General features: G+C 32.2%; 11 protein-coding genes, 1 long non-coding RNA gene and 1 pseudogene across 17 annotated transcripts; 9 read left to right on the top strand and 4 right to left on the bottom strand.

Annotated features, from left to right (window-relative positions):
- Positions 1–11,625: 11,625 nt before the first annotated feature.
- Positions 11,626–12,901, top strand: LOC114408449 (bZIP transcription factor 11-like). The gene has a single exon (XM_028371494.1). The coding sequence runs from the start codon at positions 12,164–12,166 to the stop codon at positions 12,629–12,631; it is 468 nt and encodes a 155-aa protein (XP_028227295.1). The 5' UTR covers positions 11,626–12,163; the 3' UTR covers positions 12,632–12,901.
- Positions 12,902–23,083: 10,182 nt separating this feature from the next.
- On the bottom strand, positions 23,084–25,492 carry LOC114408448 (annotated as a pseudogene). Its single transcript, XR_003665891.1, has one exon. The product of XR_003665891.1 is annotated as a pentatricopeptide repeat-containing protein At4g21065-like (transcript).
- An 18,373-nt stretch (positions 25,493–43,865) lies between these two features.
- LOC114408447 lies at positions 43,866–48,373 on the top strand. Its single transcript, XM_028371492.1, has 5 exons — positions 43,866–44,015; positions 44,722–45,141; positions 46,417–46,463; positions 46,561–47,527; positions 47,797–48,373. Exons 2-4 carry the CDS (start codon positions 44,826–44,828, stop codon positions 47,503–47,505), a joined length of 1,308 nt encoding a protein of 435 aa, XP_028227293.1. The 5' UTR covers positions 43,866–44,015; positions 44,722–44,825; the 3' UTR covers positions 47,506–47,527; positions 47,797–48,373.
- Positions 48,374–49,469: 1,096 nt separating this feature from the next.
- LOC114408444 (late embryogenesis abundant protein-like) lies at positions 49,470–50,445 on the top strand. The gene is made up of 2 exons (XM_028371491.1): positions 49,470–49,792; positions 49,949–50,445. The coding sequence occupies exons 1-2, from the start codon at positions 49,508–49,510 to the stop codon at positions 50,162–50,164; spliced, it is 501 nt and encodes a 166-aa protein (XP_028227292.1). The 5' UTR covers positions 49,470–49,507; the 3' UTR covers positions 50,165–50,445.
- Positions 50,446–51,542: 1,097 nt separating this feature from the next.
- LOC114408443 (bifunctional phosphatase IMPL2, chloroplastic-like) lies at positions 51,543–55,070 on the top strand. Its single transcript, XM_028371490.1, has 9 exons — positions 51,543–51,840; positions 51,910–51,988; positions 52,374–52,468; positions 52,554–52,603; positions 53,028–53,152; positions 53,341–53,407; positions 54,287–54,376; positions 54,496–54,607; positions 54,756–55,070. The coding sequence occupies exons 1-9, from the start codon at positions 51,642–51,644 to the stop codon at positions 54,824–54,826; spliced, it is 888 nt and encodes a 295-aa protein (XP_028227291.1). The 5' UTR covers positions 51,543–51,641; the 3' UTR covers positions 54,827–55,070.
- LOC114408446 lies at positions 53,929–56,418 on the bottom strand. Its single transcript, XR_003665890.1, has 2 exons — positions 56,190–56,418; positions 53,929–56,108 (listed from the first exon to the last, which is right to left on the bottom strand). It is a non-coding gene; the product is annotated as an uncharacterized LOC114408446 (long non-coding RNA).
- Positions 56,419–58,378: 1,960 nt separating this feature from the next.
- Positions 58,379–59,330, top strand: LOC114408047. The gene is made up of 2 exons (XM_028371172.1): positions 58,379–58,640; positions 58,916–59,330. The coding sequence occupies exons 1-2, from the start codon at positions 58,504–58,506 to the stop codon at positions 59,130–59,132; spliced, it is 354 nt and encodes a 117-aa protein (XP_028226973.1). The 5' UTR covers positions 58,379–58,503; the 3' UTR covers positions 59,133–59,330.
- Positions 59,331–60,087: 757 nt separating this feature from the next.
- On the bottom strand, positions 60,088–64,407 carry LOC114408442 (BEL1-like homeodomain protein 6). 3 transcript variants are annotated; one of them, XM_028371488.1, is made up of 6 exons: positions 64,306–64,407; positions 63,947–64,076; positions 62,476–63,665; positions 61,406–61,782; positions 61,234–61,294; positions 60,088–61,045 (listed from the first exon to the last, which is right to left on the bottom strand). In XM_028371488.1, the coding sequence occupies exons 3-6, from the start codon at positions 63,346–63,348 to the stop codon at positions 60,368–60,370; spliced, it is 1,989 nt and encodes a 662-aa protein (XP_028227289.1). In that variant the 5' UTR covers positions 63,349–63,665; positions 63,947–64,076; positions 64,306–64,407; the 3' UTR covers positions 60,088–60,367. The 3 variants fall into 3 exon arrangements, with proteins under 3 accessions (XP_028227289.1, XP_028227290.1, XP_028227288.1); XM_028371489.1 differs by lacking the exon at positions 64,306–64,407 and having other exon boundaries at positions 62,476–63,693; positions 63,947–64,275; XM_028371487.1 differs by lacking the exon at positions 64,306–64,407 and having other exon boundaries at positions 63,947–64,275.
- Positions 64,408–67,411: 3,004 nt separating this feature from the next.
- Positions 67,412–71,129, top strand: LOC114408441 (chromatin remodeling protein SHL-like). Its single transcript, XM_028371486.1, has 5 exons — positions 67,412–67,540; positions 67,660–68,005; positions 68,430–68,498; positions 69,998–70,133; positions 70,757–71,129. The coding sequence occupies exons 1-5, from the start codon at positions 67,468–67,470 to the stop codon at positions 70,781–70,783; spliced, it is 651 nt and encodes a 216-aa protein (XP_028227287.1). The 5' UTR covers positions 67,412–67,467; the 3' UTR covers positions 70,784–71,129.
- Positions 71,130–78,401: 7,272 nt separating this feature from the next.
- On the top strand, positions 78,402–79,692 carry LOC114408440 (dehydrin ERD14-like). The gene is made up of 2 exons (XM_028371485.1): positions 78,402–78,728; positions 79,013–79,692. The coding sequence occupies exons 1-2, from the start codon at positions 78,507–78,509 to the stop codon at positions 79,433–79,435; spliced, it is 645 nt and encodes a 214-aa protein (XP_028227286.1). The 5' UTR covers positions 78,402–78,506; the 3' UTR covers positions 79,436–79,692.
- Positions 79,693–85,694: 6,002 nt separating this feature from the next.
- LOC114408045 (protein SHI RELATED SEQUENCE 3-like) lies at positions 85,695–87,071 on the top strand. The gene is made up of 2 exons (XM_028371171.1): positions 85,695–85,967; positions 86,311–87,071. The coding sequence occupies exons 1-2, from the start codon at positions 85,754–85,756 to the stop codon at positions 86,697–86,699; spliced, it is 603 nt and encodes a 200-aa protein (XP_028226972.1). The 5' UTR covers positions 85,695–85,753; the 3' UTR covers positions 86,700–87,071.
- A 5,746-nt stretch (positions 87,072–92,817) lies between these two features.
- Positions 92,818–94,519, top strand: LOC114408044 (B-box zinc finger protein 20-like). 2 transcript variants are annotated; one of them, XM_028371169.1, is made up of 3 exons: positions 92,818–93,258; positions 93,608–94,012; positions 94,111–94,519. In XM_028371169.1, the coding sequence occupies exons 1-3, from the start codon at positions 93,073–93,075 to the stop codon at positions 94,477–94,479; spliced, it is 960 nt and encodes a 319-aa protein (XP_028226970.1). In that variant the 5' UTR covers positions 92,818–93,072; the 3' UTR covers positions 94,480–94,519. The 2 variants fall into 2 exon arrangements, with proteins under 2 accessions (XP_028226970.1, XP_028226971.1); XM_028371170.1 differs by having other exon boundaries at positions 93,608–94,007; positions 94,111–94,220.
- A 2,612-nt stretch (positions 94,520–97,131) lies between these two features.
- LOC114408439 (kinesin-like protein KIN-7D, mitochondrial) lies at positions 97,132–111,940 on the bottom strand. Of its 2 annotated transcripts, XM_028371482.1 has the most exons (25): positions 111,269–111,938; positions 111,037–111,134; positions 110,786–110,875; positions 110,447–110,499; positions 109,007–109,072; positions 108,609–108,662; positions 108,362–108,421; positions 107,744–107,822; positions 107,202–107,269; positions 106,786–106,842; positions 106,584–106,688; positions 106,013–106,117; positions 105,686–105,793; positions 105,467–105,598; positions 105,172–105,354; positions 104,901–105,071; positions 103,507–103,647; positions 103,099–103,218; positions 102,943–102,993; positions 102,722–102,769; positions 102,360–102,506; positions 101,394–102,125; positions 97,753–97,882; positions 97,548–97,635; positions 97,132–97,454 (listed from the first exon to the last, which is right to left on the bottom strand). In XM_028371482.1, exons 1-24 carry the CDS (start codon positions 111,598–111,600, stop codon positions 97,553–97,555), a joined length of 3,213 nt encoding a protein of 1,070 aa, XP_028227283.1. In that variant the 5' UTR covers positions 111,601–111,938; the 3' UTR covers positions 97,132–97,454; positions 97,548–97,552. The 2 variants fall into 2 exon arrangements, with proteins under 2 accessions (XP_028227283.1, XP_028227285.1); XM_028371484.1 differs by lacking the exons at positions 97,132–97,454; positions 97,548–97,635 and having other exon boundaries at positions 97,877–97,988; positions 111,269–111,940.
- Between the last annotated feature and the right edge of the window lie 6,248 nt (positions 111,941–118,188).

Raw genomic sequence — 118,188 nt, 5'->3', positions numbered from 1 at the left:
TATAACAAAATAATATTAAATTAAAGTAAAAAAATAATAAAAGACACACTTCTTCTTTGGGTCTCCCTGATTGTCATCTTCTCCCTCTCTTTCATCTTTCATAACTTCCAGGCTTCCACCATTCTTCTCTCTACCTTCTATTTCCGAATTCAACCTTAATTTCGCCTTCCCAAATTTCGGAATAGAAAGAAATGAGAAATCTGTCAAGTTTAGGATAAAACAATATAAATATATATAATATATTCATTCATCTTTCTTTTTTAACATGTTGTGAACTCCTTTTGGCATATTTTTATGAATAAAGATTATTTCACTGTCTTGACAAGATACCAATATTTTCACAGTGAAAAGGTACAACGAAATCAAAAATCAAGAATATTAACATCTTAACCTTCGGCCACGTGAAGAGGTACACAACTTACTAGTTGGCGTTATGTATGACTGGAGAGCTGCGGCCACTGTTACAATTAACTAATACTCTATTAGTAATTGTTAATATTAACTTTTTTAAGCAATTGATAATAAATAAATAACCTCACTTATTTTGTCCATATGATCAATTCGATCATTACAATTGTTATCAAAACATATTAATTTTTTAAAAAATATTGATATATCTATCCATATTTTAAGAAGAAATATCCAAAAATATTACCTTGATCACTAAGCAGTATCAGGAGTTTTTTTTATATAGAGGAAGCAGTATCAGGAGTTGATGATATAATTGCTTTGAATTTGATGAATATATCAAGTCCAATACGTCAATAACTACTAGTCTACTACCTTAGACCTTAGCTGGTTTCACCAAAAAAAGGTAATTGGGTAAAAAGACACTGATGGGCTTTGTTGAACACAACCGTCCCAATAGTTATTTTGTAATCTTTTTTTTGTTTGGGCTTTGCAGGGCATTGAAAGAGTTGGATTTTCTTGTCTTTATATTTCAAATCTTGAATCCCGTTGCACTATATATAGACCCCAAACAAATTTCAGAAGCACAATGTACAGAATAATAATAATTAGTCAAAATTTATCTCAATAATCAGTGCCGACTTTGACTGTTGAACATTGCACAAATTGCTAATATAAAACTTTAATTTTGACTGAAGAAGAACATTAAAATTTAAAAATACCTGAAGTATTAGTATTTTTATGTTTAGTTTTAGGAAAAGTTCATATGGGATTTGCTAAATAACAGGAGTTCCACCTTCTTTTTAATGAGTTTTATACTAATTTAAATTTAGTATGAGTCTAAATGCCATTTAGTAATAAAAAACCACTAAAAATACACAAAACAACATTACCACTCAGCAATAAAATGTGTTGAAAAAATGAATACTTTATATTCAATTTGATCTCTTAGATTGTTAAAAAGACTAGTCCCTTAATTTTCTGACTGGGTAATTGGGTTTCTTAGTTTTTATTTTATTTTATACAATTGGATCATTTTCATCATGTCCTTTAAGTAAATTGATGGAAATGTCATAAGTGAGGAAGTAATTGCACAGTCGAAAAACTAAGAAATTTAATTATAACATTTTTAATTAACTAAGGGATGAAATTGGATATCACCAAAAATGTATTAAAGATTGCATTCGGTACACAGTACACACATGTTCAAGATCTGATTCCTAGGTCTTATATCCACCCATTTCACTTGAAACTAGTAAAGTGATCCGTGTTTCACGAGTCTCAACTTGTGTATACGTTAAAATGATTAAATAATAATAATAATAATTTATTGTGTTAATGAAAAACAATTAAATAATTTAGAAATAGAAAATTTTACAAATGTGGAGTACAATATTTATCAAAATAAACAACATAAACCATATATTATAAGACAAATATAAGTCTAAAATAAAAATACTCATTAATTATCTCTTGAGATTAAGGTCAAGAATTGTGTCAATTGTAACAATCAATCATTTTAGTGATGGGTATAAATACATCAATATCATCATTATTGGTTGTTGTAATACAACATACCAAATATTACAGCATATAAATGGAATGGAATGAATCAACTCCATGAAATGGTCATTCTCGGAGAATTAACAACTCCATGAAATGGAATGAATCAACTTGCCTGTGACTATCAGCTTGTCCATCACACAAGTGGGAAAAAGACACACATATGTACATGCACACATTATAGCAATTTTTTGTTTTAGAATTTCTTATAAATAATTTTGTTTTATTTTAACTCAAAATGTAGACTTTTGTTTTTAAGGTGAAAACCACACACAATCTTTGTATGGCTAAAAGGTGAATAAGGATAACTCTAAAATATGAATGATAGACTAAAATATAAGCAAATTTTAGTAAATGTTATTTTTACTTTTGTCAGGCAATTATTTTTATCATATTTAATAATATCATCAGTATAATATCCTTCATTTATTTAAGAATTTATTTATACTGGATTTTTCATCTTTGAATGAAGGATAATTTTTAAAAAATAGACGATTTAATAAAATTGAATAATGTTAAATATTTTTCTTAACTGGTGAGTAAATTAAAAATTATAAAGATAAACACAATTGAAAAAATAATAATAATAATGAATACTATCTTAACTTTTTTTAAAAAAAATACGAATAAAAATATTTTCAAAAATGAAATTATGGTCTATCTTTCTCCAGATAAAATAAATAAATAATTTGCAGAAGATACTCCATATTAAACAGCAATCATTAGTTCCCATATCAAGAAAAACAGAAAACAAAGAATAAGAGTATCCTCCTCTTGTCTTCTTGCAAACTTTGGATAAGGCCAGTTTGGAGATTATGCAGCGACAGCAACGTATCCAAGATATCGCCCCGTTGGGGCCCAACCCAAGCAGGCAAATACCACGACCCAATGCACAAATAGGCCCACAGTTTGGCTTGCTGCCGGCTTCCCTTACACACATTTTTTTTTTATTACTTTTATATATAAAAAATACTCATTAAAAAATTGCTAAAAAATTCATCGCAGATATAATAATTGATGATTTTCACTCTGAAGAAAAGACGAACACAATTTTAGATGTAAATAATCTTTTTATATCTTTTAAAATATTAAGTATATTTATATGTTAATTTGATATTTCTTAAATTAGTTGTTAAATCTCCCATGTCGTCTAAGATTTCATCGATATTTTAAAATATTATATATATTTTGATAACAGGGAGATTGTGGACATTGCTGTTAGTCTTGTATGTTAAGGTTTCAATTTTATTTGCGAGATAAAGGATATTATTCTCTTTTTTTTTTGTTATTTTTTGAGAGAAGTGTAGCTACAATTTTTCTCATTTCTTTTTTTTTTCTTTGCTATTAGTTTTTGGCTCTTGTACGTTGATTGCACGTATTGGTTAATATTTCTTGCATGTTTAACATGATTATATATGTTCTTACTAGAATTATCTTGTCTGAGAGCATATGTTCTACCATAGTCTTTGCTACGCTGCTCCCTTTCTTGTGTTTGATCTCCTCCTTCGGTTGATTTACTCTGTACGATGGGAGTATTTGCAATAGGACTTTGATGTTGAAGCAAGTGTAGTATGAGGTGTTTAGTGTATTATATTCTATTTTTTTTAAACAGTACTGTATTCTAATTACTCACCTATAGGTAAAAAAGAAAGAAAAATTACTTATCTCTGTAGTTGCTTGTAAAAAAAGAAAAATTACTTTCCTATAGTGTTCTTCCTCCTCAATTTATCGATGACGAAAAAGTTATCAAATTGATAATTAGGAATGAATATATGAATCTAAGTCTACAAATTGGCCCATTAAGCATACAAATTGGGTAAATAGCAGGCCTCTTTTTTAAAAATTTGTACTTGAGTTTTTGAATTTGATTCATTAAGCTCATTGACTTAATGGGTTTTATCCACAAACTTACGGATTATCCTTTAATTCACATAAGTATAATGTGTAAGTATTATTAATTTATTATTTTAAGATTTTGATCTTTAATTTAGGTTGTTATTGTTATTTTTTTAAGTTTAAAATGTTGGTATATTTTAGTGATAGATTTTAACTAAAAAAAATGAAGTCAACTTTTTCTCTCTTAATTTTATACATTTTTCATTTTTTAAAAAACATTTTTAAATAATTTTTAAATTAATATTTGAATCAGTGAACCGATTTGTTTATCCGTAGATATTTATGGGCCAAATACAGACCTTGAAAAAAAATATATTTATTTCGCGAACAAAACTTATCTGCCTTGTCTAAAACATGGGTTAAGCCTTAAACGGGTTAGAGGGGTATATATACCTACCCCTATTGATACTATTAAGTAGCTTCTCCAACATAATAAGTTGTGTGCAATGGTGTCCGTCAACCTTCGTGTACTAAGTTGTTCGACCTGTGAGTGAGTTCGTATGATACAATGTACTAACTCAGTTTCTTTTTATAAGAAACAAACTATAATATAAAATATATTATAATTTGTTTTTTATAAATAAAAACAAAGTTAATGTTTATTTTATTAAAAAAATATTAAATTGTTTCCCCACCTCATATATGTAAAATTTTAATATTTTTTAAGTCATAATTTTTACATTGAATCCTTTAAATAAAAATCTTAATTCTGTCCCTGAGTAAGCTGAACATAGTGTGTATAAGAGTTAACAATGGATATAAATAAGCATAAAAATGAAGGTCTTTAACATATTGAAAGAGAAATTATTTTGGTTTAATGTGCAAGTAATGTGTAAAATATGACTCCAGATAAAATAAGAGTAAATATTAAATATGCTTAATTAAAATAAAAAAGGAAATAAAAACATTGTAAATTATATATTTTATTTATAATATAAGAATAAATTATGAATATATGAAAGACCACAAAAATAATCTTATTCGAGCCCATTAAAAATGATTTAATAATAAGTGGTGCATGTATTTAAGTATCGTTCTCATCAACCCGCTTTGTATGATTGTGAATAGTTGGGTCTTACACGTCCTTAACAGGAAAGAAAATGATGGAGGAAAAAAATTTGATATTTAAATGGAAGGAAAAATAGAAGAAAATAAAAATTTAAACTTTTGCTTTTTAAAATCATTTTTTCTTCTATTCTCTTTTCAGTAAAAAAAAAAAAATCATTATGCATGATTTTTTTTCTCTCAATTTTCTTTCTTTTTTAGTTTCATTTATTCCAAATGGACCTAAGTCCCCTTGAAAATCCTGCAACAAATCTGCTACTGTGGTCCCTTTTTTTCAACTGCTTCTTTTTGTTTACTTTTTTCTTCCCACTGAAATATTGGGTCGCTTGCAAAGCTCAACCTATTATTATAAATTCTTTGTATGCTGAGTCAGATTCGAACTTTCAAGAAGAATGATGCAATAGCAGTTCCGGTTATTTTTCTAAGGTACGTACCTGACTGTATAACCAACATATAATTTTTCAACACCATTGCTTACATCTCAGTAAGTTTTCTTCTTATGCTTAGTGATTAAAATTCCAATGACAAGGATTTAATCTACTCAGACCCCATTTCCTAAGAATCACGAGGTTAAAATTGTAGAATGGAAAAAGTGGGCCAATGGTATGTAGATGTATAGTCCAAGAGAGAATTGGGTAATTTTGTCTTTTCACTTTCTAATCTACTGCCAACATCTATAGGCACAAGCTTTTCTTATGAATGAAGGCAATCCCAATTTTATAGCATTTTCAACAATGAACTAAATTTTAATTGGTGAACTCTTTTTTAGTGAGAAAAAAACATACTAAATATATGTTTCTTTTCATTGATCATTACATATTTTATGTTTCTGTCTCAATTTCATTCTATTATTTTATGTTCATTTTCATTTTTCATTACATCTTTTTATCAATTCTTTTTGAATATTTTCCTTTATTTTATTTTTCTCTACCTCCCTTCCTTCTATTGTATATCCCAAAAAATGAGACGTGGGTATCATTACTTTTTCTAGTATATCCTAATATGCTACAACAATTTTAAGAAACTAAGCATTTTTTTTTATTCTGTTAGTGTAAGTTTTTAACAACTTGAAATGGATTCGCAAATTACCTCACACATGCATGTTTATATTTTCATTCAATTTTATTTTTCCAACGTAAATACTAGTTCATTGATATTTTAATTTTAAAACATTAAATACATAAAATATAAAATACATGAATAATATACATAGAGAGATAAATATTAACAATATAATTTATTATTATTATTATTCAATTATAAATTATTATATATAACAAATTTGTTGAATTTTACCGTAATAATCTTATAATTATATAAAAATCATAATTAATTGACATCATAAAAAAGTTATGCAGTGCATCCATATTAAACTCAAAATATATTTCTCAACAGCAAAACAAAACAGAAAAAGGAGAGAATCCACCCACTCATGCTATTTAGTTTTGAGAGGAAACGTTTCCCACTTGCATTGGTGGTGTTGACAGATAACATGTATTTGCGTATTCAGTTTTGAGGCACAGAGGATGAATCCCTCTTTCTTCGGTTCTCAATTGTCATTTTCCCCCTCTCTGTCCATTCTCACTCATTGAATATTATCATTTTTTTATATTTTTATTTTTAAGCAACCATTACTTATACAAGTAACATTCTAACAATTGGTTTATTGTAAATTCATGCTTTTTAGCTTTCAAATATATACAAAAACTACAACCTAGTTTTTGAAACAAACAGGGATAATTGTGTTTTAGGAAAGACAATTAATGAAATTGAATGATTTATTTTAACGACTAAAAACTAAAAATCAATGCTTTCATCTTGTTTTAAAATTTAAGATGGAAATGTTTCAAAATTAAGTTTAAAAAAATTCTACTCCATTTTAACCACGGGCTTGATTTTGAAATTTACATTTCAAAACTAAAAATTATGACTATACAATCGATCAGTACTTAGTTTTATTATTTTATAATTTTCATTTTTTAAAAATTAAATAATTAACTAATTTAAAATTTTATATACCATTTCCTTATTTTGGTTAATTCTGTGGTACGGTGATTGGTTGATAATGATACTGATATAACTAAGTTAATTTATGACAGAGGGAGTCACAATAAAGACATTGATAATAATGAGAATAATGATACAAAGAGAGGTAAAAATAATTATAATAACAATATTAATAATATTTTTAAGAAAAAAACAATGTTAATCAAACAATAATAAATGATGTGATGAGTGATAGTAATCACTACCAGATAATAATGATAATAGAAGAATAATAATAATAATAATAATAAGTATGTTTGATGATCAAAATATAATAAAATAAGATATTAGAATAATTTATAGTATACAATATTGTAGCTTCCAATCTAAAAATTGATTCATGTCAAGACTATTATTGTGCTCGCGGTTCCATCTGATCTCATACATCGAGCGTGCATCACAATCGCGCTACTGTAACGGTTGAGGTTCTTCACGCGCGTTTTAGCAAGACACCTTTATACCGTAGGTAGTAGTAGTCCGTAAGCCACTGCGGAGGCTTCTCAGACCCTTGATTTTCCCACTACATTTGTTCTTCATACCGTACAAATTATTACTAGAATCAATATGGTAACCAGCTAATCCAGGATAATTTCTTAGTTTTACCGGTTCCATAATTATTTTTTAGGGTGAATGTGTAAAATTAGTCTTTGAAAAATATACAAGAGGCATTTTCGTTTCAAACCTTTTGGGTGTGTTCGTTTTGAGAAAAAAAGAATGAAAAAGAAAACATGAACGTGCAATTCATATTTTTATACTTTACTTCAATTCAAAATTTTCTTCTCATTAAACTTATAAAAATTAAAAACTCTATTTTTGATATTAAATGAAGTATAAATAATATGTGTCACATCGGAAGACTAACAAGAATAGAAGATCCTAATTTAAGCTATCATCAATGTCTTTATCTAATCCGGTCTAATCTTAAATTTTATGTAAGTCATGTAAGTCACTTTTATTTATACATGATGCTTAATAACTACGAAATATAAACAAATTTGATAGTTATTTTGATTAAGAATGACGGAAATTTTTTTACTTTACTATTATTTTTAATGAAATAATAAAGAACTTAATATCTTTGCTATCTTTGATTAGTAGAATTCAAAAGAAAAAAATTTCAAGCGTTTAAGAGAAAAATATCTTTAAAAATATTTATTTAGCAGTTATTATTGGCTTAAATGATAGGAAATAATATTTTTCTTATCTATGACTTGCAGATATGAAAATGAAGGATTAAAATAAAATAAAAAAATTCAAAAGATATCGATGAGGAAGCTTTTTTGCATCAAGTCTAACTCCATTCAAGTAGCTATAAACAGGGAGTCAAACCAAGGAGGAAGAGGACAGTCTCAGAACCCACGCATTGGGTTTATCCCTTAGAGGAAATCCTGTTTCCTTAGTCACCCATTTTCTTGTTATTAGTCATCTGTCACCTTCTTTTATTAACCCCTTAATTGTAAAGTCTTTCATGGTCATGAGAGGCTAAATTCCTTCTTGTTGGGGTACCTGGAGGCCAAAATGCTTGTAATGTAATCCTTTGTCTATTATCTATTTAATGCAATTTTATTTCTATTATTCTTCTTTGTACTTTTATGTTATTATGGTATGATCAACCATATATTGTTTAGAGGGTAATGCATTGAAAAATAGTTATTTTCCAAATAGATCGATATTTATTTTGCCCACATAATTTTGCATCTCTTATCTTAATGCACTTGGCTATCTTATCTCATCAAAGAAATTTGGGAAAAATGATAAATAAACTATGCCCTTCGTGCGGGAAATCAAAGATAAGATAATTCAGTAGATGTGGATGGAATTAGGGATTTCATAAAATATAGAAAATTAATTACATCATATCATAAGTAGTTTTGGTTTATTAGGACCCAACATTATCTTCCTCTTATCTTTTAGTTTTCTTATATTGTATTTCTTTATCTTCTATTTTCTTTTATCTTTATCATTTCTTAATTTAAATATTTTATCTTTTCTATCTTCTATTTTTATCTTTAAATCTTTTAGGGGGTGTGTTGGTTTGGTTGTTTTCTGTTTTCATTTTCACTGGAAATAAAAATGGTGATGGAAATGCGTTTGGTTGGATTTTTAAAAACATTTTTAGTGAAAATATTTTTTCAAACGAACCAACAACTAGAAACAATAAAATCTCGTCTCCAGTGTTTTCAGTTCAAACCATGAACCTCATTTTGGGTAAAATAAAAATGCAGTGGCAAGAAATGTAATTTTAAATAAATTTAAAAATACATTTTCTTTTGAAAACGCATTTTCAGTGTTTTTATTTCTTGAAAACAGAAAACAAGAAGTCAAACCAAACATGTTTTCAGAATTTTAATCTTTTGAAAATAAAAACAGTTTTCAGAAAATGAAAACAAAAAATGAAAATACAAACCAAACACACCCTTATCTTTTCTTTTAAATCTTTATTTTATCTCTTATCTTTTCTTTATCTATTATTTTTTTTTCATTGCTTAATAATTAAGTTTGTATCACTTAAATACAACCAAAATTCTTGTGAATTTGACACTTGAACATTTTACTATTTATAATAAAATTAGTATAGTTACTAATCGGTTAACAATGCTCCAATGTATGTGTGATAGTCTTGTCTCCCTCGTAGATGATATGAGATACCTATTGTGTGCATTTGACCTGTTATGTCATAATGTTTCTTTGATCTTATAGTCACATATTTGATGTACAACTTCATATCATGCGTTCTATCATTTCACTTTCTTAGTCAATCAAGATGAAAGTCAAACATCACTTCAACTACTTAGCCATAAGAAACCGTATACTTAGAATGCCTCCATCATCCAAGACTTCTCTATGAGACGATATACAATGTGTTACAAAATATTTTTTTTATATTATGATCAAATTATAAATTGTCAATGTAAGATAAATTTTCAATTATATATAACTTGAAAATGAATTGGAATCACATGATTCAACATCATGTAATAATTTTTAAGAAGATGCAAACCCCTCTTGAACGTTATCATCACTTACAATGATCAAGAGTATAGAAGCCTTTTTTCACTTTTGATATCTAATATTATCTGGTGACTTTTTTATATTTAAATTTATTTTAAAAATTATAATTATAATAAATTTTGTATTATTAATTATAAAGTTTTCAATCGGTAAACATTTAATTTTTTTATAAAATATTTTAATTGCATTTTTAATTATTTAAAATATATTAAAATAATAAAGAAAGTTTTTTAACATCACACAAGTTTATATATTTTTTTTTGTTAGACAAGAAAAATCTCTTTATCTTTCAAGCATCTTTATTTAAATTTTATAATACATCATATTTTATATTTTTTTGGTTTAATATCTCGTGAACTAAATTCAAACACCTAATTTATTCTGTACCAAAAAAAACACCTTATATATTCACGTGTTCTTTCGTACAAGTTTGAACTTTTATGGTTGTCTCTCAAGTCTCAACCATTCAAATTCATGTGTCAAAAGGAATTTTTTTTAGCTTACAATATCTTTTTTTCTAGACGTGCTAAAAAAATATATTTCATCCCTCTCATGATATTCGTAGTCTTAAAAAAATTTAAACAACAAAATTTGAACCAACTTGAACCAACTGTATTTTTATTCTATTTTTAAACCATCAAATCAAACCAAATTAAATTTAAAAAAAATAGTTTGATTTGATTTAAATTTAATGTTATACCTAAACTCAATCAAATCAAATCCTATATTTATTTTATTTTTTGTTCGGACGAGTTTTTGATTAAAAATCAAAGCAAACCATACTATCAACACTCCTAATAAATTGGATTGAATTAATAAAAAAATATCAATCTAACTTAGTGGATTTTTAAATATCATTAATTTTTTTATTTAAAATGTAAATATAAGTTAGTTAAATTGAAATTTGTTTGTAGTTGATATATTTTATTTTTTATATCTACAAATTTTTAAAATATATCATTACACATAAAAATATTTTTAAATTAATTTATTAAAATATACTAAATATATATTTCAGTAATTTTATCAAAATTGAAATATAATGTTAACTTAACCAACACAATATAATATGATTGATAGATAATCTTGTCTTTTAAACATGTTATTACGTATTTTATCACTAGTGTGTATAAAAAAAATCTGTTGAAAAAATTAATCTCTTAAATGAATTTTCATATCTTGGATGACTAATCCTTAGGATAGCTTGATTAAAAAAAATATAATGTAACTTAGGAAAAATAAGTTCACAAAGTATAAAAATAAAAAGAATATATAAGAAATGTTATTTACCAACAAAATCTGGTGCAGTTGGTAGATAATTGGTATATATAACTCTTTATTTTATTTGAAGGAATTGGTTTCCAATTATTACTAGATGAATATCTTTGGTGTAAACTAAAAAAGTTTGATTTAAATAAATAAAAATGAAAAATTATTATTTTTTTACATATGTAGATGAACAGAAATAATGAAAAGAATAAGTAAACTATATAAAAACTTTATATTAATTAAAAAACTAAGACAATTTTTTTTTCCCTTGTTTCTTCGTTGATCGTTTTGGATTTGAAAAAGACTTTCTTATTTTCTTTTCATCAAGTTGCTGGCATGGCTTTTTGGTTCTATAAATTCTCCGGTTGAAGCATACAGAGTCCCCTTCCACTTTCTTCCTTCTTTCTCATCACTCTTTTAAGATATTTTTGTTACATAGTTTATGGTCTACGAGAGCCCTGCCTCTGTAGAGTGTAGACCAACCTCCTTTTCTTTGCTTTGAGCTCGCTCGATCTTCTTCCATTTCATGTCTTGTTTTATTTTATTTTATTTATTTAAGCCTTTTAAATGCCCAACATTTTGTTCTTGATGTTTGAGATTGATGTATTCAATTCTGAGTGAAATCTTCTTTTCCGGGTGTATGATCAATTCCACTGTGAGACGCAGGACCCATTTAGTTCAATCCTTCTCTGTTGCTTTCCTTTACTGGCTCTACTACGTTTCATGATTTCTAACCCCCTCTCCAATTATTAATTAAATAAAACCCTATTATATATATCTTACATATTTTTATCTGCAAAAAAAATAATCTTTTTTTGTTCTTGTTCTTGTTTAGTGTCTGGGTCCTGCGAACTCCAAGTACAAGAAGGGTCAATTTTTGTTTTTCTGTTAACTTTTGATTACTATGGCTTGTTCAAGTGGAACATCTTCAGGGGCGACGTCGTCGATGCTTCAAAATAACTCAGGTTCGGAGGAGGAGCTGCAGGCTCTGATGGAGCAGAGGAAGAGGAAGAGAATGATATCGAACCGCGAATCGGCTAGGCGATCTCGAATGAGGAAGCAGAAGCACTTGGATGATCTAGCATCGCAGGTGACTCAGCTCAGGAACGAGAACCACCAGATTCTCACATCGGTGAACCTCACTACCCAGAAGTACTTGGCGGTTGAGGCTGAGAACTCTGTTTTGAGAGCACAAGTGAACGAACTCAGCCACTGGTTGGAGTCTCTGAACGAGATCATCCACTTCTTGAATGCCACTGATGGTGGTCCACCACCACCACCAAGCTCCTTCTTTGAGCCCGATGCTACCTTCTTCAACAAGGCTTATCTGAGCCAGCCGATTATGGCTTCAGCAGACATGTTGCAGTACTGAGTGTGATGGTTGTTGGTTTCTTTTAGGTTTTAGTCTGTTAGGGAAAATTGTAATCGCTGGCAGATAGTGAGTACGATAAGGAATAATGATGAATGTGTAACATATCATAAAGCGGGTAAGCTTGTTGGGGCCCCTGTAGTCTTCAGAGATCAGATCACCCTATTATTGTTGCAACTGCACTTCCCCATACTAGACTTATTATTTATGTCATATCACCAAATCATATAACATTAAGTTTAATTTAGTGTCAATGTAAAAGAATTTATCAAAGTGGACTTGGAAACTTTAATCAAAATTTTAGGTTTATTTTTGTTTATAAAAAAATGTGATTCCGAGAATTTTTTTTACCAAAACTAGTTGGTTATATTTTTTTAACAAAATTAGTTATTAATAAAATGATTAGATAACAAAAAAAAGTGTAAAAGAATTCATAAGATTAATCAATAAAAAATTATCATTTATATAACTTATAAGATAATTATAATAAAACCAACAAATTTTATCATGTATAAGATTTGTGAGTAAATAATAATATAAAATTATTTTATAGTCTTATTTATTCTTTGATTAAGTTAAGATATAATTTCTAGATATGTTATAATAAAAGTTTAATAAAAATTCACTGATAGTGTAAATTTTTTGCTGACTTTGATAATTGATTAGTTAATAAAGAAAAAAAATCTTTACATTGACACTCAATTAAAACTAAAGTCTAACAATAATAACCATATTGTCCACGCTCTCCTTTTAATAATATTGTTCCATATTTTACTTTCTGTGGTGCCCCCTTTGCTCAAATGCTATGTATCATTCATTATTGTATATCTTCAACTCGGCGATTTGTTTAGTTGCATTTTTTCTTACCTTTTCTTTCTGTGGAGCCCCTTTTACTCAAATGGTCTGTTTAATTAATTCATTGTTGTATATCACGAACTTAGTGCCTTCTTGGACTAAATTCGAGGTGGTATACAATTTTGATACTTGTTCTTGAATGATAATTTAGTGGAGAAAGTTGAATTCATTATTATAATAGTGATTCTCGTTTGAGCTTTGACATGATGCACGCACTCTTCAATCAGTGGGACCATGCACAAATTTTACTTCTCAAACATTGTGGTCTTTTTCAGTCAGTTTCTACTGAACCCGTTTGCTCTTTTGATCCCACAAAGATATGAATTAATTAGGTGCATTGAGCTTTCATTATTCACATGCTTCAGCAATTTTCCACGATTCTTCATAAAAAGATTTTATTATTATTAGGTAATGGATTAGTAATAGATTAATAGTAACAATTTAAGGCTAGTTAAAGCTGTTATTATCATTACCAAGAAGCAGTTTAAGATTCCAAGAGATTATAGTTGCTAGAAATCTAAATATATTCGGTTCGTCTATAGAGGCGTCATGAAATGCCCAGAGATTCGCATATCTTAATTGAAGGAAAAGTCCAAAACTGACCAACAAAAGAAAGGGACAAGTGAAGAGGAGAGTTGGCTGTGGCACCCTAACTTCTGATCTCCTCATAATAGTTTTGCAGCTTAGAAGAAATTCCTTGAAATGGGAAACACAAGCATATCTGGGTAGTGTGTCTGTGATATGTCTAACTCAAATTAGAGCCATTATATTTTCAGCTACTCTCATAGCTAACACTAACAGGGAAGATATTTCATGTCTGGGGCCTTTACTTTTGTTTTGACTCGTTTCAGGAAAGGTAATTAATTAAAAAAAATCAGTTTAATAGGAGAGTTATACACTTAGTATGTGTTCTGTTTACTGTTGGAAAATTCCCAAACGACCATTGAATAAAAAATTATGAATTTCTAGTTTTCACAAAATATACATGAGAATGTGTGTTGTTTAATCTAACGTTAAATCAAATACACACTTATACTTGTACTGACAACTAAGAAAATGAAAGTAAAGGATACAACTTTGAGTTAAGGCTGTCACGCCAAGTTTTTGGAAAGTTATAAAGATTAAAGAGTCATGATTTAGTAATAAGAGCAAAGATGAGTGCGCTCTTATTGTGTGCCAGGGAACAAGTTCCACGTGCTAGGACCAAGGTTTTCAGAGCAATTATCACTAGACATGGTACTGAAAGTCATGGTTTGCATATGCTGTATTATGCTCAGTAACTTCTACCTACATCTTATTTAAGTTAAAATACTTAATAGCAACTGACATCAAGCACAATCATGTGGTTTAGTCACATGGAGCTTACTAAATTTCAGTCTAAAGTATGGCTTATAAGATAAATTAGCATCAAACGTTGTAAAAATTAATCAGCCACTCAAGAACCTTATTAGATTATTCTGGTGCAAAAGATGGACCAGGAATCGCTAGCTGCAGCAATTTGCAAACAGAAAGAAGTTAATTAAAAGTTAAAATACTCTTATTGTAACTAGTGAAGCATTGTAATTAATACTTTAATTGTTTGATAGCTTTTTACCTAATTTTGTTCTATTTATTGTATGTTCCTGTTACAAAAGAGAAAAGGAGGATGGAGAGCTTCTTGCAATAGCAAAGGCTGCTTCTCCTAGATATTGAAGTTAATGCCTCATAAAGTAAAAGTAAGCGCGCTAACTTGTACTTGTAAAGTCTATTTATTCAGGAGTATATATTAGCTTGTTTTATTCAACAACAACAAAATATTAGCTTGTTTTTGACTCTAGTCATGAACATTTCTTCGTATATAGATCAAACTTTTCTATAGATATTGAAACCTTCCTACAAATTAATAGTTTTCTCCTTTTTATCTTATTTCATAAAATATCACCGTTTTTTTTTCTTGAATACATTTTTTATCTTTAAAACTATTCATTTTTGTTTTGTTTTAATCTTTATAAAAAAAATAATTTGATATTTGACTTTATTGGAATACATATTTAGTTTGTTTAGAAGAAATACACATTTAGTTATTAAATAAGTTTCTTCAAATGCGAGCTGTCATTGATCATTGACACATAACGTAACTTGATTTTTCCACTTAATCATTTAACGAAACAAATCTAATAATAAAAACTAAAGACGTGTATTTTAATAAAATTAGGGCTGAGATAGAAAAAAAAATAGTAATTTTATAGTGATCAAACAAAAAATTTATAAATATTAAAATAAAAATAATAGATTATGTATGAACGAAAAATATATTATTCCTTCTTTTTTTTTGGAAAAAGATTCAAAACACAATGTTTTTGCTTAATATAATCCTTTTTCTCCTTGCAACGGTTTGATTTATATCCAAATCCTTGGAATACTTCATTAAAAAGAAAAAAAGATGGTATATAAATTACACGGTGAAAATTAAAATTAAAGGCTAAGGAACTTGGGCGCCAACTTAATATTTATAGCTAAAGGTTAATATTACATACAAAAGTTCCCTCCCACATACCATATATTTTTGTATCTACAAGTTAACATTTGTATAAATAATGAGCATAACTTGGGTTTTTCTTTTCCCTACTCTGCTTAGCATTCCAAGTTCCAACGCTCAAGATTTCCCCATCTTAAATAAAGAAAACAAACAATACACGCACACTATATAAATAGTTTTTTTTCCCTTCCCCAATCACTACACTTTTTTATTTGTCTTTGTATGGTACATTTTCTTCCGGGTTGTCAATGCTTCGGTCACAACCCAAACGCATTTAAAATATAATTTCACGAGACTTACGCAACTATGATTCCCTTTAAATAATGCTCGTTTAATTAAAGCATTAAGATGAGTACCATTAACGATAGTTGCCAACTCTCTCAACTTCAATCAATAGACAAATGCAGCACCATGCCAACTTGAAATTACAGATGTGCCATTGAATGAGTATGTACGTCAAAAGAATACTGGATATTTTTACACATGCCAACCATGAAACAAGCATTTTCTAACCTTTTAAAAATAAGACTTCCATCAAATTACCTCTTAGAAGTAATTTAAGGGCGTGCTTAATAAGAACCAACAAAATAAATTAACATGTAATGAATCAACACATTTATCACTTCTGTTTCTATTATAAGTTCAATATATTATTCAAAAGTGTTTTCCCTTAAAAACATTTTTTTTTTAAAAAAAGTTAATCTCTGCATATGATGAATGGTAAAAAAAGTTGATTTTTGTTAATTCTTTATGTTTTAAGTCCAAATAAATTTGAGTAATACAGGAGATACACTATTTAACATACTCATTCTATTACATTCTTTATTATTAGTTAGATTTACTATAAATTATAAAATCATGAATGATAATTATTTAAGTTATAAATGAATCCACAAAATTTTAATTAATAATAATGAGTGTTAAAGAATGTGATTCTAACATTTGTCAATAATTTTTTAGTGTTAAATATTAAATCTTATACAAATTCTTACGATAAAGGTTTAAATAAAATTAAGTTTGAATTTCTTAAATAAAATTTTATATTTGAACGTTGTAGATAGAAAGTTAAGATTTATTCTAATAAAGATAATCAGTCAATTAAGTTTTTCAATGGTGATTATAGTCATAAATAAAATTAATGAAAATTTCATACCAATGACCCAAAAATACACAAATCCTTACTTAATAACTGAAGTTACATTTGGAACACAATTTAGGCCCTGCAGAAGTGCGCTCAACATATAATAAAAAAAGAAACAAAGGGGTACCCTTCACCCATGTATGCCCATCATCGGATTTCCAAACATATGCTTCAGCTTGTATATAAACATGCTAGTTCTTTACATTATACATTGTCCTTGTCCATAACTACTACTGTACTATTTCGTTTTTTCTATTAATTTCCACTCATACTAGCTAGGTAAACACAACAGGAACGCAATAATATGACAGGGAAAATTCTCAAAAAAAAAAAAAAAAGAGAGAGAGAAAAGTGAAAGAAACAAATGAGTTAAGTGGTGGAGCGTAAAAGCACGCGAAAGAGCTATTTCCAGGAAGCAACATCGGACTATCTAGAATACATTGTCGGAGAAAACCAATGGGTACAAGAGATCTGATTCAATGATTCAGTAATCCCGTGTGTGATTTTATTGTAATGTATGGTGGCCTTAGATTGAGTATCATGTAAGGCTTTGACTCACTGCCGGCAAAACAATGCTGAAAGAAAGAAAAAAACAGCAGTCGATCTGTTTCATCTCATTTATCCAAAATAGTATAAAGGAGAAATTCCACTTAGTCTATCAAAGTAAATTAAAGTTTTAAATACATTTTTCAATTGGGGTTCAACTGAAGAATATGTGAAACTAAAGAGGAATATAATCTCTGGCTATATATTCTTTTTCAATGCCTAAATCTACAAAGTTGCATGCGGAGTTAGAAGTTCAATGGCTACAGCTAAATTGGCATCTGCACTTAACAAGATTTGAATTGGAGGGTTGACAACATCTTCGAAAGAATAACTTGCAACTTTCAAACGGGACCTTAGGATTATAATCTATTATTGTTGATAACATATCTGCAATTTTGTAAAAAGTCACGTTTGAATGGATAAAAAGAGACTGAACAAAATAAAGAATGCATGATATCAAGTTTTGTTGTTTGGTGGATTATTAAAAATAAGATCAAATGAAATAGAACCTTTTTATCTTGTTAGAATCCATGATAAAGAGATGGAAAAGAGAGAAAAGAAAAACTAAATATTATTTTGGATAATACTCAAATAAACAAGTCAGTTTTTACATGAATATATTGAGTTTTATACAACTAATAAGTTGTTGTATAATTAGTTATAAGAGTAACTAACTTGTAACTAATTAGGTTAATTTTAGTTACATAATGATCAAACTAAATTGTCTCAAATAATAAAGTAAAATGGAAGTCCGAATGTCGAATCCATATGAACTTTGTTTGTACTTAGATCGGTATATATCCAAACAATTAATGAATTTAAATAATTGTGACAAGGATAGTAAAATAAATTGATATAAATTTAAACTAATTATCTAAAACATATAAGGGAAGAAAAACAAACAAATACTCGGAGCCTTGAAGCGGATGTTGATTCAGAATGCAGATATGTTGGAACTTAGTTCACCAAAATTACTCTCGATGTAATGTTAATGATTTTTCTCTATTTAATATTATTCCAATGATCACCTACATCTACGCATATACTTTAACCATGATCATTCACATGAAAGAGCTTAATTTATCTAAATTTCTCTTCTAATCCTTTAAGAAATAAACCTGTTAAATTGCATTATAAATAAAGATGTATAACAGGCTAAATAAAATCATTCTATCCCTAGAGATGAATTATTCATGCTCTATTCCAATTCTTAAGAGATAAATATTTCTCAATGCTTAAACCCTAAAACATACCATGAATATGGGTGATCAAACCACAACCAATGAGATTAAGCACAAAAGAGAGACAATAAAATAGACATAATATTAAATATATAATATGAATAATTATATCAAAAGTATTTGGTTGCTATGCTCCCAACAATGGGGTTTTAATCTCTCATTGTCATGAGAGGCTTTACGATTGCGAGAAGATGATGGGAAGAGAGGAAGAATGGAGATGAGAAAGGAATGAATTATAATGATTGATTCCCCCTATTCTTGCACGAACCTGTGAGACTTAGATTTTTTCCAATACACATCTGAAGCACCGCATTTAAATTAATCTTATATATGCTCTTATACTATCTTATAATGCATAATCTCAAGTTTTGTTGTTGGGTGGATTATTAAAAATAAGATCAAATGAAATAGAAATTTTTTATCTTATATTTTTTCCTCGAATTAGGAATGGTAAGGAATCATTTTTTTTATTCTCTCATAAAAATATTTAAACTGATAACATTATTAATTAATGTCAAATGACTCTATTCCTTTTATCTTATTTACCATTAGATATCAGAACACAACCAAAGGAATAAAACCCCATGCTTTATTGCTTATCAGGCAGGCTTATTCTGTTCCTACAATTTTTTTTTTCCATTTCTATGCTTAAAAACTTATGTTCCTTCCTTAACTCTGGTACACGAATGAATAAAACTTATTTCCAGCTTACAATACGAATACAGAATAATAAGGACGGTTTAGTGGTCACTTAGATTAAAGCAAATATATTGTATATTTTAGTGATGCTCTGCAGTGCAATTTTATTGTGTGAAAGCAAGATTGCTGTGAGGAACGAAATTCTTAAACAGTAAAAATTTCCAATCAGATCATAAATTAAAGCTTCTCTTCTGTCTACGTTACTGGCATTTGGAAGCAGTAAGGCAACAAATTAAAGCTTCGTTTTTTATTTGGCTATGCATTCCTTTCTAGCTAGAAGCATAGACTAAATGGAATGCAATTTTGGAGAAAAATTATTGGAACTCCCATTCTTTGTTTTTTAGTTAAAATATAATTGATGAGATTCCCACACCTCAAATACTTGGCTTAGGTACAACAAAGATGAGTCTTAAATCGGTTTCCATTATTTGCTTAACCGACAAAATAGTTAAGCAAGAGAGACCACCAAGGTTTACATTTCGTTTTCTCATGCTTGAGAAGTACAAAACAACAAATATGAAAGGACATTAAATTTGAACAAACTAACAAAATGATGAAAGTGGGTGTACTTTGGTATTTTGGCTTATAATTATATGTCTTGGAGAGAAAGGGTTTACGAAGCTCGTATTATTATATTATGATGTATGCATATAGGCCCCGAAATTTGGAAAGAGGGGACAAGGATGATGTAATCTCCCATGATGCCTTCTTTTCGGATTTGAGTATACATGTTAAGAAAGAAAGTTTAGGGTATTATTTTTTTTATAAGAAAGGAGGCGAGCATGTGGCCAGCCAAGCTATTGAATGGTTCACATGACTTGGTAAAAAAGTTGTCCTAATTCTGAATATGATTTAGTGCAAGCTTAATTTTTTAATTGAGATCTAATTTTAGTAGGTTATGGTGATGTCATTTAGCCAGAGTGCTAATACTATATTTGGACCGGAGATGTAATAAAGAGAACAAAAATTAGAGGTTGAGACATGTAGTAAAAATAAAATAAAAAATGCGTTATTTGGATATATATATATATATATATATATATATATATAAAGAAATATTTTTTTCTTTACTTATTTAGATTAATAAAAATAAGAGTAAACAAAAGTAATTAAATTGTATAATTTTTTTTTGTAATAATAAAAATAAAATGAATTTAACAAAGAAATTAAACTTGTTATCAAAATGTTTTTAAAAATATGTTTAATTTTATATTGTATAAAAACTATTAAACGTTAAAAATAACTATATCTAATGGAAAAGAAGAAAAAAAAAACTTAGAGGATTTCGCATATATTGTTTTTCATCTTTCACTTTATAATAAAAATGTTATATTAATAAAATTTATTGAAAGACTAGGTTCTCTTACAGTGATAAAGTTTCTATATCTAAATAAGGAAGACATTTTTTCCTTCTTATTTTTTTGTCTTCCTTATTTCCGTTTTCTCAATCGAACAAAATAGATTGTGTTAGCAACAAAAATATATGCGATCACATTGCCACTAAGATCCCTAGAGGGGGGAGAGATGGGATTAGTTGGAGTTGGAGACTCATTTCATTTACCTTTGCAAACATATTTTTTCAGAAAAATTCAAATTGGTAACGAGAAGCTCCTACAGTCCGTACTATGGGTTCTTATAAGAATTGGAAGTTAGCAAGAATTCTCCAGGCCTGCCATCAGATAACGAACTGCTTAAGGGAAAACCCGAGACAAGGTGAAGATCACTGCAAAAATCAAAGGTTAAGTCGTGAAAAATTCATACAAATCCCTGATCATGGAAAGCTTTTGTTAAATTAAAACATTAACCATACTTATAAAATAAATATTTCGATTTAATGATATAAGTGGCGACTTCCATGAGGTCATAAAACGGCATGCGTTTTATCATGGACCCTACATTATATGAAGCGCTTATTTTATCAGTAATGGTTTTACATCCCTAAAACATGGGGTTTAACTTTAGAGGAGCAATCCATCCCGTCTGAGAGGGTCCATTGATCTGAATTTCTCAAGCCATTGGTCCTCAATAAAGTTAGACATCAGCTTTTGACCCTAAAAAAAGTTAGATTTTGCTGTGGTTGTGCATATGGTATAGCGCAACCAAGAGAGGATGGGTGTTTTAAATGTAAGAAGTGGTGCTCAATGTTTCCTCTCTAATTGTTATTTTGATTTTTGACAACTCCATTTTTTCTTACAACGTTGGTAATACTAATGATATTTGAGTTTTAGATTTCATGCAAACTAATCAAACTTTTATCACTAGATGGACCCTAATAAATTGTCACCTCCCCAATTGATATTTGATTATCAATTTGTCTCCAAAATTGCTATTTAATTCGTAATTAGTTCCTCTAATTGATTTCAATCAGTTGTTGATTATTATTTGTCTACCAAGTTAGACATTAGATCTAGATTAGAATCTTCTTCACCTGTTGACTATAAAAGATTCCCGAAAATAAAAAAATGGATTCCTCTGTATTCACACTTCTTTAATTAACTCTTGATTTCGGACAAAGATCTAACCATTTATTTTCTCCGGTGAAATAGTAAGTGCACGCTACTAACTAAACACATTTTGACCATGGAGAACGATCACGGGATCAGTTTGCACTTTGCATCACCGTCAGAGCAAAACTATTTTTAGAACAATAATCATGTGACCACATGGGAGTTTATTTAAAACATTTTATTTATAAACTTGCCGTATTGTTTTTACTTTTGATAATTGATTATTGTCGTCTTTCTATTTTAATCAACAAATATACGATGAAATGCCAAGGTATTATATATTTTCCTTTCTCAATATTAAAAACCTTCAAAGAATTCCCAAATAAATAAAAATAGAAAGTTTAATACACTAATGCACCCTTTATTATCTCATTTGAAATAATAATTCGAAGTTCTTTGGAACATCTCTGACAATCAAACTGACTACTTTTTTGGGGGTGAACGAGACTAAAATATAAAATTGGATTTTTCAAAGGGCCTAGTGCCATGAAAAGCAAAATAAGTCAATGAAACTCGAATATAATTCTTGTTGCACTTTTGTTTTGGGAAAAAAAATGCATTTAGATGCGGAGCAAATAGAACCAATCATTAACTTAAAACCAATCATGAGAGCAAAGAAGAAAGGTTAGCGGTAACTGGCAAGAGATTTTGATAGTTTGAAAGATAATGTAAGTTCAAACTTATGTGACGCCATACACCAAAACAAATATACTGTAAAAGCATTCAATTCAGACAATACAATGTTTACATAAACCACTAAGAAAAGGTGTCTTAATAGAATACGCAACTTTGTATTCTTATTCTTCATGAATACATTATGCATGTCTTAGCAGGAATAAGGGTCTACTAATTATCAAAGAGTACACTTTTGATTCACTCTTAAAGTTTTTTGACAATATTATCTAGATAAGTATTTGCAAGCCAACAAAAAAGTTAAAACTTTGAAAATAATAACCAATAATAGTTAAACCTTTTAATGATTTGACAATATACGATTAGATCAAAGTATAAACTCAATAATACAAATTAGCTTTTAAATCTATTATTGTCAACATCTTTAACTAAAGAAAGAATGCAATACACATAATTACATAATTATCATTATGCAAAAGCACTGCATAGCGTTATCCACACATCCTTATCCCATACCTGCAGTTCTGCAAATTGCTCACGGTATCTGACCAAAGAACCTCCAAAGAATGATTGCAGCTGCTCCTCTTTTATATACTTTCTGAATTAGTTTTATTAGGCATAACCGAATAGAAATTAGAAACCAATGAATTTGTCCTAAAAATTATTATGATGACTAATATACACTCTGAACGTGCACGTTTGTCATGGATTATAGATCGAAGTATATCCGATCTGGAATGCTCATTATCCAATATAACGAACCTTATTGATAACAACATTTCCCGTTTATTGGCATTTGATCAGAATCTGCGATCACGGCCCAGCTTTGGCATTTGCATTCATCAATGCCCGTATTAGGCATCAAAGCTAGCAGGTCATGTGACTGTACACGGGACATTCTTCACAACTTTTTTTCGTTCGCATGTTTTGTTTGCCATGCTACTGTGGAACATTCTTTGGCATCTGCGTTTGTCAATGTGACAGTACAGTGGGCATTCTCCACAAGGACAATTCTGAAGCTACCAATAATCCTTACAAGAGCACTCTCCATTTTTAAAATGATGGAAACGTATTCTGTCTCTCACTACGATATCTCTTTTGCATATCTTAGAGATTAGTTTCATAAACTCGTGACAGTCCTCGCAAGACCTTAGGTTTTTCACAATCCAGATTGTAGACCCATGACCTATCCTGATTAGACCATAAGCAAGAGCCAGCTTCTCACTATGGTGAAGCAACTGAACGGCCTTTTCCTCATCATCCATCTCAAGCAAGACCTCCGAAACTCTGGGATCATACCCTTCTTTTCTTATCTTATCCATCACCTCAGCCAATTCGACAAATATTTCCTCCGCCTCAGGGTGATTGTAATCTCCCATCACAAACTCATGCACACCACCATAAATCTCAATCCTACTAGATCCCAACGGCTTCACTAGTCCCTTCTTATTCATCAACTCCCTCACTTCTGCCTTGTTACACCACTTTCCCGTGGACGCATAAACATTGCTAGCAAGTATGTAACTTCCACTATCATCAGCCCTCATGTCTTGTATCTCAAGGTGCTTCATCAACCGCTCGGCCCTGTCATCATCGCCATGAACTTTACAGGCCCATATGAGGGTCCTCCAAAGGACTGCATCAGGTTCAATAGGCATTGCATTAACAAAATCTTCAGCTTCCTTCAAACGCCCTGCTCTAGCAAGAAGGTCCACTAAACAGCCAAAATGCTGAATTGAAGGTTTCATCCCATAACGCCTTTGCACATCACTGAACAACATGAAACCTTCACGAATCAAGCCTGCATTCCTGCACGCCGTTAAAACCGTGGTCACCGTCCTCTCATCGGGTTTTACCCCAGAACTTTCCATGTCCACAAACATGTCAATGGCATCCTTGCAAAGCCCGTGGCTGGCGAGGCCAGAAATCATTGCAGTCCAAACGAAAACATCTCTGTCGACAACATCATCAAACACCTTCCTCACTATGCACCCACTCTTGGCATACATATCAACAAGAGCAGTGGAAACGTTGGACTTAGAGTGAATTTCAATTCCCCATTCCTCTAAATTCGCATGCACCTTCCTCCCCATACTCAAGGCTCCAGAATCAGCACGGGCTCTTAAAACAGAAATAACCGTGGCCTCATTCACCTCTACTCCACATTGCAACATTCTCTCAAACAAACTGATGGCCTCAACGGGCAAATCATGATTAACAAGGCCGCTAATCATGGAGGTCCAGGAAACAACGTCTCTGTGAGGCATTCTATCAAACAGGGAGCGAGCGAGGACCAAGTCGCCGAACTCGGAGTACATATGAACGAGGACGTTCTGGATATAAAGATCTGGGGCGAAGCCGAGTTTGGTGAGGAGAGCGTGGAGCTGTTTACCAAGAGGAGGGAGTTTGGAAGGAGCGCAGCATTTGAGGAGGAAGGGGAAAGTGAAGTTATAGGGTGGGGTGGGGGGTTTGGGAGAAGGCGCGAAGGAGAGTGTTGTAGTAGAGGGATTGGTGGAGAGAAGAAGACGAGCGTAGTTGAGGTCGCCAAAGGGGGAGAGAGCGGCGAAGCTGAAGACCTTAGACAAGTTACGCGACGCATCCTTCTGCCCGTGGAGTTGCAGGGCTTCCCACATGCTTCTCACCTCCATTCCACACGCCTCAAGCCTCAGCTCAAGATATTTCAGCTTTTTAGTTTCGAATAATTTATTTTGTTTTGCATTCTACAATTTAAGTCATTTACAATTTCATTGTTTCGTAATTTATATTCTTCTTCTTCTTTATTTTTGAAAAGTCGTAATTTATATTCTTCATTAACTCGTCTCTTATGCTTTTTTTAAAAATGAAATATCATATTTTTTAAAAAAATTAATTGCAATATTTTAAACCACAAATATAATTAGATTATATAACTATGCAAACGCGATATATATATTAATTAATCATACAAATTAATAAATTGCGGATACAGATACAGTAATCATAGTTGAACACTTTTAAGGAGACTAGAAGTGACTGTAAATTTGTTCTAATGAAATTAGTGGTCGAATTTTATTGATGATGGAACTAGGTACATTACTTAGAAGTTGATCCTATCCCCTAAACACACGTGCAGCAGAGAATCGATCTTATTAAGAGGTAATCAGCAGTTATATGTGGATGGATTCAGAGAGGTTCCTCGCAGAATTTGCATTTGCATTTCTTGAAGAAGAAAACACATTGCCCTGAGATTGCATTTTCTGAGGTCTGGCAATGATGACTGCAAATTGAAGAATGGAAACATCTTGCATGGGGCCACGTTTTACTGTTGCGCCAACATCTTGGTCTCGGTTCATTCCCTTCAAAAGCTGCCCACACAGATATATAGCTACCAAATTAATCAAATAGACAAGTTTCTATTCATTTCACATTAGATGCAATTTATACACCAATCAAGCTAGCACTTAATATCTTACATATATCACATTTAAAATGTTACAAATTAATAATCGTGTCTGTTAATTTGAAATCTGAACACATACATGCTCTAGATAATGTGATAATTAAGTCATTAATTGTGTCACTTGCCTGAGGTTACAAGGACAATGGTGGCCAAAAAAGCCGCAAAGACTTGAATGCGATTAAGAAACCTAGCCATGCCCATTCACTTACGCTGCTTGATGTCTTGATATATGAAATGAGATGTATATATAATGGTAATATATACACACTCAGGATGCTCTATTTCATGCTTACGTGGTGATCTCATGGTTAGGTTAAGTTCACAAATATCGTGCACGTCTGCACCAACCGATGATGCCTATGCCTTTACATTTGTACCCCGAAATTAATTAAATATTACTTGAGCTAAAAAAATTACTATATAAAAATGATAAGTTATTTAACACAAATTAAAATATGAGAAATAAGACTTATTTGGAAATGCATAAAATTACTAAATTTCGATTTATGGTCAAATAATTAATTCTTTTGTCTTATTTTATATTTAGAAGCTAATTTCATATTGATTTTACCAATTCTTTTAATTTAATAAGTTATTTTTAAAAAACTTTTCAATTAACTTACCCACTAATTTCATCAAATGCACTGATGAGGACATGACAAGACTAAGGACAAGGAACCTTTAGAAGGACTTGAAGGATCTATGTCAAGGGCTAAAACAAAGAAGACAAAAGAAGTTCTTCAACAAATGTTAATCATACTATTTGATTTTAGGCCCAAGTTATAAGTGGAGAAGTTTCGGATTGTCAATTGCACCATGTTCCAAGAAGAGTAGAGGGTGTCACCTTTGTTGAGTGATTTTATTAGCATTTTGTTAGTTGAAATAAAGACCCAAACTTGTGTTAAAGTGACTGTCAATTCTCTTTGGATTTTCAACATCTATGGGCTTGTTTTAATTTTAAAAAATTAAGATTTAATAAGGTGGGAACTCAAGGTTTGTGGCTGCCTCTTGGCTAACCAAGAGCTAAGCATTTTTCCACATGTTTTTGTGTCTTAATTCTAGTTTAATTAGGTATAATGACATCATTAATTGTTGTTATTGGTGATCATTTCATCTTCTCACTTGTGTAACCAACTTGATATCATTCGTATTTATGGGCTGCACATTTTCTAATAAAAAAAGAGACTTTGAATTGAGTTTTAATCACCTTCTAAAGTGTGAGAATGAATTTCCTTAGTTACTTGAGTGATTCAAGAAATTGATTTATCAAGGAACACCACCTTATGTGTGACACCAATTCCGGAGGAGTGATTCTTTCAACCACCTTTTTCATTCTCCTTATCCATTCAACCACCTTCTTCATTCAACCACCTTTTTGAATTTCATACAAGAAAGAAAAAACCTTTGAAGATCCATCCTCAACCTTGTGCAAATGGGTTTACATCATTTTGGTAATCAGAGCTCTGGTTCAAGGGTTTTTCAAGACTGCTTGGGCTGAAATTTTTTTGATAACATCCTTCTAATTTCTTCCTTGCCAATTTATATTACCTTGTTCATGCTATTTTTTTTATTGAGGTTGAACCATTGCAAAAATTAGGTCTTTAATTTCTTGCTAAAATAAAAGGCAGAAACTTATTTTTTTTTTTAAATATTTGGGCTGAATGATTCATGCTATAATAGCTTTCAAAAATTCTTGAAGGTAATATAATTGGTTGTTAGAAGGTTTGAGTTACCAAATTATGAAGTTTAATTCCTTCAAAAAAATCCTATTGTGTAGTTGCTGGAATTTTTTGTCCTTGTTCTAAGCCTTTGTTAGCCTAACCCTAAGACTTTTCCTTATCACAAATTGGTGGTTGAACTTTGTGTAAACTTTCTCTTAAATTGTTTTAGAACTCAAGGAGAATTCTAGAGTGGAAAAAGGCAAAAGTGTACAAAATTTAAAAAATAATCATATTTGAGAGATACACTTGAGTGTGGTGAAGTTCTATTTTCTTTATAAGTATTATTTTAATTTTATTTTGAACATGTTAGGTGGTGGTAAATATCATGTTAGTGCTTAGCTTTACTGAGCTTTTAAAAGATTGGCTAAAATTTTGTTAAAACATAAGCACTTAGACAATGAAGGAAAGCTGGAGTTGCTGCACATGATGTCCAACGCTATGTCAAGGAATAAGATCGGGCTGCACAATGCACAAGGCAAGATAAAATGTCAAATGAAGAATTGAAGCTGCAGGATCCAAGATGTCGGATACGATGTCCAGGACATCTGGCCCGAAAATACTGGACACATAAATCTGTTATATCTTTAACAGATTAATGTGCAGTTAGCAACAGATTTGGCGATCTATCTTTAGGAACGAATTAAAAGATAATTAAAGTTCGAATTACAAACTTGAATAGTTCGTTCAGGGATTAAAGATTAAAGATAAAAAAACTAAAAGATCAAGCTTTATCTTTTAGATCTTTAAGTGCAGATTTTCAGGAAAATGATAGATCTCATCCAGCGCAAGTTGTTGCAGCCCAGATACGCACACTGCTATATAAACATGAAGGCTGCACGAGTTTTGTACCAAGTCCGAGATTGAAGAGTTATTTTGTGAGTTTTGGGACTTGAGTCTTTTGTGAGCCACCTTGATGTTACCCTAACATCAAGTGTTGGACCTGAGTGTGTAGAGTTGATCTCTATTGTTCAGAGAGCAATCTCTGGTGTATATTTGATTTAATTGTAAACACGGGAGAGTGATTGAGAGGGAGTGAGAGGGGTTCTCATATCTAAGAGTGGCTCTTAGGTAGAGGTTGCACGGGTAGTGGTTAGGTGAGAAGGTTGTAAACAGTGGCTGTTAGATCTTCGAACTAACACTATTTTAGTGGATTTCCTCCCTGGCTTGGTAGCCCCCAGATGTAGGTGATGTTGCACCGAACTGGGTTAACAATTCTCTTGTGTTATTTACTTGTTTAATCTGTTCATACAGTCAAATATAATCTGCATGTTCTGAAGCGTGATGTCGTGACATCCTGTACGACATCTGTCCCCAGTATCAGAATTTCAATTGGTATCAGAGCGGGCACTCGAAATCACTGAGTGAGATCTAGGGAGATAAATTCTGATGAACATGGAGAAAGAAGGAGGACCAGTGAACAGACCACCAATTCTGGATGGAACCAACTATGAATACTGGAAAGCAAGGATGGTGGCCTTCCTCAAATCACTGGATAGCAGAACCTGGAAAGCTGTCATCAAAGGCTGGGAACATCCCAAGATGCTGGACACAGAAGGAAAGCCCACTGATGGATTGGAGCCAGAAGAAGACTGGACAAAAGAAGAAGACGAATTGGCACTTGGAAACTCCAAAGCCTTGAATGCTCTATTCAATGGAGTTGACAAGAATATCTTCAGACTGATCAACACATGCACTGTGGCCAAGGATGCATGGGAGATCCTGAAAACCACTCATGAAGGAACCTCCAAAGTGAAGATGTCCAGATTGCAACTATTGGCTACAAAATTCGAAAATCTGAAGATGAAGGAGGAAGAGTGTATTCATGACTTCCACATGAACATTCTTGAAATTGCCAATGCTTGCACTGCCTTGGGAGAAAGGATGACAGATGAAAAGCTGGTGAGAAAGATCCTCAGATCTTTGCCTAAGAGATTTGACATGAAAGTCACTGCAATAGAGGAGGCCCAAGACATTTGCAACATGAGAGTAGATGAACTCATTGGTTCACTTCAAACCTTTGAGCTAGGACTCTCGGATAGGACTGATAAGAAGAGCAAGAACCTGGCGTTCGTGTCCAATGATGAAGGAGAAGAAGATGAGTATGACCTGGATACTGATGAAGGTCTGACTAATGCAGTTGTGCTCCTGGGAAAACAGTTCAACAAAGTGCTGAACAGAATGGACAGGAGGCAGAAACCATATGTCCGGAACATCCCTTTCGACATCAGGAAAGGTAGTGAATACCAGAGAAGGTCAGATGAAAAGCCCAGTCACAGCAAAGGAATTCAATGCCATGGGTGTGAAGGCTATGGACACATCAAAGCTGAATGTCCCACTCATCTCAAGAAGCAGAGGAAAGGACTTTCTGTATGTCGGTCTGATGATACAGAGAGTGAACAAGAAAGTGATTCTGACAGAGATGTGAATGCACTCACTGGGAGATTTGAATCTGCTGAAGATTCAAGTGATACAGATAGTGAAATCACTTTTGATGAGCTTGCTATATCCTATAGAGAACTATGCATCAAAAGTGAGAAGATTCTTCAGCAAGAAGCACAACAAAAGAAGGTCATTGCAAATCTGGAGGCTGAGAAGGAGGCACATGAAGAGGAAATCTCTGAACTTAAAGGAGAAATTGGTTTTCTGAACTCTAAACTGGAAAACATGACAAAATCAATAAAGATGCTGAATAAAGGCTCAGATTTGCTTGATGAGGTGCTACAGCTTGGGAAGAATGTTGGAAACCAGAGAGGACTTGGATTTAATCATAAATCTGCTGGCAGAACGACCATGACAGAATTTGTTCCTGCCAAAAACAGCACTGGAGCCACGATGTCACAACATCGGTCTCGACATCATGGAACGCAGCAGAAAAAGAGCAAAAGAATGAAGTGGAGGTGTCACTACTGTGGCAAGTATGGTCACATAAAGCCCTTTTGCTATCATTTACATGGCCATCCACATCATGGAACTCAAGGTAGCAGCAGCGGAAGGAAGATGATGTGGGTTCCAAAACACAAGACTGTTAGTCTTGTTGTTCATACTTCACTTAGAGCATCAGCTAAGGAAGATTGGTACCTAGATAGCGGCTGTTCCAGACACATGACAGGAGTTAAAGAATTCCTGGTGAACATTGAACCTTGCTCCACTAGCTATGTGACATTTGGAGATGGCTCTAAAGGAAAGATCACTGGAATGGGAAAGCTAGTCCATGATGGACTTCCTAGTCTGAACAAAGTACTGCTGGTGAAGGGACTAACTGCGAACTTGATCAGCATCATCAGTTGTGTGATGAAGGATTCAATGTAAACTTCACAAAGTCAGAATGCTTGGTGACAAATGAGAAGAGTGAAGTCCTAATGAAGGGCAGCAGATCAAAGGACAACTGTTACCTATGGACACCTCAAGAAACCAGTTACTCCTCCACATGTCTATTCTCCCAAGAAGATGAAGTCAAAATATGGCATCAAAGATTTGGACATCTGCACTTAAGAGGCATGAAGAAAATCATTGACAAAGGTGCTGTTAGAGGCATTCCCAATCTGAAAATAGAAGAAGGCAGAATCTGTGGTGAATGTCAGATTGGAAAACAAGTCAAGATGTCCCACCAGAAGCTTCAACATCAGACCACTTCCAGGATGCTGGAACTACTTCACATGGACTTGATGGGGCCTATGCAAGTTGAAAGCCTTGGAGGAAAGAGGTATGCCTATGTTGTTGTGGATGATTTCTCCAGATTCACCTGGGTCAACTTTATCAGAGAGAAATCAGACACCTTTGAAGTATTCAAGGAGTTGAGTCTAAGACTTCAAAGAGAAAAAGACTGCGTCATCAAGAGAATCAGGAGTGACCATGGCAGAGAGTTTGAAAACAGCAAGTTTACTGAATTCTGCACATCTGAAGGCATCACTCATGAGTTCTCTGCAGCCATTACACCACAACAAAATGACATAGTTGAAAGGAAAAACAGGACTTTGCAAGAAGCTGCTAGGGTCATGCTTCATGCCAAAGAACTTCCCTATAATCTCTGGGCTGAAGCCATGAACACAACATGCTACATCCACAACAGAGTCACACTTAGAAGAGGGACTCCGACCACACTGTATGAAATCTGGAAAGGGAGGAAGCCAACTGTCAAGCACTTCCACATCTTTGGAAGTCCATGTTACATTTTGGCAGATAGAGAGCAAGGGAGAAAGATGGATCCCAAGAGTGATGCAGGGATATTCTTGGGATACTCTACAAACAGCAGAGCATATAGAGTATTCAATTCCAGAACCAGAACTGTGATGGAATCCATCAATGTGGTTGTTGATGATCTAACTCCAGCAAGAAAGAAGGATGTCGAAGAAGATGTCAGAACATCGGGAGACAATGTAGCAGATACAGCTAAAAGTGCAGAAAATGCAGAAAACTCTGATTCTGCTACAGATGAACCAAACATCAATCAACCTGACAAGAGTCCCTCCATTAGAATCCAGAAGATGCACCCCAAGGAGCTGATTATAGGAGATCCAAACAGAGGAGTCACTACAAGATCAAGGGAGATTGAGATTGTCTCCAATTCATGTTTTGTCTCCAAAATTGAGCCCAAGAATGTGAAAGAGGCACTGACTGATGAGTTCTGGATCAATGCTATGCAAGAAGAATTGGAGCAATTCAAAAGGAATGAAGTTTGGGAGCTAGTTCCTAGACCCGAGGGAACTAATGTGATTGGCACTAAGTGGATCTTCAAGAACAAAACCAATGAAGAAGGTGTTATAACCAGAAACAAGGCTAGACTTGTTGCTCAAGGCTACACTCAGATTGAAGGTGTAGACTTTGATGAAACTTTCGCCCCTGTTGCTAGACTTGAGTCCATCAGATTGTTACTTGGTGTAGCTTGCATCCTCAAGTTCAAGCTGTACCAGATGGATGTGAAGAGCGCGTTTCTGAATGGATACCTGAATGAAGAAGCCTATGTGGAGCAGCCAAAGGGATTTGTAGATCCAACTCATCCAGATCATGTATACAGGCTCAAGAAGGCTCTCTATGGATTGAAGCAAGCTCCAAGAGCTTGGTATGAAAGGCTAACAGAGTTCCTTACTCAGCAAGGGTATAGGAAGGGAGGAATTGACAAGACTCTCTTTGTCAAACAAGATGCTGAAAACTTGATGATAGCACAGATATATGTTGATGACATTGTGTTTGGAGGGATGTCGAATGAGATGTTTCGACATTTTGTCCAACAGATGCAATCTGAATTTGAGATGAGTCTTGTTGGAGAGCTGACTTATTTTCTGGGACTCCAAGTGAAGCAGATGGAAGACTCCATATTCCTCTCACAAAGCAAGTATGCAAAGAACATTGTCAAGAAGTTTGGGATGGAAAATTCCAGCCATAAAAGAACACCTGCACCTACTCACTTGAAACTGTCAAAAGATGAAGCTGGCACCAGTGTTGATCAAAGTCTGTACAGAAGCATGATTGGGAGCTTACTATATTTAACAGCTAGCAGACCTGACATCACCTATGCAGTAGGTGTTTGTGCAAGATATCAAGCCAATCCCAAGATAAGTCACTTGAATCAAGTAAAGAGAATTCTGAAATATGTAAATGGCACCAGTGACTATGGGATTATGTACTGTCATTGTTCAGATTCAATGCTGGTTGGGTATTGTGATGCTGATTGGGCTGGAAGTGCAGATGACAGAAAAAGCACTTCTGGTGGATGTTTCTATTTGGGCAACAATCTTATTTCATGGTTCAGCAAGAAGCAGAACTGTGTGTCCCTATCTACTGCAGAAGCGGAGTATATTGCAGCAGGAAGCAGCTGTTCACAACTAGTTTGGATGAAGCAGATGCTCAAGGAGTACAATGTCGAACAAGATGTCATGACATTGTACTGTGACAACTTGAGTGCTATTAATATTTCTAAAAATCCAGTTCAACACAGCAGAACCAAGCACATTGACATTAGACATCACTATATTAGAGAGCTTGTTGATGATAAAGTTATCACACTGGAGCATGTTGACACTGAGGAACAAATAGCAGATATTTTCACAAAGGCATTGGATGCAAATCAGTTTGAAAAACTGAGGGGCAAGCTGGGCATTTGTCTGCTAGAAGACTTATAGCAATTACTTCTATATGAATGTGCTCAAACGTTAATAGCACATTCACTACTGGGCCAAAACAGATTCGACCGTTGCTTCACACGTCCCTCTACATTCCGCATTCAAATTTACATTTTCGTGGCATTCTCGTTTTCATCAGCATTCCCCAACACCTCTCAGACTTTCACGAAACCGTTTCAAAAGCTCTGCTTCTCCATGGCTAATTCACCAAAAGATACTTCATCTCCTGGTTCACCCTTTGTACCATCATCTCCATCATCCACCAAAGCACCATCAAACCAGGAACAACCTGAATTCCATATCCAACCCATACAAATGATTCCTGGTCAAGCCCCTGTTCCTGAGAAACTGGTTCCCAAACGACAACAGGGAGTGAGGATTTCTGAAAACCCTAGCCTTGCAACAAGTCCTAGGGAAGCAGACCCGGAGATGGATAAGAAGATCCGCAGTATTGTGAGTAGCATTCTGAAAAATGCTTATGTCCCTGATGCTGATGAAGATGTTCCAACATCTTCCACCCCAAATGTTTCTGTGCCTGATGCTGAAAAAGATGCTCCAACATCTTCCACTCCAAATGCTGAAGTCATCCCTTCACCCAGTGAAGAGGAATCAACAGAGGAAGAGGATCAAGCCACAGAGGAGACCCCTGCACCAAGGGCACCAGAACCTGCTCCAGGTGACCTCATTGACCTAGAAGAAGTAGAATCTGATGAGGAACCCATTGCCAACAAGTTGGCACCTGGCATTGCAGAAAGATTACAAAGCAGAAAGGGAAAAACCCCCATTACTAGGTCTGGACGAATCAAAACTATGGCACAGAAGAAGAGCACACCAATCACTCCTACCACATCCAGATGGAGCAAAGTTGCAATTCCTTCCAAGAAGAGGAAAGAAATTTCCTCATCTGATTCTGATGATGATGTCGAACTAGATGTTCTCGACATCAAGAGGGCCAAGAAATCAGGGAAAAAGGTGCCTGGAAATGTCCCTGATGCACCATTGGACAACATTTCATTCCACTCCATTGGCAATGTTGAAAGGTGGAAATTTGTATATCAACGCAGACTTGCTGTTGAAAGAGAACTGGGAAGAGATGTCTTGGATTGCAAGGAGATCATGGACCTCATCAAGGCTGCTGGACTGCTGAAAACTGTCACCAAGTTGGGAGATTGCTATGAAAGTCTAGTCAGGGAATTCATTGTCAACATTCCCTCTGACATAACAAACAGAAAGAGTGATGATTATCAGAAAGTGTTTGTCAGAGGAAAATGTGTTAGATTCTCCCCTGCTGTAATCAACAAATACCTCGGCAGATCAACTGAAGGAGTGGTGGATATTGCTGTTTTTGAGCATCAAATTGCCAAGGAAATCACTGCCAAACGAGTCCAGCATTGGCCAAAGAAAGGGAAGCTTTCTGCAGGGAAGCTAAGTGTGAAGTATGCAATCCTGCATAGGATTGGCGCTGCAAACTGGGTACCCACCAATCATACTTCCACTGTTGCCACAGGTTTGGGTAAATTTCTGTATGCTGTTGGAACCAAGTCCAAATTTAATTTTGGAAACTATATTTTTTATCAAACTGTTAAGCATTCAGAATCTTTTGCTGTCAAATTACCCATTGCCTTCCCAACTGTATTGTGTGGCATTATGTTGAGTCAACATCCCAATATTTTAAACAACATTGACTCTGTGAAGAAGAGAGAATCTGCTCTGTCCCTGCATTACAAACTGTTTGAGGGGACACATGTCCCAGACATTGTCTCGACATCAGGGAAGGCTGCTGCTTCAGGTGCTGTGTCCAAGGATGCTTTGATTGCTGAACTCAAAGACACATGCAAGGTGCTGGAAGCAACCATCAAAGCCACCACAGAGAAGAAAATGGAGCTGGAACGCCTGATCAAAAGACTCTCAGACAGTGGCATTGATGATGGTGAAGCAGTTGAGGAAGAAGAAGAAGCAGCTGAGGAAGAAGAAGATGCAGCAGAGGATACAGAATCCGATGATGATGATTCTGAGGCCACCCCATGACCATCAGACCTTTATTTGTGTTTTTTTTACTCTTACTAGCTATAGGGGCATGTCCCTTTGAACAATTGATTGCTATTGGTCTGTAATATTTGCATGCATTCTACTTTTGTCAAATTCTGTCTAAAAAGGGGGAGTAATAGTAGTATTATGCATGATTTATGATTTTGAGTAGTAGGATACTATGTATGCAATAGTAGTATTATGCATGATTCATGATGTTGAGGGGGAGTTGTATGAATATGATTTTGAGGGGGAGACTGCTGCTGCTGATGATGACTGATGTAAGCTACTAGTAGCTGATAGAAGATGCTGCAGTAAGAGCATGGAGACAGGGGGAGCAGAAAGCTGATGTCACATGAGATGTCTTGACATCCTGGAAAAGACTAGTAGCTGATAGAAGATGCTGCAGTAAGAGCATGGAGACAGGGGGAGCAGAAAGCTGATGTCACGTGAGATGTCTTGACATCCTGGAAACGACTTGCAACTTGCAGAATTTTGCTGCCGCCACTACAGATACCGCTGTGCTTGATTACTCTGATAATGAAAGTTGCTGATCCCACTTGCATAACTGCTCGTACCTGCTCAGGAAGTGTCTAAGTATGTTTTAGACAAAATTTGCCAAAGGGGGAGATTGTTAGTGCTTAGCTTTACTGAGCTTTTAAAAGATTGGCTAAAATTTTGTTAAAACATAAGCACTTAGACAATGAAGGAAAGCTGGAGTTGCTGCACATGATGTCCAACGCTATGTCAAGGAATAAGATCGGGCTGCACAATGCACAAGGCAAGATAAAATGTCAAATGAAGAATTGAAGCTGCAGGATCCAAGATGTCGGATACGATGTCCAGGACATCTGGCCCGAAAATACTGGACACATAAATCTGTTATATCTTTAACAGATTAATGTGCAGTTAGCAACAGATTTGGCGATCTATCTTTAGGAACGAATTAAAAGATAATTAAAGTTCGAATTACAAACTTGAATAGTTCGTTCAGGGATTAAAGATTAAAGATAAAAAAACTAAAAGATCAAGCTTTATCTTTTAGATCTTTAAGTGCAGATTTTCAGGAAAATGATAGATCTCATCCAGCGCAAGTTGTTGCAGCCCAGATACGCACACTGCTATATAAACATGAAGGCTGCACGAGTTTTGTACCAAGTCCGAGATTGAAGAGTTATTTTGTGAGTTTTGGGACTTGAGTCTTTTGTGAGCCACCTTGATGTTACCCTAACATCAAGTGTTGGACCTGAGTGTGTAGAGTTGATCTCTATTGTTCAGAGAGCAATCTCTGGTGTGTATTTGATTTAATTGTAAACACGGGAGAGTGATTGAGAGGGAGTGAGAGGGGTTCTCATATCTAAGAGTGGCTCTTAGGTAGAGGTTGCACGGGTAGTGGTTAGGTGAGAAGGTTGTAAACAGTGGCTGTTAGATCTTCGAACTAACACTATTTTAGTGGATTTCCTCCCTGGCTTGGTAGCCCCCAGATGTAGGTGACGTTGCACCGAACTGGGTTAACAATTCTCTTGTGTTATTTACTTGTTTAATTTGTTCATACAGTCAAATATAATCTGCATGTTCTGAAGCGTGATGTCGTGACATCCGGTACGACATCTGTCATTGGTATCAGAATTTCATATCAATTGGATGTGACACAAAGATTCTTGTTGGATGCTCTCAATGCTCAAATGCAAAGACTATTGAGAGAGAACAACGAGAAGTTATATAAAAGAATTGAGTGATTAGAGAATCGTGAATGTCATAAGGACGAAAGGAGAGGAGGAAATGATGGTGGTCCAAGGCCAAACTCAACATTCTTCCCTTTAAAGACAAAAGTGATCCAAAGGCATATTTGAAGTGAGAGCTCAAGATAGAGCATATCTTCTCATGTAACACCTGTGAGGAGGTCCAAAAATTGAAGCTAGTAGTTTCAAAATTCTCACATTATACTCTTGTGTGGTGGAACAAATTGCAAAGGAAAAGAGATAAAAATGAGGAATCTTTGGTGGAAACTTGGATTGAGATGAAAAAGATGATGAGAAAACGGTATCTCCTGACAAGCTATACGCATAAGGCCCAATTAATACAACAATTAATATATAGCAGCGAAACAATGTAAGTCAACAAAGGACTACCCTTATCCTTATTGCTCCTTTGTGTTATGTTATGTGTATACCCCCACCACATCGACTGTGGAGGCTACCCTTATTCTTCTTTTACTTTATTTCAAGCCATGAATTTGGAAATACAAATAGAGGAATGTATTGTTCCCTGCTATATAAATAAGAAACATCAATACGTCAATTCTCACCAAAGTTTTATGAAAGTAAACGCAAAACATATTACATACTAATTAATTAGTTGCGCATATCATGGGTCTCATACGTCCCAAGAAACTTAGCCTGCTCTTCTACCTTTATTTATATTAGTCCAAAAAAGACATTTCATCCCTGAATTTAAAAGTTATTTATATATATAATTGGGTGTAACTTATTTTGAAAGGTAATTATTATTAAAAGTTAAAACAAAACATTATAATAATTAATAATAGTTAAGAGTTAAAATGTCTAGAAAAAAGATGACACTAGATGTGATTATTCTTTTTATAATAATTATAGATAACTCTTTTATAAGTTTCATTGTCTTTATTACCATCGTATTTTATACTTATTTTTCTTTAAAAATATATTTTAATTTGCTGTAAAAGTATAATTTTTCTATATACTTTGGTCTTTGAGTGTGTTCAACATACAAAACAGGAAATGATTGATTGAAAGATAAAAAATGATTTTAAAAAATCACATGATGATTATATATATGATCAAAATTCATTATTTTTGTAAAATTAAAATTTTAAAAATAGTAAATAAAGAAAAATATTAGTGACACACTTTTTAATATTTTTTTATGATTGATTGAAATTTATTGAAAATTTAATAGATTTCACTTCTAAATCAGAAAAAAAATATTTAAATAAAAATGTAACTCAATAAATCGGTAATTTCTATTAAATTTCAGTCAATTATAAAAAAATATTGAAGAAAATGTGATTAGCATTTCTTATAAATAAATGTATTAGAAAAATATAATAATATAAAAAATTATACATCGTAAGCATAAATGCATAATACTCATACAAAGTGTGTATAAACTCTAAACCATTAAATCTTAATTATCACTCTGTCGAACATTATATAAAATTGTATTAAGTAAAAACCAACCAATATTGATGCTAAGACAACTTAACCACACTTTCAGACTGAATTGGTGATTTTTCATTGTCAAGCTACTGTTTAAGAATCAAGAGGAACTTAGTTTTAAAAGTCCTCTGTCCTTGTCTTTACAAAGCAAATTTGAAGAATTTTCTTCTTTAAAAATTTAATTTTTCGAAAATAATGTCGAATGATTAATCAACAATTAAAAATAACATAGATTCAAACTATAAACAAATATTATTTTCAAAGTATTTGTTTAAGTGACTTTTATTGGTACAGAAGTTTAAGATAATTAAATCAATTTTTTCTTTTTGTTTCATATTTTTAATGATGTGATATTTTATTATTGGTCAGTCTAATAATATAAAAATATATTGAATATATGTGTATTATATTTCACTACTCGTGTGTATAATAAAAAAAATTAAATCATAACAAACCTTCATAAATGACCAAACCATAACAAACATAATATCAGTTTTTAGAATTGAAGAGAAATAATATCAGTTTTTAGAATTGAAGAGAAATACTGGATGATCTCCTTATTGAATCTTTACGGATCGATAGATCAAAATTGTAATCTTCAAGGCAAGACTATTTTCTTATATAAAATAGGAAAGTACTATATTCTACTTCACTCAAATAAATAAATAAAAGTGAGTCAGGCAAAAATATTTTTAAATAATAAAGTAAGTTGAAATCTAGCTGCTATATATATGATTTGTCACACTTGATAATAATGAATAATTGATTTCTTTTTTTACTTAAGGAAAGTTGCAGTCCTGTGATTAGTGGTTTTATTGATTCCGAGCATTCTTTTTTCTTAATTCAGCTTGATCTCTATTATTATCCATTTATAATCAAAATTAGCTACTTCTAAAATGGTTGGTATCTTATTTGATATGGAACCATCCAACAAAACCCACCTACTTGTAAATATAAGCAAATTTATATTTAGCTCACCTCACGGTTTCTCATTGACTTTTTCTTTTTCTCTTTTAAATTTAATTTTAGAATAGCAAGTTTCAAAAGGTGAAAATAAAAGGAAACGAAATAGGAAAAGAATGAGAAACACGTAGCATAATGATCTAATTATCACATCGACATTTTTTAGGTTGTGTCTGGTAGCTGTTTAATACACTGAAATATGATATTATTTATTTGAAAACGATTAAAGAGAATCCAAAAATAAGAAGAAAGGAATTTTCCTAGAGAATAAAAACTTTTGTTAAGAATCTCTTCACGAAATATTAGCTTCATGATGATACCTTTTGTCTAATGTGAAAAGAATGGAATGCGTACAGCCTACTCCGAGTACAGCACAAGACAATACCGGCTGTTAACCTTTTGCCCCACTAAAACTTCCATACTTTTATTTTTACCATAAACACATAATTTAGGTTAAATTTCTATTGTAAAAAAAAATTGGATAAATAATCACTTTTGTCTCTTAACGTGTAATTCACTGACAAATACGTCTCTGAAAGATGAAAATACAAAATTTAGTCCATAAAAGTGTAAAAAGTATGACAAATATATTTGACCGTTAATTTTCATCCGTCACGTTAATAAAATAACCTACATGACACAGATGGACAAATTTGTCAATAAAATGATTGTCAACGTGGATTGCCAACATAGGGGCATATTTGTCATAATATTTTTTTGACTTTTCGTCTTCTCATTCCGCTGATAAATGCGTCCCTAAAAGATGAAAATGCAAAATTTAGTCCCCGAAAATATAAAAAATGCGACAAATATATCCAGACGTTAATAATAGATTATTATTATTATTATTATTATTATGTATATGTAATTTACTGTTCCTACTCGTTTAGTATCTATGCAATATATTTTTTAAAATTCTCTTTTAATATATATATTTTTATTATATTGATTTCCTTGTCAAATCTTAATCTTTGTTGTTAAAAAAAAAACTATCTTATATCTTATAATTTTATCAAAATTCTACTAAATTTTTCACTTTTAATCTTTAAAATTATTCCATGTCTCAATTCTAACTTAAGTATCCTCATATTTAGATTGAAAATAATTTGTTAGAGAGTTTTAAGTAGAGAAAACACAACTGATTGTCGGACCAAATTTATTTATTTTTAAAAAAATTTAATCAACTATTTTTTTAAAAAGTCTCACAAAATTTAAACTAGATAAAGGTAAAGTGGAATTATAAGTCTTTTTCCTTAATCAATAATATATATATATATATATATATACACACACACACCTCAAATATGAAAGAAATCCTTGAATAAACCTTATGTGTTTTCACTTGAGACAACACTTATTATACATAATATAAATGAAATAAAAATAGTTACTAACAAATAAAGAATCCAAATAAATTTAAATAAAAAATATAATAATGTTCAAACTAATACAAATGTTAACTTCAAAACAAAACAAAAAAAACCTAATACAAAGGTCTATTCTTTGCCTTTGGGATGTAGAGTTATATCTCTCACTAATTTAGAGGTTGTAGCGACCTTGCATTTCATTTGACATACTATGACAGAATACGTAATAAAGATAAATACTTAATTGAAGAAACAAAAAATTTCAAGAAATAAAAGGCTTTCATTTTTTTAAATGGTAACTCAATTTTTTTTATATCATAAAACTAAAGAAATTTATTTTATTTTGGAAAATAAGTAGTTATATTGATTAATTAAAAACTAATTAACAATTTGATAGATAGATAAATAAATAGGTAATCAAAGTATAAGAGTTTAAATCTTAAGTTGTATTTTACTGTTTTTTAATTATTTTTTCCCTAGCTTCTCTCCTATACACTTCATTATTAACGTCCGGATATATTTGACACATTTTTTATACTTTTGGAGACTAAATTTTGCATTTTCATCTTTCAGGAACACATTTATCAGCGAAGTGAAAAGACGAAAAGTCAAAAAAATATTATGACAAATATGTCCCTATGCTGACAATCTACGCTGGCCATCATTTCAGTGACAAATTTGTTCCTTTGTGCCACATATGTTATTTTATTAACTAACGAAAGTTAGGAGCTGAATATATTTGTCACACTTTTTACATTTTCAGGGACTAAATTTTATATTTTCATATTTCAAGACGCATTTCGCATTTGTGAGCGAATTACACATTGAGGGACAAAAGTGACTATTTATCCAAAAAATTATATCGACAACTATTTAGAAATTATTGCCAACCTAATTTTTAAAATAATTATTATAAAAGTTAAATAATTTATCATATAGTAACATGAAAATATTTTATATTATTAGGACATATACCATTTTCTCTTTATATTTTGTATTAATTTACAATTAATTTTTAATTTGCAATTTCTTTTGAATTACAATTTATAATACTAAAGTTTGTAAAGTAATCAACCGTGTTAAGAGTGTAAAAAGCATGTAAACGAGCGTGGAATTAAGCTGGTATTGATAAAATATAAGCTTTCGATCGTAAGTGACGAATAAATTGGCATTGAGAGACTTTTATTTTTGGGTAAGTATATTATAAGTCTCTGTTAGAAATTTCTTTTTCTTACCATATTTTTTTTATCTCAATGGTTTAGACAATTTTAGAATGATAGATTAAAAAAATGTGAGAATATTTAGTATATATTGAAAATGATTACATGCAAGTTATTGTATACTTTTTATTACAAAATAAAATGGCTAAATTCAAAAAGGGCAAAGGCAAGAGTATTGATTTGAATAATTAAAAATTAAACCATATAGTTTTTTATATCTTTATTTTGAGAAAATTGTTGCAAATATATGTATAAATGTAACCAAACGCTTTACATATTCTTTTAACCATGTTATAATATAACATCTTATCATCATTATCAATAATTAATATATCTTAGAAAACTTATTTGATTATCTTTATGCACTGTTTGGTTTAAAGGATGGGAGGAGAGGAAATAAATTTTAATGGAAGAAAAAGGGAGTAAATATTTTCTTGTTTGGTTCACAGAGAAAAGGAAAATATTTTAAAATATAATTTACTTTAATACCCTTATCATTTTGGATCTCAATACATAAATAAGATTATCTTAGTCAATACACTTTTAAATGTAATTTTCATCCTATTTTGTCCTACCTCTCTTCATTTATATTTAGCCATGGTCTTATCTCTTTGCAAATTAATGTTTATTATACTGTCATAAATATATGCACGATAGTTATCATATTTTTTAGAACCATTCCAGTAAAAAAAATAAAATTAATTGACATGATTAAGCTTCACCTAAACTGTGAAAGCAAGTAAACTAAGCTTGAAATTTAGTAAACTGATTTTCTTTGTCAATTTAATAAAGTCCCATGATTGAAAAATTGAAATAGAATTTAGGACTAATTAAGAAACAAAAAAAAAAAAGACTTTGAGGAGATTGCTTAGGGTAGGAAGCCACAGTACCAGACCGAAAGGAGGGGCCGGGAAAGTAGGAAGCTTTTGATTTTGGCTCTTGCATCAGAGTTTAAAATAATATGCAAAACGACATAAAGAAAAATAATATTCAAACTTTCAACAAGTGACTTAACTAATAAACGAATTTACGCATAAGCTGACTATTAAAAAGTTTAAAGAATGTTTATACAAGTGCGTACCGTCGCTACTGAAAGAAGAAGGAGGGGTCCTCAAACCGGCGTAAAAGAAACCGTCTGAAACGCTCCTCCTCTTTCCGTTCTCTCTCTCTGTGGCACTTGATTTCGTCAAAAGGTACGCGTGCTTCGGCGTCATAGTCATAAGATGTTTCCAATTTGCTATCACTGTATTAATATTATGTACCGAAAATCATGTTTATGCACCCAATTTCAAAATCACTAGTTTTTTTTTCCTTTCCCTCCTCAATTACTAGAATATTAGTTACTGCTATTGTTACTGTTCAAACTCTGGAGGTTTCCTTGATTTCAATTTGATTTTGAAGACTAACAGATTTATTGGATCATCTCCGACTCCCTTTTCAATTATTTTTGGGGAATTTTATTTTGTTTTAATTGTCTCGCCAGTGATGTGAGGTTGGTACGATATCCGTGATGAGGGTAAAATATCGTTTTTTTTTCTCGTCATATACAAGTTTTTCCCCTCTTCCTGCAGATTCTACTGTTTTGAATTTCTTGTGTGTTCGTCACTATCGATATTCTATTGTTTTAGATCGATTGCGAAGTTTGTTTTCTGTCTTTAAGTGGGTCACTTTAGTGTCCCCTTAAAATTAGAAAAGACCGATTGTACTTGCCCCTTTTTCAATTCTCTAACTTAATTTTGGCCGTGTTCATTTTTTTTGTGGGGTGCTTTGATTTGTTTTTTGGAATTTTGTTTAGCTTCAGCTAGATTACTGGTTGAGTGACAGTGAGTAACATGCTTTTGACTGTTATGTTATTGATCGTTGCAATTGATGGTGTGCCTTTTTTGGTTACTGTTCCAGGCAAAGGGATGTGTTCCCGAGTGAATGATGTTGGTTTGTATTTGCTGATGCAATTGGTGGTTATGTTGGTTTAAGAAGCTAAGAACTGTTGCTACTACTTCACAATGGGTGCTGCTTGTTGTGTTGCTGCCAGAGACAAAACTATACAAAGTGGATCAACCAGTGACAATTTGCATCGGAATGCTCGATGTTCTCCAACATGGAGCTTTCGGTGGGATCATCGGGGGCGTGTAGCTGGTGAAGATACTTCTATAAATTGGTTTTCAGATGGTATTAGCAGGAATGATGGATCAGAGAATAAAAATGAATCAGCATATGTGTCAGAGGATGGAAGTCCACTGCAGAATTATCAACAGAAAAGATGCCAAAAACCACCAATTTCGGAAGTAACTGCTGCACACAGGAGAAATTCAACTTCAGGTAACTCTTGGGAATTCAGCTTTCTGACTTTAAACATGGACCTACTTGGGTTGGACTTTCTAGAACTGGCTTTTGTGTTCATTATTCATAGTTCATTCTACACTATAATCACTATGATGTGTGAAAGATATGAAATTAGTACACGGTGCTACATTAAATTTTGAGACATGATGTCTTCTCACATATTTTTCTGCATCAAAAGCTATCAGACATGAGTAAAAATTGAAAATTAGCATCAAGTCTGGTTACTAAAAATGATAGTTCTGTAAATGCTCAAAGTTATTATGCCTGTGGAGGAGAGAAACTAACATCACAAAGTAAGAGCAGGAACAGCTGAACTATCAACTGGTTTTGGTTTATTTTTCACATTGTTGCACTAGCAGGCCTAGAGGAATTATATGGTTATTTTAAATATGATGGCACCATCAATCAAAGATAAATGAACTGTTAGGAATTCAAAATTTTCAGTTAAAGTTAAAACCACACACAAAATAAACAAAAAAGGAATGGGAAACAATTTTTGAGAATGATTTAGTTACAGACTTCCAGATAGTGAGATTAAGAAACCAGATTTTAAGACAATCTTAGATTTACGTGTGATGATTCTTTTTTTTTTTTTGGTGTTGGTGATAGTTTGTAGAAAAAAAAGAAGGTAGACTGAAACATGAAAATAATGGATGCATTTCAACCATTTTCCATCAAGATTATTGATGAATCAAACTTGCTTAGTTTAACGGGAAGTTACCAAAATATTGAAAATAATTGCTTACAGTATCGATGCTTGTGCTCCCTATAAAATCAAGCTGGCTATTCAATCTCCTTGGTTCAGGAAACACTGGAGACCATCCTTACATCATCAAATCTTGAAAGTTATCTATTTTCTTATAAAAAAGTTGTTTCTGTTTCTTCTGGGGGTTATACCAAACAAGTTAAGAAAGGTTCCTCTGTCATGCATTTTGGTTACTAAGGAGAAATCAGGGTAGAATTCTTAACACTTGGCTTAGTCAACTTAGCTCTTAATACAGAATATTCAAGTTTCTATTTTGGTTATTTAGATTGGTGAATTTTTATTAATACTTCCTCTTAGAGAACCTGGAAATATAGCTCAGGCAACTAAAACAATAAGTATAGATAAGGTGGTTTTGTATTACCTGCTTTGCAGCCTTTTAAAATATGGATTACAACACTTTAAATTTAACTAATCCAGTGGTTTACTATTATTCTGTTAATTGTTCCTTTGATAGTTTCTTGCATGGTTATTTGTGATAATTGCAGACCAATCTTTTTCAAGGACTGTTTCTACGGATGTGAACATCGAACAGGTGAGGTTATAAATATAATAGTGATTAGTGAATGTGTGTGTGAGTATAGTTGGTATGTGATTTCCTTGACACTCCCTAATGATGAATCACTTTCTAGGTGAATGGGTTGGCAGAATCATCAATAGTATCTTGCCCATCTCCCACAAAACCATCACTGCCTTCAACTTCATTATCAGCATCTCCTTTATCATCTCAATGTCACATACCTCCATCAAGTTCGACCCCTTTGAGGTGGCCCTGCCATTCCCCAGGACACCAGCTATCACAGCAAGCTTATGATAGCCGTATCCCAGCAGTTAAGTCACCCAGCAGCTTCTCTTTGTCTGACGAAAGGCCTGTGTTTTCTTCATGGAGCAATGAAGTGGGTATGCACTCCCATGGTGGATCTTCAGATGGTTGGTCTATACCTGGCTTTTCTGAGCTGATGGGAACACCCCAGAGAGAAAGATGGTCATTTGATAGTGAGTCCTATGGTTTTAACCGAGAAAGATTAGCTAGACCCAGTAGTTGGTTTTCAGCTTCACAAGTTGATTTGCAATCATGTGGTATTTGCTCAAAGCTTTTAGCAGAGAAGTCTTCTTGGAGCATGCAAAAGATAATTGCAAGTAATGACCTTTCTGTAGTTGCTGTCCTTGTCTGTGGACACGTCTGTCATGCTGAATGTTTGGAGATTATGACACCTGATATCAATAAGTATGATCCAGCTTGCCCAGTTTGCACTTTTGGTGAGAAACAAACTATAAAGTTGTCTGAAAAAGCTCTGAAAGCTGAAATGGATTTGAAGGCTAGAAACAATAAATCAAAGAATCGGGTTGTGGACAGTGATATTGACGATGATTCTGTTGTGTTTGATCACTTTAAAGGGAGAGGGCTTAAAGGTAAAGGTCCTAGGATAGACTCCAGTTCCAGTGGGAGAAGCTCCTTTGGGAAACCTTTTCTGAGGCGACATTTTTCCTTTGGATCAAAGGGTTCCAGATCCGTGTTAGATAATCACCCTACAAGAAAGAAGGGTTTCTTTTGGGCAAAATCTAGCAAGGAATAATCTGCTTCTTGGTTATTCGGAGGTCAGTGGCACCATCTTCATTTTATTGCATGCATATGTTTACCATTAGCATCTTTGAATTTAGCTTATGCCATGTATTGCAATGATAAGGTTTTATTGGTTTTCCATTCTATAGTTGGCAAGTTATTGTACTTCAAGGTTCTTTCAGGTTTAGTCGTGTGCAACAGAAATTGAACTTCCAACATTTATGCCCAAGCTGAAGTCTTAGCACGCCAGAAATCTTTAATAATTCTTCTGTACTAAACACTTTTTTCACTTTCTTTATCGCAGGTTCCACTGTTGATCTTCTGTGCATCCTCAATTGGTTTGTGAAAAGGACAAGATGCAATTCATGATTTCAGAGCTTCTGTATACACTAATCTGCGATTTCAACTGGATAAGAGGTTGAAGTTACTCTGTAAAGAAGACATACAGAAGTATAAGATGAACATACAGACGTAAAATATAGTGTTTGAGACCAAGGTTCTATCTGCATTGTACAGGTTGATTTGTTTATTTCATGGATATGATTCTTATATCCAAATGATGTTCTGTTGTCCATGGTTCTTTTACGCAATGCAAACCATTAGCCCTTCGGAGTTTCTGAAGTTAGGCAATGGTTTTCACAGATTGATAGGCAATACCAATTATTTCGATCGACTCTGGTTGCTTTTAATGACATAGCAGTTTCAGGATAGCCTATTATCAAACCAGTGTTTTTGTAGTTAGCAGATTGAATTACATACATTATTCTGATGTGTTGCCTTTAATGAAACAACGGTTTCAGCAAAGCAACCGGTCAAATTAATGTTTTTGTCGGTAGCAAATTGAATTATATGCATCTTCATTAGTGTGTTGTGTGCTTTCATTTATGTTGCTTTAATTAAAAAGAAATCGAAGGAGTTATGTTGCTTCTTGATTGTATGTTGAATCATGTAGTCATAAAATGAGAAATGTTAATTGCGACTATAGATTATAGAGTTGTGTCCCTTTCATTTATTTGTGTTTTTAATTAACATCACTAAACTTATGTTGTCCTCAAAATTATTAGGCAGTACTTTCTGTATTTCTTTTTTTTTGTCCATTTAGGGAAGTTTTTTTTTTCCTTTCATTTATCTGTTTATATAGAAGTTTAATATAATGTTATTCAGAGCTTAAATTTAATATACTATCTGTCTAAGAATTTTTACATTGCCAACCATTGAACTTGTAGATATGACTTCTAAATTAGTTCAAGTTAATGATTTTAATGATATTATGTCATATACAAGACAATTTGAGATTTTGGTTGATAAAATAAAAAGTTATGTTTTGAATATGTTCTTATTTTACTTGATTCTTAAATACTTTATATATTGAGAATGAGAAAAAAATGATTATGAAAATTGTATTAGGAATATAAAAAATATTTTTTAATTTAGCTATCAATAGCATTTTTCAAACTTTATCAATAAATGATTTTATTGTATTTTAGTATTGGTAAATATACCTTGAAGAGTTGCAAGCTTATACATCTTAAAGAGTAATGTAATGGAAATAATTTTGAAATAAGATATTTTAATTTAATAAATGATATTAATAATTTTGGAAATGAAAAAGCATATAGATGAAAAATTAAGTCTTAAAAAAAGATATTTACATAAATTAGCAAAAAAAATGATGATTGTTTTTTTACGATTTTAGCAGTGATGAAATTTGCGTATATTTAGCATCATCTAGACGTTTCCAAATTCCAAGTAGGGGGAGTATCGGACAAGGTGAGTAAAGAGGATGTAAGATTAGATTACAGCATGAGTGTGACACTACAAACAAAGAGACACGTGTCCTGTTAGGTGGCAAACGGGTGTGAGGTGTCTGTGTGTTCTCCTGTCACGTGTTGCCGCCGAATTACATGCATGTCTCCACCGCCATTGAGAGGAAGGAACTAATTACCCAGACTGAGCTATATATATAACTAAGTACTCAGCACTCAGCAGCAGATACTATTCAAGAGTTGAAGGAAATGGCTGAAGCACAACTACGAGACCAGCATGGCAACCCTGTCCCACTCACCGATCAATACGGTAATCCGGTTATCTTAACTGACGAGCGCGGTAATCCCGTCCAACTCACTGGTGTCGCTACCACCGCTACCGGCACAGCAGGTTCTGGGTTTGGGTCCTATGGTACCGGTGCTTACGGTGGTGGTGCAAGTGCAACCACCGTTGCAGATCTTTTGGCAACCCAACCAAGGAGTGGCAGGGAGGCTAGAGAGCTTCGTCGTTCCTCCAGTTCAAGCTCTAGCTCGGTATTCTCTCTTTCTTTTTCATTAATTTACACATGTTTTATAGCTTGTTCAAACTTCCATTTAGATCAAAATTCATTCTATTTAGCCCTTACGTCTTTTGAATATTTCATCACATGATATTACTTACATACACAGTTTTGGATAAATGTTTTATAGTCTGAGGATGATGGGCAAGGTGGGAGGAGGAAGAAGGGAGTGAAGGATAAAATAAAAGAGAAACTACCAGGGGTAGGAGGAGGGAATAATAATAAGGAGCATGCACACACAACAACTGCTCCAACCACCGCCACTAACCACCCTGCTGATCAGCATGAGAAGAAGGGCATAATGGAGAGGATCAAAGAAAAATTGCCTGGCCACCACACCCACTGAAAACCTGCGTTACATTACCATATGTTTGCGCCTGTCTGTCTTATATATGTAACATAAAGTACTATATATGTCATGGGCTGAGTATCTTGTGCAATTATGCTCTTTATATTATGTTCAGAATATATATCTGATTATGTCACTATCTTGATTCTTTTGAATCATGTATATGGATGTGTTCCATCTTCTCTTTGTATGCACCTTCGATTAATATCTCGGCCTCGATCGCATCAGTGTGACTTCTGCTTTTATTTTATAATAATAACGCTTCTTTATAATATCAAGTTCAGCTAGTATATATAAGCTGCGTGTTTTCATGCGCTGTATTGTCATTGTCATCATATAATCGTCTATAAATCTGGCAATTTCCCAGTTGCTTAATAAATACATCGTTTCACGGGGTTTCATTTCAACACAATAGTAACATGAATAATGGTGTGGAAACTGCCTTTTTGTTTTACTCGATCCGTATCTCTGCATACGTATCCATATAAATTTGGACATGCTCACTTTTTTTCATACTTCAAATTCAATGGGATTGGAGTTCACTTTTATTTACCTGCAGACTGAAACAAATTTTAAGCATCGCAGTTTGATGTCTCTGCGATTTGCTCCATTCCTTTCTCTCTCTCTGATTCATTTCCCCTGTTTGGTTAGAAGAAAGTGGGAAGGAGAAGGAAAATGTTTTTTTTTTTATTTATTTAATTTTTACCTAGCTAGTTTGTTAAAATTTTTTGAAGCAGAAAATAGGGTTAAAATTGCTTCCCTCTTATTTAGAGGTCTCTCTTCCAGTAAGGAGTTCAGTTTTATTTTATGTGCTACCTTCTTTATTGCTATTTATATAAAAAAATAATAATATATTATTTACATTTTTCTCTTCCCTCACTTTACGAACAAATGTGATGTTTTCTCTCCTTCTCTTGAAATAAATCAAAGAAAGAGACCTCTCTTTCCTCTCCTTGTCATCTAACAACACTTTTAAAACCTATATTGTACCCTCCCAAACTCCAATCCTATTCTAAGAAGTTAAGACTTCATATAATTTCAGTCTTTTCAGGAGATAGTAGTTAGTTGGTACATACATGGTAGAAAACAAATTATATGTGACGGATAATTAGCTATTTAAACTAGAAGTTTAATTTCCAATAAATTTGTATGTTTTCCTGATTGATTTTCAAATCACATATCATTTTGGCTTTTGGGAGTTTTGTTTCGTTTTAAAACTTCTGTCATTTTAATAATCTCCAACAAATTAATAACATTGCAGGTTATAAAAAGAGGGAAAAAATAACTTTTAAAAAATTGTTTATATATTTGAAACGGCGTCGTTCTGATTATTAAAATGGCAAGAGCAGAGAAAGTGAGAAACAGCGAAAAGGGCACGAATGGAAAAGTGGAAAACTCCTCATTTGTTTTTTGTGTGTTTAGTATCAGCTGCCATTGAAGCCACGAAGCAAAGAGATTGAGAGTGGCAATTGCAATGTTCTCACAGTGCCATTTTCTCTCTCACTCCCCAATTCCCAATACTACCTTTCGTCTCAGAGCCATGGCGCCTCACAGCACGCCTCTTGAACTCAATCGCTTCGCCGAGGTCGGTAACAAAGTCGCCGATGCTGCCGGAGAAGTTATCCGCAAATACTTCAGAAAAAACTTCGACGTTATTCACAAACATGATCTCAGTAACTTCATTCTCCACTTCCTTTTCATTTTTTTTTATTTCTGTGCTTTTACTTAATGTTGCATTGCAGGTCCAGTAACCATTGCAGATCAATCTGCTGAGGAGGCTATGGTTTCAATCATACTAGACAATTTCCCTTCTCATGCCATGTAATTATTTAGTCCTATAATCTTCTTGTTGCCGAGTAATTGGAGATTTTATTTTATTTTATGGTTTCAATCATACTAGACAATTTCCCTTCCTTGTTATGCCTCTTGAACCTAATGAAATAAGGGATTTACTATTAGAAAACTTGAATTTGTCTGTGCTCCAGAATTCTAGCCTTTAGATTGATTATTTTGCATTGAAATTTATGTTATTTAATTTACAACTAAAACAACTAAACAAGCAAGAAGTGTATAATGCTGCTGTTTCCCTAGTGCTTATGTACATGGGTGATCAGCAGCAGAACCCATGGCATACTCCATAAAACTTGCAACAGGATGGTAGATTCTGTAGACTGAAGCTCAACACTGGATTTTCACTAAATTGCAGTTACGGAGAGGAAAATGGGTGGAGGTGTGAAGAAAAGAATGCTGATTATGTTTGGGTATTAGATCCCATAGATGGGACTAAGAGCTTTATTACTGGTAATTTTCTTTCATTGTTATATTATTGTTGACTCAAGAGTTCCCAAATTTCACTTTGACTCCGCTTGTTTTGTATCCAATTCAGGGAAACCTGTATTTGGTACTCTCGTTGCTCTTCTACAAAATGGCACACCAGTAAGTATGTCTCATCTCTTGAATGCTTATATGGAGTTGGACCCGGTCACACTAGATTTTCCTTGAACTCCATCACTAATTATTGCAACCGTCTTACTAAAGAATGAAGAAAACGGAATATTCAATCATCTTGATTTCTTTAATATTTTAAACAAGTCCGAGTCTTTTTTTCTTTATGCATTACAATATGAAAACAAATGAAAAGAAAAAAATGGAAAATGTCAACATCAATTGATTGCATTCTTTCTATTAACTGATACACTTTCCAATTTGTAAGTAATACTTGGTATTTTTAACAACATAGTTAGACTGGGGACAAAGTGAGGATGTTGTCAACATAAACTACAAATTGAAATTGATCTTGTCATCATTTTCAGTCAAGTCGTAAACTTTATGTTGTTGAGTTTGGTTTCCTTTTCAATAGATCCTTGGCATAATTGATCAACCTGTGTTAAGAGAAAGGTGGATCGGGATAGCAGGAAAGAGAACCTCACTGAACGGACAAGAAATATCTACACGCACTTGTGCGGACCTTTCTCAAGCATACCTGTATACATTTCTTCTTTTTCCTTAGCAAATTTTATTATGCATTGTTTCTTGAGTGGAATAGGGTTGTTCTGGAAGGAGAGTAGTTGACATTTATTTTCATTATCTGGCATCTGCAGCTTTTGACATGGCTAGCATAGGTTTACAAGTCTAACTGTTATCAAATCTAATTTAATTTTTTCCCTGTATAGGTACACCACAAGCCCACATCTGTTCAGTGGAGATGCAGAAGAGGCATTCATTCGTGTTAGAAGCAAGGTCTGTTAACATTTTTATTGCATTTTTAACATAAAGGGACTCCACATAATATCATAAAAGGATAAAATATACCGTCAGAATATTAGTTTGAGGTGTGCTTTTTCCCAATTTTAATACTGTTTAGTTTGTATTAATGCAAGCATTGATCACAATTTCAAAAAACACAGGGTTGGTGCACATGAATCCACTTGTGTTGTGAACCTGTTCAGTTGATAATAAGAATACTGCAATCTTTTTTTATTCTATATATTTTTATCATTACACATAAGGGAGGAGCCGTGCGAGATTTTCATCTCAAGTACGGTTCTGGAGCTGAGATTCTTTGAACCAAATAAGACCGTAACGGATGTCAGCTCAATCTGAAGGAAATTATAAGGAAGCTTTACAGAATTATTATGAGGCTATGCGACTGAAAATTAATCCCTATGTCAGCTCAATATGAAGGAAATTATAAGGAAGCTTTACAGAATTATTATGAGGCTATGCGACTGAAAATTAATCCCTATGATCGAAGTTATATACTTTATAACATAGGCCTTATCCATACAAGTAACGGAGAACACACTAAAGCTTTGGAATATTATTTTCTGGCGCTCGAAATCTATTATTGTATTACTGAATTCACCTCTCCTGGTCAATTTGATCCTAAAATCTATGCATAATTACATATTATTTACAACACCTTTTTGACCATTACAATGTCAACCCTTCTGAACTACTGAAGTATCAGAGAATATGAATCCAAAATGTCACACTGCACTTTGTCTTCTGCTTAGTTATGTCTCTATCAATGCTACATTATTGCCAAAATGAAAATTTTTCTGTTCCCAAAAATATGTATATCTATATTTACAGTTATTCCTTTTTGCACCTTTACAGGTTAAAATTCCATTGTATGGCTGCGACTGCTATGCATATGCACTTTTGTCTTCTGGTTTTGTGGATCTTGTTGTTGAGTCTGGTCTGAAGGTATGCTGCACTCTCACCTTTGGTTGCATGTTTAACTTTAGAAACTTTTGCCCAGTGTAGAGCAAAACGTACCCCAAGATGATTAAAACAATATTTGTTTGTTAAATATTGTATTTCAGCCATACGATTTTCTTGCATTGATTCCTGTTATTGAAGGCGCTGGAGGTGTCATAACTGATTGGAAAGGAGATAAACTGTTTTGGGAAGCTTCTCCACTTTCAATCGCCACAAGTATGTATCTCTCCTTAGCCCTAGTTTGAATTTCATTCTTAATTGCTTTCTTGGTCTTCTTGCCACCTTGAATAAAATGAGACCCAAAAGTTTTGGTCACTTATCGAATATCGCTCCTTTGAAGCTTTGTCTTATTTGCATGTGGCAGGTTTTAATGTTGTGGCTGCTGGTGACAAACAGATTCATCAACAAGCTCTAGATTCATTGCAGTGGAAGTGATAGCTTGAATTAATCTTCAGTGCAAATAATCTTCTCTGCAAATGGTCTTGATTCAGATGTTCCTAAGGACATGTATTACCGTACCATTTTCTGGCATTTAAGTTGAAAACCATGTACTCAGAATCTTGAATAAGTTCCTGCAGAAATTAACCTCTTTCTCTATTGGTTGGTCACGAACTCTTCAACACCTTGTAACAAGTTCCAAATTCAAAATAAACTCTATAAATAAATTTGAAAACTCTAACCAGAAGTTTTTCAAAATTTAAGGAAGTCACGTCTTCCACTCATTTTCAAATTTATCAAAGGAGTTAGAATTCCATGTTATTGTAATATGATCGTTTCGTATAAGTTAATGATGCTGCCAACCTGTTTTAAGATAGATTGATCGAATTAATATAAAGTAAGTGCTGAAGGCCAAAATAATCCAGTTTTATAATTGAGTTATGGACAAATTAATATTATTAGAAAAGTATAAGATTAGTAGACAAAGTACGGTACCTCGAATTTATTCTACCTGCAATTTTTTTCCGTGAGTGTTGAGCCATCATCTAATTGACTTTAATCCTTCAAATTTTCAAACGAATTGTTATGAACATTGTTTCCACCTTAAGTCAGACGTATATTCTTTTTAATTGATGATTTATTTTTTCACTGGACAATAACAATCTGAGCAGACATCAGAAGTGAAGGATGGTAGTATTTCATTCATCGCAAACGGTAAAGTACATCTTCCAATTAAATCTAAACTTTCTTCCATTCACCAAAAGCATATTGGGTAGCGAGAAATTGAACTTGCGGTACAACTTTTTTATACGATGAACGGTGATGTCCTTCTTTTGTCTTACAAATTTAAAAAGGAAAAGAAAATGTAATGAATGTGATATCAGAAATGCATTAACCTGCAAAGCATTTGAAAACTGGCTAGAAGAAGTCAAACAATGAAGGGTGCAGTAGTCCTTTGTGTTGCAACCAGACAAACATCTGTGCCAAGTGCTAACAACAATTTGATTTTATATCCTGAAATTTACATTATAATGGGCGCTTGATTCCAGTTTCTTTGTTTCATTCAATTTGCGCACAGCCAGAAGGATCAGAAACACAAAAGGCCAAGGCAATTAAGAATTTATAATAAGTGCATGCCCTTCCCCCCAAAAATTCCGTTATCAAATTGGGAACACATTACCTTCACGAAATCTCCATCAATCACATAATCACGTTGTGCCCGAATGGCGAACAAACCAGCTTCAGTGAAAACATTACGAAGATCAGCACCATTGATCCCCTGAAAAGTCAAAACAACAAACTAAACCATTAGGAAAAAGAATGAGAAATACTTTCAACCTGCATATAACTCTAATTTTACCTCAGCAAGCTTCGCAACTGCTTCAAAGACGATTTCACCAGCAGAATAGATTTTGAGGATTTATTTCCTCAGTTTTCGCAAATACATTCTGCCTGATCGAGTACAACAACATCAATTGGGCTTTGAAGTGAAAAAGAAATGCGAACCTATTGGGACCATGCGAAACGCTTTCTTTGATACTCGGCCACCACCGCAGAACGACGTCGTGCAGCTAAATGCTAATGCTCTTCTTCACAGTTCTCAATTTCATCTCGGCCAAATAAATTTCGAACCATATTTAAGCACCTTTGCCGCCACCCCTCACCAACATATTACTTTTACTTTCAAGTCATCATTATACTATTTTTTTTTTATTTCTTGTAGTAATTGTTAATATACTCAGAAAATTACATTTCACTATTATTTTACTATTTTCATTATTTAGGATAAATTTTTATTTTTCTATAATTAATTTTTTTAATCAATATTTTTTTAATATGTAAACTACAATTTAGATTATTTAAATTATGATACAAGATTATTTTTAATTATTAATAATTTATTTTAAAATCTATTAATAATTAGGATAATATTTTTTAAGAATTTAATTGAAATGCATTTTGAGTTAAAGAATTTTCATACTACCATATAATTATAAATGATCTATATAATAAGATTGCTAATTTTTTTAATAATATTTTTCAAAGATATATTAAAGTGATTTCTATATAGTTGATGCGGACGGTATATCAATTTTTTTTATTAGGTGTGTGATTATTCGCATTCTAAATAAATAAAATAATATTGTTATTTATACTATTTTAAAAACTTATATTTAATTTTTTTTAAGTGGGAGGGGCGAATATGAAACTACATCTCTTATGATATTTATTGTTAATAGAGAATCCCGGGAGAAAAGACTACATTTCAAAATTAAGTTGGAAACAATCTTTGTTTATTTAATATCATTTCCTATTAGTCAGGATGTATCCACGATGCATCGTGGCTTAGGTTGATTACCAAAAAATTTTTATATTTGTATTATTCAGGATCCACAAAATAAGTGTGACATCCTATATGGTATTCTTTGAGACACGTGTCAACCCTCCACGAGTTCTGTAACAGGAACATGGACACTCAACCCTTGACAGTCGATTCCTTAGCTAGAAGGTTATCTCTAACTTATTAATATTTGAATCTCTATGTGGAATATATATAATTATTTACTAGTTTTTATCTATAAGCTATCATTTATCTCTAACATTATGTACAAGTTATCGATTATTATCTATAAGTCAGAAATTATCTTCAAAGGCTATAACAACTCTTACAAACAAGAATCCACATTTACGCCATACTCCAATAAATATCATGTTTCATCTAACTCTCAACACATCCCACACACTCAAACACATCTCTCTCTATCATTTACTTTAATCACATTCACCCTCACATGTGATAGTTTCAAATTTTGGTAAGTATAATACCAAATATTGGACTATTGGAATAAATACTCGTTTAATGTTTTACGCATAATCCCTCTGATTCTAACACTGAATTAGGATGATGTTTTATGCATAATCCCTCTGATTCTAACATTGAATTAGGGTGATGTATGGAAATCTTTATCCATAATTTAAAGCTGTTGAATTTTGTGATGAGAGTCCAAATTTCACCTTAATTAACCTAATAAGCGAGACATTAAACAAGTACATTCCTATACATTATGAATCTTGATGTGTGCAGACTACACGAATAGATACATGTAACAAATTCTTTCTTGACAAAAAATTTGGAACAATGTGTATTAAAAAACAATTAAATACTTTAATCTCTTTTACACATATATTTTTTATTATTATGTTTATTGATATTGAACTTAATTCTATCTAGACCAATGTAAGGTTGATATTTTAATTTTCATGCCTTTAGATTTATGCAATTAAGTATTTTTCATTTAATAATGCCTTTGAAATTAAACACTACATGAGTGACATGACCATTGCCCAAATATTTCCCTCTTTCCTCTCTAAAATGGATGGTTGTATTACCCTCCTCTTCTTACCCATTCTTTATTGGTCTATATTTTTATTTGCACGTGTCAGAGGAGGTCTGGTAACATGCTAAAATGAGAAATGAAGAGAAAGAAGGGTAGAACTTTGCATGCATGCCTTCAGCCAAAAAATAGTAGCATCTTGAATGATCAAGAGGAAGTGTAGACAAAGGATGTGATCATAACCCTGTATCTATAAACACCAAACATAATAATGGGTGAAGATTTATTCAAAACCTTCCCATATTTATTGAACCCGAAACCAAACCCTATCCTTGACGAATGAAATTCTCACATCATTTTTCTCACAATCAGAATTCAGCGTTGGGTTATCTTTCTTTCCCTCTCGGCAATATGGAGCAAGAAATTGACAATTTGATATCAAACATGGGTTCACTTGGAACCAGCTTTCCACCAAAGTAAGAGCATTCAGCTACAAAAAGAAAAAAGTCCATGTTTGTTTTCATTTGTTCGTATAGAGTTTAATTTTGATGCACTCTTGGTACAAAAAAATTTCACACTAAATAAATTAAAAATCACTTTAGAGTTAATTAGATATGATTTTTAAAATAATTATTACAAAAATTAACAATTTTTTAATTACGTGCATAGCATGCATGATGGCAATTTAAAAAACCTTTGAACTATTAAATGTATTTTAATTAATTTTAAATTTTGACTTTTGTTTGCACAGGAGAGGATTGTCAAGGTATTACTCGGGAAAATCAAGATCATTTGTTTGCATGGAAGATGTACATTGCGTGGAGGATTTGAAGAAACCAGAACATTATTCTGATACAAAGAAAAGGAAGAAACGTTCGCACAGAAAGGAATTGCTCAACCTTGCTCCTTATCCATGCCGAAGGGCACCAAGTTGCACTCAATTAACTACCCCATACGTCAACGTGTAGAACTTCAATTTTGTAGCTGAAATTCCATATGATCACTCTACATTTTTCCCACATCGATCCCATCTTCCTATGCCCATGTGTATATATATTTAAGCCAATTTTATTATTAAAGCAAAAGTGTGTCACGCTTTTATGCGGTTTGTTTGTATCAGTGTAGATAATTGAAATAAAAAAATTATGATTCGGTGTAATCCTTTTTGCCATTGTTTTTCCTTGCCACTACTGGAGAAATTGGAATAAACATATTATTTCTTCCCATATTGGATACCATCCCAATTCAATGATTGTCATGGACATGTAATATATAATTCTTGTCTTGCCATGAAGTTTTCTTTTATTTTAACTTTATCTTTCGTTCCTTTAATTTGTATTTTGTGCAATTTTGATCCTCTAAAGCTTTTTTAGTAAATTAATTCCTTTATTTTTAAAACCAAGCAAATTCCACTCCTCTGCAAAAAAAAATTCTATTTAAAGTTCTCAAATTCTCATTTTCTAAGTATTTGACGATCTATAATAGATTTGAGATATGATATAACTTTAAATGTTTAGAAGTTAAAAATTGAATAAATATTTGAAAGATATTATAGAATGTGAGATTAGGGTTTAAGGAGGACAAAATTGAGATTTTTTTTTATTTCAAGTAAAATTTAAAGTTTTGATTAATGAATTTTAAATAGAAAAAGGTTTTAAAATAATTTAGTTGATTCAAGTTTATAAAAAAGTAGAAAATGATAACTTAAAGGTTTTAACTTTTAAATAAAAAATAATCAATGGAAGTATCAAATTTGTTTAATTCAATGAAAATTTTATCTTAAGAACAAAGGCGGCAAAGATTAAAAAATCACACAAGTTTTATACCTACCAAATCCACTCTCATTTAAATATAATATTTCATTGGACTGCCAGTTCGTGTCCAGTGTGCAAGTTTCATGTTTAATATATTCAATTCCAAGCATTAATACAATAATCAGCCAATCCATTTATTATTTACCATTCTCACGTTTCTTGATTTCTTCACAGCAAAATAGACCTAAATATACATGTTTCCTTCTACACATTAACCATAAGATAGATCTTCCCAATAAATTTCATGATATCATACAACTGTTTTGTCAGTCCTATCATCCTTTGAGGGACCACTGAGTTCCTTCTATGATTCACTGTCTGTAAAATGGTCCCAACATCAGCACTCACCACTCTTTTCCTTCCCACGGAATGATTGCAAGAGATTATCATCATACTTCAAAATCATGTAGCATATGAGGTGAATTTAACCTTTGTTGTTGGTTTCCAGCACCAATGCACTCAAGTTCTGTTGTCTCTACTCCAACTGTTGAAGCTGCGGTCGCTTTGGAGATGTCGTCCTCCCTCATGGAAACCAAACTGAGATGGGTCTTACCAGGCAAAAAATTACCTCCTTCACAATGCTGCAAACCCAATGTTAGAGACACTCCACTTCCTGACTTGAACCTCTCAGACTCTGGCATTTGGCATGTTGGACCAACTGACACAAACCTCTTATTAGTAGCTCCATCAGACTGAACAACTGTGTCATTAGAGAAGAGACCACAATCATCCAAATTTCGCCTATGTTCAGTTTCAGCCCCATAACCTCCATTTATGAGACTAGCTAATCCAATGGATGCCATCATTTCTGTATCAAGAGCCTGATCATGTCTGAGGTCCTTAGCTTGTCCACCACTGTGATTTGTATCGGCCACAATTGGACTTTGACAGTGCTGCGAATCATCACCCACATCATTGGAGGTCTTGACATAACTTTTTGTTACCTTGGACACATTTTCAGATGAAGAATTTGAGTCCATGCCAGCAATACAATTATCTTGCTTGTACATCTCTTCAATCATAGGTTTCCATAGACGCACTCGAGCATTTATAAACCAATTTGACACCTAATTCAAGCAAAAAAAAAAAAGGCGTTCATTGCAAATAAAACTATCACCCTCTGGAGTTCTTTTGAAAAAATAATTTCAAGCAACAAATGAAAAAATAAAAAACACTTTTTTTTCTCATCTTATAATTAACACAAGAAAGCACTATCTATCATGTTGCTAAAATCATATTCAAGTTGTTTTTCTACCTGACTTCTGGTCAAGCCTGTCTGTCTTGCTAGCATGATCTTATCAGAATCCTTTGGATAGCTATGAAAAATAGAAAATACCAATTAGATTAAATAACCACAATGATCATGGTAAAATAGTTACAAAAATTTACAAAAAAAAAAAGACCAAGGTTGGTATGCGAGGGTTTACGGATGAAGGAAATGCTCAAAAAGCCAAGCGCGAAGAATTGAAACAGAGCTTTCTGGAAGCCCCCTTTGTGGTCTCCATGCATGTTGCATCATGCCAAACTGCTGAATAACCCTCTGTTGTCGGATTTGTTGGTCCACATACTTTAGTCTTGCCATTCCAACTCCATTGTTACTTCCAGAAGCATCTTGCTCTCCAAGGTTCTTTTGTGTTGCACTGATTTGACCAGTGATTGCATCACGCAAACACCGAAAATGGCATGAAATGGTTTGCAGAGCAAGGGCTGTGTATGGTTTAGCTGCTCCACATCCTGCTATCACATCAAATGATGACACTACAGTCTGCATCTGCTGATAATATTGTTTATACCTATTGTCAACCTACAGCAATTGACAGGGGGCCATTAAAACTATATTGTTGCTACAAAGAAGAGCAGAATGTATGTTAGTCTAGGAGGCTCTATCAACTTTATGGATTTAACTATAAAATTGGCACCGGATACATCATCTTATGTACTAAATTACACAAAAACAAAAACAGTGAATGTGAATTTTACTTTTAGCGTGCCAGTTAGATCCATCCATGAAACTATACAAAGATAAAAAGGAGGAAATAACAATTAGTTCTACCCATATCATCTTATTTTCAGTATCACATACCAGGAGAGGGTTTTTTTCAGATAGATATCAGTCATAAAAGATAATATCAACAAAATAGATCCAATATTTGCACTTGTATCACTTCAACATATTCCTTTTTCATGCTTTAAGGTGCTTAAACCACTGTTAAAATGATGATTAATATACAGGATAGAACAAACATAATTATGCTCTATCAGGGGAAGAAAGTCAATTTCCGTTATCATAGTTTAGCATGCATTTATTTAACAAATGCTGACACACATGAACATACACACAGGTGAGATGGAGTTATAATATTCAAATTGGGGAAGGTTACAGCGACTCATAACTCTGAGAAAATCTACATTTTCTTTTATAGATATATAGTCAGGGTCAACTGTTTGAAGAAATCGGAGTTACAAAAGTATGGGAATCTACATAAATATGTCTTACCTCGTCCAACATTGACAAAAGCTTTGTTAACTTGTGGTGCAGATCTTGTTTTTCAGCATGTGAAAGCTCACAAGAGGTCTTACCAGTTGAAGCTTGAGAATTAGGCACTCCATTTGCAGAAGGCCTGTCGTTTTCTAGTTGCTCATCATCCTCCTTAGAGTCCTTCTTAGATTTCTCATGTGTGCTATGACTTTTCATAGCAGGTCTTTTAATAGCTTTTCGGATGTCAACAACTTCATCAAGTAGTAGTTGCACTGTCTTGAGGTATTTGGAGCTAGGAACTGTTTTTCCAACACCAGACATTCCATGAAATGAAAAATCCGCTTTGGCCAAATCTTGATTAGCTTCAGGTAAGCCAGGTGGAAGATTTTCAGAATGTCTCATACCCTCATCTCTAGATGAATCATTTTGGTAGGCCTCATTACCCGAAATTGAAGGATTAGTACCCAAAAATGAATCAAAACTTGAACTATGAATTCCTGAGGGTATATGGGTTCCAAGGCTGAGAGATAATCCATGACCTTGTAAGTTCTGTCCATCCATAGGTTGTCTGACTAACATTTCACTTCTACCTTCCCTCCATGCACTGAAATCATGAAACCCAGTTTGGAACCCACTAATATTGGCAAAGATTTCTTGTTGTTCAGGAGTGGAATGTGAAGCCCCTACTGATGGTGATGGAATCACAAAGCAATTGTTTTGCTGCTGAGAATTGCCAGACAGTGCTTCTGAATATGATCCAGAGTTCATATAAAATGTCATATTGCTCGGCAAAACTGGTGTCTCGGGATATGAATTAGGCAAAGGTTCCCTAAGACACAGCATAGGCACTGCGTTCCTTTCATTACTTGAACTCGTATAGTAAGTTGCCATAATTTTAGGACAGTGGGAAAACCCACTGTTTGAAAAATCCTAAGATAGATTACGGGCGGCGGCTACCTATAAGTAAAACAGCAAACTTATACACACAACCTATTTTGCTAAGCAAATGAGACAAATATTGTCTGAACTTTTCTGATTCCTAGAAGTCACAGAATTGGTGGGTGCTGCAAAGTTTGGAATTTCATATTGTTCAATCATGAAAGTTGAAGCAAAAGTTGAATGCCTCCTGAACAGAATTTTTATGCAGTAACATAACAATTAGTATGTCACCAACGTCATGCTTCCATTGCAGATCTTCAATCTCGGGCCTACCAGGCATTACACATAAGAATTAAGCTTCAAAAAGAAGAAAAGAAAAGAAAAAAAAAATCAAAACTCACTTGCATAAAATGAAAAAGAAAACAAAGCAGGTTTAAAATAAAAGCCACTAAACATGCCCACATTCGTGTAAAGTAGTCTTAGCAATGATGATTTCAAAGAGAGAAAGATGCAGAGAGGACCGAACTTTGGTTTCTGAACTCAATTCCAGAAAACAAACCAAATACCAGGAGTAAAAGAAAGAGTATCCCATCAAAGAGAAGAGACTTACACCGGGTTGCAGAGGATAAGTAACCCAAGAACAATAACATATGCTACTCTTTGGTTGGAACTTGAAAGGAAGTGCAACATTAAAGCAAGGCGGGAGAAGCAGTTTTCTGTTCAATAGTTCATCTCATAATCTGAAACAAGAATGAGTGAGTGAGAACAAAGAAAGAAAGGAAAGACAGAAGGTGGGACCTAGATAGCTTCATTGATATATTAAAGGGATGTGTGTTGTGTTGTGTGTATGGTGGGGAGAAGGGAAGAAAGATGAAGAGAAAAAGAAAGGAGAGGAGATAAGAGTGAGGAGAGAAAGGGAAATAAGCAGTGAGAGAGAGAGGGAGCAGTGTGGAGGTGGGTTGACATTACATTACATAATGTTGCCCTGTCTTTGGGATTGGTGCAAAATCACTGTTGGTGTTGGGAGCAGCTTCAATTTGCGTCACAATGAACTACCTTCACACCAAAGTACTAAAAAAAGCTTGCCATGAAACTGCAAAACTAAAAAAACAGATTAGTTGCACTTCTTTTATTAATAAAAAAAAAATACCTGAATTTATATATCTTACTATGTCAAGGCTCTTTGAAAACAGTTTAATGAGAGTTTCGTGTGAGTTTTTAGTAATGTATTGTTTATTATTAGTTAATATTTTTTTGCAAAGTCTATTAAATTAAGAACGAAAGCCACTGTATAAAAATGAAACACGCATTTAACGAGAGTCTCTTGTAAGTTTCAAGTGATATTAAAAAAAATATTTGAAAAGAACAGCTGATAAAAATATATTATTAACATTTTTTTACTATCCACGATGAGGTTAGTGTGACTTAAAAATAAGTAAAAACATTGAACAATGACATTTATTGGAATATTAATTTAAAGAAAAAATATTTTATACAATGTGAATAAAATTTACACTCTCATCCGATTAAAAAATGTTACGTAGGTAAGTTTATTAATTTTTAAAAATTACTTGAAAATCATACCTATTATAATTTTTTATTGATTAATAATAGTGTAAAAATCTTGCATAGAAATTGAACTACACGTTAAAAATAAAAACCTTTATAATAACTTCCATAAAACCTAACAAATTTGTGATATTTACAAATATTATTACTAAAATATTTTGTTTTAACATCCTTGATTAATTAGAGGTAATCATAGGAAAAAAATTATGTTAGGCAAAAAAAAATTACACTCACAAATATTCGTAGATAAAATATCATAATATCAAATATCTATCTTTAACAAGTCATCACAAGTTACCAGTACAAGTATTTTTACTATCCAATTATTAATGGGGGAAAGACGGGTATCATAGTACCAGAATTTGTTAAGCTTATTGTCTTTCTTTCTTTTGCCAAAATGATGCTCAAACAAGACAAGTTATAATGGCAAATGAACCGATTGAACGTACGTTGAGAAGAAGCTTGCTTTCCTCTTCCCTTTAGCATATGAAAGGACACTCCAGTCCCTTACAATAATGTGCCTTAAGCCACGTTTCTCATCACCATGTGTTACTACAAATCTAAGAAAAAAATTATTAAGAAATATCCATGGATACATGTGGATATAAAAAAATTTCACCAACAATTTTTAAGTGGGTATATGGTGGATAACAAGACAAATTTTCTCTAACAAGACATATATAGCTATTAATTATGCTTATGTTTGTCTTTCCTAAAGTTGGGGTCATAACAATAATGATGATGACAATGTAATGAGATGACGGTGGTAGGAATAAAGACAATATTAATAGTGATGTCGGTGGTTTATGATAATCGATAAATAGTCAGAGCAATTATGATAAGATGAAAATCAAGATAAAAGTGATAATGACTCGATGACAGTAATAATGAAAATGATGATAACCAAAGCTACAAAATAAGGCAAAAAATTACATAATATCACAAGTTTTAATCCTTTACATCAACTATGAAATTAATCTCCGGTCCAAAGTTTAGTCATTCTAAAAGTTTATTATTACTCTCCAAGAATGCATTATGCGGGGATCAAACTTAAGTTTTTCTCACTAAACTTAGTGTGTGTTTAACTCAGTTATATCCATTGAATTCTCTCTTATTTTCTTTAAAGGAACATTTCATGTATTATTCTTTTTTATTTTTTAAATTAAAATTAAAGGCTTTTTAAAAAAAAGTAATAATTAAAATAAATTCATATAACACTTTAAATTATTTATTATAAATAGAAAATATAATTTATAATTTAAAAGTATTTAATTATAATATAGTTTATATAAAATTTAATAAAATAAAATAAATATTTATCCTATATAAATCACTGCTAGTTTTTAAAACTCCTTTCGTTTCTTCTCTTGCTTTTCTTTTATTTATCCCTTCTATTAGTTTCTCTCTATTTTTTTATTTTTTTTTAATCTCAGTCTTTTTCTTCCTTCTACCTAATTATCAAAAAATGAGATGCAGGTTGACAATTCTCCTTCAATAAACCCCCTTCAAAGAAGGCAAAAAAAGTTGGCACTTGGAATGAAAAAAGCAGAACAGATCGCATCTTGTGCCCAAAGCGGAATAGCCTCAATTTACCGGAACGATCCACGCTTCCGTTCCGTGATGTGTAAAGCACACTCAAGAGTATTACGCGATACATTATAACCGAATGCCACATGGAATGTCCTACATCCCATTCCATTTTTGTTAGGTCCATCCCATTCCTTCTACTTACAAATCATTACCATATTGTGCCATTCCATCCCTAACTTTGTTGTAAGAAAGAGAAAAAATATTACAAATTATTACTCCAGTCTCAACTATAAATATAAACATATTCCATTAATTTTATCATTTTTAGTGAGACAGTCTTCTTAATATTTTTTATTTAACAAGAATTTTATATTTAATATTAAATTTCAATAAAAAAATAGTTTCTTTGTTATTTAAAATTAACATAATTTAATAAATTTAATTTATTTTTTTAATAAGTATGTAATTAATTATTTTTATTTATATTTGAGACCAGAGTAATACAAAATTATTTTCTTTGATCCCAAGTATAAACAATAAAAATTAATTTTTTTCTTAAATATAAATAAAAATTAACTAATTTTATCTTGTTAAAATTATTTTTAAGATACTCTTTATTTAATAGAATTAAAGACTAAATTATGCTTGATAAAATTTTTTAATAAAGGATAATTAAAAACATTATTTTTGTTTTGAGATTACCATAATTTAATAAACTTACTATTTTTTAAGAAAATAAATAATTTTTTTAATTTTCTTAAAAAATTTGTTTCTTAGGTATGAAATTATTTTTTTTCTTATAATAAAGACCAAAAAAGTACAAAATACTGTACTAAAAGTTTCTGGTCCATTCTGTGTACGGTGTACCTGCAGGTCAATGAACGTTGATAACAACGTCGGCCCACCATTTCACCCTGTTCAGCGAAGCACTGAAACAAAAAGTGTAATACACAATTGTCATATAAAAAAAATAAAAAAATCTGTATTTTTTTTTTCATCCTCAATCTTCTCCATAGCGTGTGCTTCCATTCCATGGCCAAACCGAAGGCTCCAAGACGAACCCTAGAGTCATACTCAGTCAAACACATAAGCAAAACCATTAGAGGTAAACGCATTCACTCGCTTTCTCGGCCAAAAATTAAAAAAAAAGAGATGAATTCTGTTTTGTGCTCTCTCTGTTTGATTGTCCTAAATCGAAACGCGCGTTTCGTTCTTGTCTCTCAGCTGGCGATTGCGTGCTCATGCGGCCCTCCGATCTGTCGAAACCGTCGTACGTGGCGAGGATCGAGCGGATCGAAGCCGACGCGCGCGGCTCCAACGTGAAGATTCACGTCCGGTGGTACTACCGGCCGGAGGAGTCAATCGGCGGCCGCCGCCAGTTTCATGGCTCCAAGGAGGTTTTCCTCTCCGATCACTTCGATGTTCAGAGCGCCGACACAATCGAAGCCAAGTGTACGGTCCACAGCTTCAAGAGCTACACGAAGCTCGATGCTGTCGGAAACGACGATTTCTTCTGTCGTTTTGAGTACAATTCCTCCACCGGCGCCTTCAATCCTGATAGAGTTGCTGTGTGAGTCCATCACTACTCCGAGATATAGATATTTTTTTTTTCTGTTATAGTCTTTGCTGCGCTAAATTTGAAATATATATTGTTCTTGTTTTTGGTAGATTCTCTTATAATCTCTGCTGCGCTAAATTCGAAATATAAATTGTTTTTGTTTTTGGTAGAATTTCGTTTTGGAATGGAATTTGTGTCTTTATTTTATTCAGCAGCCATATATGATTAGCAATTAATTTCGAGTGTGTTTTGGTTAATGGCTCAGGTTACTGTGATTGTTCTAAAATATGTAGTGCCTAATATGTTATTAGGATTTTTATTTGTTTGTTCAGTTGGAAAATGGTAAGTAGTAGCTTTTTGTTAGAATCGAGAAGCTGTGGGATCTTATCTAGATTCTGACTTGTGTGATGTAAGTTGTTTAAAATTTTCATTGCAGGTATTGTAAATGTGAGATGCCTTACAACCCTGATGACCTAATGGTCCAATGTGAGGGCTGCACTGACTGGTAAGTTGAATATGTAAGGTGATATTAATCTTTAATTTATTCCGTGTCTGCCCTGTTGTTTTGTTTTATGTTTCTGGACTCTGGTATGTTCAGTTCTGTAGATATCTTGCATCATCCTGATGGAAATATCAGTTTTTTATTCATGTTTTTTCTCTTTTCTTCTGGTTTCATTTGAAGAAACCAAGTATTTTAAGTCAGCACCAACTATGCATGCATCATTTTTCCAATAACAGAACAGCCTCTGCGTTTGACTATTTTATGTATTGGTGATTTGTTGTTCTGGTTTTGTTCATCCTTGCATATTTTGCTTCTGTCTAGGCTGTGTTATTTAACTTCTCCCCTGCCCTTCTTTCCAATTTTTCTTATACAGTACTTGTTTATGTGCATATACTTGTATTCATGCATTGTTGCATGCATTTAAATGTTGTGCAACTCCTTTTTGTGTGGGTTATGGACATCTGGATTGTAACTCAAAGAGAACTAAGTTACCTATGTTTTGACTTTTGTTCCTTCACACTTTATAGGACTATGTTTTTTCCTGTGTTCCATTCTTTCTTCTTCTTCACTTAAACTTCCTAGTTCACATTCTGCTAATTTTTAATCTAATTTGTTATGTTCTTTTTCTATTATTTCGCTATCATCTTTCATTTTTTGACTTCATTACTATGTTTTTGTTGCTCCTAGAATCTGAATTAATGGTGATTGTGTGTATAAACTGTAACTTGTTATTTATCATGAATTTCATTAATTTTTTTGTTTGTTTTCAGTATTTATATGTGTAGTATAAATTATTTAGTTTGTAATATAATATTTAAAATAGCAGCCATTGCAATCCTGCTATAGCGTAACTGCTTTCCAAGATTGTTAACTATGGCTTGAATGGAAAATATATGGATAAGGAAGATCTGAGATATAGGAGAAGATTTAGAGGATTAGTAATACATTTGGGATGGAATCCCTCTCTTATTCCAGGAGGGGATTCAGCTGTATAATTATTCCTGTGGCAATTTAAATAGTAGCACATCCATGGACTAATTAAGGAATAGCATTATAGATTGTATGGTGTGATGAACTTGACTTTCATGGCTATCCCAAATTGTTAAAATCTTGATCAAGTAATAAGTTCATGGAACAACTGAATTAAAATCCTTGAAGCTTAGTAATCAATTTTATTCATAGCGATTTTCATATCCTTGTCATAAAACTAACTGAAGATATGCTTTGTGAATGTTGAGACTTTTAACTTATTTTTTATGGGTGGCATACTAATTTTGTTAAGGTTTAGTAGAAAGCCAGTTTTAAGAATGGACTTTTAAGATCTATTTCAGCCATTAGTTTGTTAGATAAATCATGATAAACAGAAGATTTGTTGGCTTTGGTACCTTTTTCAAGGAGGATTTGTATGTTTAAAATAACCTGTTTTGCAACATGTGCTATTATTTTGTGCATATCAGGCTTTGAGTGAATGCAGTCTTCAGCATAATATTTTATGTATTCAGGTTCCATCCTGCATGTATAGACATGACTGTGGAAGAAGCCAAAAGACTTGACCACTTCTTTTGTGAAAATTGCTCTGCTGAAGGTCAAAAAAAGTTGCAAAACTCTCATTCTGCTTCTAGACACTCAGATACAAAGGTATTTTAAATAATGTTGTTTGATAATGTGAGCTTATTTTCACTTTTTAAGAATTTAATACAATTTGAATTCACTTGCTGAGGCAGAAGTTGATATCCTCATCTATTATCTATTGGTGTGTTAAATCCTATTCCATTGTCAAATGATTATATCTTGAACATTCTGTGATTCTTCGTCAGATGCATTATCAGTTGGTTCAATTTGTATGTGCGGGGAGTTACTTATTGAGGATAAGATTCTATCAACAGTTACAAATATGAATAACAAAAGCTGATTGTGACAGTCATGCATTCAGTATTTCGTATCTTTATTGTTATACTGCCTATTCAAGAATTTGAAACTTCATTTTGAATTGCTTGAATGCTTAACAAACAGGGCTAGCATTTTATTTGTGCTACATATTTATGAAAATCTGCCATGATATTATACATAAGAATTGTCAGTTTGGACAACCTGAATAATGTAGATATGTCTGGATTCTTTTTCATATGCATTAACATCTATGGTTGAAGTGCTATTGCTCATTACAAGGATTTACGTAAGAGTGCAATTTTAATGTGAAGTTTCTGCTGAAAAAAGGAACGGTTGATGTATTAACATCTATGTTTTGCCTGGAATTGCAGGTGGATACTAAACGCCGTCGTAGGTAATAGTGTGATAGTATATAAAGCATAAAATGAGTTAGATCTATAATGGATGTACTTAAGATCTTGCTTTTCTAATCCTGGGTAGGGGCCAGACAAACACATACAAAGTTATCTAGTAGTAAGCTGTAGTCTTTCTACTTTCATGGACAGAGACTAGTTTGGAAATGTTTGTCATGTCTATTTGGTTTGAGCACTCATCCTGTTTCCTTTGGAAGTGGAGGACGTGTTTATGTAATTATTTAGTGTAGATTCTGTCTCTCTTCTCCTCTGGTCCTTGTTCTGACTTGGACGTTTTGTAAAGTATTTTGACTTATTTATAAGCAGTAGACACTTTATTCTTTCTTTTTTACTGATAGAGGTAGGGAATGATCTAGAGTTTCTATTCACCGATAATGACACCGTGTTGTTGGCGTGAAAAAATTTGAGGATAAAATATAGGCAAAATTACAAATTTGATCTCCAATTTATCTCTAGTTTTGAATTTGGTCCCCCTATTTTGTAAAACCGTTCAATGTTGGTCCCCTAGGCCACAATTGGACGTTGATCGTTAACAAGTGATGTTGACTGTCACGTGTCACGTTCTTATTGGATGATGACTGTCACGTGTCATGTTCTGATTGGATGTCAACTCCATAAAAGAAATGAATTGTTGTTTTCATTGATTAATTAGAACATGACACGTAGCAGTCATCATCTAATAAAAACGTGACACGTGATCGTCAGTATCACTTATTAACTTATTAACGGTCAAAGTTCAATTGTGACTTGGGAGACCAACATTTTACAAAATAGGAGGACCAAATTTGTAAATTAAATTACTGGGGTACCAAATCCAAAACTGAAGATAAATTAGGGGACCAAATTTGACGTTGGTCCCCTAGGCTACAATTGGACGTTGATCGTTAACAAGTGATGTTGACTGTCACGTGTCACATTCTTATTGGATGATGACTGTCACGTGTCATGTTCTGATTGGATGTCAACTTCATAAAAGATGAAATGAATTGTTGTTTTCATTGACCAAACAGAACTTGACACGTGACAGTCATCATCCAATAAGAACGTGACACATGATCGTCAACATCACTTATTAATGGTCAACGTCCAATTGTGACTTGGGAGACCAACATTTTACAAAATAGGAAGACCAAATTTGTAAATTAAATTACTGGGGGACCAAATTCAAAATTGAAAATAAATTAGGGGACCAAATTTGTAATTTTGCCTAAATTATACGATATTGGGTTGTAATTTGATTTAGCCTTTCATACGCAAAAACCTCTGAAAGAACTTGCTAGAGACATTGCATGCCAATAGTGTCTCAGATCTGTATCATTTGACGTCATGACGTTTGAAATTGGAAAATACGTATTTTTCCCATCAAAAAGCAATATTGGAGTGGATTAGATTGGAATGTCGCGGAGTGAAACAAAATAGAATGACATTGAATGGAGTAAAAATATTGTTCGAATATTTTATGTAAGGTAGAATAAAAATATCATTTTATTGCGAATAAAAATTAGATTTAGCTCTAGTGTTTTTCAGCTAGAATTTAAGTTTGATCTTGGTAATTTTTTGTTAGCCTTTAATGAAAATTTTTCTTATGTAGATTATCAAGGTGAAATCTAAATTGGAAAATGACACTGAAAGTATCTGTAGAACTGCATTTTTGTTTTGTTCTTTTATTTCATACCTTTTAGAGGGAGAGAAATTAAAGATGAGGATAGGGTTTGTAAGTACTTTGGAGTACTTGACTCTTACCATGAACATATTTTAAGATAATATTTAATTATCACTTGTTAACGTACTTCAAAAACTTTACATTAGCAAATTCATATAGAAAATGTCATAAAAAATGATATTAACGCTATAACTCAAATTAATTTATAAAAATTTAAAATAAAATCAACAATTAATATTATAAAAAAATAGTTAAAGTGGTTGAAAGGAGAAGGGAGAGAGAAGTCATGAATTAGAATTCCTCCCACTAACAAATTAACCATTAACATTAACTTTTAAAAAAACAAAAGTTAAAGTGAAATAAGTTAGTTTTGCTAAAATTTAGCTTTTAAAAAAACAATAGTTAAAGTGAAAAAAGTTAGTTTTACTAAAATGACGGTATAATATTTGGAAAAATTAATAACACGCCTCAATTAATAGGTTGGACTAGGATGAATAAAAAAGAAAGTTAAGAAAAGAAAAAGGAAAAAAACTAGATGTGGCAAGTGATATGATAAAAAAGAGAGGGATACAAAAATAGTAGAGACAAATAGGAAGAAAAGAAAAAAAAAAAAACAATACAAGTGATGTGATGAAAAAGAGAGGTTTAAAAGAAAAAACATATAGAAGAGAGACATGAAGAAAAAAAGGTAATAGATATGACTAATGATATGATGAAAAAAGAAAGAGAGTGATTGAAAGAAAACTAGATTAAAATGGACTGAATGAGATAGTAAGTAAATATTTATATTCATTCCAAATAATATCATAAAAACATGCATCATGCAAAGAAAAAAAATTACTTGAAATTATAATGGCTAAGAGTATAATTAAAAGAATATTTAATTATCTATTAATATTATAAAATGATAATTTAAGAGAAATGTGTCACTTATTAATTGATACGAGAATTTATCAATAATTTTTTTTGTTAGTTCGCAAGTAACATTAATGAGAGAAAATTTTATTTGAGCTCGATTGTAGTAAAACAATTATGATCGAAAAAAAGCTCTCACTTTAAGAATTTAATATAACTCTATACTTAAAATTCAAATTCAAAATGTTAGTTAAGTTAGATTAATTAGTGTCAATTGATACACAGTAATATTAATGATTTATTTAACTAGGTAGATATGAATGACCATATATGAATGAGATAGAGTAAGAGTCAATAATAAATTAAGTTTTAAATTTGTATTCTTTGGATTATTTATTTGTTTTTCATAAAATAAATAAAGAAATAATCAATGCAACACATGATTCATCAAATAATAATACACAAAAATGAATTATGTAAAAAATAAAGTCTACAGGAATTATTGACATACCTGGTGAAGTGTGTGTTTGGATGTGGATCTCTAAGTCAAGTCTCAAAATTTTGTTCACATCTAGATTTGAGAAACGCAAAAGCTAGTTTTTGTAACTTGTGCATGACGCGGATCCATCGGTAAGAAACATATTACTCCAAAGACGCGGGAACTGTCTGTCCTCTTTGTATGGAAACCTAAATTCTGAAAATTACATCAAAATTCAAATCAACTATCCAGTCTCAAATCCTTCATAAGCATTGTATTGTATCTAAAGCGTCACAAAAACAAAAGTAACAATGAGAATTTGGTTATATGAAGAAAATAGTAGTTGAGTACTCGACGGCGGAGAATTCCGATGCATTGGGTTTCATCACCATCGCGCCCACCTTCACAAGGCTCTCGCTTGTCGCTCCATTGGTACAGAAATCCAGAGACAATTTTATTTTAGAAATATATATATCATCAAATATTGGAAAACATGATTTTTTAATAATTAAACGAGGGTAGTGATTTGGGTCTATAGTGGGCTGATTAAGGCCCACACCACCAATGAATACATCTGTCTATCTATGAATAAAATAAATAGACATTTTTATTCAATTGAATGATGATTTCGTCAAATAATTCAACACATTTCTTATCAATAATCATAATATTTTGTATTTTCATATAATTTATTTGGTAGAAAAAATTTATAATAATTAGTTTGACTTATCATTTTCTAATTTTTTATAAATTTATATCTTATTTTGTGTATTATTTCTTTTTTCGTATAAGTAATAACTTCAGTTATGTCCAACAAAAAATGGTAATAATTACAGTTATTATTATAATTAACAGTAGTTGGTAAGGAAGAATCAAACTTACTAAGTTTATCACATTCAACTTGTAATCTCAAAGAGTTAGTGCATGCATGTTTGGAAATGAGTTGAGAACACAATTTATGGCATTCAACAGCAAAAATAATACGAAAGCAACAACTGATAGTTTCAGACGTGAAAAACTCATCCAATATGTTTTTGGATTCATTTTCAATCACGGTAATTGAATAGATTTGAACTCTCGTTATTCTTTTCTATGTAAAGTAAATGTAGTTCTCTTATAAATAAAGTTTTGAAATAGTAAAATTTAAAAGAAAACTTCAACTACATAACTCAAACATCAAATAAAGCATAAAAAACTAATATCTCTAACTTTTTGTATCAAGAAATTATAAATATTTAAATAATAAGAAAGAGGTCAATATATACTAAACAATAAGTAGTAATTATTCAAATACTTAATAATCTTTTATCTCCCATTACAAAAAATATACGTAATGATCTTAATCACACACAAAATAATCTTAAGTAAATTAAAGTCTAAAATACTACGTAGTTAATAATATTTTTTTTTTTATAAAAAAAGTTGGTATATAGCCTGACTCGTTAGCCCACGAATCATATCCATTTAACTCATGGATCAAACGAACCAAATCAAATAAGTTCCTATTTAAATACACTAACATTTTAGTTGGTCCTATCTTGCTTGATTTGTAAGTGAAATACACTATTTGCGGGTTTGAACATTTATATACCCACCTCTATCCTAACAACATACTTAAAAGGCGTGGTTATTGATTATATTCCTCATATAACAAATTTATTAAAACTTGATAATCAAACTTCAACTCACATATTATTTGTCAATTGTATCACTCCATATTGGTACAAAGTTTACTTTTATATGATATTTTTTTTATAAAATTATTTTCCTTTATTTTCATTATACTATTTGTAACCCTTCGATTTATGAATGATCAACTTTTTATTATCCTTTAGCCTCTTTGTGTTTATACACTTAAGACTATAGAATTATGTATCCCTTTGAGTTCACTCGATTGACAATTCGTTTCATGAGACTCACACACTTAGATTTTGACTGATTGAGACAATCTCTTGTGTCAATCGTTGAACATGTCACAATCTAGAAAGACCTAAATGTGCATCTTGAATGTAATCCCATACGCGGGACGCCGGGATGTATGCGATTTATAGGTATTCAGAATTCAAACGATGTCAAATCCAGAGAGGTTGAACCATGAAAACAAAGTTTGATCAATAGACAATAGATTTCATTCAAGGAAAGTAGAAGAATAGATTTTTTTTATGAACATAAGATGAGGAGATGAAAAAACGTGAAGAATGGAGTCTGGAGTCAGTGAGATACGTTAGTTAGAAAATTGGGATGGGTTTAAGGAAAGTTAATAGGAATTTACTTTTTTGGAATAAATAAAATACTTTAAATGACATTAATTGTGATATTGGTTAATTTTTAAAAAGATGATATTGATTGACTGATTTTTAGAGAAGAGAGACATTCTAAATTATTTTATTTTGATCAGTTAAAAAAGAGTTAAAAATACAAATGTAGGAGCAAAATAATAAAATTTGAAAAAATGACTATATTCAATCAATAGGCATTGCTAGACACACGTTCAATAAAAATATAACGATCAAATGACCCAACACACAAGATAAAATGAACTAAAAAAGAAAAGATATTAACACATGTACCAATAAATTAGGTTCACATCCAACAAATAACAGACTTTACATCCAACTACAAATAAAGAGAAGAAAGAGGGTTAATACAATATAAACTAAATAATTAAAGAATTTTTTACATGATAAAAAAAAGCAAAAATGTCATATATAATTTAAAAAAACAAAGGAGATAGAGTATAATTTAGTGATTTAAAAACCGACCATCTATCCATCCTTGGAAATCCAAGACATAATGTAGTGTAGCGGATAAAAACAACGTCCCTCTCTGGCGAGTGCACATAACCCACAGGCAAAGTGCCAACAGAAACTCTCATTCCCGACGCAACTGACTGCCACACACACACACCGACCCTCTTGAAGCCGACATTTTGGGGTCCCGCACTTCACCTCCCCCACGTTATTTGTCCACGTGTCTCGCTCTCCATTGGTCACCTTACAGATCCACCATTACCACCGTGTCTCCCTCATCTTTTCTACACTTCTCTTCTTTTTTTCCATCCTCGCACCTCCTCAAGCTATCACTTCACTCGCTCACATACTTTTTTTTTATTATTCATCAAAATTAATTAATTCTAGAGTTATTTCTCTAGACTATTCTTTTTTTTCAAATTATGAATAAAAGTTAAGAAAGTAAATTATTCAATAATTTCTCTTTTTAATATTTCCATCCTCACATATAACAGAAATTTGCTTATCTTTTAAATTTTCTATTATATTAATTATTTTTTACAATAATATTTTTTATTATTTTTCATTTTTATAGTCAATAAATAATAAATATTAATATAAATCAATAAAATAAACTACTTTTTCTCACGAGAATTGGAAAAGATGACTTATACACATTAATTGATTGGATAAAAAAATAATTAAGATCTCAAATTGACACACTTGTTTTCAATTGTCTTTTGTTATCGAATATTTAAATAGGAAAAAGAAAAAAAAATTGGTTTTACTATTTTCTACATATATTTGAAAAGAATGAATAAAAAATAACGTGATAATTTCATAGTTAAAAATAAAATAAAAAACGTTTTCCCAAAATAAACATATTTTCTTTTGGTGACAAAGAATATTTGAAAGAAAGTTATTAATAATTGTCACCTAATTAGTAAAGCGAATTATTTTCGATAATTGAAATGATGAGTAAAAGTCAATTAGGATTATTCAATAATTTTTCTTTCTACTATTTCCGCCCTAATGTATAAGAGAAATTTGCATATCTTTTTTATAAGATTTTTTTATTACTATGATATTAATGTGAAATATTTATTGATTATGTTAATAATTAATTTTTTTTTATAAAAATCTGATTAATTACTCCAATTTTCCTCAAGGTAACAATATGTTGGTTAAATTGTCTCTCATATCAATTATTTTTTTTATCAAAATATTATTATTTTTTTAATAACTTTTGTAGATAATAAAAATAAATGCTATATATTAATAAGATAAATTCATTTTCTTGCTTGGGGGAATTACAAAAAATGACTATCACACGTTCAAAAATTAAGTAAAAAAATATTAATTTAACTACCTATTTAGTTTTTTTTTCATTTTTAATTTACAAAATTAACGTTTTATTAATATTTTTATTTTGTTTTTGTTGTCAAATATTTGCCTAGGAAATAGAGAAAACAAAAAATATTTTCACTATTATTATCTGTACAAGTTTTTTAAAATAGAAAACAAAATATCAACTTGTAATCAATAGTAAAGGAAGAAAATGAAAATAAACGAAGTTTCCATTTAATTATAAGAATATTTTTTTGAAAATAATATAAATTATTAATAAATTTAATACATTAATTAAATTAATCAATTTTAATGATGATTTTTGTAAATTACTTAAAAAGGTCTTGTATATGGAGTATTACACATGCATGAGGTTGGTATTGGAGCCAAATTCATAGCGAGTGCATATGTAGGCGCGTGGAGGAAAGAGAGAATGAACTCTCTTTTTTCCCATAACTTAATTCACACGTCGGTTACCACCTTTTGGGTTTTGGTATTTCTTAATCGCGGGAAGTGCGCGTTATGTGAAGTATAAATGGTGTCCCAGTCTTGCACCTTAAAACCATCCAATCCAATTGAATTCTCCAGAGAGAAGAAGAAACTTAATCGATCATCACTTCACTTCACTAATACATCATGGCAGACGAGACCCAGAACAAGTATGAGAGCTCTGAGGTTGAGGTCCAGGATCGTGGTGTTTTTGACTTTCTCGGTAAGAAAAAGGATGAAGAAGACAAGCCTCATCCTCAGGAGGAGGTCATCGCCACCGAGTTTCAAAAAGTCACTGTCTCAGACCAAGGAGAGAACAAGCACAGCCTCTTAGAAAAGCTTCACCGATCTGACAGCAGCTCTAGCTCTGTAAGCTTCTTTTCCTTTATTTTCTTTGCATGCATAAACATTATATATATATAACTTGTTCATCCTGAAAGGAATAACTTTATATTAACTTGTCTTTTTTTTTTAATATTTATTTTATAATTTAAACAAAACTTAATTTTATACGAGATTGTTCTAGTTGAATCAGCGATCTTGAGTTTGGTTCTAGGATTGTCAACCCTTGATGAATGATTTCGGATCTAAAAAATAAAAAATAAAAAATGTTACTTCAAGGTGGGTTTTGATTGGTATATATATGTTTGCAGTCAAGTGAGGAGGAAGGAGAAGATGGAGAGAAAAGGAAGAAGAAGAAGAAGGAAAAGAAAGGGCTGAAAGAGAAGATCGAGGAGAAAATAGAGGGTGATCATCATCATCACAAGGATGAGGACACAAGTGTCCCTGTTGAGAAAGTTGAGGTTGTTGAAACAGCACATGCTGAGGAAAAGAAGGGGTTCCTCGACAAGATTAAGGAGAAGCTACCAGGGCACAAGAAGACAGAGGAGGCCACAGCTACTACTCCTCCTCCACCACCACCTGTTGCATCATTGGAGCATGGTGAAGGTGCTCATCATGAAGGAGAGGCCAAGGAGAAGAAAGGTATATTAGAAAAGATAAAAGAGAAGCTTCCTGGTTATCACTCCAAGACAGAGGAGGAAAAGGAAAAGGAAAAGGAGAGTGGTGCTCATTGATATTTAAGATTGAGACAAGGCTTTTTTGTTGGTTGGAGATGCATGATTGTGGTGTGCTTTGTTTTCATTTCATCATATGACAGCCTTGTGGGTTTCTTTGGTGTTTCTTGATGCATACTTAATTTACTTTATTATTGTGTATTTATCTCTTCCATTTACAAAAAAAAAAGTTTGTGTAGGTTTCCTTCTTTGAAGTAAAAAGAAATTAAATATGTACTGAAAATGGAATAATAGTGTGTTTTATTTGTGTTTTATAATTTCTTTTTTAAACAGTTGTCGTCTTTACATTTCTATGCACATGCACCCTAATAATTGTCGATCGTGTTCTCGCGTGTGTAGCTAACTCGACCATGGTACATTTTTTAACTCAATTTAATGTGTAATATCTAACTAATTGAAATTGAACGTTACTACTTTATTTGGAATAATTTAATTTGATTTAACAATTGAAATTTACGTTTGATATTATTAAAAATAAAAAGATTTGGAATAAAAAAAAATTGATGGAAAGTTTAATTAGTTATATTTTAAAATCAATTTAAAGACTTCCCTAAACGTTATATTTTACGAGATAAGAATATAAACGCATTAAGTTCTTGATTTCCTTATTTATAAATAAATGAAAATTAAATATTATCACATTAAACATGATTCTAAATCTAGAATTCTAAAAATTAAATGATTTTTTTTTCAATATTTCAAATGAAGGTTTTTAATAAACAAATTAATGTATAGCACACTGATTTTATTTGAGAAAGAAAATTGCAAAACCCGTGCTTGACTGTAGTCTATATGAATTCGTTGAGAACATGATAATAAATAACCCCTTACCAATAATGGGTTTCCACGGAATTCGATCGCCTTCTTTATCTTAGCTAAGATCCTCTTATTGTAGGGCATTCGAGCAATAATTTATACTATGCTATACCCCACTTCAAAGGCCTTACAAATGATGAATGTTGACCAGTTGTTGTTGATCTAGACAATGGTACTAACTAATATTCAATTTCTGTGTTAGGATTATTTAATACTTAAACTGTTTCTCAGCACTCTGGCAGGTAGGTCACATTTTTCCAATCTTTTTTTCTGTTAATTAATACGTACCCGTGTCCACGACCATTCATGTACGTGTTAGCACAAGTTTAATAACAGCATTAGCCTCCACTAACCCTTTTGGCACCAGGTTGACGACTTCTCAATAATCCAAACTTACATGTCAGCTCAATCACAGACTTACAGTAACAATTGTGAACTCATGCATAGAATGTACACATCTACCATCATATACATAAATCAATCAACAAGTTCAACAATCATCACCACTTAGACCCGATTATGATGAGAATTGAATTTTGAGGGACCTTTGATATCGTATATCTCTATTAATTAAAATGATTTTATTTTATTGGGTTTCAAAGTAATAATTTTTAAAGTGAAAAAAAAAAACAAAAATTATACAATATATTAATATTAAATGACTTTTTAGGAGACCAAAAGTAAGAGAATGCTAATTTACTTACTTTATGTCATGGCCGGCCTCCACAATATGTCCACTACCTCTTTAGGTTGGACCTATCTACAAAGTATGAAGCAAAAATATCACATTTTATAACAAAAAAATTGAAATTTGCTTAGGTTCAAATAGTGTGGATTAGATATACCAACAATATGGATTACAAAGAAAAAAAATACAATATGCTTGTCACCTCTAGGTTGGACCTCCCTACAAAGTACTAAAAAAAAATACCTATTATCAAATCAATTAAAATTTTGCTTGGATTCATATTTTCTGGATAACAGATATCAATAAGATTAAATGACAATTCTTAATCTTATTTTTTTGCTGTTTGATTTTTTATTTTTTAAAAATTATTTTAATCCTTTATCATATTTTTTGGTTTAATTTGATTTTTTATCTTTTAAAAAATTTATTTTAATTTTTTATCTTATATTTATAGTTCACTTGAGTCTTTTAATTCATTTAAAATTAAGATCGTTAATAATTTAAAATAAACATTTTTTTTAGTTTTCTCTCATTTTCCTCCATTTTATTTTTAACACTTAGATTTGATTTAACTTAAAAATTTATAAACTAGATTAAAAGTCAATTGAAAATAGGAAAACACTTATTAAAATCTTTTGTTTTGAAGCTAAGCTTTAACACATTTTTGGATACTCGAACCTTTTTCTATTAAAGACAATTGATATACCTCCCTTCCTTACTAACTTACCACCCTTTTGCATGCATTTTCTAAAAATACCCTCGATGTAATTAATATAAACGTACCTCCCTACAACAATCTGAAGAGGCGTGGTTGGTCAAAATGGTAGACTTGTGGGACATGTTGAGGGGTTAGGTGTCCATGCTCTTCCCGCTTCTCACCTTTTTTCTTCTATGCGGAAATTAAGTATATTTAGAAAGTACCCTTTGCTGTGCCCACAACGACAGAAAGGTTTTTGGGGGGTATGCAGGAACAGTTTATGAGTATTGGGGAGGTTGTGTCGTGCACAAATTTATTGACTTGCTGGATGGTATATTATAGTGTGGTGCTAATTAGAAAATGCAAGGGTGGGTATATCAGAATATGGCAATTGTGTTTCTTGATCATGTGTATAGCTTTAGGTTATTGGGGTAGAGGATTCATATAGCGCTCTGTACATGTACGATGTTCGTATCTTGTATTTGTATGAGTGGATACCCTTTATAATCTACCTTAATAGCATTCAGTTTGGAGGGGCGGTGGGTTTGCAGGAGAACTTCTCAGAAGCATTTAGCATATGGTAACTTGGTTTCTTCAAATTGTTGTGTTGTAGTTGTAGGGGTACATTTATACAACGGGTATTTCTGAAAAAAAAAAATACAGAAGGGAGGTTAGTTAGTAGAAAGGGAGGTATGTATAAAACTGTGCAAGCGAATTAGTATCGTTTTAAAGGCCTAAATATGTATATTTTTCAAAACAATAAGCCCAATTTTATGTACTGTATTTTGTTGCCGTGACCAAAATCTCAAACTTCAAGCACATTTTTCTCATTCTATTTAAAACGAAACGAGTTACAAACTTTATGTACTGTATTTTGATAGCCTGCCTTCAAAAACAGTATTTTGATAGCCTAAAAAATATAGTTTTTAAAAAGACATCCCATCATGTTTGATTAGAATATATCCAACGTACGAGCAAACCACACATATTTGCATTGTAAGATTGAGTACTGCGGCTTAATTAACCTATGATTGATGCAGCATTATTAGGAAGCTGATGATAATAAACCTTCACGTGATGTGTGTCTCGAGGCTCCAATCCAAAATTAATTCTAGACCAATAACGGAACCTATTACAGTATTAATACACTGATAGTAACAAATAACAGATTAGTTGATCCAATCCAAAATTCATTTGTGGAAGTGGCTCACGATCAAATCTGGCAAGGGCAAGAACCTAACCTCCTATGACAGTATTTATACACAGATTACAAATTCATTTGTGGATGTGGTCATATAGAGTCTCGCAAGGAAAAGAACTGAACCACGTATGCCAGCTAGCATTAATACACATATCTAACAACTAGTATAGCAGATTGCTTCACATATGAATAAATCAAAGGAACTGATTGCCGAGACAGTCTAGATTCATAACTGGAAGAATCTTGAATCCGCCAATTTGGATTTCACTATATCCCCGTCAGAGGAACTAAGGAGTACTTCAAAGTTCAAAGTTAATAAAAGAATGTTTTGTCAATTGGATATTATTGACATTTATGTCATGTACTTTTTTGTAAACTATTCTATTTTTCTTCATTGGTTTAAAAATATTAATCTCATTTTGGAAAAGAAACTGAATTTGTTTCGTTTTATCTACCACTTTAAAACAATAAAAATATGATTAAGTATTTCTCTTTCTGGCATGCTTTTCTTAGTAATATACAACTGTAGCATCTCCGGGACACATTTTTAATGGAATTTTCTGCAAAATATGAATATATATATATATAGGTTGAGTGAGATGAAAATGAAAATGAAAATGAATGATATGACCATTTCAAGGACGGAAAGTCCCACGGCCAGTTCCCAAACGATGTTCATGTTTCGCAGGGCAGCAATGTGGCATTAGTAATGCGGTCCAAGATATGCTTTTTGACGAACACGACATCAATCAACCGCCTTCAATCTTGCTTTATGAAATAGTTAATCCCATAGTTATAAGATGAAAAAAGAAATGCTATAAAAGAGAAAACGATAAATATGATGATAAGTGTGAAGTGATGAAATAGGTGAAATGAAATAAAAAAGATCAAAGTGAGAGGTGAAAGAAAAGAATGTTATAACAACCCTCATACATAGATGCAATGAAAGACATAGAATGTCCACTTTACTATTGGCTTTACTTTTTCTTTTCTTGTTCCCAAAAAAAGTTCCATTGAAATTTGGGGATAAAGGCATAAAATTTGGCCAAATACTTAATTGAAATTGCCTTACTTTAATTTCTTCATTCCCACTGGTTTAAGATACTCCCACATGCTACAATTGTTCCAACCAAAACATGAGACCGAAAGGTACTTGAGCATCGTGATAAGGTATTTTATTGTTGTTGATGTTGCGGAAATGTATTTGTAAAGAGAGAAGAAATAAATATATTATGTAGATAAACTTTACTGTTGTCAGTATTTTTCTCATATTTAAGAAGCTCTGTTTATAAATCTAGCATTTTAATCTTAACAAATCATAATATATAATATCTTTAAATTTATATAATATTCTAAAATAAGATACCATCATATAAATTTAAACAATATCCTAACAAATAATATATTCTTAAAAGATAAAGTAAATTATTCTTTTCTAAAAACTAAAAAATCAAGCTTAATTATCGTTAGGCAGAAAGGGAGAATTACTAGTCGAGAAAAAAAATAGTAATCATTAGAATTGTTTTCGTTAATATGGAAATTAAACCATTAGCATAGACAAATGTATAGGTCGACTATAAAAATTTAATTTTTGTTAAAAAAATATACCATCATATAAGCTAATTCAACGTTAAAAAGTTAGCATTACTATATATATTATGGGCGATGACCGTTTTCATGTTTTACTGTTTTGAGTAACTAATAGGTGTGCATCATACATAAGATATATTGTATGTAAATAATTTTTATTTTTTTATATTGCTAGATATGCTATGTAAATAAATTTTGGAGCGACTGACTTTTTGGTTTTCTTCAAATTAGGGTTTCTGTTTCTGAAATATGACTTTATTTTTCACTTGCTAATATTATGGTCAATGCGCCGGCAAATATATTTTGAGGGCTAGACGGCTAAACCAGCAATAGGTAACCAAGTAAGTGTGCAAAAACGGATAAAAAAAATGTTAGAAACATACTAAACCATTTTTTAAATATATATTTTTATTTAATATAATTTGTTGCGGACTCCATTTCCAGGTTGATATCCAAGGTCCAAACCAACCTCTGAGATGGTCCAAAACATAGTAGTCCAGCGGCCCAAAATAAATAACAATTAGACTTGGCATTCCACAAAAAAGCTATGCAGATAATTAATGCCAAGACACTAAATTATAATTTTTTTAACAATCATCTGATAATCACGAAAAAGAAGATAGACGAACCATCCATGCATACATGAACTTAGCACCATCGTAGAGGTAGTTGGTATGGCGCAAAATATAAAATCGAAAAGAGCTTAACACTAAAGTATGTGTTTTCACTCTTGGTAAAAATCTACCCGTACTCCTTATTATTTTACCAAAAAATATATTAATAAAAATACTGACAGCAAAAGATGTATTACTAATATTTTCTCTAGACAAGAATACATGACAAAAAAGCACTTTAGACACGCTAACTTTATATCTGCCTAATACACTACTATAATAATTGTTAGTTTAAATTTCAGACATGAAAATTAACCAAAGACATCTAAGTACTGTTGAAGATTCATGCTTAAATTTATATATAAAGTGATTCACTTACTAAAGTGATTAATTATACCTTCATTTTGTTGTGAGGACATGACATGACCCTTTTCCTTATTCTAACACGTTTTTTTCTGGTATGTTTGCCTAGTGGTTCAGTGACGTGGGTTTTACTTCAACCTAGCTAGAATTGATTCTCCTGCCATAATGTACTTGTATTTTAGAACTCGAGCAAAGTGCAGGATTATATAAATAACAATAATAACTTTGGTAACTAATTATTTAACAAAGAGAAATAGAAGAATATTATTGCTTTCAGTAGGAGTAGGTACTCTAGAAGCAGTGGTGGAGCGCTAGCCGGGCCAGAAAGGGTTCTTTTAGAGAAAATAAGATGCAAAGGGCGACGCAACAAGGCATATCAAGTTCAAGGGGTTCAAAGTGCCATGACTGTGGGAACCAAGCCAAGAAGGAATGTTCATACTCAAGGTGCAGAACTTGCTGTAAAAACAAAGGCTTTCACTGCCAAACCCATATCAAGAGCACTTGGACTCCTGTGGATAATATTAGGAGACGCCATATTCCTCAAAATCACAACCCATATTCAGGTATGCTACTATTTCTTTATACACAACCAAAATTAGAAACCATATACTCTACATCCCTAGGAGCTGTAGCTTTTTCGGGTTTTTTTTTTCTCAACTATATGTACTTATATCCTTTTCTATGTCTGACAAATATCAAACTCCTGAAGGATATATATATATATATACACACACATACATACACTACTGCTATTACTGAATTAGGTCTAGTTATATCTGTATCTTTCTGCTCAAGCGTTATTTTACTTAATTACTGAATTACTTCACTTTTTATTTTCTGTCGTTATCTTGTTGACACTAGCTATAAATAAATAGATATATATGTATATGTTAATGTTAATTTCAGGATTAGAGTTGAAATTTCCGGGTGCTACAAATTCGATGGCTATATTTCGGTGCGTGAAGGTTCGTTCTATGGATGATGCGGTTTATGAAATAGCGTATCAAACATCTGTGAACATCGGAGGGCATGTATTTAATGGACTACTATATGATCAAGGTCCTGACCAAAGCTATAATAATAATTGTAAGGGTGAAAGTTCCACGAGCCTTGTTGATCAGCAGCAGAATAATCTGGGTTTTGTGAATATTAATAATGGTTCAATCCAGAGTAGAGATAGTAGTGGTGCAAGTGCAAGTGCAACTATGGCTTCTGTTGGTCCGGAAGAGACTCTTTTAACTCCATCACCATATCCGTTTTCCCTTGCTTCTTTCAGGTCCGGTATGCCATATTAATATCACATACCCATCAAGATCCTAATTAATTGGTTTCTTTAATAATATCTTGCTCATGAAGAACATGCATGACAGGGCAAGAGACATTTATGGATGGATATGAGGAAAGTACTAATTAAGAATAGAATGGAATATCGGCGTTGATGGATATGAAATACTTACTTTAGCTAGCTATCTAGCCACCTTAATTTGTGGAGCATTTTATATTTTAATGCTCAAGAAATAAACACGCAATGTGTCATGCCCTAGAAACAAATTTATTAATTAAACAAATGCGATCGAGAGTGATTGTTCTTTACTTGTTGAAATACCGATGACTAGATTTGTTCCCTTAATCAATTTGTTCAAACAAGTTTGGCAGTTTTGTCGTCTTGCTTTGCTGTGATCCCCTTTTTAGATTTTTGTTGATGATAATGTTTAGTTCCTGAACTTCGACTCCCTTTTGTCGCCATTATACATGGGACAAATTATACGATTATGAGTTGAAATAATTAAGGATAAATTTTTGTATTAGATAAAAAATAATATATTAAGTAGAAATTTTTAATTTGATTTTATAATAAAAATATGTAAATATAAATCAACCTAGTCCAAATCAATTTTAAAAAAAAATTAATTATGAGTGAGTTTGCTTAAATTTTTTGTTTTATTAGTGTATTCGTTTAAACTGATTCTGCTTAAAAAAATGGTTTTTGTTTATTTTGAAAAGCAAATCTTATCTACTTATTAAAATACTTATTTAAAAAGTGTTTCTTTAGGTTTAAACAAACCAGTCCTATGTTAATATTCATCCAAACACAATAAATTTTTTATAAAACCAATCAATAAGTATAAATTTATACTTATTCTGATTAAGAAGTTAAAAATATGTTTTTTTTAAAAAATTACTCTCTTGATCCCTAAATACAAGATTTTTTTTTCAGTTTTATTTGTCACTTTTAATAAGATTCTTTTTAAGCAGTCTTTTTTATTAATTATTTTTTGACTAAAATACCTTTTATTACTTTACAATAAATTTTATATTTAAAATATAAATACATTATCTCTCTTATAAGAAATGAATAAAAAGATTAACACACATTAATTAATTAAGTGTGAAAGCAATTGAGTGAAAAGAGAGAGAATATGAGTCACAATAAACTTAAGGGTAATTTTGGCAAAAAAATTACAAATTATTAATAAATTTAATGTTATTAACTAAGTTATTCAATTTTTTAAATGTGTAAATTAATTAAAAGAGTTTTATATTTACGAATATTATTTTAATGTAAGACTATTGTATGCATTTTTTGTGTGTATATTAGTTAATAAAGGATACGTTATATTTGAATTATTAGTCCATGCATTAATTTAGAACACACGTAATTTTTATTTTCCTATTAAATGTAATAGCCTAATAGGTAATTAATTATCTTCTTCCTTTAATTTTGTCTATGATGCATTATATACGTTATTGTTCCTTATAATTCACCAAAAAAAAAAAATGTATGGTTCGTTCGTTAATTTGATTTTTATTTTTTAATAGTGCGTATATTATAATTTTTCCTTGAAAATAGTATAAACAAATAATTTAACAACAACAAAAAATGAAATTATACTCCATAAAATGAAAATTATTGATGACTAATTGTTGAATGAGTTACTACCACTCCTCTTACATACTATCATATTTTTTGTTGGGCTTACGAAGCCCTGAGGGGAGTTACTATTCTCACTCCCCACGTCGTTGATATTTCTTTCAATTCCAAAAATGTTTTTCTCACCGAAATATTATTTTATTGTGTACAGGGACGGACTCACATTGAGTAATGCCCCCCCCCCCCCCCCCCCCCCCCCCCCCGAATTTTTTAAGCTTAGTTTTTTATATGTATTATAGAGATAATGACAGTTAAGTTTTCTTGTATATTTTTATAATAAAATATTTATTCTCCTTTTATAATATTTATTATGAATATAAAAAATGAAACAAATATTTTATTTCCATTTTTATAGTCTTTAGAAACAATTGTATTCTTTTCCTATTAGACAAAATATTTAAGTGTGACTTTTTTTTTTCAATTTTAAAGGTAATAATTGATTGCATTTGGAATCAAATTACTTTATTATTTTTTTCTGTATTGATTTATTTTTAATTATTTAATAATTAAAGACTATTCATTGTTAATTTTTGCAAATGGAATAAACTTACTAACATTAGAAGAAATTTACAAATTAAATTTTGAGACACATTTTTTTTCTATCAATATTATTTGTATATTTTTTTCCTCTTGTCTTGTTCTTATCATTATTTTTTAGGCTCTAATACGTTTCTGATTTCAAATATATGATTCTAGACATATTATTGTGTAAACTTTGGAAAAACAAATCCATTATCGGTTGAACTATATGTCTGTCAAATTTGGATTTCATAATTAATAAGACTTTTATTAGGCGAGTGCAAGTTGAAGAAATTTGCAAAAACTCATCCAACTGAAGATATTCATATTTTATAAAATTCTACTGCCATTTTGTGGGAAGTGATAATTTATATCAGGCTTCTTTCACATCAAATGCACCTAGAGATCGCAAAATGGGATATGCTAGCAAAGCTAGCCTAAACCTGTCTGGTGAAATGTAGAGCATTGAGCACTGAATTTCAGACTTGTAGGCATGTGAAAATGCTTCTCCAAACTAAAAACTCGCAAGCATTTCATGCAACATTAGTCACATTCGGCAGTTCCATATCAATTTTAGTCCGAATTTGGATCATCTACAGTCCTATACAGAAATATATATATATAACTAACTCGATCCGATTTACTTTTTTAGTAAAGACCTATGTGATCTTTAGAAGAAAAATAAACTATATGGAAGTTGTAAGTGTATATGAATCAATCTAACATGACTTCTGTAGTTTGAGTTTCAAAAGTCGAGTATCCTACCTACACTTCTAGCATATAACCTATGCAATGATATGAAAATATTGTAAGTTTTATTTGACATGTGAATCAGTTGAGTAACCGGTCTGAGTTGAGTATGTTATTAGATGAGTTTCGCAAAATATTAAATGGAATCCATTGGTTGAATTAATGAGCCAAAACCTAGCATCCTGACAGAGTAGATATATGGATGGGTCAAGTTTAATAACACTGAATAATGGTATACATTGACTAATTAAATAGTACTACTATTAAATATAGCACATGAATTATGAATCACTTCATTTTTAGAGGAGGTATAATAAGAAAAGGATTAGGGATTTTACAAAGTGCAGACCTCGTGTCCTTCTAAAAGAACTTTTGCATAGACACTTGAAGTTCTGTATTACACATGGAAAACAAGTTTATGAAGACAATTGTACTTATAGACTCAATTGTCGGCTCTGTTCAATTCTTAGTGAAAACATTAAAATCATTTTCTCTACTCTCTACTTTATGTTTGCTTAAATAAAGACGTTTAAGCCAGTAGGAATGGTAGAAGGTAGAAAAAAAGAAACCAGGAAGATTCAATTACTTTGAACTCCTAATGTGAAGCAAATAATCTTTAAAGCTGTTAAATCCATAATCTCAAATATATCCTATAGAAAATTATTCTAACTATTAGTTATTTTCTTCATGAATTCTGCAGCTAGCCCGAAATTGAAAATGGTGATAAAAGTAAGTTTCCACATCTAGCCAGGTTAAGTTTTATATCGTGTACTATGTTACCTGTCTAAATGTATTGAATATCGTCTAGGTTAGTTTTTTAAGTCTTATCTTATATTTAATTTGATGTATGCTCTTTCGGTCTTTCCACTGATGCTGATGTCCAATTCACAAAATATGAATTGGTTTGGTTCGTCAAATATAGCCAGGATCTTCAGATTAACGGATGGGAAAGTTTATTTCTTTTCAATTTAAAATCTGACATAAAAAATATAAAATATAGAATAATAAAAGGACTACATTGCAAATAACAAATTTTACAACAAACACATAACGTGGCACGAGTAAATGTTGTGTCTCAATATTATATGTCCAAACTCATGTTGGGTACCAAAACCCTTCAGAATTCGCGCCACAAAAAGTATTGCTTTCATGCACTTTGTTAGCTTAATAATTAGATGAGAAAAGATTATAAAAATCATTTTAAGATTCGAAAGCACTTCTCACTCTTTCTCCCACTTAGTCAACTAGTAATCACTCTTATGCGTATTAAATCGGTGTCCTTATTGGAGTCAATTGCCGATTATTGAAAAGATTTCTAAAATCAGATGGTTTGAATGGTTTATTCATGATTAAATAGCTAATAATTAAATATTATTATTATTTAATATAATATATCAAATAATATTATAATAAAATAAGATAAATATTCATAGTTTTATAATATTGAAAATTAAACTTTAATTGTAAATATTTTTATTTATCATAACTTGTAATATATAATATTCAATATTAAATTAAGTTGTCATGACATTTTTTTTAATAAAAAAAGGTTTAACAACACACAATTATATTTATTAAAAATTATAATAAAAAATTAAATAAATATAATTGATATCATCACCATAATATTAAGTTATAATTATATCAATCATCAAAATATTTTTAAAAAAATTATTGTGAACCTATCTGAACCAGTTATGCATAATTTTAAACCAATTTTATTCTATTTTCTTGCAAAATTAAACAAATTTTAAATATTAACCAAACTAATTGAATGATTAATTCTCAATTAAGTTGGTCGGATCTTCCATTACAATTCTACAACAATTATGATTTTTTTCATGTCAGCATAATATTGGTGAAAAGTATTAACAAGTTTTAAAGATAAATAATCTTTATTGAAAAATTTGACTATCATCTTTAGTGAATCTTCTCTTTCAACTCTCAATCATATTTTTTTCTTTTGTGAAATATTTTGAAAACAAGCCGTTATATATATATACACACGTTAATGTTTTGTGTTTAAGTTATTAAAATAGGATTCTCACCCTTAAAAGTTAGGTAACGACTTTATCCTTAAAAATACACTTTTCTTGTATTTTTTAAAATATAAAAGTAGTGGTAATTACTTTTAAAAAAATTACGTCTACATTTTCTAAATATTAGTTAAGACAAATGATTACTATACACAATAAAATTATTTTTTAAAACATTTAAATAATTACATACTTAAGATTCAAACTTACCTTAATCTAAAATGACACTTTAAAAAATAAAAAAATTCTTAAATTATGAGTAAAGATTTTGGTGGGAACCCTTATTTATGATTTTGAAACACCAATAAGAAAGATTGAAGGGATAAGCAAATTTGACTAAAAATTAACGAGTACATGTACATGTAATGTATCCAAGCTATAGAGAAAGAAAGTCTATGTAGTATGTAATATGTTAAATACTCATAAAAAAATGTAATATGTTAAATTAGGATTAATCCCATACGCTAAAGATCGATGAAGAGAAACCTCCCAAAAAAGGAAAAAAGAAATAAACAATGGCCTTAAATCAAGGAAGAAAACTTAAAATTAACCAATATAAGATGATGTTATTAAACAGTTTTGAATAGCAATATAGTCATAGAGAAAGGGGAGGACAGGAAATTAACAATCCCTATTAATTATCTCTGTTTACATAAACATCCATCTTTAATGTGTCAACAACTTAAATAAGTATTTAACAATATATATAGACATCTATATATAGTATTAAAAATTATAATCATTAAAGTTAATCTCATACGCAGAGAAACCTCCCAAAACTAAAAAAAAAAAAATGCTTTGAAACCAAGAAAACTTAAAATTAACCACTGTAGAACTGTAAGGTGAGATTATAAAATACAAAAGACGGTTAAATAGGAAGTGAAGTGAGGCCTACAAAATTGAACTTATTAAAAAATTGTTACTAGCATTTCTCCTATCTATATCTATATTATTAACAATTCACGGCATGGAATGAAAGATGGACCCGTGGAAGGAATCTAAGATGGAAATTAGAGCTGGCAGTGGCACTACTAGTTGAGAGTTGCTCCAGCTATCTTTCTCTCTGGCTTAGGGGCATCATTTACAACAGTGATATTATTTATTTAAACAGAAAGGGAAGGGAAGATTAAAACTCGTGAATCAATAAAGGAAGTAGATAACGGAGACCATGCCTGAGAGTGAAAGGCAACTTGCACTCTCCCTATTTAATAGTACTACCAAAGAAAGATAAAAATGCATATATGGCAATCGTCCAGAGTTTTCTCAGAGTCAGAAATCACTAAATAGCCTTGATCTCTCTGGACCCCTAAAGCCAAGTCGCCCATAATTTGTTTGTCCCTATACTCATACCCCCCCTTCACAACATTAATTAAAAGCCCACAACACACAAACAAACAAAGCACAAGAGAGAAAAAAAAAAAGAAGAAAAAGATGAAGATCCAGTGTGCTGTGTGTGACAAAGTGGAAGCCTCCGTCTTCTGCTCTGCAGATGAAGCTGCTCTTTGCCATAGTTGTGACCGCACCATTCACCACGCCAACAAGCTTGCAACCAAACACCCACGCTTCTCTCTCCATTACCCCACCTCCCAAGACTTCCCTCTTTGTGATATTTGCCAAGTACGTACTCACTCCTTCCTACTTCCTTCTCAAACAAATATCTACATGTTCTCTCAAAAGATCATTCAACGTTAAAACAGTAACTAGTACTTAAACATGTGATCGGAAATTCTATCCATTGAGTAGTCTCTATGTATAAAAAGAAACATCTATCTCAGTCTCTTACCCACGAGTCTGTGTTTATAAGAAGAAAAAAACATGTCAGAAGAAATCAATCTCTTACATGAATCTTCCTACTTCCAGAGATTAGTTTGTGTGTCCCCGGGGAATAATACCCTTGAATCTTGATTTTAAGAAAAAAAGACACAGTAATATAATTAAGTAGTAACCATTTTTATTTATTTAACAGGAGAGGCGTGCATATCTATTTTGCCAAGAAGACAGGGCATTGCTATGCAGGGAGTGTGACGTTCCTATCCACAGGGCGAATGAGCATACCCAGAAGCATAACAGGTTTCTTCTCACCGGAGTGAAGCTCTCTGGTACTTCTTTGGATCCTGCTGCGTCCTCCACCAATTGCACCCATGGCTCTGAAGGAAGAAACAACGCTCGATCTAGAATGAACAGACCCAGATCATCAGTTTCCAATGAAGAAAATGCAAGTAATTCTTCTTGCAAGGTTGAAGACAACGTGGCTAGTGACACTGGTTCGGTTTCAACTAGCAGCATTTCTGAGTACTTGATCGAAACAATACCCGGTTACTGTTTTGAAGACCTTCTTGATGCTTCATTTGCACCTAATGGTTTCTGTAAGGTTTGCTTTACACCTTATATATTATTATGTATAACTTGTTTTTTCTTCTCAGGTTATATCTAATTAACAACTTTGAACCGTGTTTGTTTCTGTTGCAGAACCAGAACTATGATCGTCATAGGCGTTTCAGGACCAAGATCTTCAAGTTATTAGGACGTGTTTGGTTTGAGTTAAGGAGATTCCAAAATCTTAACGCTATCGATGATCAACTGTTTGTAAAAATCTGTTGGAAAATATCTTCTTTTGTTTTTGTTATTTGCATTTCTTTTTGGGCTCCCTGCTGCATTCTTTATGATTTTTTTTTCATTCTCTATTCCCGACCACTGTTTCGGCCTCTTATTTTAGTATTTTTTTCAATTTTCATTGGGTTAATTAATAATATTTTTTGGGGGGGGGTCCATGCTTTTATTGACATGAACATGAATTCATTGAATAACGCAACTGAATATTATGTGCCACTTTCTTAAACTAGAAGTCGGCTGGCTAAACCTTTTAGCATTTTTTTGATATGACTAGTAACTTTATGCGTATAAGAAAAGGTCTTAATGCATCTTTAAAGCTATCCAGTATTTTCATAACATGGCTATCAAATTGTCGTAATTCGTAGTCAATGCTAACAATTAAACAAGAACAACCGGCAGTTTTTGCGTAGTTGTAATATGCGACGTTGATTGATCGTGATGGATAGCAGGATTTTTCAAGCTGTTATGTTTGCATTGTCACCTTGGAGGATATTAAGAGAACGACTTCACATAAGCTTCAAACCCAAACAAGGGGTTGGTGCACGGGCCATTTTTCTTTGAAAATTGATTAGAACTGAATTTGAAGTGCAGTATTAAACATGATTTAAGATGTATAGTTAAATTAATTTCAACCACAAATTTTACATCAAGGATTTGTCAAAAATATACACTAAATCTTATATCTGACTTCTTCCTTTGAGTTAGTTTAGTTGAGGTATTTAAGCGATAGAGATAAACGAGAGACAAACATATAAAGAGAGAGATTAATGTTAATAAGGCATTTATATTCAAAGGTGCTCACATATTAGTATGCTTTCTCTTATTCATTCATTTCCTATTTACCTCCTCCTTCTAAGGTTTACATCAATGATATGTTTGGAACATTAAAGAGAAGGTGAGAGGTAAGAGAACATTAAAATTTGAATTGAAAGAAAACTAAAATCGTGGGGTTGGTTCAAGCATAAGGCGGTTCAAACCCTATAAAAAAAGTTATTTAATATTAATATTTATACATCTTTTACTATTAGCTAATTTAGCGCTATGGTAAGTGATAACTACGGTGTGCTTTTTCATTAATGAATAGAGTTTGAATCCAAAGAAAAATATGTTTGCTGGCCCTAAGTGAAAGAAAAAATAAATAAATTTTGCTTTTAGAAGTAAACTTTACTCTCTCTTTTTTACTTCTATTTTCTCTCCGATAAAAAAAATACATTATTTTTCTTTCCTCCTAATTAAACATACACAGATCTTCTCTTTATATATTTGATTTATACCAAACTTTTTTACTCTTAATAATTTATCTGATAAATTTTACCAAATATGTTGTTTCTAACTTATTTTATAAAGTTTCATAATGTTTATAGTATAATTTCATACGCGATGAGTTTGTTATTAATTGAACTATTTATTCAAACACACTCTAGATATTAAAACGCCCACGCCCACGAAGGCCCGTCTCAGTTTGACCCAACCTGGAGAGGAAGATGTCAGCGACACAAATGCCTTGTTCTGCTTTTCTTGAAACAAGACTAGAATCATGGTAATCTTCGATAGCAGATGCATGTGGTTTCACATTTTTTTTAAAAGAGATATGGGGAGACATGGTTTCAATTTGAAATCAATTACATCAGGTGGAGGTTAGCGTTTAGCGTTTAACATAACTAGGATTGATTTTCAATTAATATACCTACAACCTGAATCCCCGAATCCATCTCCAATTTAGTCAAAACGGGAAGTCAAGAATATCACCTGTAAAACGATAGCGATTCCTTCTTTCTAGATCAACGAATATTTTTTTTTATTAATAAAGCGCATCAAACGAAGATTATTTAGTTAAATATTTTTTTACCAAATTAGTCAGGGTGGATTTGATCGGTTGGAATGGAATGGAAATAAATGAAAAATAATATTTAAATTAAAATAGGGAGATAAAATATGAGATGACACAATTTTGAAAATTTTCATTCCTTTCTTTCATGTTTGAACACAACCAATTCAACCCTTAAAGATGTTCATACTTATTCACAAACACTCACCTAGTGTAATTGGTGTTATTGGCAACAGAGATTGTAACTAATGATTAAATGCATACGATTTGTTTAGATAAGCTTATCTAAAAGGATTTTTAGAATAAGATCAGTAAAAAATTAAATAAATTTCTCCCAAAATCAGTTTATATATAAGTTAAAAATCATCTTTTAAAAAAGTTTTAAAACTTCTACTAATTTTAACCTACGAAAAAATTATTAATTTTTTTTCTTAGTTTTTTCTCAAGAATTTGGGTAAATATATGTAAATAATCCCGAATTTCACCGCCTGAACATGAGTTCAGGAGGTTCAATGCCATTTAACCATGTGTTATGTTTAGTTATCAACGTAAATTTTAATCTAAACGTATGAAATGTATGCCTTTCCAAAACATAGGCTAGGAGTCTTGAATTGGTGATCGTGGGCAACCACCCTCTTCAAGGAGATCTCCCCAGGAATAGAGTCTTCTTGAATAACCATGTAAAAAACAAATCCATAGCCTATAGTACCTTGCCTAATCCTCTGCGTATATCTCTACTATCCTTCAAGATTCTAGACATATCACTAATGTGCTGCCCGGTAATAGTTTTAGTACCTTATTATATATCCCTTCTTATCCTTAAATGATATTACAAACTATAGATAACTTTTGTGCAAGAGACTCATGCCGAACGTCAAGGAAGTTGGTGACCTGACCGAAGTCCCGGTGAACGGTGGTCATAACTATAATGGAACTAAGGTAGTGAAATTCCTTGTCGGGTGTGAAACTTCCGATAAAACTCGGAAGTGGAAAGAAGCTGTATGTATCGCAGTGAGACAGTATTATGCACAAATTGCAGCAGGAGAGAATCAGTAAGAAATCTCACAGCTCTTACACTCAGCAAAGAACATACAGAGGATGGGCAACAAAATTCTGCTGGATTACATAAAACAAACGTATATTGTGCACATGTACTTCAGCAGTGCTGTTTACACCTTTTTCTTTTTACATTCTTTCTCCGCACCCCTTTGTCCCCCCCCCCCCCCCCCCCCCCTATAATACAGTTCCCCTGGGGTAGTATAAAAGAAAGAAGATATTGATATATCTTTTAAACGGATTTACATACAGGCAAACTAATAAAAGAATTGCACCCGTAACAGCATGGAGTATATTAATTCAATGGGATAGAGCCCTGCAACAAATGAAAGGCCGAAAATGAAACACGTTAATGTTTTTACAGCATTTGAATAGAGTTCATAAAAATATTGTAAGATAATGGCAGGACCTCTGTTATGTAAAAGCAAAAATCCTATCTGTAATATTTGTGCGGCATATTGGACACTCAGAACAAGCAAGTGAACAAGATTTACACACTGCAAGATGAAACAACAGGCTAAAAATATTCAGACAAAAATTGTAAATCCAAAAAAGAAAAATCACCAAGAAATTTTTAGGGTAAGAGATTCAGACAAAGTTAGGAAGAAACTTACAACAAAAATGTCGGCATGGAAGCAGAATTGCTGCAGTTGGAGATTCAAAACATACTTTACAAACATGGGAATTTGCATCGCCGTTCCCAAGGTACTTGAGTTCTTTTTCCTTCATTTCTTGCATGCGCGCCTGAAATCATTAATCTCACTGAATCTTTGAAGACCTTTCAGCATAAGTTATAAACTTTTGCAGTAAATATCAAAAAATTATTTGTTTTCTCAGACCTAACCATCCCCTGTCCAACAAATTCGAAAATTACAGAGATTGAAAGTTACACTCGGGTGTCTTAACAGTTTGAACATCTAGCAATATCTTTGATGTATGTTAGAACATTTGAAGTGTCTCAAATGATCTATTAAGGCATCCATATTTCTTGATTTATTTCCTTAATTAGGATTAGTAAATCTTGTCATCTAAATGGATTTAGGACTTGTATTCTGCACTTGACCATAATATAAACCAGAAACACAATTGCACGCTGCGAAAGCATCTTAATGTTTTACAGAAAAAAAAAATAGTAATTAGATATATTAAGTTAAAGAAAGTGATTCGTCCCAATTTATATCCATAGAAATCTAATTGTTTCTTATTATTGGATGATTGCAAGAGATCAATTTTTTATTTGCCTTTCTCGTGACTATCATTACAATAAGGAATTAGTTATTATATTTACTTAGGGATGACAAAAAAATCTACACATGCAAATATCTATGGATAAAATTTATTATAAATAAATGATAGATACTTTAAATGGATACTCGCTGTCGACAAATATGGATATCTTTTATCCACTCGTTAATGGATAGGGTGAGTATCATAGTACTGGTACCGTGGATACTCACTACCCGTTAAATTACACAAATACCCTATATATATTACAAAAGTAACATTTATATTCATATTGATTCATTGTTACAATTTTCTAATGAATTTATTTTCTTTTTCAGGCTCCTTAAAAATGAAGATGGATAAAATGAAACTGAATACAATTATAGAAGATTTGGTTAACGAAGATGTTAGTACTTAGTAGTTTTTTAATATTTTATTCCATATTCTAACTATCATTATATTAATTGTTATTGACATTTATTTTGATCTTGTTTGTTTTAAGTGTCAAAAGTAAAGTTAGTGATGAGGGAACCATTAACGACTTTGTAATTTAGACTTATTGAATTATGTATTTTTAATTTATTATAATCTATATTTTTCTTTATATTTATGCTTTTGAGATATTGTAATTTTATTTATAGTTGTACTTTGGATTTATGTTTAATTCTTTTGTATTGTTTTTTTTCTTGATGGATATGGATATGACTCTAGCAGTCTAGACACAAGAGAAGAGGACCGGAACTATAAGTACTATCGTCGGATTCAGAAACAGGAAGTAAAGGAAGCGTTGAAAAGAATGAGTAATGGTAAGGCGGTGGGGCCAGACAACATACCTATTGAAGTGTGAAAAACTCTTGGAGATAGAGGTCTTGAGTGGCTCACCGAACTCTTTAACGAAATTATGAGGTCAAAACGCATGCCGGAGGAATGGAGGAGAAGCACGTTAGTGCCAATCTATAAGAACAAGGAGGATATACAAAATTGTACAAATTATAGGGGAATCAAGCTCATGAGTCATACCATGAAATTATGGGAAAGAGTGATCGAACGGAGATTAAGAAAGGAGACTCAAGTTACTGAGAATCAATTTGGTTTCATGCCGGGAAGGTCGACCATGGAAGCGATTTATTTATTACGGCGGGTGATGGAGCAATATCGCATGGCCCAACAAGACTTGCACTTGATTTTTATTGACTTGGAGAAAGCGTATGATAGAGTGCCTAGAGAGATTCTGTGGAAAGCTCTAGAGAAGAAAGGGGTTAGGGTTGCATATATTCGAGCTATCCAAGATATGTATGATAGGGTATCGACTAGTGTTAGGACACAGGGTGGAGAGTCAGACGATTTTCCCATCACAATTGGTTTACATCAAGGGTCAACCCTTAGCCCCTACCTTTCTACCTTAATTCTGGATGTCCTCACGGAACAAATCCAAGAGATAGCGCCGAGATGCATGCTTTTTGCAGATGACATAGTCCTCCTTGGAGAGTCGAGGGAGGAGTTGAATGAGAGGTTGAAAACTTGGAGACAAGCTCTAGAAACACATGGTTTTCGCCTAAGCAAAAGCAAATCGGAGTATATGGAATGTAAGTTCAACAAAAGAAGGAGGGTTTTTAACTCAGAGGTGAAAATAAGAGACCATATTATCCCTCAAGTCACACGGTTTAAATATCTTGGGTCTGTAATACAGGATGATGGGGAAATTGAAGGGGATGTGAATCATCGCATTCAAACAGGATGGATGAAATGGAGAAAAGCTTCGGGGGTGTTATGTGATGCAAAGGTACCGATCAAGCTAAAGGGAAAGTTTTATCGGACTGCGGTAAGACCGGCGATTTTGTACGGAACAGAATGTTGGGCGGTCAAGAGCCAACATGAAAATAAAGTAGGTGTAGCGGAGATGAGGATGTTGCGGTGGATGTGTGGTAAGACTCGACAGGATAAAATTAGAAACGAAGTTATTAGAGAGAGGGTTGGAGTAGCGCCTATTGTAGAGAAGATGGTGGAAAATAGACTTAGGTGGTTTGGGCATGTAGAGAGAAGACCGGTAGACTCTGTAGTGAGGAGAGTAGACCAGATGGAGAGAAGACAAACAATTCGAGGCAGAGGAAGACCCAAAAAGACTATAAGAGAGGTTATCAAAAAAGATCTCGAACTTAATGATTTGGATAGAAGTATGGTACTTGATAGAACATTATGACGGAAGTTGATCCATATAGCCGACCCCACCTAGTGGGATAAGGCGTTGTTGTTGTTGTTGTTGTTGTATTGTTTTTTTTCTTGATTTTTAATTCATTAGTTTTGCTTGATGTTAAAAGTCCTTTTTGAAAAAAATGTTTTTCTTTTGTTTAATTTGAAGTATCCAAGGTATTCATTAATACCTACAGATATAAAAAAATCCACCATATTAACCAAACAGATACCTGTCAAACAAATGGCGAACAACAGACAAAAGTTTTCTCCAACAAGCGGGCAGCATGCAATCCATGTAATCCCTACCCGTGTCCGACCCTATCCATTTTCATTCATATATTTACTTCAAAGTTATTGAGAAATATTCTTGGTCAGTTTTGTATGTCTTCCTAATATAGGTTGGATATACTTCACTGATGTTTTTGGTATGTTTTCAATAAAAGAATAGGATTATGATATTGATAGTGCTCATTTAAACTCCCTAGTCTAAACTAATTGGATGCATAGATGCACCTAAAATAAAGGTTGTCACTCCTAATATTTTTTATGCTAATCACTCTAAAGACATGAAAGAGATAGATTGACTAGAATGGTCTATATAAAGACAATACCTATAATAGTTTAGTTAGCAAGATAAGTTGAAGTCAAGATTAATGGGTCAGTATTTTGTATCACAATCATATCATATCAATTAAATATCCCATTATTCAGGGTCTTGATTCTCTCTCTTTTCGTTCGTCCCTACCTAAAACCCTATAATTTCAAAACCAACTAAAGAAAATCAAATCAAAATTTTCTAGGACAAAGAAAAGTATAAATAACTGCAGAATAGGGTTACCTTGAGGCGAACAACCAAGGGCTCATCTTTGGGCATTTCATCATCTGGTTTTGGTGCATCCAAAAGCTGTTCCTTGGGAACAATATTACTTTCAACGTCATTAATTTTGGGATTATTTATGTGCTCTGCACCATCATTTTTTTTATCGATGTTTGATTCTGGGACAGCACCCCCTTCTTTTTTTAACTTAGCAACAAGGACCCACATATTTGCTAAATCGTTCTCTAAGGCTTCTTCTCTTTTCTTGGCCTCTTCAGCTTTTTTCCGGTACTGTTCTTCCACAAATTCCTTCTCGGCTAATGCAGCTTCCAGAGCTGCCTCTCGTTGTTTCCTTGCCTGTAGTTCCATCTTCAAATCATCAGCAACAAGACTCCATGACTCAAAATCATCTACACCAGCTCCTGAAATTTCACTAGCACGGCTAGAAATCCTCCCCTTCCTTCCAGCTCTTGGATCGTTGTACTTGCGGTTGACACCATTAACCGTTTGCATGACAGCACTACGAGAGTTGACCAGGTCTCGCGCGGCCATCAATTCTTTTTCTAACTTTGCATTCTGCAATGAAAGTTTTGTCACTTCCCCAGCCAAATTTTTCAGCTCCACAGCAGCTGCAGAGGCCAGTTCTTTGGCATAAGAAGCTTCTTCAGAGAGTTTCTGATTCTGCACACGCAACCCACTATTCTCTTCTGACAAGTGAACTTGCCCTAGCTTTAGCTTTTCATTTTCAATTTCCTGAAAGTAGGGAAGAGAAGTGTCAATTTAGTACATAATGCAACACTGAAGCCTTGAATGACTTAAAATATCAACCCTAAAAGCGGATTTCATTAATAACTATTGATAAAAGGCGGAGGTACAAAAATCATATAAACGAAGGAAAGAGAAACAAACAGAAACCAAATGAATGGAATTAAAAAACATATAAACCATTCAAATGTGCTACTTCAAAAGCAACAAATTCCCAGTTACCTGGGATTGTATTTTCTTTTTCATGTCATCAATGTGTTCTCCTGATGCACACTGTTCAGAAGACACTGACGATGTACCACTGTTAACTGCTGCCAGTTGCTGCTCTAGCTGCCTCACCTTTTCTTGCAACTCTCTGTTTTCAGAACTCTGTTAACAAAAGAAGAATCGAAGAGGGTGATGGTCAACATAGAAACTTTTACACTTATGAGGTTTCCATCATCTTTAACTTCAGCGAGGTAAAACTAAAAAGAAAGGGATGACACATAAGGATCCAAGTAAACTTGCTAAGCTTAAATTAAAAGTGAAAAAAAAAAGGTCAAAATGTTGAGAAAATAGCAACAAAAAAAAAATCAAGCACGTACCTTATCATTTAACTGTTCCTGAAGGACACGGTTGTCGGCAGATTTTAGCTACAAATATTTTAAAAAGACAAATTAATTTATATGAAAGAATGATCAATGTTGACTATGGAGTATGCTGAACATGTATAATGCAATTGCCAAATACTTGGGAGAGGGGGGCACAATTTTGGAAGCAAAGGGACAGCTGAAGAACACCCTAACAAAGCTAAAGTACTACTCACCTCCAACTCAAAGGCCTTTTCATTACATTGAGTCATTAACTTTGTGACTGTCTGTAACAACAAACATAAAGAAAAGGTATAAATGAGCCTTATCAAAGCATTTACAAGATGCAGCCTTCAAATCTATATTATTAATTTTAATACCAACATCACTACCTGCTGCATTTCAACTAGTGATGAATTAGCCACAGGAGATTCTTCAGTCTCAATTAATCTTTGTTCTAGCACCCTCATTTGCTTCCTTTTTTCTTGGATCTCACGTTCCAAATTCTCAATCTGTAATTAAGACAGCATTTTTCAAGAAGAATATGAATAAAAAATACAAGCATTTCAATAATGAAGACTGTAAATGTAAAGGCAATCAGAACACTTGCACAATATTGTTTGGCATCAGTAAACACATCAAACAAACTTGATTGACATTATAGGAACTACAAACATGTATTTGGAGACATCACCATTGAGGAAAATAAAAAGATTGGGGAGGAAGTTACTGATTAATAATTTCTTATTGCATTTACGCCAACATATTTCAGTGTGACGTTTGAAAGCAAGGCAAAATACCTGAATTTTGGAGCATTCAGGGTCATGTACCGATTGCTCCATCAAGCGCTTCAGAGTGCTGGTACTGAAAGCAATATCGCCGGCTAGCATTTTGACTTGTTCAATAAGAAGATCCTTCTGATCAGATGTTGTCATCCCACCCTACAATTCAATTAGCAGTCCCAATTAAAAATTTTAATAAAGCATACAGCAACCAACTACTTAAAGTAAGGAACCAAAATCAAATACAATTGTGTCTAGACAACATCCAAAGAACATTCTGTATTTAAAAGATCAAAGCAATTTTAGTAAAATGGACCTGTAACTCTCAAAGGATCAGAAATGGTGATTCTTACCATAGTTATTAGAATCTCACAGTAAGTGATTTTAATCACACAGTTCAATACAATTTGACAACAATTGTTGTGATTCTGTATCATCGAAATGAATTGCACAATTCAATAATTTATTTATTTATTTTTTTGCTTTTCTTTCACCAACTCTCATCAGAGAAATTCAAAAGTCAAATAAGGTTAAAATGTTAAAAGAAAAGAAACAGAAGGAGCACTAACAAGTTCACCCTATTTGGTTATTCCATTGCTTTATTTTCATTTTTCTGAAACAGGGATTTTAGAGTCATTCAGGCATCCTGTTTGGTTATGTTGTTGCTCTGTATTCATTCTTCTAAAACAAAGGCTGCACACAACTACCACCTTACCATGCATACCTTACTTGGCTGTACCATATTATCATTGCTTTATTTTTGTTCTGACTTGTAACACATATGGTTTATGCTTTTGTTTTGTGAATCCTATAGTTAACTTGTTTTGCCAACTCATAGTTTAAAACGTATGAGAAGGGATCAAGTTACTCCAAAAGTAACTCTTTGAAAGTTACTCCTCATCTCACCATTTATTTTCTTGAAATCTAATGGTTAAGATTAACTACTCATTACAACCATTAGATTTGATAGCCTCCCGTCCCGTCTAATTCTATTGGATCACCACCATTGGTCATGTCATTCTTTATTCTTATACATGATCAATCCATCTTAAGAAACTCTCTTGGTGGAGGTATTTTAGACTAAGGTTTTGAAATGATGTGATTGCAATCCTACTTACATAAATTCCTGCCCTAGGATGCTCTAACTTGGATTGGAGTGTACATGCTCTATAGTCCTACTCCATCACTCAGGCCATTGACATCAACAAAAGGCAAAAAACCAACTTGACCCTCAGTAAATATTTTTTCTAAAGTTACTGAGTTGACAAAATGTAGAACCAGACTCCAGACTGATCCCATCTCAATGCCATGCCAGCTTTCTGAGAACTTTATTGAAAACAAAAATTGAGAGAGGTAATATGAAATATTAAAAAAATAACAGATACTGTTATAGAGAAGGATGATGAGTATACCACTGTCAATTTTGTTCTACTGATCAGTTCACCAGCTTGTGTTGATTCAGTAACAGTACTGCTAGCTGGGGAGAACTCTTCATTCCATCTACTAGATGATCTTTTATGTCTAACATCATGAAACAGATCTGATGACACTGCAGAAGAATCTTTCTGACTCTCATTTTCAATCTGTAGAGTGAGGAGTTCAAAGTATACACACTTTCAGAATGAAAACTGAAAAAGATAGTAAAAAGACAATCTACATTATTTCACTGAAGGGTGAGCTCACATCATCCTCGCCAACAGAGTGACTTCGCTGATGGTTGGAAACATCAGTTAGATATCCAGGAATTGCATTCTTTGAGGAAACCAGAATGAGTTTGGTTAGCCTCTGGATCCTACTCATAAGAGCAGCCTTGGCTTCCTCCTCTTCTTCCAATCTTGATTGCATTTTCACTTGACCTTCTTCTAACTACTCATATATATTATATGATAGAGAAGCAAATATGGTTACACAATCACAGAGAGCAAGTGTAACAACTAACAACAACAATATGAAATGAATATCAGAGAAGGCTAAAAACCTTTTGCTTTAAGGTCAAAATTTCCTCATGATTGACACCAACTAGCATCCCCTTCCTTAGTTGATCAAGTTCTAGTTTGAGGAATGAAATTTCTTTCTGGTATTTCTTAATTAGAGATTTCTCATCAATAATCTGTTAACAAATAATTCCACAGTGAATCAGGAACCTTTCATGCTAATAGGCATGCAATTCTATAGATAATCACTAGCTTCAGCAAACCTTATTACGTGACGCATATATTTCTACTCGTTTTGCCCTGCTGGCAAACTTCAAGGTATTATGAGTTTCCTCCATATTACTGGATGCTGGAGTTACTGTGCATATAAGCTGAAATTTTCACATTGAAACAAATTTTAAAGTGGTACTTATGTAAAGACAATCTAACATTGCAGGAATAAAGTGAAAGAAAAGAAACTAGAATAGCCATAGCCTTACTTAAGAATCATATTCAAATAGAATAACTCAGCAACTATACAGAGTAAAAGAGACAGAAAAATACAACTAAACCATATAATCATTAAAAATGGTGTAGAACCCAGAACTCACTGAAACATGGCCATGTCCACCAAGAGAAGATTGCAGGAGGCGGGTTAGCTTTGAATCTCGATATGGAACATGAGATGCCTTCCCCTCACTCAATTTTCCAATAACCTTCACAATGAAATCACAAAACCAAGAATAAATATATGGTCCCCCCCAAAAATAAGGGAAAAAAAATTTAAAAAGGTATACTATTTAATCCAATCCATTCCCACCAAAACAAAAAGAGAAGCCTATGCACTACTAGTCTATCTACAATGCAGGACTGTTCACTAACAGTTGGTCCGACACTTGTTTTATCAACATTTAACAGAATTAGATTTGTCAATAAAATTATTTTCTGGTTGCTTGCTTTACCCAAAAAAGAAGTTTAAAATGAATTAATTCCATGCAGTTATAAGTGTATCTTTTACAAAGATATTGCATGTCATACAACCAGTCATCTCAAGTGCAAACAAAATGACATAACCTCTCCCTAGCCAAAAATATAGAAATTACAAATAGTGATTTGAAGTTAAAACAAAATTTCATAACAAAACTACGCAATTGACAAAAACAGAAATTGTGTAACACCTACAGTTCCAAGTGTCAGAAGACTTTTGTTGATGTAAGATCCTTCCTTTCTTCTTAATCCAGTTGTTTCAGTTTTTGAGCTCTCAGATCCAGCCAAATCAATCAAATTCTAAAAGAAGAAAACAAACAAAAAAGACGTTGGACATAACTGTCCAATAAGTATAAATATGTAGATTTTGGGGAAGCAATAAATAATTTTCACATACTAGCTGAGAGAAGATGACTCCATCATAATCATCACCATGAGCACTGCTCTCTATCATCTGCAAATGTATTGGATAACAATAACAATAGAGCTAAGTTTTTTTTTATAAAAAAAAAAGGTAATAATAAACAGCTGACCTGAAGATGTCCATGACAGAAAGCCAAAATACATTACTTAATCATTAAACATTTCTGTGAAGCAATCATCAATCAGTTTTTAACAAGCAAGCAGAAAAGGCAAATACAGCAATCCACACAAGAATATACATGCATGCATGTAGCATGTTAGCATTTTTAAAACTTTAAAGCCTCAGGCATGATTCAGATATTATTTCTTATTTTCTTTATACAATTGAAGCAAGCGTAGAAAGGAGTTGTTTGATAACAATTTTAACACTACCAAATCAAGCATGCTTACCAGTGTAAATATTGTGTGACTCCGGCTGCTAAAGAGATTAAAATTGTTAGATCCAACATGACGATGCTCTGCCATATTAAAAGAAAAAAGAACTTATTAAAGAATGTTTCTCAGACCACCATCAGTCAAAAGACTCTGATAATATATAATACTCCCTCCATCCCTATTTATAAGACATTGTTTTGAAAATTTCTTGTCCCTTTTTATAAGACTTCATTTCAATTGTCTTGTGCATTAATTTTTTTTGACTAAAATGTCTTTATTTATTTTAATCCATAATTGAATGCTACTCTGAACTGTCTCTTTCTCTCTCCTATGGAGATTGGAGAAGACGAATAGGCTCCCAATAATGTTAAGGGTAAATTTAGAAAAATATTATAATTACAAACAAATTTAATGCTAATACCTAAAGTTAACCAATTTTCTTATTTCTTAATAAACGTAAATTAGTCAACAAATGTCTTATAAATAGGGGCGGAGGGAGTATATAATTTTGAAAACAAATGGGAGGAAACATGTTACTATCATCTCAACATAAGTACCTTCTCCAGCAGCAATAAAAGAAAGTGCATGTCCGGGAGATAAAACAACTTCTTCCTTTATACCCTCCACATAAGTTCCCTGGAAAACAAGCCAACATAAAAACTCAAATACATACCCAATCAGACTACAGAAAGAAAATATATTGTTTCAACTTCAAAATTGGCAATAATTTCCTAAATTTTATTTGAATTACAAATGCTTTCATTTTCATTTCTTTAATAGAAACTATGACAAGTTATTTCAACATAGAAGTGAATGTTTTAATATACAAACACAAAACAACAAAAACGTAAATCTTCTAAGAATGAACATCATCACAATTACATTGTAAGGGTAGAAAAAGAAGGGCGGAGAAAAGAATAATGAGACTCAAAAATCAGAATTCACCAGGGACCAATTTATCATCCATGATCTCACCAAAGCAATTTTAAATTAAAGTTCATAAATAATACTTGCATTCCACATTCCAAGATGATTGGAAATATCAGTATTCGTGTATAAAAAGACAAATGAAAATAAAGTAAGAGACTCATCATTTAAAGATAGAATAGAAATAGTGAACCAAGTACTCTAAACAGATTTCAATTTAGATAAGAAATAGTAAGAATATACGAAACCTGTGCATCTTCTCTAACTCGCAAATTTTGGCCAGTTGGATCAAGTAAATCATTTATCACCTGATACCAAGAAGAAATAACAAAAATCTCTTTATTAAAAAAAACATTAACACACAGAGACAATATAACAAGCAACAAGCTGACAATCAATGCCACATTGTGGTAGAGACGAGATGAAAAATTTAAGGCAAGTACTAGACCATGTTCAGCACAAAAATGATGGAACCAACGATATTCTGTCATTTACCTCATTGTATATTTCTAAATATGACACTCGGAGTAAGAATTCTCTTCCTGGGGTCTGCAGTAAAAATACAATTAGACACTCCAAGCAAGATGATGTAAAATATATTTAAGATGGAATACTTTGGAAATCAAGTCAAGTTGAAGCAGCAACCATTAACTACTATCAAGCAGAACATAGAGCTCAAGTATACTTGTAAATAACTAAAAGGAGCACAGAGATGGCCATTTACAGGAGGAAGTAAGAGAGTGACACACATGATACACACAGAGAAACTATTAACAAAAGATACAGCGATCTGACATGACATTAAAGCATAAACTTATAATGACAGCAATGGCATAAGGCCAGATATGTAATTTAAATAATCAACAACTACTAATCTTGCAAAATAATCTTACATCTTGGATCATACTGAAAACATCCTTTATAGCCAGTGGTATGAGACCAGGAGAATTTTGGTCTCCCTGCACGTTATTATTGAAAACAAAATTAGAGTTTAGAGACATAACTGGAGAGATCATGTCTATACAGAAAGTATCAATTAGATAATGCAGTATAAAGGCATAAAGTATTTTAAGACAGAAGCAAGAAACATGACAAAGAAAAATGTGGTAAGATTGTAAACAGAACTATAAGTTAATCAAGCATTACCAAGCAAAAGCATGCTACAATGATACCAAATTTAAAACTTTTACAATAGACCTACTAATAGATTATACAAATGACTGCAACTTACAATAAGTATGCAATTAACCATAATGTATCACCATCCTTCATAAGCCTTATGTAACATGCATATAAAGAGCAGTACAAGTCACCCAAGAAGATTTCTTATCATGTTAGAGCTCGGTAACAGATTTTCTTTGAGACCAAGTTACTTTATAACATCTTACTTTCTACAGTTCAACAAGTGGGAGTGAAATTGAAAGTGCTATTCTAAGGCTATGTTAAATGGGTAGCAAGAATAAGCTATCAAAACTACATATACTGGATGGAAATAAGAAGTTAAAAGTGCATCTATTATAAAGAATGCACACTGTACATGTCAAGGTAAAAACTGGCAGCCAGACGATGTTTCAACTCAGGCTCTAATCTCAAATCAAATGTTCAGTTCAAATGTGATTTTCAGAGCTAATTCGCATTAGAATACAAAATTCCTATACTTTCTTGTAATGTATTCTTTATACACACACCTTTTAACTTAAACAGAATCATAATTCTAGTTGCAAGTTTTCAGCACTGCTAATATGACATTTTTCAATTTCCAGCAGAAATTATCCTAACCCTACAAGTTGTTTCACACTTTCACATGTAATTTATCACTAACATAAGTGCTTAGTAGGCAGTTTACCAGATTGTGTTATACCAAAAACTAGTTAACTATCTATCCTCCCTAGTGTCCAGAGAAACTATGTCAACCATAAGTGGACCAAAACCCTTTAAACATCACCGAGAAATAAACCTTCCGAGAAGGTATCCTTGGCTACAGAAACATCAAACAACGGCTGGAGCAATAATATTGTCTTTATTCTCCAGAAAAAGAAAAAATTATAAAAAATTCAATGTTTACAAGCAATAGATGTCAAATGGCATATGTGCTGCTGTGTTGAAAAATATAAATCAATACAAAATCATTAACTTGTTGACACGAACCTTGTTTGACAAATAACCAACACTAGAAGAAAAGAAAATCTGTATAATTTGAATGACACACAAGTTGCAAATTTGCAACATGGTGATTGACGAAAGGAGATACATGACACTTGGATTTTCAGCACAAGACATCAAATGAAAACAAATAGGAAAATCAAATCGGTAAATCAAGGAATGACACTTACATGCATAGTATGTGTCTTACCACTACTTGTCACACCATAGGCAAACACAGTTCCTGCAATGTTTAGAATAAAGTTATCTTTCATCCACCAAAAAAATTATTTAACAACAAAGAAGAAAATAACTTCCAAATTCAACTGAATCCAAATCCATTGGCCACTCTAACACTAAACCAGAATACAATTAACCAGTTCGACCTGGTTATTCAAGTAGAGCCTAAACCAGTATATAACCATAGCAGCTTTCGTCAATCCATTAAAATGAATTGATAGTACCAAAATCAGACTCTGCTCACATCACATTGTCATTTTGTCTTAAATAAAAAAACCAGCATTCCATACCATTGACCCCCTCCATGGCAGCCTTCACTACAGGTTTTGCTGCCACTTCATACACTTCGTCTGAATTGGTATGTGGTCCAAAAACTCTATCTGCCACAAATTAAATCAGAATTCTAAAATTAACATTCACAATTTCTAAGCTGAAAGCAAGATCAAAGTCAATTTTCCAGTAGAAGCCTATTTGACTGATCGGGAAATCAATCAGAACGGATAACAATAACATCACACGAGGAAGACAATAAAAACAATACCAAATGCATAAGCAGTAGCTGGATTATACTCATTTCTGACAATCTTTTCGCCATCGGCATACCATGCGATCTCGTCCCCTCTCTGATACTCCCTTTCACTGCAACCGAACCATTCACTCGTTCAGTGAGTAGTGACATTCAATCCTCGGATAACAGAAATACCAAAATCAAACGATTCAATCGCGCAGCGAATGGATCTGAAAGCACAACCTCAGATCTAAGCATTAATTACCTCAACGGCCTAAACCGAATCGTGACCGAAATGCTATCGCCGGTCCTCGAAGAATCCACCACCGGCTCCGCAATCAGCTCCTCAGCTCCGAACGCCACCGGAGAACGGGCGGCGTAACCGCGCGAGCCGTGATACGCCGACTCGCTGCGACCGCGACTCGGAGTCATGGATCGGCCTCCGGAGTTGAAAAACGAGGACGTGGAGGAAGAGCTGGAGCGAGGCATTAACCTTCCGTTGGTGAAGGAAGAGGACGAAGAAGTGGAAGAGTAAGGAGTCGAAGGTTTTCGGTAAGAAAACGGTGAGCTACTCCTTGCGCGCGAGGAAGAAGCCATTGAGTTCTCTCACTCGCTGACCGAGTTAGTGACTCAGTAGAAACCACCAAAGCGAAGAAGCCACGCAGCGAAAGGGGAAGAGAATGTGTCAGAACTCACACATGGCTATGCAAACAAAAGAGAGCAATATTTGGTTCTCAACGCTTTTCATTTTTATTTTTCTCCGTTGCTTCCTTTCGATGGTTTGGGATATTATTCTATCAGACAGATGGAGGAAAACACGCACGCACGCACACAGAGACAGAGATTGTTTCGTCTTCTTTAGAGCAGAGGAACTATCAGTGAGGATGAATCGGGGCCGAGAAAACGGAGAAGAAGGTCGTCAGAGTTTAAATTTAATTTTTCTTTTAAAAAAAAATAGTTTTGAATGAGAGGACAGGGGATTTTAAAATTTATTTTATTGGAAAATTAATCAATTTTGTTTTATTGGAAATTGGATTTGATTTGGATTTTACCGAATCACAATGACAATGTAGCGGGTGAAAAGAAGGGTTTAAATTGAATTGAAGTGTTTGGAAGCACCCGCGCCGCGCACGATAAAATCGAGTGGCGACGAAATCCTTTCAAAAATAAAAACGTGAAATTGAGCGGGAATAACTGCGGCCGCCAATCAATTCATTCATGAGCAAAATACATAAACATCTCTATAATTTAGATATATTATAAGCATGTCCTTTCCTGTTTAATCCTTACACAAATATTTATTATTTTAGAATTTCAGTGTATTATTATTTTAGAATTTCAGTTACACTAATATTCTTTTCTAGATGTTAATTTTGTTTATCCATAATAATTACATGATTCTTTAAAATAATTTTTATAAAAAAATATTCATATTTCCTTTCACGATCAAATTTTTTAGGAATTCTTTATATCTTTTTTGGTTTTTGTGTTGATTCCTATTGGTTAAATTGATTTCTTCATAAGAAGTGATAACAATCATTTGTCAGATGTAATGTAATGTTTTTTATTACAAATTTAAACAAAAATAACCATCATTAGTCTTTCAATAAAATCAATAAGCACGATAATAGTTTATTAAGAAAAATAAAATTGCTATCTATAATTTGGAGTGAAATTATTAAAATTTCATCAAATAAGTATTATGCATCTAGTAAGTTGTCTGGATCCCCTCTATAACAACTTGAATTTCAGCTCCATGCTAGTGTTCTTGTTCTCCCATTTTTCATGTAAATGTATATGATGAATATTCTTGGAATATAGTTGAAGCATTTGTTTATTTGGAGGGAGTTTAAATTTTAATTCATTTACAATACTAAAAATCATACTTATGAATGTCAATATCGACCCTACAAAATGAAACATAATTTTGGTTTTTCACTGATAAAGAGATCTCAATAGGAAGTTGACGAAAATCCCAAAGTTGTCCAAATACAATAGCCTATGACCAGGAGTAGGACCAAACAGTCAGAAAATACCCTCCAACGAATGGTATCAGCCATACTTGACAAGGTCCAAGTGGAGAAGGATGTAGACTTACATGCACTACCAAAAATCTTGTTGTTGAAGGCCCATGTCAAATATTTATCTATTTTTTTTGTAATTTTAATTAAATAAAATTAGTATTTTTTTCAGTTGCACCTCATCTAACTGTATGTATTGAACTTATTTTTAAGAAAAGGGACTTTTGACATTTTGGGAAAATACTTGTGTATTTTTGTGAGAGCATTTTTATGGGTTCCTTATTGAATTAATTTGAAACTTATCAAGGTAATCCTTGTGACGTCTAATCTTGACTTATTTTCCATCTCTGGAAGTAGCATCATCTAAATTACGTGACTTGTTCCAAATGATCCACTCCTAATAAAAATTACATCAGAAGCCAACTACTTATTTTAGATCATATTAATGTCTGTATAAACGAAAATTATTGTTTAACAAAGTCAAGTGAAACACGTATGTAATATAACTTCAACAAAGATGGTGATAATCGAACCTGAGAAAGAACTCAAACCCCATCAGAATACATTTTGGGAGTTTTAGAACATGCGAGAGAGCAACAAAATGAGGGATTTTAGAATTATGAACGATAATTTTGATCTTTGACAAATACACTAACAACATTAATTAACGAATTCGGTTAAGGATACAAAAGAAATTCATTTTAAGAGAGAGAATATACATATAATATGTTTAAACATAAGAGAGTGTTTGTGAAATTTGTTATTCTTTCATTCCGTCAACAATGATAATAAGATAAAATTATAGTTTGAAATTTTGAATACTTGTTAATTATATAGAGAAACTTTGTAATAACGGGACTTGTTTATTAATCTATTAATCTTTTATTATTACAAGTAAAGATTTTGAATTTACGTTTCTACATTCTTTGGGCATAGTGGTAATTTGACGTTGTTTGAATTCAATTTTTTTTTACTTTATTTCTCCTACAAAGTGGAACTTTTGTTTGGGCGAAATGTGTTGCATTTGGGTGACTTGGTAATTTGCGCGTTGCCCAAAATGAATTGCCGGTGGAAGTACAAAAAGATGTTCCGTAGGCTTTTTGGCTACTGATGTTACGTTTGTTAGCAAAACGGCGAAATGTTCAAACGCAAATGAAATGAGAGCGTTCCAACCACATTGTGGAAATAAAGAAATAGCGAACAAAATTGTATAATCGTGACATGACGATGGCCAACGACAAAGTGTGACTTTAGGTGAGCGATTGCAAAAATTTAAATATAAATGAACTTTGAGTTTGTAAAAAATGATCTCTTCTAAAAGTAAGTTAATAATAAAATATAACGTAACTTTTCAACTTAGTACAAAAATTTGAATTCATTATATCTGCTCAAACTTGATTTTAGAGGCAAAATTAATTATATTCTAATCCAATCAAACATATATCCATGATGATGAAAATACTTATTCATTTATTTAACGTCATTCTAATGATACAAATTAACGTGTTTGCCGACGAGCACGAAAGGAGCTCATTAAAAAAAGTGATGCTGTCATTTGTCAATGCATTTAATTTCCTGTTGTTTTATTTTTCAAATGATATTTGTACGCTTTCTAATGTTAAATAGTTTTGTTTTGTACAGTATGAAAAAGAAACAAAAAATAAGAACTTCTTGGCTAAGACAACCAAACTATGTGTGTGCTTGAGTAAAAGATTGTAAATATATGTTTACATAAAGATCATCACTTTTTACTTTCTGTTAGATTTACATAGAAACGCATTATCATATTTTGAACTTAAATTCAAACACACATTATATATGCATATTTGTCGGAGGTTGAGGCAAAAGCTCGAAACCACCTTTCGTCATCGCCCCAATTTTGACAAGACCATCTGTCCATGACAATATTTTCTAAAGAAAAAAATTTCCTCCACCCAACAAGACTCTATATTAAGAATGCTTGTAAATGACCTAAAAAAAAGGGATGCTTATAAATTAATCCTTATAAATTAATCCCAAAACCTTATTAATTGATCGATTTATTAAAAAAAAACGAAACCATTCAAACTTTTAATTAAAATAAGGTTAAAATATATTGATTATTTATTTTATTGTGAAAAATTGTTTAGTCTTTTAACTATTAAATTTAAGTTAATATTATTCTCCCTTCGATTTTTGGAAGTAACACAATTATTGTTTCATTATGTGATAATTTGGTTAAAATGCTAATTTTAACATCTAACTTTTTATATTTTATTTTTTTATTCTTAATATATTTATCTTATTTTTTATTAATTTTTTTAAATAAAATATGATTTTGTTATTTTTCATTTTCTAGTTACTTTAATGGTTAGTTTTATTAAACACTTATAATTTAATAAATAAATTTTTTAGTTTTCATCAATTAGCTTTTTTTTTTCAATTTGTAGATAATTTTTTAACTTTCAACTAATGTTTTAATTAGTTTTGTCAGACATAAAGGAGTAAAACAAATCTATATAAGAAATAAAGGATAAAAAATATAATTTAGCTTGTTTTTATTTAAGATCAAATAATCATTTTTATTGTGAAAACCTAACCCTAAATCAAATCACGAAGTGCTAGAGCATATAGGAGGAAAAGGTGTGGCACCGGTGGAAACAACAACGGTCATCCATGGTTACACCGATGACAGGAAACAAAATAATTGGCAAGAGAAGAGGGTGGTGATAATGGATTGATTTTTGGTTGCATGGTTTCTTAATGATGAAGGAGTCCACCTTCGATGGCGGAGCGGAGCTCAGCAACACCCCTACCAAAAAGGAAAAGTAGAAGAAGAGAATGAAACATTGTTTTTTAATTTTTTTAGTTTTATTACTTTGATTATAAAGAAAATAAATGTACTTTAAATTGAAATCATTATATATCATTAGTAGTAAATACTTCCTTTATGTTTTATATAAAAGTTTAGAAGACACTTGTGCTGTGAGATGAGAAAACCACACACACACCTGCAAAAGGTAGATGGGATACATTAACACTCGTAATTATATAGTCAACCCCCCATAATTAACTCCCCCGTAATGAGAAAACCACCCACTGGTGTATCAACAATACTACCCGAAATTATAAAATCTAATCACTAATTATCAGTCACAACCTTGTATTGTATTCCTTCTTAGTCACGGTACAATAATGATAGATTTGAAGTAGCTTTTACGTCAAGATTAAATATTTGATTTGGTAATTTTAAAGAATCGTCACTAAGTTCATGCATAACATTGATAAATTATTTAGTTGTCAAAACATATTTGTAATTAATTAATTTATATCTGTAAATATATTAGTTTGGAGGCTTTTCTATTGTATAGGTTCAATGCCTCTCTTACATGAATCATATCACTTTCCAAAGATTCCCTTAGTCATCATCCAGCAAACCGCTCAACTCTAACTAAGGCAAGATTAAACAACAAAAGCCTACAATAAGATAAAAAAGCATCGAAAACATGCATTTTAGTTTGAATAATTTTCTTTATAATGATAAAGTTACCTTAAAAATTGTTTTTAACTATAATTTTTTTAGTGTTAATTTGGTCTAGAAATGACAATGTTTAGATAACATTTTTATTTAAAGTTTATTTATTATAACTTATAAATTTTTATTTTATACTTATTGATTACAAAAATATTGATCAAATTCTATAATTAATCATTTTTAAAATTTCACTCCTAATATATATAAAATAAAAAAGTATGCAATTTATCCTTTAACATAATCAATATTAAATAAGATTTGAGTATCTTTAATTTTATAAAATTACTTTCAACAGTAACAATAGTTTCAAGTATTTAAAGCCATGCATGTATTTGAAGAAGAATATAATCTTTTGACATTAATTACTTCTTGCAATATTTTCATTTTTTTAAATTAAGAATTTTAATATTACAGTACTCATTCAAGTACTGAAAAATCATTAGCTTTTGCTTCCAATTTAGAAGACTAACTATCCTTATCCAAATCCATCAATTTCTTCAATGATGGTGATTTAATTTGTAAACTTAAAAGTGAGAGAAAAGGCGTAACGAAAACCAAGATAAAAGAAAAACTTATTAGCCTTCTCTCCCATTTTCAGTTAGGATGTAACTGTTTGTTCAGTTAGTTATGAACTAACTCTTGTATATAACCTGTATCCATTATTGAATTGATAATAAGAGAGAGAGAAGCATTCCTTTCATCTTCTTCTTCAAGCACCTTTCCTCTGTTACAGAGTATGTTGTGCCATACTTTTCACAAAACTTAGAGGAAAACAAGCCAAAAAGATGTGTTTGTTTCAACTAACCAATAACTATGGAAGCATTAGTAACAAAAACCAAGATAAAAGAAAAACAGAGACAACAAATCGAGGCATTAGGATTCCTTTCCAATTTCGTGTTGGACGGTTCTTTTTTTTCTTCAGATGCTGCCTATATAACCTGCACATGAAAGAGTACAAAGCAAAAGAATTAAATGATTTTATTTTTGATTCCATCTTGTGGGGGATACTAGCTTTTAGGGCACATGCAAGAGGCAATTAATAGTTTTATATTTATATATTGTGTGTGGTCCATTTTATTGGTGATGCTTGTGAGTGTGTCGAGAAGCTAGCCACAAGCTGTGAGCTCTACATTGAACCACACTAGTGGCTCACGTGCAAATGGGACACATCTTGATGAGAGCTAGGGCAGTTATGCGGGTTCCAATTTTCCATCTTTTGGGTTGGAAGGCAATGCTTCACCACATTTCAGAATACGGATACCCTAACTCACTATTTTTTTCCTCTCTTCCTCTTCACGACTTATATTAGCTTTCATCTTTGCTCGTATGAAACATAGGCTGACGAGGGTCTCATAGCTCCTCCTTGATTCATTGCTCGATTTCTTTTCACTAATGAATGTGCTATTTCACCCAAAAACAGTATCTTCTTAAGGCAAAACCTTCTTGCTTTGTTTTATTAGAGTCATAAACTATTTCCTCTGTTTTCCATCAAAAACTAAAAGTACTCATAATTGTGTCCGTACGATTTATACCACAGGACGTCACAATTTTTTTCTCTTGCAATTATATAGTCTGTCTTTTTAGAAATATTATAATGCTGAATTGGTTAATGTTACAACAAAGCATGATCGAATTAGCATAAAAAAAACG

This window comes from Glycine soja, chromosome 4 (assembly GCF_004193775.1).
Source record: "Glycine soja cultivar W05 chromosome 4, ASM419377v2, whole genome shotgun sequence".
NCBI classification, from domain to species: domain Eukaryota; kingdom Viridiplantae; phylum Streptophyta; class Magnoliopsida; order Fabales; family Fabaceae; genus Glycine; species Glycine soja.
The sequence above is the reverse complement of the archived record's forward strand: the minus strand, read 5'-3'. Positions and strand labels throughout refer to the sequence as shown.

Coding starts and splice junctions, on each gene's coding strand:
- LOC114408447 (XM_028371492.1), top strand. CDS start 44,826: ATGGGTGCTGCTTGTTGTGTTGCTGCCAGAGACAAAACTATACAAAGT. Junction 45,142..46,416: donor CAGGAGAAATTCAACTTCAG/GTAACTCTTGGG, acceptor TGATAATTGCAG/ACCAATCTTTTTCAAGGACT. Junction 46,464..46,560: donor CGGATGTGAACATCGAACAG/GTGAGGTTATAA, acceptor ATCACTTTCTAG/GTGAATGGGTTGGCAGAATC.
- LOC114408442 (XM_028371488.1), bottom strand. CDS start 63,348: ATGGCAACTTACTATACGAGTTCAAGTAATGAAAGGAACGCAGTGCCT. Junction 61,783..62,475: donor TTTTGTCAATGTTGGACGAG/GTAAGACATATT, acceptor CAATTGCTGTAG/GTTGACAATAGGTATAAACA. Junction 61,046..61,233: donor CAGGCTTGACCAGAAGTCAG/GTAGAAAAACAA, acceptor TGCTTGAATTAG/GTGTCAAATTGGTTTATAAA.
- LOC114408440 (XM_028371485.1), top strand. CDS start 78,507: ATGGCAGACGAGACCCAGAACAAGTATGAGAGCTCTGAGGTTGAGGTC. Junction 78,729..79,012: donor CTGACAGCAGCTCTAGCTCT/GTAAGCTTCTTT, acceptor ATATGTTTGCAG/TCAAGTGAGGAGGAAGGAGA.
- LOC114408441 (XM_028371486.1), top strand. CDS start 67,468: ATGGCCAAACCGAAGGCTCCAAGACGAACCCTAGAGTCATACTCAGTC. Junction 68,006..68,429: donor AATCCTGATAGAGTTGCTGT/GTGAGTCCATCA, acceptor TTTTCATTGCAG/GTATTGTAAATGTGAGATGC. Junction 68,499..69,997: donor TGTGAGGGCTGCACTGACTG/GTAAGTTGAATA, acceptor TTATGTATTCAG/GTTCCATCCTGCATGTATAG.
- LOC114408439 (XM_028371482.1), bottom strand. CDS start 111,600: ATGGCTTCTTCCTCGCGCGCAAGGAGTAGCTCACCGTTTTCTTACCGA. Junction 108,663..109,006: donor TTTTCAGTATGATCCAAGAT/GTAAGATTATTT, acceptor TTTTTACTGCAG/ACCCCAGGAAGAGAATTCTT. Junction 105,072..105,171: donor ACTCTGTTGGCGAGGATGAT/GTGAGCTCACCC, acceptor CTCACTCTACAG/ATTGAAAATGAGAGTCAGAA.
- LOC114408044 (XM_028371169.1), top strand. CDS start 93,073: ATGAAGATCCAGTGTGCTGTGTGTGACAAAGTGGAAGCCTCCGTCTTC. Junction 93,259..93,607: donor CTCTTTGTGATATTTGCCAA/GTACGTACTCAC, acceptor TTTATTTAACAG/GAGAGGCGTGCATATCTATT. Junction 94,013..94,110: donor CACCTAATGGTTTCTGTAAG/GTTTGCTTTACA, acceptor TTTCTGTTGCAG/AACCAGAACTATGATCGTCA.
- LOC114408449 (XM_028371494.1), top strand. CDS start 12,164: ATGGCTTGTTCAAGTGGAACATCTTCAGGGGCGACGTCGTCGATGCTT.
- LOC114408047 (XM_028371172.1), top strand. CDS start 58,504: ATGAAATTCTCACATCATTTTTCTCACAATCAGAATTCAGCGTTGGGT. Junction 58,641..58,915: donor GGAACCAGCTTTCCACCAAA/GTAAGAGCATTC, acceptor TTGTTTGCACAG/GAGAGGATTGTCAAGGTATT.
- LOC114408045 (XM_028371171.1), top strand. CDS start 85,754: ATGCAAAGGGCGACGCAACAAGGCATATCAAGTTCAAGGGGTTCAAAG. Junction 85,968..86,310: donor AAATCACAACCCATATTCAG/GTATGCTACTAT, acceptor TGTTAATTTCAG/GATTAGAGTTGAAATTTCCG.
- LOC114408444 (XM_028371491.1), top strand. CDS start 49,508: ATGGCTGAAGCACAACTACGAGACCAGCATGGCAACCCTGTCCCACTC. Junction 49,793..49,948: donor CCAGTTCAAGCTCTAGCTCG/GTATTCTCTCTT, acceptor AATGTTTTATAG/TCTGAGGATGATGGGCAAGG.
- LOC114408443 (XM_028371490.1), top strand. CDS start 51,642: ATGTTCTCACAGTGCCATTTTCTCTCTCACTCCCCAATTCCCAATACT. Junction 52,469..52,553: donor GACTAAGAGCTTTATTACTG/GTAATTTTCTTT, acceptor TATCCAATTCAG/GGAAACCTGTATTTGGTACT. Junction 52,604..53,027: donor TTCTACAAAATGGCACACCA/GTAAGTATGTCT, acceptor CCTTTTCAATAG/ATCCTTGGCATAATTGATCA.